At 46.9% G+C, this 121,896-nt stretch overlaps 5 protein-coding genes across 8 annotated transcripts; 3 read left to right on the top strand and 2 right to left on the bottom strand.

The window, feature by feature from the left end:
- Positions 1–2,269: 2,269 nt before the first annotated feature.
- LOC134551875 (UDP-glucuronosyltransferase 1A9-like) lies at positions 2,270–3,310 on the bottom strand. Its single transcript, XM_063399858.1, has 2 exons — positions 2,408–3,310; positions 2,270–2,293 (listed from the first exon to the last, which is right to left on the bottom strand). The coding sequence occupies exons 1-2, from the start codon at positions 3,254–3,256 to the stop codon at positions 2,270–2,272; spliced, it is 873 nt and encodes a 290-aa protein (XP_063255928.1). The 5' UTR covers positions 3,257–3,310.
- Positions 3,311–6,863: 3,553 nt separating this feature from the next.
- Positions 6,864–7,823, bottom strand: LOC134551874 (UDP-glucuronosyltransferase 1A3-like). The gene has a single exon (XM_063399856.1). The coding sequence runs from the start codon at positions 7,821–7,823 to the stop codon at positions 6,864–6,866; it is 960 nt and encodes a 319-aa protein (XP_063255926.1).
- Positions 7,824–11,178: 3,355 nt separating this feature from the next.
- Positions 11,179–35,525, top strand: USP40 (ubiquitin specific peptidase 40). 2 transcript variants are annotated; one of them, XM_063399996.1, is made up of 33 exons: positions 11,179–11,284; positions 12,459–12,506; positions 12,806–13,022; positions 13,250–13,317; positions 14,071–14,184; positions 14,947–15,111; positions 15,543–15,689; positions 17,216–17,359; positions 18,357–18,485; positions 18,743–18,844; positions 19,424–19,531; positions 20,069–20,390; positions 20,828–20,909; positions 21,752–21,923; positions 22,395–22,479; positions 23,234–23,304; positions 24,156–24,475; positions 24,938–25,064; positions 25,405–25,462; positions 25,757–25,810; positions 26,236–26,324; positions 26,736–26,822; positions 27,274–27,310; positions 27,796–27,860; positions 27,956–28,030; positions 28,438–28,564; positions 29,630–29,724; positions 30,844–30,962; positions 31,444–31,509; positions 31,734–31,944; positions 32,068–32,163; positions 32,904–32,998; positions 33,489–35,525. In XM_063399996.1, the coding sequence occupies exons 3-33, from the start codon at positions 12,824–12,826 to the stop codon at positions 33,592–33,594; spliced, it is 3,735 nt and encodes a 1,244-aa protein (XP_063256066.1). In that variant the 5' UTR covers positions 11,179–11,284; positions 12,459–12,506; positions 12,806–12,823; the 3' UTR covers positions 33,595–35,525. The 2 variants fall into 2 exon arrangements, with proteins under 2 accessions (XP_063256066.1, XP_063256067.1); XM_063399997.1 differs by lacking the exons at positions 31,444–31,509; positions 31,734–31,944; positions 32,068–32,163; positions 32,904–32,998; positions 33,489–35,525 and adding an exon at positions 29,820–29,854 and having other exon boundaries at positions 30,844–30,958.
- Positions 35,526–38,202: 2,677 nt separating this feature from the next.
- Positions 38,203–65,450, top strand: TRAF3IP1 (TRAF3 interacting protein 1). 2 transcript variants are annotated; one of them, XM_063399993.1, is made up of 14 exons: positions 38,203–38,428; positions 38,989–39,057; positions 41,120–41,281; positions 42,122–42,262; positions 42,395–43,000; positions 43,658–43,735; positions 48,085–48,160; positions 51,891–51,972; positions 52,214–52,297; positions 52,619–52,727; positions 53,234–53,270; positions 53,799–53,872; positions 63,366–63,589; positions 65,026–65,450. In XM_063399993.1, the coding sequence occupies exons 1-14, from the start codon at positions 38,306–38,308 to the stop codon at positions 65,189–65,191; spliced, it is 2,031 nt and encodes a 676-aa protein (XP_063256063.1). In that variant the 5' UTR covers positions 38,203–38,305; the 3' UTR covers positions 65,192–65,450. The 2 variants fall into 2 exon arrangements, with proteins under 2 accessions (XP_063256063.1, XP_063256065.1); XM_063399995.1 differs by having other exon boundaries at positions 38,204–38,428; positions 52,625–52,727.
- A 19,558-nt stretch (positions 65,451–85,008) lies between these two features.
- On the top strand, positions 85,009–92,630 carry ASB1 (ankyrin repeat and SOCS box containing 1). 2 transcript variants are annotated; one of them, XM_063399992.1, is made up of 6 exons: positions 85,009–85,087; positions 85,198–85,344; positions 87,062–87,364; positions 90,386–90,771; positions 91,644–91,719; positions 92,235–92,373. In XM_063399992.1, exons 1-5 carry the CDS (start codon positions 85,053–85,055, stop codon positions 91,679–91,681), a joined length of 909 nt encoding a protein of 302 aa, XP_063256062.1. In that variant the 5' UTR covers positions 85,009–85,052; the 3' UTR covers positions 91,682–91,719; positions 92,235–92,373. The 2 variants fall into 2 exon arrangements, with proteins under 2 accessions (XP_063256062.1, XP_063256061.1); XM_063399991.1 differs by lacking the exon at positions 91,644–91,719 and having other exon boundaries at positions 92,235–92,630.
- The last annotated feature ends 29,266 nt before the right edge of the window (positions 92,631–121,896 follow it).

Raw genomic sequence — 121,896 nt, 5'->3', positions numbered from 1 at the left:
TGTCAAGCAATTATTAAAAGGACACGTCACATTCTAAAAAGCATTTTAGACCAACAAAAGGGGGAAACGACCCACGCAATGCCTCAGATGAGGTTTAGTAAAGCTTTATATGTTTTTAATTTTTAAATAACTCATTTACAGAACCTAATCCACCAATTTTTAGGCATTTTTCAAACACACAGGCAAAACTGATAGAAAATCCTCCAGTTTTAATTAGAAACCTTGAGACAAAACAAATTGAAGTTCTGTTTCGTTTAATAACCTACGGCAAAAGGTTTGCTTGTGTTTCCACAGGCACGAGACCTAAGTAGATTCCAGCGAAAAACATGAAGCCATATCAAGCACAAGACCACACTGACAATTCCCGGAGCAAGGAAACGAGCACGCAGACGTGAGCCACACAGGAAGACTACAGTTCATGCACAACGTCCCTTGCCCAACCTGCAAAAACTGCAAACCTTAATTTTCACGTCAATGTTAATACTGTAAAAATCGTTAGTATCATAGAGCTCTTTTAGCAAAAGCATAGTGTCCATTGTGTCAAAAAAAATCCCAAGATATCCAAATGTGCAAAATTGAGTGTCAACAGGACAATTTAGTACCTTATAATTAGCCAGTCCCTAAACAAATTTGGGAAAACACAAAAACTGAATGTACTGAAAGATTTACTTGAAAATTAAAATACATAAAAAAGCCTTTTGCCAAGAGTAACTAAACAAAAACTTAAGAGTCAGATCAAACGATAGATTGGTGCCTGTTAGTTTTACTTGCTTGCTACAGTGCAGGTATGCCTGTAAATCAACAAAAACAAATGTTTAGGTTACTTTGGCCAAGTCAGCAAGCTCAGACACCATATGTTTGACTAATTCAATCCCAGACAAACCCTTTGCAACCTGTTTGGTGAGTATGCCAGTGCCAGCCAAAGCCAATACCTAACCGTAACAATTATTAGCATACAGTTGCCAACGAGACAAATCCCGTAACCAATTGGTATCATTGAGCCACTAATATTCTTAAAGCACCCTTTAAACTTCAAGAAGTAGAAATTCTTGGTTCTTTGACCATGGAATTTTGTGCTGAAAGTACCAAAGAGACCTCAAATTAAATGTTACTCCCCATCCTCCTATGTACAAAAACTCAAGTGTTTAGTGCAATTGTACCAACCCTGTGCCCCCTAAGGGTAAAACTATTGATCTTGACAATTCCTGCAGCAATTGCCAAAAAGATATTAGCTCATTTGTGAAGCTAGAGCCTGGCAGGACATTCTCTCAAAATTTAAAAGTAGCCCCTGTAATATCAAATAGCTTAGTGTAATAACACCTAATGTTAAACAAGCCATCAAGAAAAAAAAGAAAAGAAAAAGGTCAGCCCATCATTATGAAGAAAACTGTAATAGCAATTTTAAGCCCTAAACCCCTGCAAAACAAATTACATCAAGTTTATTTTTACCTCAACCTGCCTCAGCTGCAGCATTACAACAACTAAACCAATTAGAATGTCAGCTGAGCAAAGAAATCAATGCTACATCCATTATAATTAGTAATATCATGACAGATGTTGCTGCCGTTAAACATGCAACCTTACAGAACAGACCAGCCTTGATTTTTTATTACTAGCATATAGATATAGTTGAACAAAATTTGAAAAATTGTGTTGTATGAATTTGTCTGACCATTCAGAGTCCATCCTGAAACAGCTTCAAAAAACCTAAAATATTTAGCAAATCAAATTAAAACAGATGGTAGATCATAGTTAGACAATTTTTTAAATGATAGACATTTGCACCTTAGCTAAAAAACCTTTGCAAAATAGGTTTACATGTATTAATTGTTATAGTAGCAATATTAGTGATAATACCATGTGCACTGTGTGCAGCAAATAATAAATAAGACCATCAAAAAAGTTTTTACCGTTCAAGAAAGAAGGAGAGGATTCTCAAAGCTTGACTGATAGCTCACATAGTCTTGTACATCTGTATACAAACTCTGAGATAAGGTGTGCTGCGTACAAAGGCCATGGAATAGGGAAGACGTTGAGAGAGAAATTGAACTGGAAACAAGTTTCAAATGAGTGCCTTGAAAACAGACCAGATATTCTGGAGAATGAGAATAGTGAAAGATGCATTGTAGCAAGACAACATGGAGTAAAATAGGTGATTGGTGTAAGAAGTATTAGCAGCATTGTGTGGCAAAAGTTAATAGGCTGAAGAGTATTTATAAGGTATTGTAACAAAGAAATAGTCTGGATTCTGATAAAATGCTGTTGAGTTTTACATCTTTTGGGTCTCAATTATCTACAAGAAAGATAATGGAATAAAATCTTTAAAAACACCTCTCCGTTGCCGCATCTCGGTAGAGCTGAGTTTTTCCAACAGGAAATGTACAATCTGTAGGCAAAGGAACATTACCTTAGGCAGTGGTTTCTTCTTAGCACAGTGGATCCCCCCAACAAAGACCATGTTGGGCATCACTGGCCTGACGTACTCGAACACAAAGTCAAACCTCAGGATCCAAACGGCAGCGGAGCTCACAAGGTCCGTGAGGGACACATCCCTCTGAAGAACTTCTGAGGAAAGCTTCAGTGCTTCTCCATAGTAATTGTTGCAGTACTGGAGCTCCAGGAGGGAAATCAGGACATTTTCCACCCGCTGGAAAAAGGTCATGTTGTCCGAGTTGAAGCTGAAGAGTCTCGGGATGTAGGATGGAGGGCTCGGGCTCTGTGGGGCTGCAAAGTGCAGGTCGCAACCAAATCCCCTCATGAAGAACACAAAGGGAAGGGAGAGATGGTGAGCAAGGATGGTCCCACACATGAAAATTGGATCCGTCAGGATGGCATCAAAACCACTTTGGTTGAGGAACCTCAGGGTCTCCTGGCTGCGGAACAGGTCCTTGCACTGCCCAAAGAAGATGTTGAAAGTGTCCACTGAAGATTTGTACATTGCCAGGACATTGAGAGGGAAAGGCTTCTCTGTCAGGTGCACAGCAAGGCATTCCTTGAAGGCGTTATCCAGCTCTTCCAGGGTCTGACTCACTGGGTATGTGACCACTGTGTAGGCCTGTGTTGTCTCCATGTGCCAGCTCACCTCGGGAACCAGCACCACCACCTCGTGTCCTCTCTCGCTCAGCTTCTCCACCACTTCCTGCATGCTCAGCCAGTGGCTTCCCAACATGGGCACCACCAGGAGCTTCCCTCCATCCGAGAGGACGGGTAGGAGGAGGAGGATGGAAATCCAGGCACAGCAAAGCCTCAAAGCCATGTTGTTGTGGCCAGAGTAGGGGCTGTAGAAGAGATTTCTCCTGCAGGTGGTGGCCTGAAGATGCTTTGGAAAGCAACTGATGAGTGGATAGGTTGCACTCTGCTCTGTTATAATACTGTTGTAGTTAATGATTCACTGCTTTGGACTGTGGGTGGCTCATATTGCTTTTTCCTTATTTGGTTTTTCTTATCTTTTCATTATTTGGAAATCCAAGATTTGGTGACCCTTTCAATGCTGAATCACTGCAGTTCCTCGGTGTTCAATGAGCTCCTCAAGCTGCTACTCAGATCCCTCAGGACTCCTCATCTTTGTTGTGTCTTGTGTTACACCTTGGCCAGGACCCAGGGAGGCAGCCTTGGTGTAAACAACTCCCAAGCCCACAGTAACAAATGAAAACAGCCTCTCCATATTGGAGACACGGATCTTCAGGTGATTCATCCAGAGATGGATCAGGAGACACTCAGGATAAGGCTCAAGGCTCTTCTGAGTTGGCAGGAATCTCCTCAGGGCCAGGGACACCACAAAGAGGTGCTGAGAGAGGTGCTGACCTCTCTCTGTCTAGCCCAAGTTCTCACTTTACAGAGTTGTTTCCCAGCCTGGGAGGTGGCCCTCAGGCAGCTGAATACTCCTGCCCACCAGGAATAAGACCAGCACTAAATGTGTTTTAGCAACCACTGCAGCCTCAGGTTTTACACCTGACTCAACCAAGGAGCACGTTCAGCACAGATGTGATTTCCCCAGCCTCACAGCACCGTGTTCTTCACTGAGAAGATTCTATAGCCCTGTGGCGGGCAGCAACCCCATAGGCATGGTAAGGTGAGGGCAAAATGACCATAACCAGACCTCTATCATTCCTCAACTATCTTTTCCTTCAAAATCCAATATGGGTGCAATTAACAACACAGAGGAGAGGGCAAGACCAAGTTGACCTCTATACTCATCACCGAGATAGACCTAGATGGGGGTAAAAAGCCATACTGGAACTCTGTGATTCACTTTTGTCTGCTCCAACCAATTCATAAGTAAGTGTGCCTAAGGAAAACCTAAGGGTTTTTTTCTGTTCCCACTGTCCTTGCCCACATCAACAGATGCTAGTATTCCAAAATTTCAACTTTGAGAAGTAGGAGTAAATTATCAGAATCGAAAATAAGAGTTAATTGTTTGAGCCAAATAACTTATAGAAAAGGAAAAGGGGGCTTGGTTATAGATGGGTAATGAGATGGTTGGCTCTCACAATTAAGTGATAAATATTATGTGTATGTTAGAAGAGGTTTTGTAGATGTATAATAATGTTTCTGTAACACGTCCTCCCATAGTCCTCTTTGCCCTGTCCCTTGTATTACTGTCATGGGATGGCCTTGGTATTGGGCACATTTGAGGAGGGCCAGCTTGTTAGTATGGCAACACCTGACCTCCAATCAAGATGTAAGGAATCTCCACCAATGGATGGCAAAGAAGGGGTTGGCTGACAAGACTTTGGGAGGGCTAGGAGTAGAAAAGGCAAACCATCCATGTTGTAGATGAGCACATGGTTGCTAGTCATAGAGACTCCCAGCACTGCTCTTTCTCCTTATTCAGTCTTTTGTTATATTTTGTTAAGGTTTAATAAACCTCTGAAATTTTAAAAGTGAGCATCGTTTCTCACGGGAGCAATATCATAGGAAAGAGATTTGTGTCCTGCTTTGTGCCTGGAAAGAAATGTCCAGTGTTATCATTATGGAGATGACATGGTGACTATCAAAATAGATTTTGATTTCTAGATTAGCTTTAAAAACCCTGCACAACAATTCAGGTAATAGCAGATGTCGAGTAGGTACAAAAACTTACCTGAGTTCTGCATTCAAGTGTCTTTCACCAAATCCACAACTGTAAGATTATTTCTTGCCATTTCAATGTGACATTTATATTTCACCCTCACAAACAGGAGTAACTTAACACAGACAGCCAGTTTGGAAATAATTTGTCCTGAAAACAAAACTAAAGTGAATAAACAGATGCTGATGAGCCTGGCGTTAAAAACAAAAGATGACTCTTGGGCTTTCGATCCAAGGAAAGAAATGTATGTCAGATGCCATTAAAATGAAATCAAAACTGGATCTGGTTCTTGTTTAATACACCTTCACCAAGGACAGTAATTTCCATCTGATAGATTGTTGGCATACAATCCCCCTGGGCCCCCAACACACAGACCCAGTAGTGTCCAAAGATGTGAAGACTGAGTTAAAACCTTCCGAGAAATTAAGATACATAAATCCACCCAGAAATGAGGCAGAAATACAAGTTAAGTTTTAAATAAGTAGAGGATTTTTAGGTGTCGTAAATGGAATAAATGTAGTGGGTTAATTCGTGTTTTTTAGGATAATAACATAATAAAAATCATGGTTTGGTAAAATGTAAAATAAATTGTAACCTAAATTCCAGCCAGCCATGGAATTAGAATTCCTAGGCTGGCACCACCCAGTAACTACTATTCGGGGGACACAATAAGGTGCCAGGAACTGGAGATGAGGAGATTGGCATCTGAAAGAAGGACACATTAAGGTAAGAAATCAGTTCTCCTCCCGTGGGCAGCAGAGCCATCAGAGCACCATCATCGCCTGGATCTCTGGAGAAGAACGCCTTTCCATTCACAAACCTCAGCTTCCATTCACCCACGGGAAGCCCGAAATTGGCACCTCACACTACCAGAGGAAAATCTTTTCAACAGACCACTATGAATTCGAATAACCAGTCCCGAGAACAAAGAGACTGTGGGGAAATCTTGTGCCGGGGCAAAATAAAGTGTATAAAACCTGAGCCCCAAACGAGGCAAATTTGTGAACTTGGGAGGGCTGGCAGTGTGCCAGATACTGCGTCCCAGTTCACCCGGGTCATTGTCAACGTAACTCCACTGGGGGGTTTTACTAAAATTCTGTAATTTGATCTTTTAATAAACCAAATTATATTTTTAATTGGACTTTTGGATTGGTATTTGTAACAGTAAACAAAAAAGAGCCTGTATGAGTTAGTAATAGAAGCCTTAAAGCCTAGTTTGAAGTTTGAAGCCTTTTGCAAAGATAGTTAAGTCCTAGACATAACAAAAACAAACACTGTAACCTTGCTAAGCATTCCTAGATGGAACAGATAGAGCTATATGCGTAAAATTTGTGTAAGAATTTACAAATGCTGTTGCATATCAGTTTTAGCTTAGAATAGGTCCAGCACTATTGTAGAAAATTCATGTTTAAGCCTGATTGCCTAAAAATAGAATAAAAATGCACTGCTTTGAGAGTGCTAGGATGCTCATGCCTAGGGGACACAGTATATGGGTTGACACTGCTGCTGCCTCTACTGCTGCTGATAAAATGCTACTGCTTCTGCTTGGGACATGGGGACTTCACTGGTACAAACTGTAACAACCTCCGCCTTCACAAGGCTGATTTAGCCATGCAGAGAAGGACTTTGCTTTTACAACTACCCAGCTTCTAGTACTCAGAGAAGATGCCCAAACCTCAATAGACATCGTGTTTTTGTTTGGTTTGTTAAAAACCCTCTTTAATTCATTTGAGTGTCTATCAAGATTATTTGATTTCAGCCTGTGGAAAACAACTACCCAAACCTGGCTGAATTAAATCATGACCAGAAATGAAAAAAAAAAATCAGTAGCGATAAACTTCCTGAAACAGCATAATGACTTTTCCAACAGGAAATGTACAATCTGTAGGCAAAGGAACATTACCTTAGGCAGTGGTTTCTTCTTAGCACAGTGGATCCCCCCAACAAAGACCATGTTGGGCATCACTGGCCTGACGTACTCAAACACAAAGTCAAACCTCAGGATCCAAACGGCAGCGGAGCTCACAAGGTCCGTGAGGGACACATCCCTCTGAAGAACTTCTGAGGAAAGCTTCAGTGCTTCTCCATAGTAATTGTTGCAGTACTGGAGCTCCAGGAGGGAAATCAGGACATTTTCCACCCGCTGGAAAAAGGTCATGTTGTCCGAGTTGAAGCTGAAGAGTCTCGAGATGTAGGATGGAGGGCTCGGGCTCTGTGGGGCTGCAAAGTGCAGGTCGCAACCAAATCCCCTCATGAAGAACACAGAAGGGAGGGAGAGATGGTGAGCAAGGATGGTCCCACACATGAAAATTGGATCCGTCAGGATGGCATCAAAACCACTTTGGTTGAGGAACCTCAGGGTCTCCTGGCTGCGGAACAGGTCCTTGCACTGCCCAAAGAAGATGTTGAAAGCCTGTACATAGGCCTTGTACATTGCCAGGACATTGAGAGGGAAGGGCTTCTCTGTCAGGTGCGCAGCAAAGTATTCCTTGAAGGAGTTATCCAGCTCTTCCAGGGTCTGACTCACTGGGTATGTGACCACCTTGTAGGCCTGTGTTGTCTCCATGTGCCAGCTCACCTCGGGAACCAGCACCACCACCTTGTGTCCTCTCTCGCTCAGCTTCTCCACCACTTCCTGCATGCTCAGCCAGTGGCTTCCCATCATGGGCACCACCAGGAGCTTCCCTCCATCCGAGAGGACGGGTAGGAGGAGGAGGATGGAAATCCAGGCACAGCAAAGCCTCAAAGCCATGTTGCTGTGGCCAGAGTAGAGGCTGTATAAGAGATTTCTCCTGCAGGTTGTGGCCTGAAGATGCTTTGGAAAGCAACTGATGAGTGGATAGGTTGCACTCTGCTCTGTTATAATACTGTTGTAGTTAATGAATCACTGCTTTGGACTGTGGTTGGTTTATTTTGCCTTTTCCCTCCTTACTTGGAAAGCCAAGATTTGGTGACCCTTTCAATGCTGAGTCACTGCAGTTCCTCGGTGTTCAGTGAGCTCCTCAAGCTGCTACTCAGATCCCTCAGGACTCCTCATCTTTGTTGTATCTTGTGTTACACCTTGGCCAGGACCCAGGGAGGCAGCCTTGGTGTAAACAACTCCCAAGCACACAGTAACAAATGAAAACAGCCTCTCCATGTTGGAGACAGAGATCTTCAGGTGATTCCTCTAGAGATGGATCAGGAGACACTCAGGATAAGGCTCAAGGCTCTTCTGAGTTGGCAGGAATCTCCTCAGGGCCAGGGACACCACAAAGAGGTGCTGAGAGAGGTGCTGACCTCTCTCTGTCTAGCCCAAGTTCTCACTTTACAGAGTTGTTTCCCAGCCTGGAAGCTGGCCCTCAGGCAGCTGAATACTCCTGCCCACCAGGAATAAGACCAGCACTAAATGTGTTTCAGCAGCCACTGCAGCCTCAGGTTTTACACCTGACTCAACCAAGGAGCACGTTCAGCACAGATGTGATTTCCCCAGCCTCACAGCACTGCCATTGATGCCAAAACTAAAAAAACAGCACCCCAGGATATTCAGAGCCATGCAGCCTCCATCCCTCAGGCACACAACTTCTCTCATATCCCTTCATACCACAGTCAATGCATCAAAGTGAACTGCATGTTGGTTCCTCAGATGAGTCAGATATATTTTTCTTGTTTTTCCTTACCAATGTCTTTAATTATTTCTGCTGGGAGGGTGGCAGAGAGTAGTTTTATGTCAGGATGTCTTCTCAGAAAACAAAATTTTTGAGCGTCAGAGTAGGAGAGAGAAGCTCTAAGGTAAAAGAGACTGAAACACTCTCTGAAGCTTCTGTTATAAAGTGTGAAGAAAAAACATCACAGTAACACCTACTCAAGATGTTCAGATTTTCATAAAGCACTCTTGAAACTGGGCAGTGGGAAGCTGACCAGTTTAGCAAACAGCATTTTCTCACAAAAACCCCATTAATTTGTGTATTTTGGGACAGCACCCCAGCTGTTTTCAGAAATGGGATAAGGAGAGGGCTGGCAGGGAAATGTCCTGCCCTCCTCTCCTGACTGCTGCAGGATGAATTTTCCATCCAAACCTTCAGCGTGAGGAGTGGGTGCAAAGGCAATCCCGGGATGGGTGAAGTTAATCAGTACCTCAGTCAGTGTTTGTGAACTTGCCAAAGGCTGCCTTGGTTGGCGTGGTTATCCCAGGTTATCCCAGCCAGGAATTCTGGAATTTGCTGGGTTTTCAGCAGGGCCAGGTTCAAAGTCGCTCTTTGTTCACACATGAACAAAGGGTCAGTGGCAAGGCTGGACTTGGAGAAAAGTCACAAATTTGGGGGCAGCCATGTGCATCGCTGGGGAAGGGGTGAAAAAATCTCCTGAGCTGAGGGAACTGGGGGTGTTTATGGGGAAAAGGAGGCTCAGGCGGGACCTTGTCGCTCTCTACAACGCCCTTACTGGAGATAGGGTGGGATGGGGGTGTCTTGCTGTGTCCCTAGGGAAAGGAGGAGAGGAAATGGCCTCAAGCTGCACCAGGGGAGAGTCAGACTGTGTATCAGAAGAAAAAATAAATTCACTGGAAGAATGGTTAAGCTTTGGAATAATTTGCCCAGGGAGGTGGTGGAATTGCCATCTCTGGCAGTGTCGAAGAGCCTGGATGTGGCACTTGGGGATTGGTTTAGGGGTGATGATGGCAGTGGTGGCATGAAGCTGGGACTGGGTGATCCTATAGGTCTTTTCCAAGTCTGATGATTCTGTCATTGCAGGCTGGTCTATTCCAGGCTCATTAGGGAATTATTAGGATAACTCCAACACTCTGGCCAAGGCTAGTATAAATCCATGACTGGAGATCTGTCTTGGATTGAAAAATGTAACCAAAAATGTGCATTCTCTTTTCATCTGTTGAAACCGGTTGGAAGATATTGTTGTTTATCTCTTGTAACTCTTGGGGGGAAGTGCGTGGATGCCTTCTGTGAATGGGACACCTGATAACACCAGATAAGGCAGGGCCTTCTTATCTCTTCCTCCACCCATCCTCCTCCGAGGGACATCCCCTGTGAATGGGCCATTGAAGGCCTCTCACATCACTGATAACATCACCTCATCCCATTGGGAGATGCTCCACCCAGTGGGAGGAGCCAAAGCCTTTCCACCGGGATAAAACCTGCAATTCCAAACACCAAGGGAGCCTGTTCCCACTGGAGTCTCACAGGATGAACGGACCCTTTCTTGAGGATCATCTCTACTTCAGCAGAGCCACAACTCTCACTGCAGGAGGACTTATTTTGGACTGTTTCCAACACCCTGACCAACAGGGTGTCAGGTTGGCATTCTGACTCTGTCAGTGGTCCTTTGTACTGTTGCATTTATTTTATGTTATTTTTACCTTTTTTCGGTGTTTGTTTCTTCTCTCTCTATTAAATTGTATTTCTGACTTGGAGTCTCACTGGTTTTGCTTTCAAACCAGTACAAGATCCCAAAATACCTCTTATAAATCCGTGAGAAGATTCCCAAGTCCCTCCATGCCAGATGCCAAACCTCTTTAATAAATCCAGACAGATTCCAAAATCACTCTAATATATCTATCTATGACAGGCGATCTCAAATCCCTCTAATAACTTCATGACAACAGATCTCCAAGCCCCTCTAATAAGTCCACGCCAGGAGATCCCCAAATCCTTTAATAAACCCATGGCTGGAGATCCCACAATTCTTTAATAAACCCATGGCTCCCCAATTTATTCATGAATAGAGACCCCCAAATCCTTCTAATAAATCCAGAAAGAGATCCCCAAACCTCTCTAATAAATCAATGGCTGGAGATCCCAAAATCTTTTAATAAACTCATGGCAGGAGATCCCAAATCCCTGTAGTAAATCCTCAACACAAAATAACTGTTTATTTGGAAGACGGAGCTGGTCTTTGTGGAATGCCAGGATGGTTTGGATTGGAAGGGACCTTAAAGCTCACCTTAAAGCCTGGCGTTCCACCCCGCGCCTTGGACAGCGACACTTTCCACTATCCCAAGCCCTCATCGAGTGTGTCCTGGAACGCTTCCAGGGCTGGCGGTCCCAAACAGTCCCATGACACTTCCGCTCCCTCACGCCGGGAAAACTACAACTCCCAGCATGCCCCGCGCGGCCCCCGCCCTTTCCCGCGGGCCGCCGGTCCCGGCGTGCTTTGCGCAGCGCCACACAACAAATATGGCGGCGGCCGCGGCGTCGTGGCCGTAGGACCGGGGCGGGCACGGTGAGTGGGGGCCCCTGAGGGGCCGGGGCATCGCCGGCCCGGGGGAGACTGCCGGGCTTGGGGGGGCTCCTGGAATGGGTTTGTTTAAGAGGTTCGCGTTCTCCTGCCGGGGGTTTATTAGGGGGATTTGGTATCTCTTGTCATTTATTAGGGGGTTTTGGGATCTCTTGCCGTGGGTTTTTTAGAGGAATTTGGGATCTCTTGTCACAGATTTATTACAGGGGTTTGGGATCTCCTGCCATGGGTTTATTAGAGGGTTTTGGGATCTCCTACCAGGGGTTTATTAGAGAGTTTTGGGAACCTCTGTCATAGGTTTATTAGAGGACTTTGGGAATCTTAGTGCTTTATTAGAGGGTTTTGGGATCTCTTGCTGGGGTTACAGGGTTTTGTTAGAGGGGTTTGGGATCTCCCGCTCCCTTACAGGGGTTTAGGATCATTTGTCGTTGATATGTTAAAGGTTTTGGGGGGATTTCCTGTCACAGATTTTTTAGAGGATTTTGTTATCTCCTCCTATGGTTTTATTGGAGGGGTTTGGGAATCTGATGGGTCTATTAGAGGGATTTGTGGATCTCCTGTTATGGAAATATTAGAGAATTTTGGGATCTTCTGTCATGGATTTATTAGAAAGATTTTGGGATCTCTTGCCATGGATTTATTCTGGGATTTTGGTTTCTCCTGCCATGGCTTTGTTGTCTATACTGTGCTCTGAGCTGTCTCTGCTTTGTGAAAGCACTGGGCCATCCAGAATCCCTTCCAGTTGCTATTCCTGTGTGGTTTTTCAGGGAAGGAGGATCCAGAAATAAGGAGCGAGGGAGGATTTGGCACTCAAGTGTCTCTCCGGAGTGGTGGGTGGGTGGTGTCTCCTGGATATGGCCCTTTTTTTGGGACGGAGGATCCACTCAGGAGCTGCTGGGCAGCCTTGAAGGAGAAGAATCTAAATGCTAAAGTGCAACAGGCCTGACTGGAAAGAGGAATGAGGGCTGGGAGACAGCTTGGAATGAGTGCCCAGCCCAGGAATTCCATCCAGCAGCTTGGGAGGAGGGGCCTTTGCAGAGATTTTAAGGCAGTCAAGAGCTGCATTCAGAGGAGGAAAAGCTGATGCAAAGTGATTTATTTCCTATTTATGTTCATTGGGAAAGTGAAACTTAAAAACCTTTCTGCTTTAATGTCTCAGATGAAGAAGTCCCTGGGATCTGGTGGAGGTGGATAAAGATAATCCAAGGTAGGGGACAGTTCTCTTGTAGAAATAAATAACAGCTTTGTGCAAAATGGAATTGTGGTGGGTTTGATTCTGGTGAAAAGTCTGCTCAGACCTGTGGTAACAGAAATGCTTTTAATTCACCCTTTTTTATTACATTAATTTACACTTTTACATGGATTAATTTTTAGAATGACCAGAATAAGGTGGAAAAAATATAAACAAATTCTTCCATTAGGGCTTCCAGGTTTATCTTGGAGGATTTGAGGTGGGTGGGTTCAATTGCATTTCTTATAGTAAATGCTTGTTTTATCTTTTTAAAGGACTCTTCTGCCTTCACAATGTTTGGGGACTTATTTGAAGAGGATTTTTCCTTTATTGCCAACAATCATTGTGGGAAAGGGAAGAAATCAAAGCCCAGAGAGTCTGAGCCTCCAGCTCCCAGGGATTTCACCAACCTCAGTGGAATCAAAAATCAGGGTGGGACCTGCTACCTCAATTCCCTTCTGCAGACTCTGCTTTTCACACCTGAATTTAGAGGTGAGGTGCTCAAAACCTTCTTAAAATGATGTTGGGATTGATAATTTAGTGAAACTTGCACTTCTGGTTATTTATTTAAGAAACATAGTGAACTCAGGTAATTTTGGGGCACAGTTCACTTTAAATAAATTATTGTAGAATACAGTCATAGTTTGACATTAAAACACAGTAAATATTTAAAGAGGGGATGTTGTCTTTTAAAATAATAATTTTTTTACCAATTGCAGAGGCTTTGTTCTCCCTGGGGCCTGAAGAACTTGGAACTCTGGATGACAGCAGGAAACCAGATGCAAAGGTGTTGGGAATTTTCTTGTTCGTCACTGTCCGACGTTGATGTGGAGAACTGTAGTTACAGTTCATGAGAAACTTAGGAAAATGAATAAAAACCTAAATTTGTCACTGAGAGGCAGTTTGCTCTGGCTGATACTGGATCTTTCACACAATTCTAAGCTTTCATTGACATAAAGTTTTGCTTCAGAAATCAGATGTGGAGTCTGCTGAGATGTTCTCCCTCCCACCTCATTTCACCCCCCCACCAAGCCCTTCAGGAGAGCTGGGGAGGGACTGGGGACAAGGGATGGAGGGACAGGACACAGGGAATGGCTTCCCACTGCCAGAGGGCAGGGATGGATGGGATATTGGGAAGGAATTGTTCCCTGGGAGGGTGGGGAGGCCCTGGCACAGGGTGCCCAGAGAAGCTGTGGCTGCCCCTGGATCCCTGGCAGTGTCCAATGCCAGGTTGAACACTGGGTCTTGGAGCAGCCTGGGACAGTGGAAGGTGTCCCTGCCCATGGCATGGAGTGGAATGGGATGGGCTTTGAGGTCCCTCCCAACCCAAACCATTCTACTTGGCTGTGTAAGGCGAGGCACTGTAGATTTTTAGGAGCAAAGTCTGACTACTTGATGTGAATTGAGTAATGTGTGTTATGAAATAGGCAGAGGTAGTTTATCACCAGCTTTGTAGTAAGTTGCTTCTGTTTTTGTTGAAAGGACTGGTTTGAAGGCTGTGTCTGTTGTGCTGCCCGTGTTCCCTTGCTGTTGTTCCCAGGTTCGGATAATCCCGCTGCAGCTGCAGCGCTTGTTTGCTCAGCTCCTGCTCCTGGACCAGCAGGCTGCATCCACCACAGACCTCACCGAGAGCTTCGGCTGGAGCAGCCATGAGGTGCCAATCTCCATCCCCACGCGCTTCTCCCTGCATAGAGATGGGTTCTGGAGGTCTAACATGTAGGAAATACCTTAAAATCCTTCAAGCTGCAGAGATGACATTGAATGGGGTCAGCTGTTGGTGTATCCTGTTGGATATCCACATGGCAGTTGTTTACAGGGAGGAACAGAAGATGATCTCTTAGATACAATTCCAGTTGCTTTTCCTTTGTTTTTACAGGAGTGTTTTTCCAACAGGCTTCTTGTCCTCTGATAGTTAGATTCTTGCCCAAGTTGAACTGTGTCAGTCAGAGATTAATGTAAATCTACGAATGGCTTCAAATTGACATAGGTTTAAATGGAATATTGGGAAGGAATTGTTCCCTGTGATGATGAGGAGGCCCTGGCACAGGGTGCTGAGAGAAGCTGTGGCTGCCCCTGGATCCCTGAATTGTCCAAGACCAGATTGGATGGGGCTTGGAGCCCCCTGGGACAGTGGAAGGTGTCCCTGCCCATGGCAGGAAGTGGAACAAAATGATCTTTAAGGTCCTTCCAACCCAAACCACTCTCGAATTCTATTATTCTACCCAAGTGAAAGTGTCTTTGGTGAGTCGTAGCATAACTAAATTACCATTAACAATAATAAAGGTAGTACATCACTACTCAAGGAGTAAATGTTTCAGTAGTCGTTGAGGCTCTGGGACACTTCATATGTCATTTTTAAGCCGTTAGCCAAGCACAGCAGTGTTTCATTCCTTCCTGTTTGGTTTTCCTCCTGCAGGAGATGAGGCAGCATGATGTGCAGGAATTGAACAGGATCCTGTTCAGTGCTCTGGAGACTTCCCTCGTGGGGACATCGGGCCACGACCTCATCAACCGCCTGTACCATGGTATTGTTGTCAACCAGATTGTTTGTAAGGAGTGCAAGAACGTCAGTGAGAGACAGGTAAAGCCAGGGATCTTCCACTGTGGGGTTCTCTTCAGGCTGTTGACTTTAAATGTTCTTGCTTTTACAGTCCAAAAATGATGTCATCCTTGTTGAGTCTGTGTTGAATCCAGGTAGTGAGTGCTGGACTGTAGGTCTTTGGTTGCACTTTCTAAATGAGAGGTAAAAAACCCAAATGCTTTGCATCTTCTGAGTTCACAAGCCCTGCTTTTGGTAGATGTAGTTAGCACAGAGTGCAGTGATGTAACAGCAGAACATATCTTGACAGTCTTTTATGGGCTTTGTAATTTAAAAAAAATAGTTTTTAGCAATTAATTTCTGTGATTGTGTGAGGATTTTTTGCCCAGCAGTGTGATGAATAGGATGGGTATCTTTCTAATCACTACCAGCTTACACCCCTCAGAACCTCCTTTCTTGTTCTTTCTGCACAGGAAGATTTCTTAGACCTCACAGTGGCCGTGAAAGGTGTGGCTGGCTTGGAGGAGGCCCTGTGGAACATGTATGTGGAAGAAGAATACTTTGAGAATGACAACTTGTATCGATGTGGAGCCTGTGATAAACTGGTTGAAGCTTCAAAGGTAACACTTTGGGGTTCAAAGATAATACCTTGGGATGATGTAGAGTTAGATGCTAGATGCAATATTAGGAAAAAAAAAATCTTCCCTGTGAGGGTGGGCAGGCCCTGGCACAGGGTGTCCAGAGAAGCTGTGGCTGCTCCATCCCTGGAAGTGTCCAAGGCCAGACTTGGAGCACCCTGAGATAGTGAAAGGTGTCTCTTGCCCACTTGGGGGTGGCACAGGATGGGCTTTAAGGTCCCTTACAACCCAGACTGTTCTGGGATTCTATGAAACTTCAGCAGGGATGTCAAGAAAAGCTCCTGTGGCTCATTTCCCAAATGTTGTTGCAGTTTTTTGTCCCTAACACTGAGTGTGGTGTAATTTGGAGAGTATTGATTCATTCAACACCTCTGCTGCAGCTTGCTCTGGGCATTTTGGAGGGTTGGCTAAAAGACAAATCAGAGCATAAAACAAAAACATGCAATGAGAGAAATCATGGAAACTTACTTCTGGAGAAGAACAGCTGTTGCTCTGTGCAGGGGATGGGATCTGTTGCTCTGTCTTTGTGGAGGGAAGCAGACTCGGGCTGTTGGTCTCGTCACAGCAGCAGAGCTCCTTGGCATCCTGCAGCATGGGTGAAGTCCAAACCCTACAGCCCTCTGGATGTGGAGGGAGTAGTTAAAAGGGAAGCTGGGGTCAGGCCAGGTTAATCAGTGACTTGGGAGTTCAGGAACACTCAGCAGTGCCTCAGATGTCTTGTAAGGGCTGGCTGGAGTTTAACAACTGGGCTGCATGCAAGGCAATACAGGGTAAGTTATCTGCCTCTCTCTGGAAATGCTAATCCATGCAGGAGGAGAGTGGGAACTCTGAATTTTGGTAGGAAATCACAGTGCTGGGGGTTGCCAGGCTGTGGATGCAAATGGAATTCCTAATTCAGGGGATTTCTTAAACCCTGTGTGTGTTCCTGTTACGGCTCTGTTAGTGGAGAGGAGGATGGTGACATTGGAGAGGCTCAGAAATGTGGCCATGGAAGCCACACCTGCTGTTACAGGTGGTACAGGATGGTTGGTTTTACTTCTCACGAGGGTTCTTGATGTGTTCACCCATCAAGTGGTTTGGTTTGGATTAATTTGGAATCATTAAAATGGATAATCCTGCCTTTTCTGCCTGGAGCGTGCTCCCCTCTAGAAATGAAGGAGACTTTAGCTCCTGGTTGTTCTGTGCCTGTATAGAGCCCATGGGCCATGGAAATGTCATTACTGACTGGAATTTCACTCATGTCCTTTATTTGCTGTGGAAGGATTGTGTATGAGGCTGGTGATCACCAAGGAAGTGGGGTTCAACAGGGGGAGAAGACCTGGGTCGCTCTTAGGTCTTGCATTTGAAAGGGAAATTGAGAATTAGTGAAGACATTTCAAAAATGCGGGCACTGATCTTATCTCTCTGGTGTAACAATGCTTTGGTGGAAAAGGATTTGACCACAGCAAAGTGGAAGCACAATTTTGTTCTAAGTCTGTGCTTAAAGTGTTTTTTAAATCCCTTCCCAGTCTGCTAAACTACGCAAGCTGCCGCCCTTCCTCACCATTTCCCTCCTGAGGTTCAACTTTGACTTTGAGAAGTGCGAGAGGTACAAGGAAACAAGCTGCTACACGTTCCCCATTCAGATCAACCTGAGGCCTTTCTGTGAGCAGGTGGGCACTATTAACATTTGTTGAAAGTTTCTGTATGCTCAGCAGAGAACCCACAGCTCAAGATTATCTTATTTTGCATTTTGTCAGGCATTTGCGTAACTTTGTGTGTCCTCCTCCACTTTTGAACTGAGCTCCCTTATAGCTACAAGGGGGAAGGGTAAAGTTACCCAAAAGTTACTGAACCTTTCCTTGACAGGTAGATTATTATCTGGAAATGGAAATGAAATTTTTGTGTGGTTATTCTCTGATAGCATCATGTATAAATTGAGCTGTATGTGCTTTAGGTGCCTATAGTTATTCCATTTTTCTCAGGAATCTCTATTTGCATTCATAAATATGTTTTTGGTTATAAACTGAGCTATGCCGTTGCTTGATGACAAATTTTGATCCGTAACACAACAGAGGCACTGTTATGGAACAGACATTTTTCTTCTTGAAGTGTTGCAATGCAAGCTTGGAAATTTCTCAGTGTTTGCATTTGAGGAAGGCTTTTCCTCCCCTGCCCCAGTTTTAGTGGTTTTAAGTATTGCTTCTTTTCTCTCTCCTCTTTTAAACAAAATAAGCTTGGTTGCAAACAAACATTGAAATTGAAAATATTTTGAATTTCCAGTATGGCTCAGAATGCTGCTTGTTTAATAACAGATTGCCCAGGGAAGCTGTGGCTGCCTCATCCCTGGAAGCATCCAAGGCCAGCTTGGACAGGACTTGGAGCCACCTGGGCTGGTGGAAGTTGTCTCTTCCCCTGGCAGGAACCCAGATGAATTTTAAGGTCCCTCCAACCCAAACCATTCTGGGATTTTGTGATCTATCAGCCTGTGCCTTGCTTCGTGGCTTGTGCAATCCTTCCTTGTGTCCCCAGCCCTCAAAAGCCATCTCAGTCTCTGGATGTGCAAACGCACACTGAGAAATGTCTGAAGTGATGCTGAAGGTGTAAAGCTGTCCTTGTGTGCCCGACTGATCTCAGTTGTTGTTACAATTGTTGTTTTTCTTTTTAAAGACTGAAATGGATGATTCAGAGTACATGTATGAGCTCTTCTCTGTTATTATACACAAAGGTGGCTGCTATGGAGGACACTATCATGTTTATATCAGAGATGTGGATGAATTAGGAAACTGGCAACTCCAAGTAAGTCTTAAAGGCTTTTCTTCCTTGCTTTTGAGTTTGTACTTTTTAGAAAAGTATTAAGAGCTAGTGGACGAATGTGCATCCAAACTTAATCAATATTTTAAGGAGACTCTGTGTGTCTTGCCTCATTGAGAAGGACAGTTTATCAGAATGTCCTTCATACTCCAAAAACTGTGCATGATGATATCAGCATAGAATAATCCAATCCTATAATTGTGTGTGAAACCACAATCTTTGTGAGTGTCTTTCTTATCCAGGAAGAAGAGGATGGGCTGATTGAAGAGAAGGCTTTAAGAGATACTGAGAATGCCAAAGAAACAGAAAATCCACTGGCAGTCTTGAAAGGGATTTTATCAGAGGTATGGTATGTAAGGAGTTCATTGCTTTGGTTTTGGAGCTAGGGAACCTGGAAGGTGTTGGTGTTTGTGAGAGTGGACAGGCTTAAAGAGTGAAGGCTTAAGTGTCCAGGCTGAACTTGGTATGAGGCATTTAAAGCTTGGCTTTAATATTAACAGTGGCTCTTCATACAGACAAAGGTCCTTTTTGAATATTTCTGAAGCTGCTCACCAAAGCTGTTACAAAAGGAATCAGACTATCCAGAGCTGGAAGGGACCCACAAGGAGCACTGATCCAGCTCCCAGCCCTGCTCAGACACCGCAGCATTCCCACTCTGTGCATTCCTGAGAGCATTGTCCTGGAGCTCCTGGAGCTCTGGCAGCCTTGGGAATGTGCCCATTCCCTGGGGAGCCTGGGCAGTGCCCCAGCACCCTCTGCGGGAAGAACCTTTGTCTAATATCCAGCCTAAACCCCCTCTGACACAGCTCCACATGATGCTTATTAAAAACTAGGAATGATTAAAACACTTCAAAATTGGATTCTTTGTGCTGACCCCTTGACTTTTGTAGCCTTTGTTACCTTAGTTTTTTATTTCTCTGCAGGAAGAAGCTAAACAAATTCCTGTGGATCAATTAGGACAGAAATTACTGGAGAAGAAAGGGATGTCCTGGAATAAGAAATACAGAAAACAATATGGAGCATTACGAAAGGTAATCACAGTTTTGCTAGTTTTGGTTTTAGATTACTTTCTAAATCATTTATATTCTTACTGAATAGTTGGAAGGATGATAATTGAGAATATAGACCCTTGGATTAGCATGTGCAAGGAGAGGTTTGTAATGTGAATTAGCAGGCTGGGGAACATAAGATTCCCAAGGAATTGTCTGCCTGAGACTTTGTGTACTTTTTTTCCAGTAAAACAATTTTCCAATTGGTTGCTATATTTTTATGATGTCTTAAGGAAAATACTTCAGCATTTGTGTTGTAGATAGGTGGAAAACTGATGTTTGCTGGTTTTTTGAAGGGAGCTACCTGTAGTTTCCACAAGAAATATTTGAATGTAGGTGTGTAGAGGTGAGGCTTTGACAGAGGTAAACTGAGAGAATACATGAGGAAGCACTACGAAATGAGGTTTGAATTAATGGATTTGTGTTTCACTTTGAGGAGAATCAGATGCAGCAGCTTAATGCAGGCTGCTGCATTTAAAACCTGGCATCTTCTTCATCCTGTCCTTGCTTCCCTTTCAGTATTTGCAGAATCATCCTCAGATATTCCAGCTGAGTCCTGATGGAAATAAGGTCGGCCTGAAGGAAACACACAAGCTCCTGTTCAAGCTGGATTCTCATGGACAAAATCTCCAGAGCCCTTCCCAGAAAAATGATGTCCAGTGGAACTGCGAGAAAACCCCCCCAAGGCCAAGGGCCACCTCTGCTGGGTGCCACTGGTTTGATCTGAATGATTCCAAAGTCCAGCCCATCAAAGAGAAAGATATTGAGAAGCAATTCCAGGGTAAAGAGAGTGCCTACATGCTGTTCTACAGAAAAGCTCAGCTGAAAAGGCCCCCTGAAGGTACACAAAGCTCATCTGGATATTCTGGGAGCACTTCCTGCTTTGACATTGTTTTCTGGAGTGCTTTTTTTGTCCTTTCCAAGCTTTATTTTTCCCAGTTTTCTTTATACTGATCATTTGAAAAAAGAGTTAAATGAAGATACCAGGTGGTGGTGACCTGTTAATTTGCTGTAGCTGACTGACTTTTTTTACTATTATTTGCTCCACAAATAATGGCAGAGCATCAGCTGAAACAAATACAAGTTGTTGTTGATGGCATTGATGTGTTAATTTCCCTTAAGGAAAGGTTGATTGAAAGGAGTAAAAGCATTTGTTTGTTCTTTATATTATCTTGCAGTTGAGTTTTCAGTGATTATTTACTGTAATGTCTCCTCTTGATCACTTTTCTTGTTTGCCAAACCACATTTTAAGCCTATATTTTTTTTTTTTTGTTTCAGCACGAGGAAATCCAAGGTACCAAATTCCTGAGCACCTGCTGAATGAAATGAATGCTGCTAATACAGAGCTGCAAAAAAAGAGGTATCTTAGTGTCACTGTACTCAAATAGCTCCCATCTGTAGGACTCTCAAGGGATTCAAAAGGAAGGAAATTCCTTGAGCAGAATTAGAACTGAAATGGCTCCATGTTATAGAGGTTAATTGAAGAATATAATTTGTGTATCCATCTTCAGCTGGTTCCCTGCCTTCCCTGTTAGCACACAGCCTAAAGAATTTCAAGGGAAACATACTCACAGTTTCAAACTGTACCATTTTCTGGTGCAAAGCACTGCAATTCTGGAAAGAGGGTGGAATGCATTATCTTTTTTGTGTTTGGAGAGGGAGTTCTCTGCGAGAAGGGAGAAGGACTTGGTATACAGTGAATATACAGATAAATTATATTCTCTGCCAGAAAAGTGAAGAGCTTGTGGTATTCAAAGTTGGATAAAATTTTCCCTTGTGTTAGGGGACACAAGTGCTGATAAATCTGAATCACGATTAAGACATCAAAATACAGACACAAGAGTGACAGTCTGTGGGATATTGCAAACAAGACTGTGGTTGCCCCATCCCTGGAAGTGTCCAAGGCCAGGTTGGACAGGACTTGGAGCAGCCTGGGGTAGGGAAGGTGTCCCTGCCTGTGGCAGAGGGAGAGCTGGATGAGCTTTAAGGCCCTCCCCACTCAAACCATCCTGGGATTCTATTCCTGAGTGGATTTCATTTCTTTATTTTTTTAAGTGTTTGCCAATACAACTAGGGACAGGTATAAAGGAGGGGAGGAGATGTGACAGGGAATTTAGCCCTGGGAGACCAGGTCCAGGACAGCTACACAGAAGTATCTGTTTGGTGGTAAGTTCACCGGTTTGTTGTGTTGTTCTCCCTAAGAGCTGAATGTGACTCAGCAAACAATGGCATTGATTTACATCTCCACCTGAGCTCCTGCTATAAATTCCACAACGGGGCTTTGCATCCTTCACTTTCTTGGAAAGAGAGCGTGGTGGATTTGACTATTGACAGAAGGAAAACATTGGGAGACCTTCGGCAGGCAGTGTTCCAGGTACCTGCTCTATCAAATAAACTCAAACTTTATTTTTACTTCAGCCACTGCAACCTTTGCAAATATATTTATGCTATAATCTTTGTGTCAGGAAGAAATTTTCAGCAGCAAATGGAGTTCAGGAGGCTAAAAACTTAGTATGAGTTTACATAGGGGGAAAGAGATTGTGAGGTCTGTTCTTGAAGCCATGAACTTGCTGGAATTTAAACTATGGAGACGTCAACATTCACATGAGCTAATTAATTCTATTTGGGCAGCATGTGCATGGCCATGGATTGACACTGCAGAACTCCAGGCTTATTCTTAATATTTCATTTTGTGACAGAGTTGTCTTTGTCTTTCCAAGGAGTCACCAAGTGAGCTTGGGAGCCAGGCTGTGGCAGCTTTCAGCAGAATGTAATTGTTGTGAGTGCTGTGAGTTACTGCTCGCTGTTATTTTACATCATTCTTCTGGTTATTTTTCCCAACTAGATGTTGGAGTCTTGGGAAGGGGACATGGTTCTCAGCATGGCCAAGCCTTTACCAGCAGGATTACACCTGTACCAGGTGCTTGATGGTAAGAGCACTGCATGCCAGGCTTCCATGCTATTGCTGTATTTTAATTCCTGCAGACATCAAAGATTACATCTGTAAACCATCCTGGAGATGTGTATTACTGAACACTCTTCCGGCTCAAATTCGTGTAAAGTTATTTAAATTATTTGTTTCACTCCTAGTAGTGAAATGAATAATTTTTAGACTTTGCTGTGAAATCTGTGTTGTAAAATACTGTAAGAGTGCAGATCTTAAGCAGATTAAGCACATTTGCTGACAAGAATGTATCAGTCTGTGTCTTGCCCTTGATTTGCTTGTGGATGTTTGCTTTCATAGGATTGGCCTAATAGGTGGAGGAGAGGATAGAAGAGAGGAGCCAGGGTGACATCAAAGGAAAATGTAGGTTAGACTTCAGCTGAAGTAGGAATTTTGTAAAGGGGAATGCTCACATAAAGAGTTCATTAATTTATTAAGGGTACATCAGTTTTTCAAATTGTCGTTTTTGTCTCCAGCTTTGATTTTTTAGGCAATTCTAAATGTCAGTCTTTAAAAACTTAGTAACTTTTGAATTTTACGTTCTCTGTGGTCACCTTCAAAAAATAAGTTTTGAACCAGAACATAACACAACTCTACATAATGTTGACATCAAAATAGACATTCAGAGCTGCTCTAAATATTGTACAGTTCTTTAAGTGCAGTGACTTCTAAAAACTTGCTGATCCTGTTTGTGTGTTTTGTGGGGAGCAAGAACTTGATGATTTGCTCCTATTTTTTAGGAGATGAGCTGACCCTGGATGGCATTGGGCTTGCTGATGGAGCAGACATCTTTGTCTGGAATGGGAAAGAGGTAAAGGAACCAAGCACTTCCTTCCTTGTCAGCTCTGAAGAGATAAGACTGTGCAAGGTCTCCTGGAAATCCTGTGCTGCTTTTGTATTTTTCCATCTTCCTTTTCATATTAAGGCTTCTGCCTAACCTGGAAGTGGTTGTGAAGCACCACATTTTATTCTGTCTCTCTGGTGGAATAAAATGCTACTTTAAAATAATTTTTATTGTAAAAGTACCCATTTTATATTGACTTTCTCAAAAAAAAAAAAAAGACACCAAACCAAACAAAACTACCCAAACATGTAGTAACAGAGTTGGGTTTTGTCTTGGTTTTATTCTTGGTATTGTTTTATCTATTGCAGTGTTTGTGCCATTAAATTTTCTTCAGCAAGGAACTTAGGTTGAATGTCAGAAAGATAAAGCTTTTTAAAATGGAAGGTCACAATGTTCAGTCACATTTGGGTAATTCTTTAATGTCCCGAGGGGCTAAATTCCTGTGTTCTAGATTTTGCCAAGTGTCCACTGGTTTCTCTGTTACCATGGAATGATTTGGGAAGGGACTTAAGGATCTCATTCCACCCCCTGGCATGGACAGGGACACCTTCCACTATCCCAGGTTGCTTCTTTTCCAGCCTGGCTTTGGATACTTCCAGGGATCCAAGGGCAAGCCACAGATGCTCTGGACAACTTTGTGCTTTCTCCTCCCACCACCCATGGGTTACTCTGGTTGTTTGTTCAGCAAGAATTTGGTCTGGGGTGTTTTGTTTGTGAGAGCGTCCATTTCTGGCCTCAATTTTCTCGCTGCCCAGTCTGTGCTGTATTTTCTGGATCAGCCCCACACAAAGCTGCCATTCCTCCCTCCTTTCCCTCAGGTTGGAGGCACAAAGGTGCTGACGGGCCCCGAGCACGAGCCCGTGGTGCTCAACGTGCTCCGCTTGGCCGAGCACAACGAGGGCGGCAAGGGGCAGCACTTCAGCGAGGCCCAGCACGTCTTCTCCTGCAGCACCAGCCTGGGGCAGCTGCACTCAGCCTTGGCTCCAGCCGGGGGCATCATCCTCAAAAATGGCTCAGGAGCAGACAGAGAAGCCAAGAACTGGGAAGTTTTCCATGAGGAAGACATGAAGGAAACAGTCCGAAGTGTTGGGCTCAGGGATGGGTGCTCTGTGCTGATCTTAGACAGCCATGACCAGAGGTAACATTTTGGATTATGATTGTAATTAAACAAAAAAGCAGTTTTGTCAAAACCTTTTCGTTCAAATTATACTAACAGCCTATATTCTTGTAACTAATTATCATTTTGAGCTTACAAATAATAAGTATTTTCATCTTAAGTTTTGGAGACAAGTTATATATCAGCTGTTAGATTTTTTTCTTGCCCTCAAAATGCAGCACCAGTCACAACCTTTGATTTACACTTGTAAAAGGGGAAAAACCTGGTGGGAACAACTCGTGCTCAGTGAATCCAATGCTGTCAGGAGCAAATTTGTGGTCTCATGACTCTGTGCTCCCTGAGGCCTCTGCTCTGTGAGATGCCATCACTATGAACAACTTTGGCATCATCTGTTTATTTGGGAGCTGTGCTGGTGATTGATGTAGCCCTGCCAATGTTTAGTTTTCCTGTCTCTGACTGTCTTTGCACTGCTGATTCCCACAGCTTTGTCAATGTGGCAAGTGGGAATTTGACTGCCTTCACCTATGACATCAGCTGGCTCCAAGTGAAAAACTTCTGTGGGGTGGAAGAGGAGGAGAAACACATTAAAATCACTGCCACTATTGAAACAGTAAGGACTCTGCTTTCCTAAACAGCTTGGCCACTGCACTTGGCCCAGCTCATTCAATTTAGCCCCAGTGCTGAAGTTTTTCCCTGCTGAAATCAGTGTTGAGATCAGAGTTACAGTCCCTGGGATATTTGCAGGTAGCTTAAACCAGTGCAGTGTTTTAGTGTCAAACAGTTTTCTCTTTGGACCATCCTGTAAATGGAAGTTTGAGATGGTGTCAGTAACCAAAGGTAAAAGAGGAGGGAAGGATTATCTTTGTGCACTGGCACTTGGACAAGCAGGGGTGTTGGTGGCATTCCAGGCTAGAGGTGTTCATACCCCTTTCAATGTCCCTGTCTTTTAGGTGATGGCAGATATCAAAATGAAAGCGATCCGTGAGCTTCAGCTGGAGGAGGAGCTGGGTAAGTGTCCAGCTGATTTATCAATCTGCTAATGTTACAATTTACTGGCTTTTGAGAGGCTTTAGTGGTAGAATTTTCCTTTCAGTTAAAGAATAAAAACGGAGACTGTTGATGGAGTCTCGAGGAGTCTCTCTCCAGTCCTATTTTTGATGTCACAGAGGGAGGCCTCTAAGATAAACCTGTTGTAATTAATCTTAAAGGTGTCACTTGTCTGAAATTCTGAGCCAAATTCCTATTTTTATTCTTATTTGAATTACTTAACGCTCCTCTCTTTCCTGCCCTTTTTTGCTGCAGCCAGTGAGAGCTGTCTTAGACCTGTTAGTGGCAATGGGAAACTTCTGTCTCCAGGTAAATTGATTTATTGTATCACTGTTCTGTAAGAAATTTGCCGGGGAGGTTTGGAGCTTCTGTTTGTCCTTTCCTGGGAGAAGTACCCACACATAACTCCACCGATTCCCAGGCTTAACTGAACCAGTTGTGAGTTGTTTTTTGTTTGTTTGTTTGTTTGTTTTCCCCAGTTTTAAAGTTAATTAACAGTACCAATACAAAGATGGGGTTGAGCTGAAATGTTCAGCTTGGTTTTATTGCTTACATCCCTAATCCACCTGGGCTGCTGATGGAGTCTGGGAGATCTCCATGCCTTTGTTCTCTCCATTGGATACTCAGAGATCTGCTGTCAGGGCTGAGCAAGTTAAGCTGCCCAGAGAGCACTGAAGGGTTTTAGCTTGCTCTGAGGATGATAAAATTGATGTTTTTATTTGTCCTTCCTGAAGTGCCTGAGGATTACACAGTCAAGGAAGCAGAACTGAAGATGGGGAGCTTGCTTGGGCTGTGTCGTGGGAAAGCTCCAACTTCCACACAGGTACAGCAGTGTGGGATGGGAGGAGCCTAGTGCAGGGACTTTCCTAAAGAGAGTAAAGGAAAAAAAGGGGGAATATTGCTCCTGGAATGTGCAAGTTGTAAATATCCCAGAATGGTTTGAGTTGGAAGGGACCTTAAAACTCATCCAGTTCCACCCTCTGCCATGGGCAGGGACGCCTTCCTCTCTATTCCAGGGTGCTCCAAGCCCCATCCAACCTGGCCTCAGTGTGCAGGGGAAGGAGTAGTTATGCATTTCTAGAGACCAGGGGTGGCTAATGAGGATGTGCTGATGGCCGTCTCTCAATTATCTTTGCTTTTTGTGCTATTTTAGTGCTGTTTGATGACGTTCTCACCACAAGAATCGTTCTTACCCTTCCACATTTATGCTGATAATTTGCATTTGAATTTTCAGCTCTTCCTATATTTCATGGTTGGGAGTGACCAAAACTGCGGCCCTGAGATGGAGATAGTTGTGGAGGAGACTGCCTCTGTCAGAGAGGTAAGGCTGGCTGCTCCCACAGCTCTGCTCCCAAGCTCCTGGACAGCATTCCTTGCACAGAACTGGAGGCAGGGGAGTTGGGAAGAGCCATGCACAGAATGAAGGAAGCTCTGGTGCTACCAGTCCAGTGTTGAATTTGCAGCATTGATTTTTCTTTAAAAGGCACATCTGCAAACTCTGGGGCAGAATTTGTTCAAGTAAAGGAACAAACACAGCACAGATTTCATTTTCTACCAGCTGGGAAAGCTGATGTGGTGAATTTCTTGCCTGCAAACCACCTCACCCATGAAGGGTTTAATATATAGCCCAAATACATCTTCTCTATTTAGTTATATTGTTTTAAGACTTGACCAGCACTTGCTATGTCAAAAAATTCTAACATAGACTTACTGCAAGATTTATTTCCCATCTTCAGCATTGACACAACTCTCCTCTGTGTTTATTTTTTCAGTGTCTCAATTTAATGCTGGAGAAATCTGGATTATCAGGTTAGTTGTGTTGTTATTTACATATTTTTAAAGGAATTTTTAATATTTTTAAGGCAGGTCTTCCTACCCTAAACCTTGTAAGTTTTTTCAATGATCTGTGTGTCATTCAAATGTGAGGAGGGGAAAGAATTCTACATGTGAAGTCTTTATAATATAGTTTGCTATTTTAAAGAGCTTGTCATATATTCAAATGATAAACTGACATACAAGAATTCCTTCTCTTTCCTCTGAAACCATGGAAGATAATTAGATAGGTGAGGAAGAGAGATCTGTGTAAATAAAAGATCATTTTCTTACAGCAAAAGGTCTGGGGAAGATGAAAGTGATAATTCGTTTAGTCAGAGTTGTGTTTAAAATGCAAATAAAAATGAAGAACAAAAAGAAAAAGGACCCTTGACACTTCCTAAGAGTTTTGTAAGATGTTTTCCCACACTGGCATTATTGACTAATTAGTCTTCTGTGTGTATCTTTTTGGGTTTTGGTAGGTGACAACTGGCATTTGAGAAGGCTTGACTGGTGCTACGAAGCAGGGGAAGCATTAAGTCAGGAAGTAAGTGGAGCCTGTTTTAATCCATTTGTTCTTTGCTCCCTGGGGAGAAAGGCAGGTGTGGGCTGACAAGGATCCTGTGCTTTCTCTTCCTGCAGAATGCCACCCTGAAGGAACTCAATGTTTGTAGAGGAGACACTTTGGTTATAACTGAAGGAAAGCTTCCAGGAAAGGTAAAAGGAGAGCGTGGGCAGTGTGGAGACTTGCAATCCCAGAGTGGTTCGGGTTGGGAGGGACCTTGAAGCTCATCCAGTGCCACCCTGCCGTGGGCAGGGACACCTTCCACCATCCCAGGTTGCTCCAAGCTCTGTCCAACCTGGCCCTGAACAGGTTGTCCTTTGCAAAATTGTAGCATCACTATTTTTGCAGCACCTCTTTAGTGTTCCCCACTAAATCACATCCCCAGCTGCTATATCCACACATGTTTTGGACACTTCCCGGAGTGGTGACTCCACCACTTCCCTGGGCAGCCTGTTCCAAAAGCTGTTTTAAACAACCCTTTCCTCTCTTCCTGTGATAAAGATGAAATTTCTCCTTGTCTGCACACAATCCTTGAGCCACCTGGTCTTTTCTGTTCCAGGGTTTCCTGGAAATCCCCATCTGGTGGCTGAAGCCTTCAAGCCATAAGAAACATGGAGAGAATGCACAAGACCAGGTGAATGGGATCACCTGGAAGATGGAGGCTTTGCAGGTGTCTGCTGCAGCAGGTGAGCTTGGCCAGGCTTTGAAAGGAATCATCTGTGGTTGCTCTTCGAGTCAAACCCAAATTTTAATCCAAAGCCTTAAAACCCTTCTGAAACCTAGGAGGGCTGCATGACTTCTTACATCAAGGTTATGGTGAAAGGACCACTCAGGAGATGCAGTTTTGGACATAAATGCTGGATAATCCTGCTGTAGGGATGTTCCTCAGCTGGATTTGCTCAAAATCCCACTAAATTTTTTTGTAGCGTCTCTTTATTTGTCAGTCTCTGTACTGACAGCAGTGGAAGCATTGTAAAGCGTCTCCTTCATGAGGTGATTAGCTTCAAATGCCAGAGTCCTGAAGGCACATTTAATTCCCATCAGGCTGTGTTGCTTTTTGGGAAGCTGTAAAAGTAGGGATGGGTAAAGCTTGCATAGTATCAAAGACCTTAAATGCAGTGTTTTAACTCTGTGCTCCTAAAGGTCACATCCAAAATCAGCCAGGGCAAAACCAAGTGAGAGTTGAGAAGCGAAAAGAAAATGAAGTGGAAATAAGAGAATTGGAAAATGGGGAACAAATTGATTTTTAATTTTGTATTAAAAGTAATATTCCTGTGGTGCCAAGTTGTGCTGCAGGGCAGGACCCCTTCTCCTTGTAGAAGTTTTCCTTGCATTTTTCTCCTTCTGCCTCAAGCCTTTTCCTCGTTTCACTTTCTACCCTGCTGATTTCAGTAGTGGAGCTAAGAGCAATTTAGCTTTACTTGCAGTAGGTTTAACCAGTAACTAACACTGTTTATCAGTGGGAATAACTGCTCCTAGTTCTGAAATTTGCAGTATAGGAACTGCTTGGAAATTGTTGGGATGTATTTTGTGTGCTAGATATGGCTATGGCAGGGGGTTGGAATGAGGTGACCTTTAAAGTCCCTTCTAACTTAAACCAGTCTGGGATTCCGGGATATTCTAAGTGGACTCCAGACTCCTTCTCTAAATGAAATGTGACCATGAAGTGGCTGTTATCTCTCAGGACTATACGAATCATGTTGACTCCTCTGTTATTTGTTTCTTCCTCCTCCCTTTCCCCTGCTTCAAAGCTCCACCAGAACCCACCCGCCTGGGCCTGGATCTGTGTTATGCTGGCAGGATAGAGATAGCAGGAGAGGCCTCTCTGGAAGATCTGAAGATGCAGGTTAGATGTTCTCCTGTGTTGGACTGTGCAGCAGCGCTGTGATGACTTGAGCTCTATTAACAGCTCTTTTTTATTTCCTTTTCCCCTGTCTCCAGTCTGTTGTGCCATGGCATTTATGCCATGGTCACTGGTAAGTACCAAGAGGCAGCTGGAGCACGTAGCTCAGATACTTCCTTAGTGTCCCTGCTGTCCCCATCACGTGTCCTAGCCTGCGGGAGCCTCGTTGCACTTTAGCTGAAGCTCTGCCTTGCAGCTTTTGTCTTCATTTCCGTGTAAAATCTCTCCATGGGAAGCACACACATAACAAGCACCTCCTAAAAAGCCACTTTGCCATTTCCACATTGTTCCTGTATTAGTTTTCTGCATTTTTTTTTAATTTCTGTTTGTGGAATCTGATGAATGAAGAATTGCTTTGGGGTGCACAGGTTTGATTGCCAGGAAGGTCTGGCTCATTTTGTTTGGCCAGAAACTAAAATATCTTTGTATGGTTTTAATACACTAAAAAGCAAACCAAGCAAAACACCCCCAAAGAAAAATCTAAACCCAAACCCCACCCCAAACCCACAAAAATGTATACTCCAATCCTACCAAAAGGCTCTGTGTGGTTTAAACAGTTGATTGTTCTACTTGAACTGCATGGGAAAGGATGTCTCACCTGATTCTGTTCCATCCTAACACCTATTTTTTGGGTATGACTTCAGTTTTGGGCTCTGCCAGGCTACTGCTATGGAGAACTGTTTGCAGCTTAACCAAGGAGAACTGGCTGAGCATGGGAAGTGCTGTGTCCTTGGGAGGGGCTTAGAGGAGCTCAGCACTTGGCCAGAGACTGGGGCAACAACTGCAACAGCCTCATTTCCTCCCAGTTGTTCAAATTTTGGTTAAAAAACAAAAATTGGGTACTTTGGAAATGGAAGTTGAGTTGAGATTTGTTGAGAGGGAGGGAAATCCGACTCCCTTTGAGGCTGAAAAGTGAGTATTTTGCTCATAGCCACAAGCAACAGCTGGTGTGGAATAAATTTCAATATCTTCCCCTGTTTTTTGAGAGTTAATCCAATGGTTTTCTATTTTTCCAGGGAGACTGGCTGCTAAAATTATTGATGAAATATTTTTGTTTTTCAGGCTCTGACCTTACCCTGCTGCCAGGAGCAGGTTGTGCCCGTGCCCTCGTTCCTCAGAGCTTGGACAGTGGACAGCAAACGCCCTGGGAAGCTCCTCCGGGACAACAAGCGGAGACTCAGGTGGGTTTCCTGGGAAATGAGCAACAGGCTGGATGTGGGATGGATTGTGGGGAGATTCAGCAGCTCAGTCTGGGTTGGAAAGGATCTTAAAGGTGAGCAGTCCCACCCCTGCCATGGGCATGGACACCTTCCACTATCCCAGGTGGCTCCAAGCCCTGTCCAGCCTGGCCTTGTACACTGCCAGGGATCCAGGGGCAGCCACAGCTTCTCTGGGTACCCTGTGCCAGGACCTCACTGCCCTCACAGGGGTGAATTCCTTCCCAATATCCCGTTCATCCCTGCCCTCCAGCAGTGGGAAGTCATTCCCTCTGTCCTGTCCCTCCAGCCCTTGTCCCAAGCCCTCCTTTAGCTTTTCTGGAGCCCCTTCAGGCTCTGGAAGGGGCTCTGAGGTTTCCCTTGGAGCCTTCTCCTGCAGGTGAGCATCCCCAGCTCTCCCAGCCTGGCTCCAGAGCCATGTAGACAATCTCTGTTCTGTTTTCAGTGACTACAGGCTGGGTGCCAGAGTGGAAATCTGCATAGAACCCTTGCAAGAAGAAGAGAATTTGGGGTAAGACCTCAAGATCTTTATTTATCTTGTTTCTTACCGCTCCACATTTGAGGGAAGCCTTAACTGAGCAGCTTTTGCCTTCAGGGCTCTCAGGATGTGGGAGAACTTTGGAAGCTGTTTAATGTTTTCTACAAACAAATTGAGGGAGGGCAGGAGAGGACTGAAAGCTGAGAATTCTGAAAGCATGGCTCATAAGAATTTCTATTCTCTCATCCTGCTGCCAGCCCCCACGAGCTGCTGCTGCGAGTCCAGATGGGAATACCAGGAGAGAGGGACTACTCTGACTCCCGGGATTTGGTGTGGGATATCTCCAAGGAATGCACGACCTGGGCTCTGAGGCAAAGAGTGGCTTCTCACTATTGTCTCCCTGTAGATAAAATTGAAATAGCCAAATACTTCCCTGAGAGATTTGAGTGGCTGCCAATATCTAGCTGGGTAAGATCTGGAATGACAGAATCCAACAGTTGTTGGAGAGGAGCACGTGTTGGTTTGGGCTGCAGTTGCTTAGGGATTGAATTTAAGGAGAATTCCAAACCCTTCTGCTTTGATTTTGTTCAGACACAGCAAGTCTCCAAGAGGAAAAGGAGAAAAAAGCAGGAGAGTTTGCAGTCAGCACCTTACCACCTGAAGGATGGAGACATCATTGGGGTGAAGGTAAATTTCCCTGGATTTAATTGTTGCACGAGGATCTGCTTCAGGCCATGTCCCCTTGGCAGTATCTTCATTTCTTCCTGGTTTTCTCTCATCCTGCTGCATTTGTGAGAGTACTGGGATGTGGGTTTGGACACTTCATTGTGTTGATAGTAAATTTCTTGCCGCTGCTGCTTTTCCTTTTTCTCCTGGATTGTTTTTCTTCCCCTCATTTTTTAATTTTTTTTTCAAATTCTGTGTAAAATCCAAGGAAGTGCCCTTTAAAAATCACATCATAGATACAAACCTGTTACATGTCATGGATTACTGAACTATGACAGTTCTATTTTATGGTATGAAAAGGAATTGCCCAGCATTGAGCTCTGAGCTAGCAGTGAGGCATGGTTAGAAGGAAAGAACATTCTGGCTGGGTTTTAGAGCAGTAGGAGAAAAATGTGATGTCCTGTCCTGCTGTTTTAGCCTATTGGGGGAAATCCATATCCATCCCTGGAAGTGTTCCTGGCCAGGTTGGACAGGGCTTGGAGCAACCTGGGATAGCGGAAGGTGTCCCTACCCATGGCAGTGGTGGGACTGTTCATCTTTAGGATCTCGTCCAACTCAAACCATTGCAATTCTGATTAACTTGAAATCAATCAGTGCAAAACTAGTCAAAAGAAACAATCTGGAAATTTATTGTGTCAAAGATCAGCTCGGAAATAGTTTGACCTTCTGACTTGGATCTCTCCAATCCTTTTTCATAACAGAACCTTCTCCTTGATGACACCAAGGACTTTAGCACCGTCAGGGACGACATTGGGAAAGAGAAGCAAAAGCAGCTGGCTCTGGAAAAGAGGAAAAGGTAGTGAGCATTTAATTTCATTTTTCTTTAGAAATATGCAGTGTTTGCTGCTTTTCAGGGAAGCTGTGGCTGCCCCTGGATCTCTGGAAGTGTCCAAGGCCAGGTTGGATGGGGTTTGGGATGGCAACTGGGATAGTGGAAGGTGTCCCTGCCCATGGCAGGAGGTGGCACTGGGTGGTCCCTTGAAATCCAAACCATTCCATGATTCAGCCTAATTGGGTAATTTTTGAGGCCAGAGGTGTCTGGGTGCTATCAGAGCACCCAATTCCAGTAATCCTGCAGGGAGCACTCGGATAATTCAAACTCCTGGCTCTCAGTGTTCCTCCACTGAGCCTGGTGGTTTTTCCTCCTGTGGAGATGAAAATAAACCCTCGGCTGGCCTGGCCTTGCACAGGCTGCTTTCACAGCTCACTGGAACTCAAGGGTTCAGCCAGGCTTACCCTGCTAAGGCCCAGCACTAAACATTAACCATATTATTTCTGTTTTCCAGCCGCCAGGAGCGTGTCCAGGATCCCTTTTTCTCCGAGGAGAAACTCCCCATGAAGGTCCGCAAACCAGAAGTGGCTCTTTCCATCAACGTGGGGGTTTTCAGATAGCACCAGGAGCTGCTCTGCTCACACCACCCTGTACTAACCTGGCCTGCAGGGCCTCAGCTCCAGTAGCAAGAGGGACTTTCCCAAAGTGTCTTCAAGGATCCCTGAGGCACAAACTGGCTGAGGATTCAGGATAACTCTAATTTTCTTCTGCTCTCTCTCGGGGAAGTGCTTTAAGGTCCCTTTCTCAGTGTGGTACATACTCTCAGGCTGAGTAAATGCACTTTATGGAGGAGGAAAAGGATTAATGTATTGTATAACCCCTTAGTGACTCTTTTGTAACCATTCAAAATGCTTTGTTGGGTCAGATCTGACCTCTTGCACCATCACTACTGACATTTGATGCAGTCATAATCATCTCTTTTTAGATTTTTTTTCCCATTTCTGATCACTGAAGTTGCTGCTGCTACCAGAATTTGCTTTTCTCTCTTTATCTCTAAACCTAACTCTGTAGGAGCTGGAGTCAGCCCTAAGAATTAAGGAAATGTGGAAATCTCTGAGCAAAGTGTAGGAAATTGGCTCAAAAAGAGCCAGTCTGGGATCTGTCAAGATGTAAAACCTGGAGACCTTTTGTGATACGGAACAACAGGCATGTAATCTTAGATTTGAGGTTTCTGGGACTTGTTTTGTTGCCTGTAAAACTTCATTTTGCAATTTCTAGGGCATTTTTGTTGTCCCTAAACTTCATTAACAGACAAAACGGTTGGAAAAAAAAGGACAGATCCAATGTTTGATCTTCAGTGGGTTTTACTGTACTCAGGAAAAAAGCTTGTATTGATTTTCACTGCTCCTCTTCAGAGGAATTTCCCTCATTTCTCATCTTTCCAGCTGTTCTGATACTCTGTTACATTGGAGACCCTGTTTCTCTTGGTGTCCTGAGTTGACTTTGAGCAGCTCACTGAGCTGGGCTCCAGGTCAAAGGCTCTGAAGTATTAACTCCAAAGTGCACCTGATTATCCTTAATTAAATCTGTGATAATGACAGGACAAAACACAAGTTTGCTTTTGGGGGCTGCAGTAAATATTTGACCTATTTGCTGTATGTGTAGATTTTGTAGTAGGAACTGCCACTTGAGCAGATTCCTCAAATTTAGGCTAATGTGAAATTTTTCATGTACCTTTTATAGGTTAACACTATTCTGGTATTTCTGACAGCATAAAGATGAAAACTGACACTCTGCCGTGAGCAAAAAAAAGAAATGAAAAGCACCGTGAAATACACAATTATTATTTATTTCTCTGCATATCTTTAGAATTCAGCAGGTGCTCCTGGGCTTTTTGGGGCTGATGCTCTGCAGAAGGGGCTGTTTAATGTCCTCACTCACTTGAATCCTGAAATCCCAGTTCCATAGATACATTTTCTGCCCAAGGGGTGGGCAGCGGATGTTTTCCCATCTTAATTTGTGTCGCCTTCTTTCCATATCAGGTGTTCTTGGGAGCCTGGATTTACAGCAGGGATCAGAGGTGCTGATTCCAAAGGTTTGTGTTCCCACATGGTTCCAGCCCATTGAATTTATTTGCTGTCACTTTAGTTCCTCTGGTTCCTGCTGGAGATCTGGACTGAGCTCAGCCTTCCCCTCTTGAATAACTCTGGTCTCTCCCTGAGAACACCATGTTTGGAGAAATTGAAATGCAAATTCCAAGTGGGAATTTTGTGCCTTTGTTCAAGTGTAATGTAGCAGCGCCTGCACTGAACCAATCTTGGATTATTTCTAATGTTGGCTCAAAATGCTTTTTTTTTTCCTTAAAACTCTTGCGGGCTATTCCACAATGAGAGAATTCATGGAAAATGGGGCTGGGGAGAGGAAACACCTTTTGGAAACTGAGTCTTTGTGACTCTGTGGATTCTGATGGTTATTTGCAAAGCCTGGAAGAGCTTTCATCTTTATTTTTCAAGTGTTCTTCACAAAATAAAATGTCATTTTTATCTGCCCAGTTGGGTTGTCTGTGGAATGTCTCACTGGTTGGGAGCGGCACAAACTGGTTTCTGACATGAGTATGAATTAGTTTTAATTTTCCAGTGTTCCTGAACCAACATTCCCATTTCTGGGATGGGAATTCCAGCCCATTCCTTGTGACTGTTGTGTTTCCCTGAGGGTCCTGGCTCAGGGCTCTGAGTGCAGGAGCAGCTTTGCTTTGTCCCATGTTTCCAATCCCTGTGGAGAAAGCACTGAGGATGGTAGGGAAGGTTCCTCTATCAGGATACAAATTAAAGCCACTCTGGTGCCCTAGACTTAGAAAACACCTTGGAAAATGGATCCAAATTTTAATAAGTTGTTTGAACTAGTTAATTTGAGCAAGAGGTTTTGACTGAAATTAGCAATTAGCTTCTAGAGACTATTAAGCCACTTTCTGGGAAATTAACTATTTTTAGGGTTGTTGGGTTTTTGTTTTGTTTTTTGTTTTTGGTCATCTGGCTCATCCCAGCTTGCTCAGACCTTTCTGGGATCCCGGACCTGGAGATTGGGAGTTTTCAGGTACATGGAGCTCTCCCAATTGAGCTGAAAGATTCCTACACTCTTCTCAGCATCCTTCCTGACAAGCATGGTGCAGAGTTCATGGCATTTCCAAGAGCTTTAGCAGGGTTAAATAGGATATTGGGAAGAAATCCTTCCCTGTCAGGGTGGTGAAGCCCTGGCATTAGCTTTTGGTTTTTCAGTTAAATGGAGCTGTGCTTCCTCGGGGTGTCTCTGCAGGAAAAGGAGCAAATGAGGCCAAATTTAAACTTCTCCTCCCCTGAGATTCCTCCTCGGGCATCTCAGATGCTTCATGGAGAATCAGTGGAAAAACCCAGATAAACCACACAATCCCAAAATAAACATCCCTTTGCCCCAGAGCAGCTTCTTCCCAGTCTTTTTGCTTCCTCTGAGACTTCTTCCGATGCCCTGAGATGTGGGAGCTGTCAACACCTCCTGTTCTTCCCAGGATCACCAGATCCTGGAGTCAGAGCCTATCTGGGAACCTCAGCAGCAGTGGGCTGGGGGGAAGGTAAAATTTGTTTGCCTCAAGCACCTGCTGGCAGGAGTCCAGGTGAGATTACCTTCTTGGCATGGAAGTGTCAGCTTCCTTTCTGCTGGAAAAATTTCTTAGCCTGCACTAAGACCAGATTGATTTGCTTTGTAATGTAACTTTTTATTCCCAAACTGATTCTTCCTTTACAGAAGGAAGTGGGTTGGAAAGGAACAGGTCATCCAGTGCCACCCCTGCCATGGGCAGGGACACCTTTCACTGTCCCAGGCTGCTCCAAACCCCAATGTTCAGCCTGGCCTTGGACACTGCCAGGGATCCAGGGGCAGCCACAGCTACTCTGGAAATCCTGTACCAGGGTCTCCCCATCCTTACAGGAAGCAACTCCTTCCCAATATCCCATCCATCCCTGCCCTCTGACAGTGGGAAGCCATTCCCTGTGTCCTGTCCCTCCATCCCTTGTCCCCAGTCCCTCTCAGCTCTCCTGGAGCTCCTTTAGGCCCTTGAAGAGGCTCTGAGCTCTCCCTGGAGCCTTCTCCAGGTGAACACCCCCAGCTCTCCCAGCCTGGCTCCAGAGCTTTGGAGCATCTCCCTGCCCTCCTTTAGATGTGCTCCACACGGTCCCTGTTTTTCATGTCTTGGGTCCCACAGAGTCACCCTTTAGCGATAAAGGGAAAAAACCTCCACAACTTCCCAATACGATTCACCTGCCGACACACAGCAATTCTCCCTAACACATTTTATTTGCTGCCTGTTGCACTGGGGGGCTGTTTCCAGGGGGTTTTGTGGCTGTTTCCAGGGGGTTTTGTGGCTGTTTCCAGGGGGTTTTGTGGCTGTTTCCAGGGGGTTTTGTGGCTGTTTCCAGGGGGTTTTGTGGCTGTTTCCAGGGTTTGGGCGGCTATTTCTAGGGATTAGGGGCTGTTTCTGGGGTTTTGTGACTGTTTTTTGAGTTTTTGTGTCTGATTCCGGGGGGCTGGGAGCTGTTTCCAGGGCTTTTGTGGCTATTTCCAGGATTTCAGGGCTGTTTCAGGGGTTTGGAGTGGGCAGTTTTCGGGGGTTTTCAGGTTTTTTACAGGGTTTTGGGGCCGGGGGTTTTGAGGCTGTTGCCGGGGGGTTTGGGGGATGTTCTCGGGAGTTTGGGGGCTGTTTACATGGGGTTTGTGGCTGTTTCCAGAGGTTTGGGGCTGTTCCCGGGGGGTTGCAAGCTGTTTACAGGTTTTTGTGGCTGTTTCCGGAGGGTTGGGGTCTCTTTCCAGGGGTTTGGAGCTGTTTCCGGGAGTTTGCGAGCTGTTTACAGGTTTTTGTGGCTGTTCCCGGTGGTTTGGGGGGTCTCTTTGCAGGGGTTTGGAGCTGTTCCCGGGAGTTTGCGAGCTGTTTACAGGTTTTTGTGGCTGTTCCCGGTGGTTTGGGGGGTCTCTTTCCAGGGGTTTGCGAGCTGTTTACAGGTTTTTGTGTTTGTTTCCGGGGGGTTGGAGCTGTTTCCGGGAGTTTGGGAGCTGTTTACAGGTTTTTGTGGCTGTTCCCGGTGGTTTAGGGGGTCTCTTTGCAGGGGTTTGGAGCTGTTTCCAGGGTTTTTATCCCCTGAGGGAGGAGCGGGGCGGGGCGGGCCGGTCGCAAGGGCCGCGGTGCCGTTAGCAACGGCCGCGCGCAGGCGCCGCGCGGGGCACGCCGGGAGCGCCGGGCTGAGGGCGGGCGGGTCCCGCCGAGACCCCGGTTCGAGGCGCGGCCCCGGCCCCGGCTGCGCCGCGATGAACGAGGCGGTGTCGCGGCAAACGCGGGAGACCCTGGGGCGGGTGATCCGCAAGCCGCCGCTCACTGACGCGCTGCTGAGCAAGCCGCCCTTCCGCTACCTGCACGACATCATCTCCGAGGTGGGTGGGTGTGAGAGCGGGGTCTCCCCGGACTGGGCGGCACTGCGGGGAATGCCCGGAGTGTTGTGTAAATCACGGGCTTTTTGGGGCGCTGCGTGCCTTTGGGGGGCTTGGAATAGGAAAGTGGTAGGAAAAGGGGGTCATGCTGGCAGAGGCAGGGTTAGGTGGGGTTTTGGGAAGGAATCGCTCCCTGTGAGGGTGGGCAGGCCCTGGCACAGGGTGCCCGGAGAAGCTGTGGCTGCCCCTGGATCCCTGGAAGTGTCCAAGGCCAGGCTGGACATTGGGGCCTGGAGCAGCCTGGGACAGTGAAACATCACAGACTCACACAATTGTTGAGACTGGAAAAGTCCCCCGAGATCACTGAGTCCAGCCTGTACCCACTGCCCACTTTGTCACTATCCCTGTGCACTGAGTGCCACGTCCAGGCGTTCCTTGGGCACCTCCAGGGATGGAGGAGACTCCACTCCAATGCCTTTCCATGAAAAATACATTTCCACACAAGATTTATTGAACAGAGGCTTTAAATGTTCTTAACTTACCCCATTTCTTCTGGTTTTTAGGTGATCAGAGTGACAGGTTTTCTGAAAGGACTTTACACCGATTTTGAATTGAAGTCAGATAACGTCAAGGTGGGCATGGGAGTTCCTTACTTATTTAGCTCTCAGTGTTCTTTGCAAATTGCCACAAGGTTCTTCTGGTCTTTTCTGTGTTCAGCATCAAGGGCCTGTTGTTACTTCTGTGAAGAAGTTGTAAAAGTTCCTGCCTGTGAGTCTATTATGCATTCCATGGGGTGAACACCTATAGTTTTGTGCACAGCTAGGTTTTAAAGAGTCTTGTGGTCTCAGCAGAATCCATGGCCCTAAATATATAGCTTTATATATTTGTGTATATAGTATTGTCTTGGTTTGGAAAGACAGGTATCTGTCAGGGAAAACTGGAGTTTCCCTTGGAATGGAGAATGTAAAAACCCCCTACCTCCAAATTATTACAATTTTGCAATTAGAAGCTTTCAGGCAAAAATATGGGAATAGGAATAACAGTTCTTTACTAGGCATATTAAAAATACAAATGCAATAGTACAAAAAAACAAACAAGCAAACACACAGAAGTCCTAGAAAAGCCTGACAGAGTCAGAGATATGACCTGACACCCCGTTGTCAGGGTGTTGGAAATCCAGATAAGTCTTCCTGGAGTAACAGATGTTGTTCTGTGAAGTAGAGATGATCCTGTAGAAAAAAGGGTCCAGTGCTGGCGAGATGGGTCCAGTCTTCCTCCAAGAATTCAGTGGAAAACCGGCAGACCTGGGGTCCCTGTGTCCCCATTTTATCTGGGTAGGGAATGGTTGGCTCCTCCCCACTGGGTAGTGTACCTCCCAATGGGATGAGGTGATGTTATCAGTCATGTGAGAGGCCTTGAATGGCCCATTCACAGGTGATGTCCCTCGGAGGAGGATGAGTGCAGGAAGAGATAGGAAGGCACTGCCTTATCTCATATTATCAGGTGTCCCATTAACAGAAGGCATCAGCCCTCTTCCCCCCCTAGAGTTACAAGAGATAAAGAACAATATCTCCCAAACACTTTCAACAGATGAAAATAGAATACACATTTTTGGTTATCCTTTTCAACCCAAGACAGGTATATAAATATATACATTAAATATCCGTGTTTAATATCCCGGGAGTCACCTGTCTAGGATTTGCATTCCACAGTAGCTTTATTGCAGTATAAAACTGGCCGATTACTGAAAGAGGAGGCTAATACTATTACTGAAAACTCATTTTCTTAAGTCCAAGGGTGACTTTACTCTCCATTTCCTGCTTTCTGCTGATTTTTGGCTGAGCTGATGCCGAGTTCTCCAACTCCCAGCCTGATTTGGGAGCTTTGGTTGCTGATTGTTGGCAAACAGAGCAGTGTTTGTGTGTTGCCATTTAGGCAGCTGATCCCGTGGTGTTTGTTTAACGTAGCAACTGAAGTGTGAGCTCTGTGAGCCTGACTTCTCATCCCTCCAGCCAGTTCCTGCACGTTTTAGTCACTGATTAATGTGTGTGTTTATTTCTGTGACTGCTCCTACTGCTGTCAGGATAACTAAAATCAAGTCATTTATAACTGAATTGTTGGGTTTTTTGATAGTGTTCTTGTTGACCCAAAAAGCAGATGTCCCAGCAGCTCCTGAGCAGGTCTTTGTTGCATCCATGTGCTGGTATCTCTCTGGGAGTTTCTTTCACAAATTTCTTTCTCGGCCCATGAGCCCATGGGGTTTTCCAGAGCTCAGGCAGAGGAGATCAAAATCCTGGAATGTGGGGGAAAACGTTTCAACTTTTGAGTTCCTCTTTCCAAAACTGGTCAGGAGGAAGACTTGGCTGGTTCCTCACTGTGATCTCTCTTGGAGTTGTAGAAGATCAGGAGAATAATTTTTATCTTAGTGATCAATAAGAGAGAGCTGTAAAGAGGACTGAAATAATAAAGATTCCTTAATTGTGAGGACTTCTGTGAAATTTCACTTGGCTTTACTTGGCTTTACTTGATTTATTTGGTTTTCTAGTTTTTACTTCTGATTTTACATAATCATTGGAAGACATCATCTCTGTGGAAGGGCAGATGGGGCAGGTTGTTTGTGAAGTATAATTAGGGAACTAAAACAAATATGGTAATGGTGGAGATAAAAGTTTGTCTTAATTGCTCTTTTACCAGGATAAGGATTCCAAAATCAACTTCCTTCAGAAGGCCATCAATGCTGTTGTGATGGTGACAGGAGAGCCACTGTCAGTGAAACCAGCACGAGTTGTGGCTGGACAAGAGCCCGAGAAAACCAATGAATTCCTTCAGGCAGTTGGAAAGTGTTGCTTAAATAAGGTAGGACAGAATTATACAGATTTTGTGCACACAGGGAACAGGGAGAGGCAGAATGGGAATGGCCTCAAGCTGTGCCAGGGGAAGTTCAGGCTGGACATCGGCAGGAATTTCTCCATGGAAAGGGTGGACAGGCCTCGGAAGGGGCTGCCCAGGAAGGTTGGGAGTCCCCATGCCTGGAGATGTCCACAGAACACCTGGATGTGGCACCCAGTGCTCTGCCTGGTGACGAGGTGGGGATCAGTCACAGGCTGGACTCGACCTTGGAAGTCTTGTCCAACCCAAATGATTCTGTGCCTTAATTACCCCTCTGCTGTCATTAATTGCACAGTGGAAACACTTTGTCACCCCTTAATAACAGCAGATAGAGAGTTCATGATCTTTAGGAAGAGTTTGAGCCAGTTTCCCACACAAATGCATTCTGAATATTAAGGATTTAAATGTTCAGTGTTGTTCACTTTATTTGTTTGTCTTTTAGTAACTTTTATTAAACTTGAAGCACAAAATGGAGCTTCAGAACTTATAAAATTTTGGGGTACAGACAAAGTAGTTATTCAACCAGTTGCTCACCTTTGACTTTATCTCCTTTCAGTCAAATCTCTTAAGTGTGGAATGAAAATAATTTTTCCACTGTGCTTTTTTTGATTATGGAAATACAATAATGGAGAAATTTGATAACTGGTTGAAAACAACTGCAGGGGCTGTTCTTACACAGAATTATTGCATTCTTTCATGGAATTACTATGTTTTTACACTGAATTGTTACATCCTTAAATACTAATTACTACATTAATTATTTAATTAAGGAATTTACTCAATCCAATGGTTTTTCTTTCCTTGCAGCTGTCCAGTGATGCTGCTGTAAAAAGGGTCTTGGCAGGGGAAAAAGCTGATGCTAAAGGGAAACCTCCACTCTCTAAACCTCGAGATAAAGAAAGCAGAGAGCCCAAAGCAGAAGAACAAAAAAGCCATAGGGATAAAGAGGTAGCATTTCCTTTTTTGGGGGGGGGTACTGGAGTACCATGATTTACTTGCTTGGGGTTTTTTTTAGCATTTTTTGTGTTTGTAAGGTCACTGTGTGTTGGAATTAATTTTTAATGTTTGCTTTCTTTTTAGAGGAGAGGAGACATTGAAATTAAAGATAGAAGCCCCAGTAGAGAAAGAAAACCCAAAGGAGATTTGAAAGAGAGCAGAGAAAGAGAAAAGGAGAGGCATAAACAGAAGAATAATGAAGAGAGGCACAAAGAACTTCAAAGAGACACCTCGAAGGAAGGAGAAAAACAAGAGAGGGAAAGAAGCAAAAGCAAAATGACCAAACAAGGAAGAGAAACAGAAAAAACCAAAGGAAAAGGAGACCCAGAGAGAGGAGATGACCTCGGGCATGATAAAGGACAGGAAAGAGAGAAAAGACATGAAGGAGGAAGAGCTCTTTCCCAAGAGAGGGAAAGAAGCAAAAGCAAAATGACCAAACAAGGAAGAGAAACAGAAAAAACCAAAGGAAAAGGAGATCCAGAGCGAGGAGATGACCTCGGGCATGATAAAGGACAGGAAAGAGAGAAAAGACATGAAGGAGGAAAAGAAAAGGATAGACTGAAAGGAAGAGATAAAGATAAGGCCAGGGACAGAGAAGGAGAGAAAGACAGAGAGAGAGGAAGGGATCGGGGCAGAGAAAAGGATGGGGAGCATTTCAGGGAACATGGAAAGGAGAAAGCAGAGAAAAAGGTAATGAAAATGTTATTTTGGGGAAGAGCTTTCCCCACGCTGTGGTTGGGACTGTGTTTGTGCCAGGGGCCTTCCGTGTTTGTATTCCTGCTCATTCAGCAGGAAGGGACCTTGTTCCAAACCCCTGCTGTGGGCAGGGACACCTTCCACTGTCCCAGGCTGCTCCAAGCCCGGTCCAACCTGGACCTGGAGGTGTCCAAGGATCCAGGGGCAGCCCCAGCTTCTCTGGGTACCCTGTGCCGGGGCCTGCCCACCCTCCCAGGGAACAATTCCTGTCCAATATCCCATCCATCCCTGCCCTCTGGCAGTGGGAAGCCATTCCCTGTGTCCGGTCATTCCAGGCCCTTACCCAAGTCCCTCTCCATCTTTCTTGTTGGCTCTCTTCAGGTGTTGGAGGGCCTTTCTCAGAGATGGAACTGAATGGTCTTTAAGGTCCCTTCCAAACCAAACCAGTCTGGGATTCCTGGCTATTCTAAGGATTTCAAGTCCTAAACTGCCTTGAGAGCCACCTCTTCATTGCCTTTCATTTTGTTATTCTTCTATTTCCTCCTCCTCTAAATATTTCCTATTCTGCCATTCTAGTCTGTTAGTAGAAATTCAGGATTGATGGGCACCAAAATGCTTCTCTTGAATCTAAACTAGTTCATTTCTTTCCAGCCCCCAGATCCTGAAGAATCCACGCTTAGAAAACCACAGAGGCCAACTAAAGACAGCAAGTGCCAGCCAGACACTGAGGTTAGTAGTGGAGGAGGCCAGAATATTCAGAGTGTTGCATTTTGATTTGGGAATCTGCTCGAACACAATGTAGGGTTGAAAGGTAGGTAAATGGCAAGTTCTAGGGCTGGGAAATATATGAAATAGATGCTTCCCTGGGGGTTTTTTTGGGTGTTTTTAAAAATTTTTCTGACCTTCGAGGAAAAAAAAAGGTATACTCAATTTATTTCATTTTGCAGATTTTATTTCTGTGTATTAGTATTTTGGACATTTCTTAGGATCACAGACTGGTTTGGGTTGGGTAGGAACTTTAGAGCTCATCTCTTCCAAACCCCTGCCATGAGTTGTCTTTATTCCTCAGAATCTTTCCTGGAAAGCTGATAGGGTTTTTGTATTTATTTTTGAATTTTAGCAGAAGTTACTGTTTTGGAAAAAAAAAAGGGTCCAGTGTTGTTTCAGGGTCCATGTTTTGCAGCTGGAAGAGCAGCTCAGTGCCCCTGCACAGAAGCTGCTGCTGGTGACATGCCATTGTGCCTCCATCTGCTACTTCCTGATGACCTGAGGCAGTTTGGGAATTATGGGGCCACGTGGCCAAATATTGAAAGGGGGAGTCTTCAGTAAATGAACGTAAAGCAGCACAGGCTGAGGAAAAACCAGGCAGGATCTCAAGTGTAGCAGGAGTCTCTGGGTCCACTGACATTATCGTGTCTTCTCTATGAGATGACAAATTTATGGCTCTTCCTTGTCTCCGATCCACCCAAACTCTTTAAGTTATTGGCACTGGGAGGGAGAGCTTATAAAAGAGGGAGGGAGGGGTTTCTTTGTAGCCTCCAGCCAATATTCATGGCCAAGTCAAACTTCCTGCAGATTGGGTCTCTAATGGAAATTCTGAGCCTCATCCCAAACTGTCGTCGTGCTCTTGGGCACCACAATAATGCAGCAGGGCAGTAAAGTTTTCATTTCCCCTCCTAAGTGCTTTCGGGAGGGATTCCAAGGCTTTGGAATTATTACCTGAAATCCAAATGACATTCCAGCCTCTGCCTGCTTGCGTAACGGCAGAGGCTGCTCGCTTCTGAGGTGATAAAAACAAACTTCGGGGCAGAGCATGGCAAATGGCATCATTTTAAAGCTGTGGAAGGGAGAGATGACATGAAAACGTGCCCAGTGAATTCTGGGAGATGAGATAGTTGCACAAAGTGATTTAGAGGGAATTCCAGCAGGAAGTCATTGGAAACTGCATCTCCGGGATTGGGGTTGATCTTCTAGTCCTCCCAGGAGTTTCCCAGCCTTTATTTCCAGGGATTTACCCCAATTTAAGCAGTGGCTCCACTTGAGTCACTGGCAGGCAAAAAAATGTATTCAAAAGAAGGCAAAAAACTTTCTTTGCACATGAAGGAATCGTATTTTGTGGTCTCTGCTGCAGAATTAATAAATATTCAGCATCTCTCTTTAGCTTTTTGTATGTATTTTTTCTATAGATGGTTACAGAATATATATTCACTATAATAGAAGTGAAACAGTTTGAGGCAGTACCCAACAAGTCAGCCACTGTGTTTTTCCCCTCAGGATTAACCTCTTTAACTTTTTACTGCATTTACTTTAGAGAGCAGATGAAATTAGTTGAACGTTCTATACGTACAGCAAAGCTGTCACCTAAAGTTTAATCTCTGGCTTTGCTTAATGAGATTTTCTCTATTCATGCAAATCTCAGTTTTTCTTGCTGCTAATAATTGATGCCAGCTTTCAAATCTACTAGAGGCTGACTCCTTTTTGTTATTTAAATGTATTTTTCTGTTGCTAAAGAAACTCTTTGTGTTACCCAGTGTGCAGTAGTCATCACATGGGTATCCATAATTTTCTGGAGCTAGAAGAAAGCAGGGATAAGTAGGAATTAAGAGACATTTGGCTACCACATGGCAATCAGAAGGTGCCTCAAGGCTGGCTCTTGCATCCTGCAGTTTGGGATCAGGGTTGAGTTGTGTTCTGTTCACTTTCAGTCCATCTCAGGGAAAAATCACATTTAAAATGGCCTTTTGGACCTTCTAAATAATGAAGATCATTGTTATTTTGACTTGACAAAAGGTGGAGGAGGTCACAGAGCATCTGGTGCTGGAAGTGGCTGCAGAACAGGTAAATCACTTCCCCCCGAGGCCAAACACCTTGGAAAAGTCTCTTCCATGTTTCCCATGGCAGCTGGAACTCTTGGCTAAAGCTTTCTGTAATATCCTGTCACTTCTGGCCACTTGCAGAATGGGTTTGATTTTTGCCCTGCAAGCTCTATTGCTCTGGAAGTGGTCACTGGAAGCAGCCTCTAAGTCCTACCTAATGAACTTCTGTTCCTCTTGGAACTTACTTAGGTTATGTAATGAAACTGTGGAATTAAAAAAAGGAGAGCAGAGAGAATCATTCCATGGAAATCTGCAGGATGTGGCTCAAATATTTCTGTTCTGGAGCTGGGAATGTCCCTCTCTCTTTGGTGTCACTACATCAGAAATTAAGCATTTAAACTGCTTTAAAAACACAGATTTTTCTCATCTCTTTGTGTTTGAGAAGTTTTAATTTGCAGAATCTAACACCAAGAGAACATCATCTTGCGAGACTTTAGGTGAGGAAAAGATAATTGATGGATATTTTCCTAATAAATCTTACCAGCACAGCACTCAAATTTGCTTTAGCAAGTGGAGATCTTCCCTTGTATCTGGTTTGATTTATATAAAATTATACCTGTACATTTTATATTGTAGAGATGGAAAGATACCTCCTGGCACTGTGGATTTAATTAGAAGAAAAGTACTGTGGAGGGTTGATGGAATGAAATTGCTGTTCACAGACTTAATTCTTATTTATTATTACAGAACTATCAGCAGAGCTGATGAATTAGAGGGGGAAGTCACAGTGGCTTATTTTATAATGAGGTTTGAAACACCAGCAAACATTTTCTTCTGTCTTGAAGTGAAATTTGTCCTCTTTAAAGGTTAATAATGAGGACAAAGCAGCAGCCTGGATGGTTTGCAGAAGGCTCTGGATCCTTTCCATGTGGAAACATAATTACTCAGGATTGGGAAGCGTGCATGCATCCATCAAGGATTCCACTGTAATGTGTTTTTTCCAGGATGGTGTGAGATGAAGTGCAAGATTTCCCTTTAATGGCTCTGGTGGCTGTTTTTCAAAGTCTTGAAGGGGAATAATCTCTTTTATCTCCCTTTGGAAAACCCCCCAATCATAAATACTGGGGGCTTTCTGTTTTTGTGTGCTGCCATAGTGAGTAAACGTCAGCTTTCACCCTGCACCTGCTGCCAGGTTGCACATGTGGCTCCACAAAAATTCTGTTTGTAGCATAAATAAATGACCCAATCCCCTGGTGCAGCAGCCTCAGCACCTATTCCCAGCTCCCTCCCCACCTGTGCTAATAATGACCTCACCCAGATAGCTGCTGGGGCTGCAGTGTGCCAGATGTGCTCCTGATGGGGTGAGAGCTTTCTTTTCCCTCCTTCCACAGTGCTGGGCTTGTGGAGGTAATGATGAAGAATTAAAATTAGGGTGAACCTTGAAGATTGGAATTCTGTCTGTTTTTCCTTAGAACATGCCAGAATTTCCTAAAGAGGAAAAATACTTCCTTCTGGTGGAAGGTGTCCCTGCCCAGGGCAGTGGGTGGAAGGGGATGGATGAGCTTTAAGCTTTAATGTCCCTTCTACTCAAACCATTCTTTGATGGCATAAAAATGGCAGATTTTGTGGTTCTCAGGTTATCAGTATGGACACTGGAGGTCTTTTCAAACCTTAATGATGACCAGTAGGGCTGACACAAAATCTTGAATGAAAACTGCAAAACAAAAAAGCACATAAGGAAGGAGATCCAGGGAGGTGCTAAACATATTTCAGGATTTTGGATAATAGGCAGGATTTTTATCCAGGGAAGTTGCCATTTAAGTAATGGACTGTGAAAGCCTGGTAGGACAATTTTTTAAATCCTTGCTTCTGTTTGGGAATGAAATCTAAAAGATTTTGCAGCAAGTTGAGGAGGAGCTGTGTATTTGATGCAGCTGTAACACAGAGGTGATTGTAGCAATCTTCGTCCTTTTTATTTCATGAGGTTGGATAATCTTAGTTACCATTTGGAAATTGTTTTTTCATCAAATAGGTTCTTGTGAAAGAAAACAGCTGGCACTTACCCAGGAAAAAATATCCACAGGCTTTGAGGGAAATAAATTCAGCATAAATATGTGGATCAATTCTTAGGTCAATATTTGCTCTGTATAATACTTAGAAAAGCAGCACAAGGAAATAAATTTTAGATATAATGATATAATTTTTAAATGTACTGTTATATAAATTTTTTGGCCTTTTTTTTGTTTTATTTTGTTTTTCCAGAATGAAACTCCTGCAAGGATATCAAAGCAGCCTTCAGCAAAAGGATCAAGGCATCACTCCAAGCCTGGAGGAGAAGGTAACCACAGGGAGGATATTGGTATTTCTATCAAATATGCTGCAGGGTTATTGAGTAGGAATAGCAGAAATACTTAAATATCCCTGTTTATTATTGTCAAGGTTTGGTTTTGTACTCCCAGCCTGCATTTGTGAATGCAAGAGGCAATTTTCCTGCCTGGATTTGGGCTACAGGAAGTGAGATTCTCTTCAGTTTGCTCTCGTTCCCCATGCACAGTTGCAGGTACAAATTCAGCCTGCTTTTGGTAATTTCTGTGTAATTACTCTCTAAATGAGCATTTGGACTTGTATGCAACTATTCCTGACATTTAACATTTGCTAAGTGTTTACAGCTGAGTAAAGTGAAGGTTTGAGCCTTGAAATGATTTTTATTTGGTTTAATATGCAGCTGGCCCAGGCTTTCCAAATAAATTATTTCTCTGTGGAGGTGCTTCCTTGCATTATGTCACCAACTCTTGTAGTTCAACCTTTAAATATTATATTTACACACTGACTGGAATGTGGATTATCTTCAGAATACCCCAAATATTGCGCATCAGGAAGAAAGGAATCTTAGCTTAGCACTGCCATCCCTTTATGTAGGAAACCAAGAGGAAGAGCCTGGAGAAACTCCTGGATAAGGAATAAAAGTGCTTGGTACCCAGAGCTCAGACAACAGCAGTGGAACTGCAATTTCTGTCTGTATTTCAGTACCTGTCCCCCTCCTCTTATTTCAGTGATTGACCCTAATTCCCTTTCAGTGCTTTGTGACCCTGGTATCTTAGTCCCAAAGAAGAAGTCACTGTACATAAATCACTTTAATGTCTCTGTTCAGAAAATTCAGTGACACCTGTGAATTGATGCCTGTTAAAAACAGCCAGTTCTGGTTAAAAATTGGTGCTGTTTAGACTAATGAAATCTTCATATACTTCATTTGCCAACCTCATTATTATTAATTTATATAATGAGATCATGCATTGCTGAGTGTCTTCCCAAGCACCCTTTTTTTTTTTTTGGGATTTCTGTTTTAGGTTTCCATGTGTCTGAGGCAAAATACTGGAGTTACATCAGTCCTGCTTTCAGGATAATGAATAGCCCTGTTTGGGCACCGTAAATATCTTGGAAAAACCCTGGCACTTGGGATCTGAATGTGTGTTAATTTAGGAGCCTCATTCAAGTTGGTGCTAGAAAATTGGAATTTTTATGTCACATCTCCCGTGCTGTGAAGTTTGAATAATTTGGCAGCTGAAAAAAAACCCTGTCTGGATTTCATTAAAACTGCAGCCTTATTTTACTACTCAGTGATCCTTAGCTGATCCTATAACTTCTTTTTTTTCCCAAGATTTCAGTATTTGTTTTATATGGCACTAAACTGCAAGGACCAGACACACCCCATTTATGGAATTGTCCCTTTAAAACCAGAATCCAGTTTTCCTTATAAGTTTAATACAGGGAATGACTTTAGGGTGAATATTTTAAAATACTCTTCTTTCCCTGATGCAGCACTTGAATTTTAGTTTACCAGAGCCAGGAATATTTGGGGACATTACCCCTCTTTATTTTCTGACTCAGTGGGACTGCCATAAGTGAATAATGCAGAGGGTAGGAGAACTTTCTGGAGCTGTGCTTGATGCATGTTGCACACCAGTGATGATGATCAGAGCTTTCTGTTTTATCTTCTATTAATTAGAAATAAATCAATGTACAACAGGAGGGAATGTCTCTTCTCCGTGAAATGATAGTTTATACTGAATGTTTCAGCTTTCAGGAGTTCAGTCAGCACTCATTTAAAAAGTCTTTGTGCACCTTGAATGTGATTTATTGACACTGAAGAGGGTTTATTAAACTGGGTAGCTCTTAAAGAAATCCTAGCAGGTATTTAGCATGGCTTTTTATTTTGAATTTTTATTGGCTCTTGGGTTTCATTTGACCATAAACTGGTTTGTTACGGGGGCTGTGGACACGAGGAGTGTGGCAGATGGATTTCAGAGGATGGTGCTGCTGAGCTGCAGGAGAAAAATGAACCAGGCTTTGCAGAAAAATAGAAAGATAAGGAAAGTTAAAGTGTGGCTGCCATGGAAAGCCCAGCTGGAGTGTTTGGGTGAAATCCATGCAGCTAAATGATGTAAGGAGGGTGATTTACACTTGATTGAACTGCTGCCTTGTGTTTTAATCACATCTGAGTCATACTTTGCCTTGAAAAATGTCCATCCCCTGATAAAGCAATTACTTAGATTTTGTTTTTCCTGTTCTTCCGTTTTCCAAGAGGCAGATGCTGCACCTGAATCCCTTGGTGACTTGTTCTCTGTAAGAAGTGAATCTTTGCATGTTGCCTTGATGTGCAGCTATTTGGGAGTCTCAATTGTTTGCATTTTACAGAATTCCAGAGGAAAATTTCCATCCCTGCATTCTTACTTCTCCATTTCCCCCCCAAGCTGGATATAGCTCCCAAGACATGGATTTGTATCCAGCTACAATACACATGGAGCCATGGAAGCAAAATGCAGGAGTAGGAGCTGAAATTGCAGTAAAAACTGCATTTTTGTTCCCTCCAGATCCACGTGCTTCAGCTGGTTGGGAGGATGGATCCCATGGATGTGGGAGGAGTTCCCAGCCCACCTTTGGCCTTCAGGGCCTCGTGGCTGTGGCAGCCTAATGAAATATGGATAAGTGGCCAAGACATTTGTGTGACCTTCCACAGCTGGGAGAACTTCCATGCAAATTCCCTTTCATCTCTTGGAGCTGTCTTGTCCTTTGGAATGCATCTGGGATGGAAAATAAATTGATGTTATAATTGGGATGGATGTAAGAGGCGTACCCCCAGGTTCATTATTGATTTGGACTGGATCCCCTGGTGGTGTAAGAACCAAATATTCTGAATCAGAAAAATAATGAAGGTTGGAACAGATCTCCAAAATCATCAAGTCCAACCTATATCATCGAGCTCAACCTTTATTTTATTGACTGATCTTGATTTTCAGCTTTATTCACCAAGGCACCGTAAACCCATCATTATTTAGGTTCAAGACCTTTAAGATCCCAAATCCAAGCCATTCTATGAGTCCAGGATTATAAAACATTGTTTATTAGCTGAAATAAACTGATTTTCCTGGATCTTTTAGAGCATTGTTTCTGTCTGCTTCAGTTATATTGTTGCAGAGCAATGAGGCTCTGTATCCCAATTTTCCTGGCCCTGGGAGTAGTTCCCAGGTTCTGGATGTAATTCCTGTTGTTTGCTTCATGCCTAATTAACTTGATCAGATTGCAGAATAAGTAGAAATTTTCTGAAATACCAGTGTATTTGTCATTTACAGATTAATTTAACAGAGACTCAGTAACATTCCAGTGACAGAAGAGCAACATCAAACAAAATTGAAAACTTTTAATGCAAGAAAGTGCTTTTTAATAAATCAAGCCCTTCTCTAATGCTTTTTGCCCTTTTTGTGATGCACTATAGAATTTTTAAACATAATTGGGTAGAGTTTAGATGCTTTGAGTAGACTCTAGTCAAGGAATAGTCACCTCAACCAAGAATTCAGTAGGAGAAGATAAGAGTTTAGGGAAAGAAAAGCATCGAGTGAGCTGATGTCATTTTCACAGAGGGGGGAATTTCACAATATTGAGAAACTTTAAAAAATAAAGAAATGTAACTGTTTTTTTCAATGCAGTGCTAAGATTCTAAATACTGTCATTAAAAAATGATGTTTTCCTAACCCAGTTAAGCCCCAGTTTTATGTTGTTTTATTTAATAGAAGGAGAAGCGGAGAACGTGGATCCTGAAAAACCTGAAAATGGGGAAGCACCTCCTGATGTCCCACCTCAGCCTGCCCAAAGGTGTATTTCTATCCTTTATTCCGTTCTTCATCTATAAACTGCTTCCATGGAATGTTAGTAAAATTTTTGAGGAGAACACTGCATTTCCTCTGTGCATTCCATAAGGATGGTGTTATGGATTAGGTGAACTTGCTTTTTAATTTGAATGTTTGAATTTTTTATTTTTTTTTCGCTCAGCAAAGGCTGTTGTTGCTGTGTCACTTGTGAAAATGATTTTTCCCCATTCCCACTGTTATTCCAGGCAGGTTCCCCGTCCTGGCAGTGTGAGGCCGGCACCTCCGCGAGTGAAACATCGGGAGAGCACCGAGCTCTTAATCCCAGAAAGGTGAGGGATGAGGGAGATGCAGAGGGGATGTTCCTGGGAGCACATCCTTCCCAGCTCCTCTGGCATCACTGGTTTGGGGTGGTCACCTCATGGTGGGGACATGTGGAGTTCCCATCTCTGGAGTGTCCAAGGAAGGCCTGGGCGTGGCACTCCACGTGCCGTGGGTGGGGATTGCTCACAGGTTGGATTTGGAGAGCTTTTCCAGCCTCAGTGATTCTGGGATTCTGTGATCTTTTGATGGTTTTTAGTTGAGTTTTGTTTATTCTAGATAGATCTCAGTATTTCCATTCATTCCCCTTTTCCTTGTGTCCCTGACATGAGTGGCAGCACTAAAGCAGCCCTGAAGGTGATCAGGGAGCAGCAGGTTTCTGATGAGGAGGACGAGCAGTTCGTGGTGGAGGCAGCAGTGCCCCTGCCAGAGATGCCAAAGGTCTGTTCCTGTTGCAACTTATGGAACCTTTTTCCATATTTTGTTTGGAATGTCCAGCCTGGAGAAGAGAAGGCTCCAAGGAGACCTCAGAGCCCCTGCCACGGCCTAAAGGGGCTCCAGGAGAGCTGGAGAGGGACTGGGGACAAGGGATGGAGGTACAGGACACAGGGAATGGCTTCCACTGCCAGAGGGCAGGGGTGGATGGGATATTGGGAAGAAATTCCTGGCTGGGCTGGAATTCCCAGAGCAGCTGTGGCTGCCCCTGGATCCCTGGCAGTGTCCAAGGCCAGGTTGGACTTTGGGGCTTGGAGGAACCTGGGCTAGTGGAAGGTGTCCCTGCCCATGGCAGGGGGTGGAATGGGATGAGCTTTAAGGTCCTTTCCCACCCAAACCATTGCATGATTCCCTGACTTGTTGAAATACCCTCCAGCTGAATATTTTTGAATAGTTCCATATGACAGCAATGCCAGCTTTTTGCAACTAAAGTTCTCTTCCTGCATGTGTAGGAGCCAGAAGTGGAGCTGGTTGAAGATCAAAAGCATGGTACGTTTGCTTTTATCTATATTTATACAGATCCAGAATCAACCCTTGGGTTTTAACCAAGTGCTGAACACTTGAAATGCTGAAGAGAGCAATAAAATCCCTCCTGAAGGAAGGGGTTTGCAACGTTTGCAGGAAAACCAACTTATTTACCCAGGCTTGTTTTCCTGTGCAGCTGGATTTACAACTGTGTTAAGGACACATTTTCTATGCATCCTCAATGTCAGCAGGATATTATGCAGAAAATTCTGCATAAAGCTCATAAATTAACGTTTCTTCAAGTGTCAGGTACAGCTTGTCAGCTCCGAGATATGAGGCTGGATTTAAAGACAAGTTCTAGAAAAGCTTGGGAGAAAAAAGGTCAAATAACAAATACCTTGTGTGTCAGTGTTTAAAACACAAAATAAAATGCTGTTGCTCTAAAAATTGTCTGCATTAAAAAGCAAAACAGTTGGGTTTTATTTTATTGTCTGAATGTTTAAAACTGTTTAGTGTCCATCAATGCTTAGAAAATTCCTCGGTTTTTTATAGGTGGGCTGGTGAAAAGAATCCTAGAAACAAAGAAGGATTATGAGGCATCACAGAAATCACAGACCACAGACAAGGTGAGGTGGCAATGGCCTTCAGAGAATGGGAGCTTAAATGTTGCAATTGTGACCTTTTTCTTTGCTTCAAATGTTTTATTCCATGTATGATCAATGTCATGTCTTGTCTTGCTTACGTGATTTTTTCCACAGCTGAGAAAGGGACGATAGGTTTTTGTTTTGCTGGGTTTTGTAGGGCTTTTTTTCCCCATTTTGATCACTTAGAAAGTGTGTGGGAAGGATATAGAAGTGATCACAAACCAGAAGCAAAAACTTGAACCTCGAAATTTGAGTGTCTCCCTGTTACAACAGAGAGCTCTGGTTTTGTCTGCCTTGCAGAGCTCCTGGTATGAGAGGCAGCAAAGGCAGGACACTGAAATGGACTCTTCTAATCCCTTGGCTCCATGGAAAATTTCTAAATCCATTTTGATGTGTTGGGGAGAGGCACTGAGACACTGAAGTGATAAAAGTCTCATAAAATTAGACAAGTACGTGATGTTTTTGGGAGGTGAATGCATTTAATGAGCTCTTATATCTTCCAATCACGTTTATTTTAATCTTAATTCAGTATTGTAGGGGTTTCCTACTTGTATTCTTTTCAGGGATGGTCCATTGCATTTGAGACCAGCTGTTCACAGAGCTCTGTGAAATCAATGGTGACTCTTGAAGACTCTTGAGGCAGACTCCTGTCTGCCTCTTTTGGCAGTGATGGAAGGGATTTTGGCAGTGAAATTAGGTGATTCTTTTCCAGCACACTGAGAAAGTTGAGATGGCAGATCTGACTCTTGGGGGAATATCCTCCTTTCTGAAGTTTGGGATTGGCTGAGATCCAGGCCTGGGAGAAAATTCCTGTCATGTATTGCAGGGGCTGTGGTTGATGAGCCCAGGTAGGGTTAGGTGGGATATTGGGAAGGAATTGTTCCCTGGGAGGGTGGGCAGGCCCTGGCACAGGGTGCCCAGAGCAGCTGTGGCTGCCCCTGGATCCCTGGCAGTGTCCAAGGCCAGGCTGGATGGAGCTTGGAGCCACCTGGGATAATGGAAGGTGTCCCTGGCTATGGCATGGGGTGGCACTGGATGGGCTTTAAGGTCCCTTCCAGCCCAAATTCCTCTGGATTCATTCTGTAACTGAAGAAAGCGAATCCTTCTAAAAAGAGGAGAACATCTTTAGATTGCTGCCCATAATCTGTTAGGAGTGGTTTTACCTTTACCCAACTTGCTGAATTGCATCCATTTATTAGAAATGTGCTTCCTGTGGTCTCTGTGGTCACTGAAACACCACTGCCTGCTTGGCATGAGTTTATTCCATGGAAAAATTTGCCTGCTTGGCAAAATTCTGCCTTTAGAGAATTGTTTGGAGACAAAGAAGGGTTCCAGGTTGATTCTGCTGTTTCTGCAGCAGCTCCAAAGCTCACTCCTGAGCTGGCACTTGAGCCCAGGCCATGCAGCTGTCCTTGTTCCTGGGTTTGTAACTAGATGGTGCTGTTGGATCATCTGTTCCCAGGCTCAGTTTGGGAAGAGCATTAGGAATTCATTAATGCTGTCTCTCAACACTCCCTCACCATGGGCTGCCCTGTTTGGTGGTGTGTCCTGTCCAGCACTGGGCATGGAACAGGATAATGGGTGAGGATTCACACAGTCACATGGATTTCAAGCTCAGGAAGCTTCCTCTTGTGGCTGTGCTAAATTTTCTGGCTGGCTTTTTACCCTGACTGAGAGAAACAAGCTAAAACAGTCCCTTTTTAACCCCTTAAATATTTTTAAAAGGCCAATTGTGACCCTCTACAATCACCATTGAGTCCCATCACTGGTTTTCAGCCCCTGAAACATTCATTCAGTGCTTGTTTGGCTTTTATTGCACTTTTGAAGCCCTGCTCTGCATTAGCAGTGCCGAGAATAGACAGCTAATTCTGGAAAAAACCTGCTGACTTCCTAGTCCATCACATGGAAACCTGCCCAAGCTCCTGGAACACCATGGGATCGTCTGTCCAAGCAGCTGGCTGCTACTGCAGGAGGTTCCTTTGCTGCTACTGCTTTTCAGATTATGGTGTGGAAGATCCAGAGAGGAGTCTAGTTCTCCTGAAATTGTGATCCAGACAGGAGTGTGGTTCTCCTGAAATTGTGATCCAGACAGGAGTGTAGTTTTCCTGAAATTGTCATCCAGAGAGGAATGGGGTTCTCCTGAAACTTATACAGAGGGAAGTGTGGTTTTCCTGAAATCGTGATCCAGAGAGGATTCTAGTTCTCCTGAAATTGTGATCTGAGGGAAGTGTGGTTTTCCTGACAGCAGAGTTGAATGGAAAAGATGATTAAAAATGTTTGTGGTGTGTGACAGGCACTTGACAGTTCAGAGAACAAGAGCTGGAGACAAGATTGAATCCTGGGGAATGATTTTAGAGAATGAAGTTGCTGTGACAGTAAAAGTAAAAAAACCCAAATTTCCAATGTGGCCTTGCCTCTGGGAATGTTTCTGTCTATTTAATTTGTTTTCCATCAAATTCTCCAGGAGAAATATCTTCTGCATCAGGATGCAACTGTATTCCAAACAGTGTTGTGCTTCACAGAGTAAAATTAAAGGTACTGCCATATTTTTGGAGTAAGGTGTCAAAAAATCCAGGGAATACTTGACAGAAAACTTGCTTTGGGAAGTTCCATTTTCCCTCTGTCAGTCACTGGAATGTTCATCTTCCCTCATTTGATTAAATGGTTCAATACATCCAAAAGAAATGAAATATTTTCCCACTTCTATTCATTAGTCTTTAAAGCCTTGATCTTCTGCCAGTTGGGAAAATGAAGAGGGAAAAAATAGCAGGCTGAGTGCTGGAACTTTTGGTTAATACATTATTAACTCCAGTATTCAGCAAAAAAAAAAAAAAATCAATGGATCTACCTGATTATTGGGGATTAATCAACCAGAAATGAGGTGAAGTTGGTGGATTAATACTTAATCCAAATGTAGCACTGGTGCCCTCTCAGGGATGTTTCACACCTTCCAGCTGCTGATGGCTGGGGAACATTTATTTATGTTAAAAACATTCCTCCAGAACCCTTTCTGTGCTGTGTTTCCCAAACATGCATTTGCTTTTTAAGGCGTTTTAATAAAGGAAAAGAAGGGAGAAGGAAAGAAAACTGGGACTTTCATCATCTAGGTTTTGCATGTGCAGAAACTTAAAATAATATACACAATTTTGAGGTCAAACAAAGAGGTCATTCTGGAAATACACAAGATTTTTACTGCCTTGATTAGCTGTGTTCAGCCTAACAAATTCCTAAAAAAAACTTCCTAAATGTATTTGTTTAGAATCTAAGCCTCTAATGTTAACCAGAGAAAGAAACAGATGTTCCATTTTGTATTCCACTTCATTTATTTGACGTGTGGAAAAACGTAGGCAGGTTATTAAATAGCTGAAGCAAGTGGGATAACAGAATCCCCATCTTTGCACTACCAAAAGGGCTTCAGAAAAGCAGCAGCTTGGAGGCTTCTGGGAGGAACAAGTGGTATTGAATGGCTCAGCACCTGGGCAATATTAACTTGAATTACCAGTGTGGTACATTATGCACATTAGCTCAGGACAGATCCGAACAGAACAAACAGATTCTGTTTGTTTGAAGAGCTGCAGGTCATTGATTTTTACATTAAAAAACGACATTTTTACATTACAGCTCTGGGTGTGCCCTCCAGTCCATGCAATTATTGTGCTGTGTTAAGCAGCTGGAGTCAGAAATGCCATCAATGAGGTGCTGGAGGAGGCTCATCATTCCCACCACAGCATCCTGCCAGCTTGGTGTGTCCTCAGGAGTGCTGGCAGGGAAATGGAGGAGTTACCTATGGAAGGGTTTTCACCTCTGTGACATCTCTGTTGATGGTGAGGTGACGCTAATTCCGTGGGAGATCTCTGGTGCAAGCACACCGTTCCTCAAGACCAGGATTTTTAACCCAGCAGCTGAGCAGCATGGGAGCTCAGATGGAGAGAGTGTGTGCTCCAGGGTCCTTCCACTGCTCCCAGCTCTCAGGGAAGAAAAATGTGGCCCCAAGCAGTCATGCTACAAGCTGTGAACACAGGAACAGGGCTCTGGCCACTCTTGGGATAGTCCTGGTGTCAGGGCTCGTTCATGCCCCAAACCACAGAATTAATTTCCTGTGGGTGCACTGTATATCCCAGTGAGACAGCAGATGGATCTGTGGACATAAAGGCTGTGGAAAAGTGGTGAGGAAGCTGCATGGGAGAGGGTGCAGTGTATAAAGGACACAGCACAGGGCCTGCCACATCCTTCAAGGTGCTGGGTCACAGCCTAGGGGGGAGGAAGGTTGTTTAACACAAGGAGTAGGTTGATTCCAAGTCCTTTTTCACTAGGAAAGGCTGCACTTTCGGGAGGAAGAGGTTCTGGACACGGGGAGTGTGAGGAGAAAGGGAGCGCTGGGCAGAACTTGGCAGCAGGGTGGCATTGTGGGTGAATGAATGTGCTCTGCTGTCACTGATTACAGCTGGAATTGTTTCCTGGCTTGTCTGCTCTGGCTCAGGATTCACAGGGCTGGAACCCCTCTGCTCTGGAGCCAGGCTGGGAGAGCTGGGGGTGCTCATCTGGAGAAGGCTCCAGGGAGACCTCAGAGCCCCTGCCACAGCCTAAAGGGGCTCCAGGAGAGCTGGAGAGGGACTGGGGACAAGGGGTGGAGGGACAGGACACAGGGAATGGCTTCCCACTGCCAGAGGGCAGGGGTGGATGGGATATTGGGCAGGAATTGTTCCCTGTGAAGGTGGTGAGGCCCTGGCACAGGGTGCCCAGAGCAGCTGTGGCTGCCCCTGGATCCCTGGAAGGGTCTCCAAGGCCATGTTGGCCACTGGGCATTGGAGCAGCCTGGGACAGTGGAAGGTGTCCCTGCCCATGGCAAGGGTGGAATGGGATGGGCTTTGAGGTCCCTTCTAGGTCAGACCATTCCATGATTTTGCTTTGTGTGCTGAATATTGCCCAAAATACAGGAGATTTGGGAAACTGACTTCTTGCCAGGAAAGCAGGGTGGGTGTGTGGGCTGGGGTGGGTGAAAAGTCCAGCACTTTTTGGAAGGATCGAATGTGAACTGAAGGGAAAACCACCTTCCTCCAAAAAAAAGAGAAAGAAGATTGAAAAAAGCTTTCTTGAAAGAGCCGTTCTTTTTATTTTCTTGTGGTGCCTTCCAGCTCAGGAGTAGGTCAGACTGACTCTGGAAAATGCAGTGATAAAGAACATTGTGTCTCCAACTTCTTGGCCTGTGCCTGAACCCCATACCTGGCATCAGCAGAAAAAGCATCCTGTTCATTTGAAATGCTTTAACATTTACTGTTTCCCTCGTTTCTGTGAAAGAGTTTCTTATGGGGATCCCTGGTGGATAGTTACAATCTACTTAAAACACAGACTCTGTAAAAACCAGGAAAAGAAAACACCCTTTATGATCAAAAAATATATTTTATACAATAAAAAAGCACCCCACCTTGTTGGTTTTGCACTGGATATATCCCAGTTACTTGTCCAAAATGAAGTTTCTGCCCTGTCCTGTAGAAATAGGTAGGGGGAAATGGTGGAGCTCAATAAAACTGTGATTACTTGGGTCTGTTTTCCTAGTGGGACATAATAATAGAGTTAAAAGGGGCTGTAGAAACTATTAAAATGCTTGATGGATGCTTGTACTAATTTGATTCATATTTAAAAAACTGTTAATGAAAAAAAAAAGAAACAAAGGGGAAGGTATATAAAAGTAAGCAAATGCTGTTTCTTGAAATGCTGGTGGTTTCTGTAGTCTTGTTGATAATTTCCTCCTTCTTGATTAAAAAAGAAAATTCCTACTTTCAGATTCCTCAGGTCCCTGCACCCAAGTCCACATTGTGTTCTGCTCACATTGAGGTAATGGGAAAAGCAGTGTTTTTTCCAGGAGTCCAAAGTAAACATTTATCTTGGTGCCTTATGAAAAATATGAAGGAAAGGAAACGTGTTGGGCCTACAGAAGTGATCCAGCCTTTTATACGGGGATAATTTATTGATTCTGGGGCTGTTATGAAAGGGGAGTTCGCTGAGATGTAGGGCCTAATGAAAAAGCCTGGAACAATTTGGATTCTGGCGTTTTTCTCCCAGCTGAAACTCTCCTGTTACGCGTTTGTGCCGAGTGAGCAAAGGTGGCACTCAGGGCTCGTACCGCCCACATCGCTGGGTGTAGGGAACCATCTGCCACCATTCCTGAGATTTTAACCCACAGCTGGAACTGTGGAGCTGGGAACTGGCACTAACGGGTTTCTCTCCTCTGAATTATTTAAAATCAGCGCGAATTGGCAAAGCTTGAGAGTGTCACAGTGATAATTCTGAGCCTTGAGCTGCAGGATACGGAATCGTGGCTGTTCCATCCCTGGAATGTCCAAGGGCAGCTTGGATGGGCTTGGAGCAACCTGGGATCATGGAATGTGTCCCTGCCCATGGCATGGCTTGGGACTGGATGGGCTTTGAGGTTCTTTCCACCCAAACCACTCTAGGATTCTGGGATCTTGGTAGCACAAGTTTTAATGAGACAAAGAAAGAATGGATGGTGATTTTTCTAACTTGTGGGATGAGGGACACATTGTGCCCCTTGAGCTCCTGTGCCTTCAGGTTGGGAGATCTTTCAGGGGAGGAAATTCTTCTTGGATTTTTCTTGAAACCTGGGAGTTCTTAACACCACTTCAGTATCATGTAAGTGTTTCAAAGACACTTACAAATTCCACTTTTTTTTGTTTTTAAATAAACCTGTTGATGAGGTGTCTGAATAGTATTTACTAGATTTTTATTTCAAGTAGTATTTAATAGATTTTAGTGGTGTTTTGTTTCAGTTCTTGCAGTGCCAGTTGGCCTTGATGATCCTAAAGCTGTTCTCGAACCATGACAATCCTGTAATTCCATGACTGACTTTGGATGGGATAATATTTTCTCCTTTCAGTCTAACTTTTGAAGTATTCAACTGCACAAAGAACTGGAATTACAGGGACACTAGAATTAATTTTCAGTGTTTACTAATACACTTTAAGGAACTGATTCATCAAAAATATTCCAAGGTTTTTTTTTGTTTTGACTTGAGCTTTTCAAGCAGCTGTGTATTTTAGCCTGGAATATTTCAAATTGTGAGCTGGACCTGTGTTTACACAGCTATGTATTTATAGATCTGTATATAGATATATTCTGTATCTAAAGCATACAATTCTGGTTTGCTTCTTTACTGAATTGTGGGATTTTAATTTCTGTTTTATTTTTTATTTTGATCCTGTAATTCTCTGTGGAGGGAAGTGTGGCCACTTGGTCTGTCTAGGTATTGTAGAGGTCATGCCAGCATTACAAGGATGAGAAATAGAATCACAGAATAATTTTGGATGGAAAAGATCTCCAAGCCCTGGGGAACCCCACTGGTGACCAATCCCAGCTGGATGTGGCCCCATTCCCCACCCCTCTCTGGGCCAGACCATCAGCCAATTTTTATCCCATGAAGAGTGCACTTATCCAAACCAGGGACTGCCAGCTTTTCCAGTAGAATGCCTTGGGTTGGGAAACATTCCAAAACTTGGCATTTAGTAAATAGAAATGAAGCAGATTTTCACACACCAACCCTCAGATAATGGCCTGGCTAAGTCTTCTCCCTTCTGAGAGTGCTGTATGTGAAATAAATTCCTTATTTCTTGGCTGAGCCTTTGGATAATGGATGGCAGGAAGGAGAGTGGTGAGGGTTTGAAGCACTTAGCAGAGGAAAAACAAGAGAATATGATTTTTCCCTGGGAAGCTGTTGGATCTGATACAACTCTGCTGATGGACTGGAGGTGCTTGTCTTGCATGGTTCACTTCCCAGTCCTGTGTGGAAAATCCAGTGCTGTGGATTGAGCCATCCCTCTGGCTTTGGTGGAGCACAGAGCAGGAAAAGAGTCAGGATAGAGAGAGAAGGGTTTGAAAAGCTGTGAGATCGCAGCTCTTCCATCCTAAAGGACAGCAATGCATGGGTGGCTCCTGGCAAGTTCTGCCTCCTGTGGTTTGTGTGGTGTGGTGTAATGAAACACCTGCTGCTGCGAGGGAGGCACGGCCTGAACAGGAGGGAATTGGGGGCCGTGTTGTTTTTAACAGCTCAGCCAGTGCTCCTGAAGTGACTTTGGCAGTGAAGGGCATGGGTTCAGCAATGTTTGTCACTTTAGTCCAGTTCTTGATTAAACCTAATTAAACCACTCAAACATGAACTCCCAGTAAAGTCAGGAATCCGGCGTTTTCCTGCGCCGTGTGTGTGGCAGAGCACGGGCAGCAGCCCCGAGCGAGGCTCAGCCCTTGGATCTTCGGCAAAGGGTTTTCCTCAAATACATCTCTCTGTGTCCCCGAGTCCTGCAGCCAGCCCAGGGCTGCTGAAATGTGCTTGGCAGGAGGCCCTGCAGCCTCCAAAAAGCCAGCTGAGCAAACAGCCCCCAGCTCGCACAGGAAGCCAGGCAGTTGGGAGGGGGACAGGAGGGGACAGCGGGACAGATTTCCTGTCCCAGCACTGCCACTTCTGTGTTTAGCAGGAATTGTGCCTAGGAATTGGCTCACCCTCTGGTTGGGGTGGCAGGGAAAGGCCTTTGTTGTTGTCTGGCATAAAATAAATGACCAAAATGGTTTTAAATAAACTCCACTTCAAGCTCTGTGTGTCTGGGTTTGGGAATTCGACCTGCAGGAGTGTTGGAAAGAAAAAGGAGGTTGTTTTTCTTCACAGGGGAGAAAATTCCAGTGGGCTTTTCCTTAATGGCTTTGCTGGAATAAGATTATTCCAGTGTATTAGCAGTGTGGCATCACTTTGCTCTTTTTACAGCATCCTTTTGCTCCTGCTGGCTTTACTTCTGGAGCAAACTCTGAGTTTGACTTGCAGTGAGTTGAGAGGCCTCAGGAGCTTCACCACAGAGACTCTGCTGGCTGCACATGAGGGAAGTAGCACAAGCCCAAATTCCTTTGGAGTAGTGGAGTTTATGGAGGCCACACCTGCAGCCTGTATGGCTTTACAGGCGTGAATAGGAGTGCAAGGCAGGGAATAAGCATGGGCTGTTTTAGCTCTGAAGTGCTCTTGTTAGGAGCAGCATTAGGAGGTGGAAATCAAGACATGGACAGTGGAGGGAGAGAAGCATCTTGAAGGGGCTGATGCAGAGAACTCAGAGGAGGCTGTGCCCTGGAACTCCCACACAGCAGCAGAACTTGCTGCTGTTTCCAGAGCTTGCCCAGAAAGCTGTGGCTGCCCCTGGATCCCTGCAAGTGTCCCAGGCCAGGTTGGACACTGGGGCTTGGAGCAACCTGGGATAGTGGGAGGTGTCCCTGTCCATGGCATGGGTGGGATGGGATGAACTCTAAGATCTCTCCCAACCCAAACCATTCTGTGATTCCAGGATTCTTCTCTTCCATTTCAGACTGTCATAAACACTTCTCCGGCTACTTCCCAGTTTGCAGTCTCCAAACATCCTTCATTCAGCCTGCAGCAACAATTTTCCCTAATTCTGATGCTTTCCCTATTTGTCCCTCTTGTTAGGAGAAGCCAGTTGTCTCGGAAACATCCAGGAAGAGGGAGAGAGACTTGGTAGCCAAAGAAATGGAGGAGCTGCGGGTTTTCATTCAGAGCGTGTGCCAGCATGCCGTGAGTCTGGTCAGGATCATGGAGTACCTCCCGGAGGACATTCGTGCCATGAAGAACGAGCTGGACATGTGGCGCCGGGAGAACAGGGAGCTCACGGAGGCTTTGCAGAGGGAGCAGAGGTGAGTGTGGCCAGGGACAGCTGGCCTTGTCTCTTGAGACAGATCTTAGGGGCCCTTAAAACTTACAAACAAGGTAAATATTGAACCCAGAGCAAGAGTGGATTCCTAAATCCCAGCCTGCTCTTTGTGCCATGGGTTCATCGTGTTCTGGTGTGAATGACACCAGTTGTTGAAATAGCTTCTTTGGCCTTACGGGTCTCGCCTCTGTGTCTTTACACCCCTTGAAAACAGAATGTCCCTTCCAGCTGTGTGTTCTGTGATCTCAAACATGAGGTAGAGATCGATATTTTTGGAGCCATATTCAGCCCAGAGAGCTTTGCTGCTCCCTGAATCTATGTGCAGAAGCAGCATGGGGGGATTCTGAGCTGAGTTCTCTCCTGGTACAGTGTATCACAGGTGAGCCCCGAATCACCACAGTGAGGCACTTCCAGTCCTTCAGGACAGGATTACAGAGCAGCAGCCATGGAAAAGACAATGTGTCCCACATGTCGTGGGATTGGGAAGCTCATCCCCCTTTGCTTTGCTTCTGGGACAGACACTTGCAGGATCTCAGTGAGGGAATACCTGTGCGATTCCAAGTGATGCCTTTAGTGATTTATGTGGTGGAAAGGAGGGGAAAACCAAAAGATTTGGAGATCTGAACTTTAGGTGGTGAGCCCTCGAGTGACTGGGTAATTCAGAATGACAGCAGGCTCCTGCAGACTGGCATTTCCTGGCTGTGCAGTGTTCCTGAAGTTAAGCAAAATTATGAAAAATTATCATTAAGATGCAACTTGTGTTCATTAGTGTAGGATTTATGAAATTTCCTGCTAGTGTGGCATTGCATGTCCTTGTCAGCAGTTCCTGATGGCTCCTTTTCTACATCATGGAATCATGGCATAGTTTGGATTGGAAAGGACCTTAAAGCTCATCCACTGCCACCCCCTGCCATGCCTAGGGACACCTTCTGCTATCCCGGGGTGCTCCAAGCCCTGTCCAGTCTGGTCCTGAACACTTCCAGGGATCCAGGGACAGCCACAGCTTCTCTGTCCCTTGTTTCAGAGTTTAGCAGAAAAACCAGATGAGCCAAGAAGTGATTTTTACTGTTGAATTATGGGTGGTCTCCTCTGAACAATATTCCCCTCTGTCCATGTTATTAGCTTTGTCTTTGTGCTTTTCATTCCAAACTTTCCTTCAGGAAGGGTGGGAACAACTTAAAGGCCAGGCTGGAGGGGGCTTGGAGCAGCCTGGGAGAGTGGAGGGTGTCCCTGCCCAGGGCAGCGGGTGGGACTGGATGGGCTTTAAGGTCCCTTCCAGCCCAAACAATCCTGGGATTCTGTGATTCCATTAAATACTTTGCAGCCTTTCAGGTATTGAAATGTCCTTTCTTGGAGGGTTAAAGAACCTGAAGCAGCTTGAAAGTTTCCAACAACATCAGCTCCTTGTGTCTCTTCCAGTATCACAGACGGCGTTCTGGCACCACTAAAAGCTGAACTGGCTGAACTGGACCAGCAGATTGAAGACCAGCAAGACAAGATCCGTGCTGTAAAAGCAAGGATTTTAAGAAATGATGAAAAAATCCAGGAGATGATTCTTAGCATAACCTCGCCTTCAAGAAAGTGAAGAAGAGGGAAAAGAAATGGCAAGAGCCTTGTCACTGACTGATTGCTACCAAAAAACCAAAACCCAAATAGCAGATATGCCTTGTTGAGATATAAAATGTTTAGGGACCAGAACCCTAAAAGTTATATAAAAAAACCCATTATTGACTTCTAGATGTTGATATTATGCAGGTTAAAATTATATTCACTTGAATGTTCAAGTTCAGAGTTGTTCAGAATGTTCTCAGTTGCAGAATTATTAAAAGAACTTGTTTGTTTAACTGTGAGCTGCTGTTTCTCACTTCCCTTTTCCTCCCTGGCTACATCTCCCTTCATCTCCTTCTCCTTATCTCCCCTGAAAATCCCTCTGAACACAGTCCTGGTAAATGGGTATTAAAGAACTCTTCTCCCCCCTTAAATGTTCCAAACTCCTGCAGGTCAGAAGGTTCCTGAATCCTGTTCAGAACTATCAGGAATCTGATTAGGACCAAGGGAAAATGCAATTCAAGCATCACCACGTAAGGGAGCTGAAGTGTTTTATCTGCACAGGTGTTAATTCCATTTTTATTGCATATGTTCATTTGGAAAGGATTAATTTAAGTACCTGTTTCCTCCCCAAAGCATGTACTCATAGCTTTTTCTACAGGAATAATTCCACTGATTTTTCTTTAGTGAACTGCAGATGTCTGGAGCGTTTTCCCAATGACCCCTAGAGTGTTCTGCCCACGAGAGTCCAGCGTTAGTGATTCCTAAATCTGCAAAGAGTGTTAGTGCAGACACAACTGTGTGACTGTGCTGGGTGCAGAGGCTTTAGTCCCCTGCAAGGCTGTTGCCAAGGATTTTATGATGGTGTTTGGGTTGTGGATGAAGTGTTACTGGCCTTGGTTTTCCTTCTTTGATCGGTGCATCTATGTTTTTCCGGATTTTTTGTTGGATTTTCTTCATGGTTCCTTTATCTGGTGTCTGGATCTAAAAATCTACCAAATGATCATCAGCATTATGTGAGCATTTAGGGTGTTAAGTACATACATTTGGAAGGGTGGGAGGCTTTGCTGTGTGGGGTTTTGGAGGGGCTGGAGAAGCATTTGAGGGCTTGGGAAGGAAGAGAAATTTTTTGATCACTTGTAACAATAGCCTGTGACACTGAGCTCTTTGTGTTTGCACGGCCCTTTTCCAATAACTGAATTCCGTCCTGGGTCTCAGCACATGAAGGAAAAGGGGTTCAGAATGTCCAGCAGCACCCCCAGAGCCCAGAACTGTTGGTGAAAGCCTTTTCCCATTAAATACTTGGATTGTACAATACAGGTTTTGGTGGGATTGCTCAGACCCCTGCTTAGGCAGTGTTTGCCCCCATGAGCTTTCCACTGCCCTAAAGGGCACAGAGAGATTTGTCACCTGTCCCCCAGCCTTTGTCACCCCTTGGTCCCCTCCCACACCTCTCTGCATGCCCAAAATCCAGCGTGGTGCTGCTGGAGTTTGGGATTGGCAGGAAAGCAGAGTGGGAGCACCAGCAGACGTTCCCCAGAGACATGGAGGGATTTCTGGGTTAAACAGGATTTCAACCATGAGTTTTCATTTCCCTCAGCTGCTCCGTGACGTTCCCTTCAGCCTCCCCTCATCCTGTCCCTGCTGGTGGGCTCTGAGTGGTCTTTGCCCGGTGACATGACACTTGTGTCCCTCTGTCCTTGGTGTTAGAAGTGCCTGTCCCTTCTCGGGGTGAGGAGCTTGGGCTTGGAGCCCTGGGAGAACTCAGGGATGCCTTTGTGCTTCTTTATGTGCCCATTCTCTTGTGCTTGCTGACCAAAAATCACTACCAAACAAGAGCTGGTTGATATTAAGATTTAATAGCATTTGAACATCACGCAGCCTTCGCTCTCTGGATTTGTTCTGTTTTCCAGGGGTGGAACAAAGCCTGGGAGCTGAGGGCAGGTTGAGGATGCAGCACCAAAAAAGCAAAGGGAGCAGCTGTGCCTGGAGGAGGGGATAGGGGATGTGTGTGCACACCCAGGGCCAGGGAGTTGTGTTTCAGCCTGTGGGTGGTTCATTAGCAAAGGAAACTTCGCCGAGCGGTGGTTTGGGATTGAAAGCCCTTCTCATTGTCAGCCCCTGCGGCGCTAATGGAGCCTGACAGCTCTGGGAAGCAGGATTTGTGTTTCACGACGTGCCTGACATTCCTCTGCCGTAGCAGGTCGGGAGGGGGCTGCCAGCCCCTCTGCCTTCAGCCAGGAATGTTCCTCTGCTGGAAAGGTGCAGCTGGTGGCTGGGCAGGGAGGGACACGGGGGTGACAGGATCTCCCCAAGCCAGGAGGACTCAGGGACAGAGGAGGCTGGAAGGAAGGGGACAGTGGGGTGAGCCCAGAGGTCTCCACTGGATGTTGGACATCCATGAGTGCTCTGGGTGTAGGAGGCTCCCGAGGGTGGCAATGGCAGAGTTTTGATTTTGTGTTCAGGAGTGCAAGGGAAGGGAAGGCTGTAGGGTTGAGGTGTGTGGCATAGGATTTGGATGGAATTTAGGTACAAGAGGGTCCAGCTGGGGTTGGGAGAGACTCTGCTTGCCTGGGACCTCACCAGAGACACCAGTTCCCGGTGTCTCCAGTCCAGCTGTGTTGGTCACCTGAGCTGCTTCCAAATCCAGCTGATTTCTTGAGCACTGGGACCTGAGGGAATGGCTGGAGCTGTGTCAGGGCAGGCTCAGGCTGGAGATTAGAAAAGGTTCTTCCCCCAGAGAGTGCTGGGTGCTGCCCAGGCTCCCCAGGGAATGGGCACAGCCCCGAGGCTGCCAGAGCTCCAGGAGCCTTTGGACAATGCTCTCAGGGATGCACAGGGTGGGATTGTCGGGGGATCTGTGCAGGGCCAGGGGATGGATCAATGATCCTTGTGGGTCCTTTGAATTCTGGATACCCTCACCGCCAAGTTCCCACTCCCCTGGTGCCCTGCAGTGTCCCCAGTGGGGACAGAGCTCGCTCTTGATCCCGCTGGGAGATGTGTGGCTGTGGAACGAACATGTGCAGAGTGGTGTGGAAGTGTTGTGGAAGTCTTGGCCTCAGAGGTGAATGCCAAGACCTTTGTGTCTTCCCAGGCGGTGGCTCCAGGCTCTCTGCTCACCTGGGAAAAGAGTTCTACCTCTGCTTCCATCTCGTTATCCTCATCAGCATTGCTATTTCTACCTTGAAGTCAGGAATTTCTGATGCGTGGAGCCATCAGAACCACCTCCAACTCTGCTGTGATGTCCCTGAGTCCAGTCTGGGTTTCTCACTCCCTTGAGCTGGTGCCTGCTCATGTTGGTCTTGCTCCAACAGTTCTTGCTTGAAATATGAAATATTCCAGTGATTTTTTAAAATCCTTTTTTCCCCAAAGCATCTTGGATCCAGCCACTGAGGAAGCAACTTTCAGACCGATGCTGTAGGACAGAAAGGCAGAACTGTGGCTGTGTAGAAGTGTTTCAAGCATTTTTGGGAGTGTGTCCTTTCTCCAGCAGGAGACTCCAAAGGGATGGGTTGGCACTAAGACTTTACTTACCTAAAAAGGCTGGACTCTGCCTCACATGAATTTGTGCTCTTCCCTTCTCCCAGATTTACCCTTGTGGAGGTGAGCCAGTCTAGCACAAGGCATGGATTTGGGATCTGCCAGCCATGGAGGCCCCTTCAGCTCTTGGAGAGCCCCAGGCACTCCCTACAGCTCTTTAGAAATCTCCCTGCAACACCAAGGCCTGTCTCTTCCCTGCCCTGTTTTGTGAAAAAACATGGCAAAATAACATTTCCATTTTCCAGGGAGAAATTTAATTAAAAAGAATTAAGAGGTATGGTTTATAGTTTAATTTAACATGATGAAAAAAGGATTAGCTCCCACCCCCTCCCACCCAAATCCACGAGCCGATGGCAGCTGAGAGCAAGCCGCAGGAGGGAAATGCTTCCCAGGAGAAAAGGGAGAGGAATTCTTCCCCCAGGATTTATGACTTGTGAGGCCGGGGTTGCTCGGGTCGGCCTTGTTTTATGCCCTGCTGGCTCCCACAGGCTTGGCTTTGTTGTGTGCCCAGGAATGGGCAGGGAATGGATGGGTTTGGCTGCTTTTTCCAGGCCACTCGTGTGCTCAGGTGCTGGCTGGGTCACTGAGGCTCCTGCCTGGGTGTGTTCAGCTCTGTGGTGAACGTGCAAGGTGAGCTTTGCCCTCCCTGCTGCTTTCCCCTTTTTGGGCATTTTTTGGCTACTGAGGAGCATCAAGCAGAAGGCAATGGCCTCACTCTGCCCTGTGCAGGATCAGGCAGAGAAGAAAAAGGAGAAACTAAAATACCTGAAATAACACATCCAGCCCAAATACAGACACAAACAGGAAGAATTTCCTTTCCCTGGAAAGGGCAGCAGATCCTGCATGCCCAGGGCATAACAGGACCTGTCCCCTCTCTGAAGAAGGGTGGCTCCCTTTTCTTACATTGAACTGAAAAGATTTTCTTGCATCCAGGACAAAACGACAACATCCCACCTCTATCCCACTCTCCTAAACAAACCTCAAAGTTCAACAGAGAGCTTTGATAACAAACAGGGGACTGAGTGAATCTAGAAGGGAAGGGATGGGACGTGGGACGGGAGCTGTCCAGTGTCTCCTCATTCCTGGGCTGGCAGCCCAGCCACAGGGATTGCTTCCTGGCCAGCAGCTTTTCCTAGGTTTAGCTTGGTGGCAAGAGCTGCTTCATTTCTCCTGTGCTTTCAGATTTTCTCTGCTTTTTGTAACAGCATTTGCTGCTGCTGGAGCCAAGTGTCGGCTGAGCTTGGGAGGAGCTGGGAGTCCACGTCTGGGAAGGAGAAGGTGGTTGGATAAGCAGCAGTTGCTCCGAACTGCAGGTTCCAAGCTGCTCTGGCTTTAACCTGGGGAAGGAGAGAGGAAGTTTTCCTGTCCAGTTCAAATAATCTCGGCAGGACTTCCAGTGCACGTTACAGGGCTGGAAACTGGAGTGAGCCTGAGGTGCGGCGTGGGTGTGCATCGGGGGCTGGAGCACAGGAGGGGACAGTAGCAAGTGACACTGATGGCCAGAACACAGAGACTTGGGCTTCCATGGAATCCCAGACGGATTTGGGCTGGAAAGGACCTTAAAGATTATCCCATTCCACCCCCTGCCACAGGCGGGGATTCCTTTCACTATCCCAGGTTGCTCCAAGCCCTGTCCAACCCAGCCTGGAACACTTCCAGGGGTCCAGGGACAGCCACAGCTTCCCTGGGTACCCTGTGCCAGCAGCTTGGTCTCCTCACATCCTGCTAAAGGCAGACAAACAGCCCTTAACTGTTTGCACAATGCTGTTTGATTTTATTTTACTTTATTTTATTTCACCTGGAGAGGTGGCAGTGGGAAGAGAAGGAGCCCAAGATGCTTCTCTCCACAACACCCAAGTTACCTCCCCGGACCATCTATGGTGGGCTAACCCTGGCTGCCCAGAATTCCAAGTACCTGCCAAAGCTGCTTGATCATTCCCTTCCTCAACCAGACAGGAAGGAAAAATGTAAGGAAAGGCTCAGGGGTTGAGATAAGAGCTGGGAGGCATCACTGACCAGTCACTGTCATGGGCAAAACAGACTCCACTTGGGGAAATTAGATTTATTTATTATCAGTCCCATCAGAGTAGGGCAGGAAATAAACCCAAAACTTAAAAACACCTTCGGCACACCCCTCTGTTCTTCCCAGCGTCAGCTTCACTCCTGGTTTATTCTCCTCCCCTCCAATGGTACAGGGGGACAGGGAGTGGGGGCTATGATCAACTTGTGGGCTGTGCTGCTGCCTCCTCTGCAGGGGAGGGCTCCTCACTCTCTTCCCTGCTCCAGTGTAGGTCCCTTTATCCATGGGCTCAGTCCTGCAGGAACTGCTCCAGTGTGGGTCCCTTTATCCATGGGCTCAGTGCCTCAGGAACTGCTCCAGTGTGGGTCCCTTTATCCATGGGTCAATCCTGCAGGAACTGCTCCAGTGTGGGTCCCTTTATCAATGGGCTCAGTCCTTCCTGCAGGAACTGCTCCAGTGTGGGTCCCTTTATCCATGGGCTCAGTCCCTCAGGAACTGCTCCAGTGTGGGTCCCTTTATCCATGGGCTCAGTCCCTCAGGAACTGCTCCAGTGTGGGTCCCTTTATCCATGGGCTCAGTCCCTCAGGAACTGCTCCAGTGTGGGTCCCTTTATCCATGGGCTCAGTCCTGCAGGAACTGCTCCAGTGTGGGTCCCTTTATCCATGGGCTCAGTCCTGCAGGAACTGTTCCAGTTTGGGCTCCTCTTTCCATGGGTTCACTTGTCCTGCCAGGACCCTGCTCCAGCATAAGCTTCCCATGGGGCCAGAGGTTCCTTTAGGCATCTCCCTGCTTGGCTGTGGAATTTTCTCCCATTACAGCTGCACGTGGAGGAGAGGCCTGCAAGGAGAGGCAGCGTTGTTTAGGTTGTACAAAGATGCAGAGGCCTTTGTGGGAGGTTCAGCTCGATGTACAGGAAGGTTTATTTGTTCTAGTCTCACTAAGAGCTTCATTCCTGCTGCTTGTTGCTCCTGGCAGGGTGACAGCTGAAAAAAAGTCCCAACAGTTCGGGTCCAAACACAAATGTTCTGACAGGAGAGCAAAGGGATATCAGTTCTGGAAGGTGCCCCAAGAGACCTGGACTTAAAGTGAGCACAGAATCCCAGAATGGTTTGTGTTGGGAAGGACCTTAAAGATAACCTTGTGCCATGGGCACGGACACCTTCCACTGGACCAGGTTGCTCCAAACCCCATCCAACCGTGACCCTGAGCAGCCTGGATGAGGAGAAGCTGCTGAGCAGAAGAACCAGCGGAGAGTTTCCAACAGTGATGGGTTTTCAGTGTGAAAACTGTGCCTGTCCCCACACATGGGACAAGGAGAGGAGAGCAAGAGATGGTGTCAGCATTCGTGCAGGGGACCAGCCCTGCAGCCAGGAGGAATTCCAGGCCACCCACCGTAGCTTTGTGCTGCTCACGTAACCTGGCAGGAAGGGAAGGTGTTCTCCTCCAGTTTCAGCGCTCCCGAGCTCCTGGCATTCCAGTGAAGTGTCAAGAAAGGGCTGGTTTTATGTTTAACCCTGCTGGGCTGTGAACTAGGAGCTCCCATTAATGGGATCCTTGTCTTTGGAGCAAGGTGGGAGCCCCAGGTCTCTCACACCCAAATACTGTTCCATTGTGCTGGCTCCAACCCTGCCGGTGGAGCCACCGGGGGCCGTATGGGAAGGCGCTGAGAAGGTGGGATTTTGTTCCAATGTCACTTTCTCAGGTGTCAGGAGCTGTGTTTGCTCTCCGTGTGTGAATGCCCAGAGCTCCAGGAGCACAGGACCACCCCAAGGCATCCAGCTGCTTCCAGAGGTGGGGAATGTGTGGGAGCTTCCACCGCTGCCCTCAGCATTGGGCTGGGCTTTGTGGGGAGCCACTGTGGGATGGCTCCCCAGGGGAGAAAAGTGTGCTTGGAGCCCCTTCAGAAGGCAGGAAGCCCTTCCCAAATTCCTGGAGTGATGGCTGTGCAGGCCTGCAGGAAAGGGGCTGGTGGGCAGGAGGTTCTCCTCCACTTTTGGGGAAGTGTTGGGTTATCGAGGGTGGATTTTGGTGTCCAACTAATCCTGAAATTCGGGTTTGTGTGAAATGTCTGATGCCCACTGGGTTTCACTTCCAGCTCATTCCCAGCACCTGGCCAGAAAATTTGTCCTTATTTTGTGCAAGTGCAAAGTGCCCTTTCTTAAATCAAATAGTAAAGTGTGGACCTGGCACAGTTTTACCTGCCCTGGGTGACCTCCACACCTTCACACACTCCCAGTGCTCCCAGCAGGCATTAATCAACGTGGACGTGTGTTTATATGTGGTCAGCTGCCACTCCTTTTGATTGGATATTGGGAAAAATATCCAATATCCAGCTGGGGCTGAACTGTCTCTTTGCACTCTGAGAGTCACAGAATTCCAGATTGGTTGGGGTTGGAAGGGACCTTAAAGCCCATCCAGTCCCACCCCTGCCATGGGCAGGGACACCTTCCATTATCCCAGGGTGCTCCTTTCTGCTGGAAAAATTTCTTAGCCTGCACTAAGACCAGATCAATTTGCTTTGTAATGCCACTTTTTATTCCCAAATCTGATTCTTCCTTTACAGAAGGATGTGGGTTGGAATGGAACAGGTCAACCAGTGCCACCCCTGCCAGGGGCAGGGGCACCTTCTGCTATCCCCGGGTGCTCCAAGCCCCGTCCAGCCTGGCCTTGGACACTTCCAAGTTATGGATTTCTAAGCTGGAGCTCAGAGTGAAGTCTTGTGCTACCAGGAATTAATCCATGGAGGTAATTAGTGGCACAACTCCCCAGGGCAGGAGGAGGAAAATGCTGTTGGGGGCATCCAGAGCCCTGTTTTGGGGTCAGGACTGTTCTCTTTGCCCTGTCTGGGGCTCTGGGGTGGCTTGGGACAGTGTGCTCAGGTGACAGGAATGAGGACAGGCTCGAATAGGACAAGTGATGTGTTTGTCAACACCGGGGAGAACACAAACGGCTCAGGGAAGGTGAGACATTATTTCTGGAGCAATGGAAAGCTTTTAAAAACCATTTCCTGGTTACTTTGACTGCTTGATCTCACAGCCTGCTGTTACTTCCTTGCATTCCATTTCCGAAGGTGCCCTGAGTGAAAAATCCAAGGAAAACCTGGGATATATTTTACAACCTGTGCCGGCTTCTCCTGCTAACCCTGGCAGCTTCTTGAACCCATCCATTGCACTGGGAAGCTGAGCCTGACCTCAGGGCACTCTGAGCCCACCCATAATTAATGATGGACTTGCCAGCATCAGAAAAAAAAAAAAAAAAAAAAAAAAAAAAAAAAAAAAAAAAAAAAAAAAAAAAAAAATCGTTTTTATGGAAAAGCTCCCACTGGCTCCAGGAGAGCCTGGGACAGAGCCTTGCCATGGGCTCTGGTGTCAGGGGAACCACAGGCTCTGTACCACCCACAGCCTGACAGCAAGGCAAGGAGAAGCACCTCATTTTCAAGTCTTTGGAGTGGACCAGGTTTTTCAGCCCATGGCTGGGCTCAAATCATTTTCCTACAGTGCTTCTGTAGTGGCAGCTCCCAAGCAGAATTTTTTTTTTCCTTTGAGATGCACAAGAGTGGTTACATTTTTTTTCTTTTTTTCTTGTTTCTTTTTGTTTTGAATAGGGAAAGTTTCTTGCCTGGGGCCAAGCACAGAAATGTGGAATGGATTTGGATCAAACTTACTTTTTCTTTTGGAATTTTATTTAAAGTTGAAAACAAACAAACAAACAAACAAAAAATCCCACAAAAAAACCAAAGAAAAAACCAAAGAACACCCACACCAAACAAAACCAACCAAACAACCAAACAACCTGACAAACTAGCACCTTGGCCAAGAGCTGAAGCATGGAAAATTTTATCCCAAAAGGTGGATGCTTTGTGAAAATTATGAGCATGTGAAAACAGGTGGTTAAACTGAAATGGTTTCACAAACTGAAGTACAGAGGGTGCTACCAAGAACCCGTTATAAATCCTGGAGTGAACCCTTCCTGAAAGGCAGAGGTAGGAGAACAGGCCATCAGTGAGTAACCTGAGCCACCACCGAACCCACAGGCGGCTGCAGAACTGCGGGAGAAGCCAAGCAAAACCAGGAGAGGTTTGTGCAGAGGTCACCGAGGGAGCCAAGCCCAGGCTCACAACTGAGGCTCCCAAACGACAGCCCCGTGATGGGATCTGGCTGGGAAGGATTTCACTTGAGGCACCTGATCCAAGAGCTGCTCGAGCTGGTGGGAAACTCCTCAGAGGGTTGGATCAGGGCCTGAAAAGTGCAGCCAGGAGGAAAAATGTGTAAGGACAGGGCTGCAGCACGTTGCAGGGTGGAGGAAGGGAATGATCCATGAGAGGGCAAGAGGAATGGCTTTAAACTGGAAAAGATGAGGTTTAAAAATCCTTCCCTGTGAGGTGGGCAGGCCCTGGCACAGGGTGCCCAGAGCAGCTGTGGCTGACCCTGGATCCCTGGAAGTGTCCAAGGCCAGGTTGGACATTGGGCCTTGCAGCAGCCTGGGACAGTGGCAGGTGTCCCTGCCCATGGCAGGGGGTGGAATGGGATGATCTTTATGATCCCTGCCAATCCAAAACACTCCAGGATTTCATGACCTGTGAGTGAAAGGCCAGTTTTGGTGGATGGACCTGCCCACATGTGCGTGTTTGTGCTCCAAAAGATTCATGACTCCATTTTCTGCACTTGCAGGCTTTTGTCTTCAACACGCAGATTGTTTTCCTGCTTCCCTTCACACACAGATCACTTTCCTGGGCATTCATGACATAAAAAGAATCTTCCTTCATTGGTTTTCCCCTTCTGTCTTACCCCTCCCCACAGAAATGCAGGACCCTCCACAAGGTGCTTCAGCTCATCCCAGTGGTTGCCACAGAGCCCTGCCAAGAAGACCTGCAGTGGGAAGCATCCAGCATGGAATGAGATGCTGCTCAGAATCCCCCTGGATCACCAGGAACGAGCTGATTCCTGTCGGGTTACTCACAGTGTAAGTGTGATTATGAAGTGTTACGGCACAGGGTCTGCAGAGGTTTACAGCTGAGTCCTAAAGGGATCAGAACAAGGGGGGAAAAAAGGAAAGGGAGGCTTAAACTAGAAGCAAGGCATGTGGCCAAATTAAGGAATGCAATGGCAGTGCTAATTAAAACCCTTGGAGAGAAGGAAGGAGGAAATGACTGAAATCCCAATGCTCTCAGGGGATCGCTCTTACCCAGGGATGAGCCTGGGAGATGGGACATGAAGCCTGAACACCTCCTCTGCCCCCTGCCACAGAGCAGCTGGGTGTCCTTGCCTTGCCAGGAGAGCCAGCAGGGAAGTGTCAGCCATGGAAAAAGTTGTTTGAACCCTTTGGTGCATGGAAGCATTCAAAGAAGGCCTCAGCCAAGGATGAGAGCTGCAGCCTGCTGTGTCTCCTAAGGATTCCCATGACTTCTTCTCACATTAGGCACTGAATCTTTTCACTTGTCTGTGGGGGGAGTTGGTTAAAAGCACAAACCTCAGGTGTCTCCTGGAATCAGGTGAATCTCCTGCAGAAGGATGGGATATTCCAGCCTTGGACTTCTCATCCATCTGGAGACCTCCAGGCCTTGGCCCCAAGGCTTTTTCCTTCAGACCAATCCAACTAGAAAGCATTTAGGAACTGCCAGCCTTGCTGTTCCATGTTCCCTCTGTTCAACACAGCACCTTCGACGCTCCTGGAGTTTTAGGAGTTATTCAGGTGAGTTGATCCTTCATGTAGCCATAACTTCCTCAAGGGGAATGGCTTCCAACTGAAAGGGAGTGGGTTTATTTCAGATATTGGGAAGGAATCCTTCCCTGTGAGGGTGCTGAGGCCCTGGCACAGGATGCCCAGAGCAGCTGTGGGTACCCCTGGATCCCTGGAAGTGTCCAAGGCCAGGCTGGACATTGGGGCTTGGAGCTACCTGGGACAGTGGAAGGTGTCCCTGCCTATTGTCCCAGTGGAACTGGATGAGCTTTAAGGTCCCCTCCAACCCAAACCATTCCATGATTCTGTGATCCTATGATTACAGACTCATTTGTGGTACCACTAATACACTGTCTGGAGTGAGAAGTGGAAACATTCCATTTCCGCAACGAGGAAGGAACCAGGAGAGGGTTTTGTAGCTGGCAAACCTGGCCCTCCACACTCTGCAGTGTTGCTGGATTTCATGGATTTTCTTTCAGTTTTTGACTTATGCCTGAAATGGGCTTTTATTCGTGCACTTAAAGGCTATGTAGATGTGGCACTTGGGGACATGATTAGTGGTGGGCTTGGCTGTGCTGGGAAATGGCTAAACTTGGTGGTCTTAGAGGGCTTTTCCAGCCTAAGCAATTCCATACTTCCATTCACAAACCCAGGCTGATTTTCCAGTCCTACAGTCTGGGGAGGCCAGCCTGGTTGCACATGTTCCCTCACAGCCAGGGCACACACTGGAATCTCTGGAGTGTCCAATTCCTTGTTACTATCTAGGGGAAAATCTGCTTTTGCCTCCCGTTGGAAGCCCTGCCCTTTTCCTCAGGTGATGGAAGCTGCTCCTGGTGCAGCTCCCAGGGGATCAGGGTGAAGTTGGAAGGTGGAACAACAGCAGAGCCCAGAAAGGAGGATTTTGAGGGTGACAGAGGGTCTGTGGGCTGGAGTTTCCAGCTTTGTCGCTTACTAAGGGAAAGAAATAAACACTGAAACCTGAGCAAAGCCCCTCCTGGAGGATACATTTCCTGGGAACTCTCACTTTGGCGGCTGGAAAATCCATAAGTTTTTCTCCTTGGAGCTGGGAGACTCCAACCAAGCCTTTGGTTAAACAAATAACAGTAAAAAAAACTTACAAACATCCCCACCTGGAGCAGCCTTGAAGGTGAGGTGCCCCTTTTGGGGGTTGTCTGTGACCCTCCCAACCCGTGAGGAAAATCCAATCAAAAGGGAGGAGGCCAGGTCCCATCACAACGTAGCTCCCAAATCCATCAGGAATTTCATTTCAGAAGGAGCTACCAGGAGTTTACTGTGGCTGTCAGCAGGTAAATTCTTCAGGTCACACTGCTGCAGAAAGAGAGTGTTAGAACCTGGGACTTAAACTAAACAGATTTCCTATAGGAAACACACACAAAATTACTTTGCTTCTAAAGTTACTTTTATAGACGTTTTCCCTGAGAAATATTTCTCCCTGGAAAAATAAATTCACAGGATGTAATTAAAACAGTTCTGTGCATGCACTGGGCTGGCCCCCTTTAAGTGCTTCACCAAATGCACCAGCGAGGAAAGGAATGAAAGGCAGCTTTGTTAGGATCTATTAATGACAATCTGCATTAATTAGAAAATGAGACATTGTTCTCTTGGTTTATGGCTATGAAAATGACTGCTAATAAGGCTGAGGCTGGAGTGCTCAGCTTTTGGCTTTTCTGTGCACTTATAAGGCCTTGAAAAATCTAAATAATCTGTGATTTCAGCAAATCCTGAGCTGATGAAGGCAATGGGAGTCAGATTCCCTTGATTCTGGCAATAACCAGGTGCTGGTGACTGGTGGGGGTTTTTTGTTTTGGTTTTTTTGGGTTTTTTTTCTTCTTTTTTTCCCCCCCATTTTCTTTAGGTTTAGCTTTTAATTAAACAAACGAAAATAAGAGTGAACTGCATTGTACTAGAGCTTAACTTTCACTCCTTGAGGAACAAAGCCTTGTTGGGTTTGTATGGATCCCTAAATAGGGACAATGATTATCTCTGCTCCTCTGCCCCAGCCCAGCCATGTGTAGCAAAACCCCTCACCTCCCTTTGCAAACCTTTCTGAGTGCAGAAACAGAGTATTCTGTGATTCTGAACACTAAAATCACACCTTTCTAGCAGCATTTAAAGTTTTTATCGCTATACTGCCATCCTGATCACAAGTAAAACCTTTTTATGTCCTTCAGGCACCGCTGGCTGTGTTTTCTGTGTCTCTCAAGCACAGCAGGGTGACATTCCTAATGTATCTCTGCTGCATGACCTCTTTTTGAGAGGAGAAACAGGAACTTGAGATCATTTGATAAAAGAGATGTTGCATCACCAGTGGGAGAGGTGCTGTAAAAAGGATCATTTGAGTTATTTTTTCACAGAATCATGGAATTTGGATTGGAAGGATCTTAAAGCTCATCCTATTCCATGGGCCTTCCACTATCCCAGGTTGCTCCAAGCCCTGTCTGAGCTGGCTTTGAACACTTCCAGGGATCCAGCAGCAGCCACAGCTTCTCCAAGCAACAAGACTGGAAGCTGAGTTTTGGTAACTGAAACATTTTAAGTAGCATCCCTGGAGCCATGTCCAATTAAAAAAAGAGACAACATAAGCAGAGAAAAACGACCTGGAATGCCTTGAAAGAGAAATCCCTTCCCTGGAAGATGTCGAGCTGAGGGTTAATTTCAATTTCTTAATTAGCGAGTGGCAGCCAGGCTGGGATGGGAGTGGGGCAAACAACTGGGGAAGTGTTTTGTGTTCACACCCCACCTCAGAGGTGGGCCAGCATCCAGGGCTGCTGGAAAACAGGCAGGAATGCCACTGCCTGGAATCCTGCTCGGAATTCCTGCGCCCCTCCTTCCCAAAGACACCTTTCTTTCCTTCCTCAGGGAATGGTTTGGAGCCCGCAGAGCACTCGCGGAAATCGTGGCTAAAAATGACTTTGAGGGGTCTTTTTTTAGTGCTGGGCTTTGAGTAGGGCAGAGGTGGTTCTTGCTTTGTTGGGTTTCATTAAATCCCCCCTCAGCAGAGCAGCCCAGGGGCTTCTTTCCCCCTTTTTTGTTTCTCCGAGGGCTCCATTCAATAAATACACATCCGCTGCAGCCCGGCTTAATGAAATTGTGCGAGGCACTTCCAAGAGAAGGATGTTTATTTTTCTCTGCTGGTTCACGGAGGCTGCTCCAGGTCCTGTGTGCCTGGAGAGCCGCTTCATAAAGAGACCCTTGTGCCTGGGGCAGCCCTAAGTGCCTGCACTCACTCAACGCTGGGATTCTCTAGCTGCGGAGCAGGCGGGTGGGCAGCTGTATTTTCAAGGAATTTCGGGGGGGGAAGAGTGTGCTGAGACCATGGTGTTAAGGTGGGAAAGTCAAGGACTTGCAAGGCCAGAGCTGCCTGGAGAGCCAGCTTAATTCATCTGTTTATGTCTCCTAGTTTTGCACAGTCCCTTGCTTGCCGTATTTTCTCCTTTTCGGCAGAATTTGTCACCTTTGTGCTTTCTCCATAGATGTCCAACGCCATGGAGCTCCTGATGCCTGTTCCTAGATGGATGCACCTCACAAACCACCTCCTCTGAGGGAGTGTGGAGGTTTAGATGCTGCTATGGGGTTCTTGATGAGCTTTTTGTCACTAATGCAGGTTTCTGACAGGGTTACTTGGTGCTGATCACAACAAATTTTGCAGCAGACCTCATTTAAAACCTCACTCCCAAGGCACTGGGAGCTGCATCCCTGGGCATGGATCTGGATTGCCTGGAATGCCTTTGTGGATTGGACTGGATGATCTTTAAAGGTCCTCTCCAGCCCAAATCATTCTATAATTTCTATGGAATATTCACTGTTTGATGGGTTGGACTGGATGATCTTTAAAAGTCCCTTCCAGCCCAAACCATTCAGTGATTTCTATGGAACATTCACTGTTGGACCTCTCTGTGTGTCAGAAACGCTGGTTTGGGGTGAAGTGGACAATGGCCACACTCAGGGCAAGAGGGAGGGATGTGAAATCACAGAATCACTGAGTTGGAAGGGACCCACAAGGATCATAAAGGTCCAGCTCCTGGGCATGTTGGAAATGAGGTTTTCTCCTCCCCAGCTCTTTACCAGCCCCCACTCTTGCTTTTCCTTGAGTTATTTCTTCTGACAATTCCACACGGGTGCTGAAAGAAGTTGTTCAAGTGGCAAAAAACATGGGGTGGGGGGATGTGTTTGTGAAAAAAAACCCTTTCCAGTGTTATTTTCCCAACAAAATCTGAATATTTTTTGAAGAGGGAAAAAAACCAAAACAACAAACCAGCTAAAAATATAAAAGATCCTTTTTGTCTGCAAATCCCCTGGTGGGAGCTGGGCTGAAATGTTCCTAAGTGACTCATTCCTGGACAGCCCTTTGCTGTGGATGGAAACTTGTCCTCAGAAGATTTTCTGGTATTTTCTAACCTGCCTGTAAGGAGGTGTTTCCCTTGTGGACTGAGGTAAAGGAGGTGCCTGCTTCTCTTGATATTCCCATATCTGCCATCAAAGGATGTCTGTTTCTCCTGGAAAATGGTGATAAAAACTCCATCAGTGTTTTCCTCCCCTGCCTCAAACTTGTTCACGATGATGGCTCTGGAGAAAAAATATCTGCAACTGTGCTTGATCCATGAGCTGGGAACCTGTGGCTGGATCCTGCTGGAGACTTGGAGACTCAGGGCTGGTGGATTTGAGCTCTTCACGCTCCTGAGGTCAAGTGGCAAAAAACTTCCTGCAGCACAGTACACAGGGTTTTCCAGAGCCTTTCATGCCCTTAACAGAAATAAATGATAGGAAAAGAATGAGAGAAAAGCAGGGAATCTCATAATTTAATTGGGAGAAATTAAAGGGGTGTGTAGGACAATTGCTGCCCTGTTTCCTTATCAACAGGCACCCTCTGGGCAAGGCTGAAAATCCTAACCAAAATTCCAAGGATCAGAGGTGGTGTGACCCATACCCCTCTGGGCACAATCAGTAGGGAATACTCCCTTTTTTTGCTCCATTTTTCCTTAATGGTGTTTATCCTGGCAGTTCTTCACTCAGTTTTAGCCCTTTCCCCTCACTGACAGGACGGACTGCCCCAGCTTCTTTGGGAGCAGCAGAGTGACTGTTCAGCTCTGTCTCATGATGATGATGATGGGTGGGATTTTCTAGTCCCTGCCTTTCTGTGGTGTTGCAGTACAATCTGCACTCCACACCCTCTGCTTTCTCCCAGTCAGGACTGAAGGAGCAAAGTGCTGGACACCTGATGGAAGGTTAAAATTCAGCTGGCTGATACATCAGTGCTGCCTGTTTTCCCTCAGGACAGAGGTATTTAGGCCCATTTGCAGCAGACTCCAAGCAACCTTTCTGTTGTCATCTTTGTGCTTCCAGCCCCGGTCCTAATGACATCCTGGATGCTGGAATTCAATTCTCCTCCCATCTCTCATTCCTGTTTTCTGTTGTTAATGCATGCCTTCATGTCCACTTCAGGAACTACACCAATTCCCCAGAAAAACATCAGGCTCTGCTAAAAACAGGGGGATGAGGAAAATCCCTCTTTCCCCACAGATGCATTTATCACTAAGGCAACTTCACTTGAGAGTTCACTACAAATCCAAGCCGATGGCTTAGATCCAAGCAGGGAGAAGTTTTATGGACTGAGCTAAGCGTGAATTACACTTTTGGTCACGGCTTTTTTTTTTCCCCTTCCTTTCCTTCTTTTTCTTTGCTGTGATCCTAGCATCGAAGCAGTTACATTTGCAAACTATTTCACAATGCAGCTTTTTTCCTGCTCCTTGGAAGGTCTGGGAAGAACCTAGGTGGATTTAAAAGGTGTGGTGCCCCTGGAAAAGGGCATTGGAGGTGGTGGCAGTGGCAAGACTAACCAGTGGTTTTAGCACCAGGTATAAATCATTGTCCTTTTCAGGCAGGGCTCCCAAGATGTCCATGTTTATCCAGGAATGAGAGGGAGGGAGGTGCATTTTCTTCTCAGTCTGGCACTAAATGCAACCACTGGCTTCATTCCAGAGAGTAAAAGCTGTGGATTAACAGAAGTTCACCCCTGCCTGCTCTTTCCCCCTTGGCCACGTTCAGGTGAGGCAGAGTTTCTTCAGAGTGGTGTGGGAGATGGATGGATGGATGGATGGATGGATGGAAAGGAAGGAAGGGAAGGAAGGAAAAGGAAGGAAAGGAAGGGAAGGAAAGGAAAGGAAGGGAAGGAAGGAAAGGAAGGGAAGGCAGGAAGGCAGGAAGAAAGGAAGGCAGGAAGGAAGAAAGGAAGGAAGAGGGTCCTGGAGAAAGGACTCTGGCAGGGCCCCAGTGGATGGGCTGGTTCCTTTCCTGCTCCTGTTTCCAGGAGCAGGATGGGTGAACACCTTGTTTTGTTTGGAGCATAAGGATGGGGGAGTGGGAGGATGTGTCTGCTCACGAGGGGCAGTAGGAAATCTTAGTGAATGTGGAATGTGGAGGGGGTGGTTTAGGGATCCTCTGGAGCAGCAGGAGGGGTTTTATTTGCTTTATTATATATTTATTTATTCAATGAATTAATTTTAGTTTTTGTGGGGGTTTTTATTTGTTTGTTTGTTTTTACATTGCTTCAGGGTTAGGAGCTGGAGAACAGGTCTTGCCTAGCGGGTGAACCAGCATGTGTTGGATAAGTGGCTATTTTGAGGCCCTGGAAGCCTCCTCCTGGAAGCTCCAGTTTCTGTGTGGATTCCAGCAGCCTGTGCCCTCAGCTTGCTAGATCTAGTAGGAGCAGTCAGGATATGCTGGACAAAATGATTTCTCCAGACTTGGAAAAAGCATTTCCTAGGTCTTCACCAAATGGTGAGTGGTTTGCAAATTTCCACTTCCACACTGCAGCCACTTAGAGTGATAGAAATTGGCAGAGTTTAGTGCATTTCCCCATGGGATTTCTCTGAAACACCTCTGGATTCCCAGAGCTGGAGGCTGAGTCTGCACAGTCACTCCCTCTCACCATCACTGCACAAGAACTCGTCAGGACAATTTGGGATGGGCTGCTTTTCACGTGCATTTAAGGAAAAGTGGGGGGAAAAACAAAAGGAGAGAATAAACGCCTGGTTCAGGAGATAAACTGCTTGAAAAACTACTGGGATATGGTATGTAAGAACTTTCTGTCTTCCTTGCAGCAAGAACTGAAAGAACCTTGAACCATGAGCAACTCCAGCTTTGTCTGTTCTGTTTATCCATTGCTTTGTTCCCCTCTAGGGCTCTGCTTTGCCCACATGGATATATTGTAAATAAACAGTGCTGCATCCTCTGCTTCCCTTTCTCACATGTCCACACTTTCCCTGCAGGAGAAGAGAAGAATCAGCTCCAAGTTAAAAACAAAAAAAGCCCAACATGGTTTTCCTCTGGATGAGCTCCCATTGCTCCATTGGAGCTGGAGGAGCTCATTAAATGTATCCCCATTAAATGTGTAAGGGATACAGCAGGGAACTGGGATATGTATGGCTGCTTCCCTGCCCGGGAGTGGACACAGAGTGGGGCACACAGAGCCTCTGGATGCAGCTGTAAATTGGGGTTAGAAACCAAGCAAGGAATTCCTGGCCCCGAGTGTGCCTCGTCCAGTGGCGTAAGGGCTGCAGGCAGGGGAAGGTGGCAGTGCCAGTGGATCTGAAATTCTCATCAATCCCATCCCCTTCTGATCTCCCAGCAGGCAAAGGGAGTGGGTTTGATTTGTAGATCGTGCCTCTCTCTTGTGTGCTCCTCAAGCCCAAATTACAACAGTTACAGGAAATCGGGTTTGCAGCAAGAGCCTGGCATGTGTGGAGGGATATCCTGCCACAGAGCAGCAGGAGTGGGGAGGGAGGGAGAGGTGCATGACCACCATTCCATACTGCCGCTGGAGACTCGAAAATGTTGCACTCCGAAGCTGAGGGTGTGTTTTAAATGCTTGCAGAGCAATAATAAGGATATAAAGCTATTGGAGAGTGTTCAAAGAAAGATCACAAAGATGGTGAAGGGAATAGAGGATGAAGATGATGAAGGGATGAGGACCAGCTGAGGCAACTTGGCTTGTTCAGCTGGAGAACAGGAGGAGAGAGATCTCAGCATGGCCTGCATCTTCCTCCCGAGGGACAGCTCCAATCTCTGCTCTCTGTGGCCAGGACAGCACCCAAGGGAGCAGCTGGAGCTGTGTCAGGGCAGGCTCAGGCTGGAGATCAGGAAAAGGTTCTTCCCCCAGAGGGTGCTGGGGCACTGAAGAGGCTTTCCCAGGGAATGGGCACGGCCCCAGGCTGACAGAGCCCAAGGGATGCACAGGGTGGGATTGGATTGTTGGGGTGTCTGTGCAGGGCTGCACTGGATGCTTGTGGATCCCTTCCAAGTGAAGATCCCGCAAGCTGTGCTGCGGGAAGCCCGAGATACGATCAGGAAAATTACCGGAACCGGGGAGAACAGGAGCCCGTAAAAGCTGCGGGGAACTGTGCGGTCCCTACCGCAGGTGCCCGCAGCGGGAGCAAGGAGCCGCAATTCCCCGAGGAAAACAAGCGGCCGGCGCGGCTCTGGAGCAGGAGAGGCCGCGGCGACCGCGGAGAGAATCCACCTTAACCGGAGCAGGAAGAGAACCGGGGCCAATCAGGCCGGGAAGGGAGGCCGAGAAGGAGGGACCGGGGCGGGACCGGGGGCGGGCCGGAGGGAGGGCGAGCGGGGCCGGCGGGGCGCGATGGCGGAGGGCGGGGGCCCGCCCGCCGCGGGCAGGTACCGTGGGCAGGGGGCTCGGAGGGGGCGGCGGTGCCGGGGCACAGCGGGGTGACCCCCTGCCCTTTGCCAGCCCCTTCCTCAACATCCCGCCGTGTGCCTCTCTCCAGCGCAGGTCGCAACCTGAAGGAATGGCTGCGGGAGCAGTTCTGCGACCACCCTCTGGAGCACTGCGAGGACACTCGGCTGCACGACGCGGCCTTCGTGGGGGACCTGCCCACCCTGCGCAGCCTGCTGCAGGACGAGAGCTTCCAGAGGTGGGCATGCAGCCCTGGGGACACGGCCCCGACACCTGCCTGCTCCCCCCGCAGCGCACGGGGTGCACCCGCATCCCACCCGCGTCCCACCTGCATCCTGCCCACCGCGCGGGCGGGGACCTTAAAGAGCATCCAGTCCCACCACTGCCACGGGCGGGGACCCTGCCACTGTCCCCGGGTGCTCCAAGCCCCGTCCAGCCTGGCCTGGGACACTTCCAGGGATGGGGGGTTTTGTGAGAAAGGTGTCAGGGAGGATGCTTCACTCACCGTCCTCACAGCTGTGTCTTTTGGGGGCTCCCACCTCAGCCCTTTTTTCTTGTGAGAGATGTCAGGGTGTTCTTCCCACTGTTCCCACAGCCTGCACCTTTTGGGGACTCCCATCCCACCAGCTGTTTTTGGGGAGAGGTGTTTCCTAGGGTGTTCTTGCTATCCCTACAGCCTGCTCTTTCTGGTGACCCCCATCTCATCCCATTTTTCCATAGCATGTTGTGGGTTGGAAGGGACTTTGAAGCTCATCCCACCCCCTGCCACAGACAGGGACACCTTCCACTATCCCAGGTTGCTCCAAACCCTGTCCAGCCTGGCCCTGGACAATTCCAGAGATGGGGATTTTTATGGGAGAGGTGTTAGGGTGGGAGGATGCTCTCCGTTCCTCCAGATCATTCCCCTGGTTTCCCAGGAGGTAGATCTCACAGCAGTTCATGAGGCTGTGGCAGCTGTGCATGAACTCTTTTCAGTTCGGGATAGGAATGTGATACCAGGAAAACAGGAGCCTACGGATAATGGGAAAAACATACAAAAGGGATTACAATCAACTATAAACCTGCAACACCCCATGTTACAAAATCTGTCCAGTGCTAACCCTGTGACTGTGGGGATAGTTAATTATTTTTCCTGCATCATGGAGAAATCTGCCTAGAGTGCTAAATGTTTCTCAGCCTCAAAAGGTGTTATTTCAGCAAAATATGAGAATGAGCCAGCCCTTCTTTCTGCCACCTGGGCAGCTGGAGCTCTTGGGACCCTTGGGCTGGGGGGGTTTTGTAGAGAAAAAAACCAGTTTGATAGGGAGAGGAGGGTGGGGCCCAGAGCTCCTTTCCACAGGTGAGAAGTGAGCAGAGAAGTGATGTTTTTGAATTTGGAGGTAGATACAGACTTCAAAGCTCATCCCATTCCACCCCTGCCATGGGCAGGGACACCTTCCACTGAACCAGGTAGCTCCAAGCCCTGTCCAGCCTGGACTTGGGCACTGCCAGGAATGGAGCAGGCACAGCTTCTCTGGGCTACCAGTTTGGGACATCTCCCTTTAAAGAAGGACAAAACGGGGAGGTTGTTGTGGGTTTTTTAATAGGTGGTTTTTGAGGCAGGCTTTGTGCAGGTGTACAGCCCCAGCACAATTAAAGCCCACCATCCAAGCACTGCTCTGCTTCATCTGTCCAGGCAGCATCTGTCAAGTGATTGACGGGAACTTTTTGGGGCTGCTAAAAATGCCAGAAATCAGAGAATCGTATCCTGAGTGGAAGGGACCCACAAGGATCATCCAGTCCAAGCCCTGGCCCTGCACAGACACCCCAACAACCCCACCCTGCGCATCCCTGAGAGCGTTGTCCTCGGGACTGGGCCCATTCCCTGGGGAGCCTGTTTCAGTGCCTGAGCTTCCAGCGGGCACCCTTCTGAAGGGAATGGGGGCTTCTCTAACTGCGTGCTCCCCCCAATGCAGCCGGATCAACGAGAAGTCGGTGTGGTGCTGCGGGTGGCTGCCCTGCACCCCGCTGCGCATCGCGGCCACCGCCGGCCACGGCCCCTGCGTCGACTTCCTGCTGCGCAAAGGGGCCGAGATCGACCTGGTGGACGTCAAGGGGCAGACAGCCCTCTACGTGGCCGTGGTCAATGGGCACCTGGAGTGTGCCAAGATCCTGCTGGAGGCCGGCGCTGATCCCAACGGGAGCCGGCACCACCGCAGCACCCCGGTGTACCACGCGGCACGGGTGGGGCGCGCTGACATCCTGCGGGAGCTCATCAGGTCAGAGCTCGGGGCTGGGCTCAGGGCTGCCTCTCCCTGTTCCTCCTCCCCTGGGATCCCTTCCCTCCTCACCTGGCTGCAGCCTCCACACTTCGTGAACTGGAGAGGAGAGGGTGGAGAGGTGCCCAAAGGGACATCCTTGGATTTCCCATTGCTTGGCCTAGGCACCGGGTCTGTTCCCACCTGTTCCAATCCAAGCCCAAGAGGGGAGTGTCCGGTTTTGACCCCGCAATCCAGTCAGATCCAAACCTTGCAATCCCTCCTACTTCCACCAGGCTCCTGACTAGAGTTAGGAGGAAGGTGGCTTCCCCCAAAAAACCTCCCTGGGTGTTGGGTTTTCCCACAGGAGACTCCCTTGGCAGTACTAGCAGGGTTCAGGGTGTAGCAGGAGGCTGTGGGAACTTGAATTGCTCCTTCTGTGGCATGCCCTGATTATTCCTTCTTTTTAATTTGGAAGGTTTCTGTCCAAGGGATTGTGCTGGACAGCTGTGTGGGCCGTGGATGCCAAATAATAAGCGATCATAATGGGAAAATGTAGGTTGTGGGAAGAAATAGGGAAAGAGAAGAAAGTTGAAGGAATCTCTTTGATGACCTCAAATGCTAGAAAATAACAAAAGGATTTGAATAGGAAAAGATTCAACACCCTTGGGGATTTTCTTCCTTTTTCAAATTTTCATACAAGTGCAGCTTTGAGGAAGAAGGGGAGATAATCTCCCCTCCTTGCTCCTTTCCCAACATGCTGAGAGGAGGATGTTCCCATCAGCACGGGCTTGTTGATACAGGGTTCAACTCACTGCATTCCCAAAAAATCTCCCCTGCTCTCTCCACCCAGGCAGGGTGAAATGTAGCAAATGGTATTTTAGCAGCACAGGGAGAGCTGATGCCTTGATTTATGTGTCTGCTCCTTGGGATTCCTCACCAGCAATATTAAAAGCAAGATTTTGGACAACTTTCAGGATTAAAAATTAACTGGAGTTTGTCCAATCTCTTTTTATTAGGCAATGTCTCTCCCAAGGCTGCTAAGCTAATACCAAATTGTCAGATTGCCCAAAATTTCAAATATCTCAGAGTAGGGATTTCACAGATCTGTGCAGAGTTACTTAGTGAAAAATACAACCTTTATGTTACAGGGATTTTTAAAATGCTGGATCTACAGGATTTGGCAGGGGGAGTGCAACAAGGAAGACACTTTTCCTGAGACAGGAGGGAATATTTTAAGAGAACCTGAACCCAGTCAGGTTTGCTGCAGGTGTCTAAACATCACCTGGTTTGAAAATCCCATGGCAACACGGCTGGGATCCCTGAGCATTCCTACAAGTGCTGAACCAAGCAAGAGCTAAAATCCCATCCATGAATAGCAAATCCACATGTGGCTATGGAATGGGGATCCATTTTACTGGGAGGCTGCTGGAAATATTTAGGGTTCTAATGCTGGGGTATAAATGACATTCTTCATAATGTGGGGTCATACTGTCATGGGATCCACTGCTACCTGCAGTGGAACTGAGGGTAGCAAGGATGAGAGGATCCTTTTGCCAAGCTAAAACTGGGAAAAAGAGAGCTGCCAGATCACCCCCATCCCTCAGGTACATGCCTGACCCTGCTAAAAGTAGAATTCGGGGGTTTGCTTTGAATTGAGGGCTTCCACTGAGAATTTTTATGGTAATAATGGGGGAAGAAAGGACTGAAATGAAGGGCCGTCTGCCATCTGCTCAGGAGGCAGTGGCCTTACAACAGCCCTATGGAAATCCCACAGCAGCATTTGGATAACTCAGTCCAAATGCTTGTGTAATTTGATTATAAGGGAAAAGATACACTTTGTGCCATTTGCAGCTCTTAGCCCTTGTTCTGGGTGTGCTTAATTTAGATGAGACTCTTCCTATGCTCAGAACTGAAGGATTTGGTTAAATATTTGCCAGATAGGGAGCAGTCCCCGTTGGTTTCAGCAAGAACTGTGCCTACTTTGAGGTAGGATTTGTCCCCAGGTATTGTCCTTAGCTTTATGAACTCTTGAAAGGTATATAATGCTATCTACGAAAAACCCAGTTCTCTGAGTGCTCAGTTTGCATTTTGGGGAGAGGGACTGGTGGGTGAAGGAACCTTTTCTCCTCTGTGGGTAGAATGGATAGGACTTTGCGATTAAAACCAGCTACTCCTTAGAGATTGTGTTGTCTTCCTCCTTCTTCCCATCCAAGCTGTGTGGGAGGAATATGGAGTTACTGTCCCCACTGCCTGAGGGAATTGCCAGCAGATTCCAGCCCCTCCAGCTCCTTCGGGAGCAGGGGTTTGTCACGGATGTTTCACTGTGGAGTGCAGATTCCTGTTTCTATTTCCCTGCTGTTTGGGATCGAGTGCCTGTGTTGCTTTTTATCCTGGTAGGGAAGTTATTTCAGCATCCCTTTTCAGTGGAGTCATCTGGAAACATCCCTGCTCCCCAGGCAGCTCGTTAGCATCCACCATTACGTGGTGCTGGCTTGGGGCGGAGCCATCCCTGGTGCCAAGACACGAGAGGAGAGAAAATCCAACTAAAGGTTCCTGGGTCGAGATAAGGAAGCGGGGAGATCACTAACTTAATACCATCACAGGCAAAACAGGCTCAGCTTGGGGGTATCAGTTTAATTTATGCCTAATAAAATCAGAGCAGGGTAATGAGAAGTGGAATAAATCTTAAAAATCACCTTCCTCCACCCTCCTTCTCAAGCTTTACCTGTTCGCCCTCATCCAACATGGGGGAAGCTTCTGGAAAAGGCCATGCCCGTACCCTCTCACTACCAAAAACATGGCCATACAAACCCAATCCATCAGGAGGGCAAGGACGTTGCTGTTCCTCCTCCCTCCAAATCCCAGGCTGCTGTGAGCAGGGAAGCGTCTTTGCTTCTGGGAGATGAGACTGTGCTGCCTGCCTTGTCCCCGCTCAGAAGCCATCTGAGGGTAGGGATGGGCGGGATCTGGGGGTCCTGGCTCTGCACGTGTCCTCATCCCTCACTGTTCCCAACCCTCCCTTCCCTCTTCCTGGAGCAGGTACGGCGCGGATGTGGATGTGAACCACCAGCTGGCATCGCGCGGGCCCGGGCAGGCGCTGCGGCCGCTGACCACGCTGGTGGTGTGTCCCCTGTACATCAGCGCTGCCTACCACAACCTGCCCTGCTTCCGCCTGCTGCTCCAGGCGGGAGCCGACCCGGATTTCAACTGCTGCGGGCCCATCAACGTGCAGGGCTTCTCGCGGGGCTCGCCCGTGTGCGTGCTGGACGCCGTCCTGCGGCACGGCTGCGAGCCGGCCTTCGTCCGCCTCCTCATTGACTTTGGAGCGGATCTCAACCTCGTCAAGGTGGAGGCCTTGGGAGTTGAGGCCACGGGGAGAGTCAAGGTGAACGCCGAGGCGCTGGAGGTGTTCAAGGAAGCGAGGGGTGAGTGGGTTTGGGTCCCTGGAGTGGAGCCGTGGGTGCAGGAGAGCTCTTTGAGACGTTGTTTGGAAGTGCAGCTGCTGCTGAGGTGGTGGGGTGGGTGTTGCTGTCTTCACTTGAAGGACCTTCAGCAATTAGATAATTGGGGTCTGATAAGCTGACAAACAAAGCATTAATGACTTCTCCACTCCCTGCTTTTCCCCTGTTGCATTTTGTACCTTCACACAGTGTTTTACCCTCGTGAGTCCTTCAGCAACCCAACCTCTGTCTACTACTCTGCCTTTTTCATCTCTCCCAGCTCTTGTCTATTGCCTGCTCATGTAGGCAAGGCTTAGGGGTCCTATCCGAGCTGGGCTTTGGAGCTGTGGATCACCAGTGGCATCCAGTTCTCCAGAGCCACACACACAGGTGTGTCCCAGCTGTTCCTGTGTGACCCTGGGCTCTGGATGCAAGAGGGAGTTTATTCTGGACAGGCTGCTTGGGAAGGAAAGCCACCAACGGTGGTAAAAAGGGGCAGGAGGAAGCTCGGATGGAGGTGGAAAAAGGTGGGGAAAAGTGCAGCACCTTGGAAACCCACCTGGTGAAAGCCAGGGGTGGAAGTAGGGTTTCCATCGTGAACTCCAGAGAAATTTCAAAGGGATTCAGGCTTTGGGGTACAATTCACATCCTTAGGTTCACTCAGCTCTGCATGGGCCTGGTTTTCCAACCTGCCTGGGCTTCTGCTGAGGGAGGCTCACATAGGCTGGAGTTCCACTGGCCTGGGTTTAGGAGGCAAATGGGACTCCTCAGGGGGAGCATTGGGATAATGGAGTGATGCCATGGAGGCCCAGTTCCTGAATCAGCATGGCCACCACCGTCCTCCTGTCCCTGTGCAGGAAGACCTCTCCATGGACTCAAAGGAAAGTTGGGATAAGGCCTAGCAGTCAGTGCTGTTGTTTTCCCAGGGGATGGGTAAGAAAAAAATACGATTACATAATTTTAAAATGATCCAAATAGAATTGTGGAGTTCGAAGAGATCCACAATGATCAAAGTCCGGGAGTCACTTTGGCTCTGCACAGACACCCCAACAATCCCACCCTGTGCATCCCTGAATGTTGCCCAAACACTCCTGGAGCTCTGGCAGCCTTGGGGCTGTGCCCATTCCCTGGGGAGCCTGGGCAGTGCCCCAGCACCCTTTAGGGAAAGAACCTTTGTGTAATATCTGATCTAAACCTCCCTGACACTGCTCCAGCCGTTCCCTCAGGGCCTGCTGTGGGCCGGGCAGTGATGGCCTCCACGCTCACCAGCCCATCCAGCCTCCAGCTGGCCCTTCCAGCCTGTCCGTGCAGCAGCTGCTCCAAATCCAGAAGGTTTGGCCTCCCCACGAGGCAGGATCTGTGCACGTTTGGCCCTCCTGCCCCGCCCCGGTGTTGTTGTTCTGCCTCTTTCTTTCCCTAGTAATTCTTCCCTGTGTTTTTCCTTGCAGGCCGCACCCGGAGCCTCTTGTCTCTGTGCCGCATAACTGTACGGAGAATCCTTGGCAAATCCCGCCTGGATCTGATCCATAGCCTCCCAATCCCAGACCCCATTAAACAATTTTTACTCCACGAACACCGTTAAAGGGCGGCTGGCTGCTTTTGGGGACGGTTTGATTTGGTAAATGAGTGCCCTGACGGAGCCAGGTGCCAATCCTGCCCCTTTCCCCCTCATGGAGTGCACATAATTCCCTGCTCCTGTGGATTTTTTCCCCTCCGGATGTAGGGTGCAGCGGTTCTGTGTGTCTTACCTCCCTGGGGAGAGGCTGCTAAACGTGTGTGGGTGCTGCTGGAGTAAATACAATATATCCTGTAGCTGTTGGCAAATGTGTAACCTCTGTTACTGATCTGTGTCACACACACCTGGGGTCTCTGTGGCATTTCTGTGTGGGGAAAGTGTCCCTGCTTTACTGTTTTTCCCATCACAGCACATAAAACTAGAAGTTCCTACCTACATTTTACTCCATATCCCATGGTAAGACCAGAGAAAACCTACCCAGATCCACGTTACAGATCTGGTTTGTTTGCATTGTGGAAAAGGGGTTTTTTTTTGAGGAGTTGGGAGATTTTGTGCTCATAATCACAGTGTTGCATCCAGCACCCCGGGCTCCTTTGATTTCCAGTGCCTCTTCATGCCACAAACTCCCAGAAGAGTAATTTTGCAGGGAGTCAGCAGCCTTTTGTTGGGATCTCAGGGTCAGCCAGTGACGTGGTCAGTGCAGAGGAATCGTTGTCAAAACAGAAACTTTAGTAGGATAGAGATGATGGTGCCTCAAGATCTTGGGAAAAATCTCAGGTGATAATTGCAACTTGCTTTAACTTTACTGATTCAAGTGTAGTCGCTGTGTTACAAGTTAAGGTGGGTGGGGGGTTTTTGTTGGGTTTTTTTTGGATGATTTTTCTTTGCCAGCTCTTCTTCCCATGCTCATCCAGCTGGCAAAGGTAATTTTCCAGATATGATCCTAAAGATCAGAGAATCCCAGCCTGGTTTGGGTTGTAAGGGACCTTAAAGCTCACCTAGGTCCAATCCCTGGCCATGGGCAGGGACACCTTCACTATCCTAGGTTGTTCCAAGCCCTATCCCTGGACCCTATGGATTTACCCCATAGGCCTCAACACGGGTTCCAAATTGTTCCTTTTCCAGAGGCATAAATAAATGCAAAAGCAAACCGAAGCAGAGGATATTTCCAGACCTTCTCCAGGTGAAATGCAGTGGATGTGGAGCTGTGGGCAGGTGAGGAGTTCTGCACCGTTCCTTCCCAGGCCTGCAGCTGGTTTCGGTTTTCCTGGCGCTGGCAGCGAGTTGTGCACTGGCTTTATAGAGGTGTGAACATGCCTGGGAGATGCAAACAGGTTGTAAAGCTTCTTGGCACCTTGCTGGGGGATCCATAATGGTTTGCAGGAGCTCACCATGCTCCTGAGCTCCCAGTATGGGGAGGCAGAAAATTATATGGGCTGTCTTGAGAAAATGCCACGGGAACAGCTTTTGGTGTTGGCTTTTCCCTGAAGATTTTTACTTGGTTTGTAAGTGGGGACCCCCAGTTGAGGTGAAGGTGGTAGGATGGATGTCGGTAGAGCCAGAAGGACCCAGTCCAGCTCCTGGTCCTGCACAGACACCCCAACAATCCCACCCTGTGCATCCCTGGGAGCATTGTTCAAACTCTCCTGGAGCTCTGGCAGCCTTGGGGCTGTGCCCATTCCCTGTTTCATGCTCAACCACCCTCTGGATAGTGGTCCCACCTGGAATGAGCTGCAGTGAAATGCCTCAGTGGGAATGGCAGAGGGTGGCCCAAAGGAATTGAGAGAATCGACTCAACTCAGTGCTTGATGTAAGTCAGGTCTATAATTAAAGCTGAGCCTGTTACAATGTTAATTAGAGATCCCATCCAGAGGATTCCCCTGGGCATGGATCTCTCCATGGTCTAAGGATGGTTCTCCCAGCCTGGTAGCAAACCAGCCTGAGGTTCATCAGTGACTTGGAGTTGTGCAGAATCAAAGCTCTGGAGTGCCTGGATCATCCATCCAACTTCTGTCTTCACTGAGGGACTTTGACTCTGGAAAAGACCAAACCTTTGGCTTGAGGGCCTGGAATGAGTCCAGCTTGGGGACAACTCAAAAAATCAAGCTGTAAGGGAACAGGATTCTGTTGGAATGAAGTCCCTGTGGAGATTGGTTGCTGTGGCTACTTAAACAGCTCAGCTTTGCTGAGCTGGTTTAATACACAGAGAATTTGGAATTTGCACTATAGAGAGATAATAGTCTTAAAATAGATTCAGGATATTCATAGACTTCATTATCCTGTTCTATAGGGCCAAACCCTACATCCTCTGCCTTACCCTGTCCTTTTCAACCCAGGAAACAATAGTTTTCCAGTTTGAAATCTCAATAATTCATGCATTTCTATCCTTTCATACTATATAAACAGCATTTGTTTTTCCTTGGCTTCAACTTCACCATTCCCTCCTGTGTAGCAATGCATTCCCTTTTGTAAAGGTATTTTTTCCATGTTGTCCATGGGGCATGCTCAGATAATGTGAGTAAAAATTGAGTTTTGTGTAGTTGTGCGTGGGGAATTAAACATTCCTGCAGTGTACATCCCATCCATTGAAAAATGCCCATTATATTTGTACAGACTATATAGAGTATGCATGGCATGGCCTTGCTGGAAGCTTGAAAGAGACAGGATAAGAAGCTTTGGAAAATGCTTGAAGAACCAAACCAGATCTGGAATCAGCCAAGCTGCTCCAAAGCTGTCTTTTCACGTTGGCTTACTTGTCTTTGTTGCTAGGGGAGGATTTCCAGGGCATGGAATGCTGGTAGCTGGGATCCAAATATCATTTTGCAAAAGGTGGGGGAAAGGCATCTGTTGGGTTGAAGTGGTTTTTTGGTGGGTTTTGGAGGTTTTTTTTGTTGTTGTTCTTGTTGTTGTTGTTTTTTAGTCCCCGAAGACAAGTAAAGCCCATTTTGCCCCAAACCAGCCCTTGAGTTACAGTACCTTTTTAGCCCTTCTTCTTCCAGTGAAGAAAACCATGGCAGGACACAACAGAGGGGACAAAATGTCACTTCCAGAAGTGGCCATCAGTGCCTGTTGGCTTTTCCCAGGGTCAAAATGGCTTGGGACAGCAGCAGGGTCAGAGCTGAGGGCAGGTGGGAGGTGGTGAGCCTGGTTCCACATGCAACCCAATAAAGATACTCCGGTGCGAGAGCACGAAGAAGGAGGAGGATGACTCTGGATCCTGCCGGCCTCTCCCTGTTCCGTAGCCACTGGAGGGGGCCGGAGAACCGCGGTCACTGTGTGGGGGTTACAGGGACAGCGCCGATGCCACCTCCTGCCTTGCTCATCCTGGGTGATTTTCAGGGCATCCTAATATTTTCCACCCTCACTTCAGGCTGAAGAGGGCTCTCTAAACCTCTCATTTCTGCTCCTGCTCCCTTGGTAGCTCTGGAAATGCAGCTCCTCAGTTTGTCTTGGCATGCAAGTAGATGTAATTCCTCTAAATATTTTGATTCTTATAACTTAGCATTTTTATTTTGTGGCTTTTTCGCTGGAGAACTCCCTAGAAGCTTGAGCAGCGAGACTTTCTGCTGGTGGCTTTGTTTTTCCTTAGGATTAGCAGGTGTACTTCAGGATTTAGTCCCTGCAGCTGTCTTCAGGCAAGGGCACAGTCCCTTTTTTAGGATTCCTGCTTTTTTCACTTGGGAGATGCTTGTCTGATCTGGTGCCAGCATTTCCTCTGAAGGGAAAACCAGAGTTTTTCCTAAATTGGAAGAAAATTATCAAACGGTCTGGAATTATGGTGATGAAAATCAAAGCCAAACTAGCCCTAATCTTAAATTTAACACTTCCAGCCTTGATATTCTTCTAATTTGGAGTGTCTCCCTCCTGTCTCTCCATGCATCTCCCCCCAGGCCATCCTGAATTGGTTGCCACGAGTCAGTGACAGCATCTCTGTGCTGCCACTTGGAACTGGAGATTTGTCCTCAAACAGGAGAGATCTGTGTGTCCAAGCTGCCAGTGTGGGGACGATAAATGTGGAATTGCATTTTATTTACCTGTTCCCTCTAGGACAGACAAGCTGGGGTTTCTGGTCCCCTTTTGCCGAATTTCCTGTGTGACAGATTCACCTGAGAGCCTGTCCTTGCTTTGTGTACAGCATTGCAACGTGTTCTTAATTACTTACGCTCATTAATGTGATTCTAAGATCTGCAGCAGCCAGGAAAATATCTCTTCTTGCACTGTGTGATGCCCAGATAGTCTCTCTGGGCTATGAGAACTGACCCAATCTCTGGCAGTCCCAGAACATTTCCTCTAGGATTTGTTGTTCCCACTCCCCAGGCGCTGCTGGGGAAGCCCCAAGTTATTTAACTTTTTGATGTTGTTGTTCCCCATCAACTCCTCCAGCCTTGTCTTCCTTCCCAAAGGAGCTCTTTGTGACCCCTGCAAGTTGCAGCTATGAAGAAAAAGAAACGAAAGGGTTGTGGAAGAAAAAGAAGGAAACAGTGCTGGCTGCCCCACCCCTGGAAGTGTTCCAGGCCAGGTTAGACAGGGCTTGGAGCAGCCTGGGATAGTGGAAGTTGTCCCTGCTCATGGGATGAGATGGGCTTTAAGGTCCCTTCCCACCCAAACTTTCTGGGATTTCATGGAGACAGCAGTGGCTGCCCAAGCCCTGTGCACCCCCCAGCCCTGCACACTGACAGGAGGCTGCAGCCCCCAGGGAGCCCGTTCTCCCACCTGCACCCAGCACTTTTCCCATTCTCCCACCTGCACCCAGCACTTTTCCCATTCTCCCACCTGCATCCAGCACTTCCCAACCCCCCGCCCCCCCCCCCCCCACACGTGCGCTGTTCTGTTTTTCAGTTTTCCACCTCTTTTCACTTGTTTTGTTGCTTCCCATTGTTCGTGCTTGCGAGAGGGCTGCAGTGTGCTGTTGTTTACAGGAAAGTGCTCTTTGTTTCCCTGGTGTGGAGCATCTGCTGTTTGTGAGAGGCACACAGAGCTTTCCAACAGAAACTCAGCCAGCCCAAACATGCCAAGCCAGGAGCAACGGTCTTGCTTTTAAGAAGGGTCTAAAAACTCCAAACTAAGACAAGCCTTGGAGCAGCCTCGTGGAAGGTGTCCCTACTCACGGCAGGGCGTGGAACAGGATGGGTTTTAAGATCTTTTCCAACCCAAAGTGCTCTGCGATTCCATGATCCAGCACGGAGAGATAAATAAAGGCAGGGTGGGTAGGATGGAGCAGCACAGCATTGTTGATTTATGGCTCCAGCCCTCCCCCCAAGGCATCAGGATGATGGACGATCCCTGCACGCTCCCCTCCCCGTGGCACAGGCTGTCCGTGAGCTTTCCAAACATACCAGGGTGAGGTGATGCTTGCAGACACGGCATTCCCGCTGATGGCGCCTTTCCACAATCAGCTGAAAGCTGTTCAGGGAATTTGGGAAGCTGGGCTCCAGCCATGATCTGCTTGGCCAACCCTGCACTTGCCTTTCATTTTAATAATTTGGCGACATCCATTTATTTTAACATTTCGCAAAGCGGGGCCTGCTTTTCCTCAGAGAAAATGAGAGTTGAAGGATGGTAAAATGCCTCCATAAATTGGAAGTTAAATTAAGAAACAGTTTTAATAGCACTGAGTGCTTTTAGCCCTGTGTTGTGGTGTCACTCACGGCATTGTGAGCCTGTGGTACCCGTTGGAGGCAGGGGAGATTTAGGAGGCACAGGGAGTGGGCTGGATTGTTTGGTGGGTGTTTCTGAGCCTGCTGTTGTTTGCAGTTGGAATGTATTAATGGGTTCACCCCTTGTTTCACTTCCCACAAAATGCAGTTTTTACCAAAAATTTCTCTTTTTGGTGATAATTTTAGCTATTGAGCATTTTATATCAGTGTGGGATGAGCTTCTGTAACTTCTATCCTTTTGATCTTTTCTTTACACAAGGAGTGTTTACAGGGGCCTGGAGTGCCAGGACAGGGGGGAATGGCTTCCCACTGCCAGAGGGCAGGGATAGATGGGATACTGGGAAGGAATTCTTCCCTGTGAGGCTGGGGAGGCCCTGAGGTTGCTCAGGGAAGCTGTGGCTGCCTCATCCCTGGAAGTGTCCGAGGCCGGGTTGGACAAGGCTTGGAGCACCCTGGGATAATGGAAGGTGGCCATGGCACCTGGACATCCACCTCCAGGTCCATCTTACTGAGCTGGAAAGGAATTTTGCTTTATAATAAATAGATTGTAAGACTGTTGTCTGAAAGTGTTCAAGGCTTTACCTTCATCAACAAATCCTTTAAATACCATTAAGCAAGCAGAAATTCCCAGTTGCCCTAAGTTCCATTTAGTATCAGGACCTCTGATTACCAACCTCCATTAGTGCAAACTTTCTTCAAGCTGAAGCATTATGGAATCCCAGAGGGATTTGAGCTGGAAGGGACCTCCCAGCCCATCTCACCCCACCTCTTGCCATGGGCCATCACTCAAAGAGAGCTGGGGGCCAGCTGTGAGATCTGACAATTGAGAACTATTTTTAACTCAGCAGCCTGAGACAGTGTCTGGTCCCTCTTGCTGGGAGTTGTTCTTACTGGGTGTTCAGTGAACTTTGGGCTGGATCCATAAACTTTCAGCTCAGTGATAACCCGGGATATTTCATGCATCGTGGACCACGAAGGATGCAGATATATCAGCAGAAGCTGTTGTGCCAACATAAACAAGGCCAGGAAGTTTTACTGTTCCCATTGTTGGGAACCTTGTTCCTCATCCCTCTGTGGATGTGTCTGTGCATCAAGAGAGGCCAAAAGGTGCAGGTAAACATAAATCCCACGTTTCTGTGCTATCCAAAGACAAAAAATGGGAGAATTAGAGATTATTTGTGCATTCAGACTTCTCTCAGCTTTGTGCTGCTGTGAACAGCTGCAGGTTTGTGCTTGCTTCCCACAAAAGATCATTCAAAATGCCACAGGGTCATGGTGAAAATGCCTCATGCCAACTCTGAACCAACAGAGAATTCACTGGGAAGCCTTGGCTGGACTTCCACTTTGGTTCCCAGCTATGGTGTCCATGCAGCTAAAGGAAAACCTCTTCCTCCAGAGAGTACTGGACACTGTCCAGGTTCCCCAGGGAATGGGCACAGCCCTAGGACTGCCAGAGCTCCAGGAGCATTTGGACAATGCTCTCAAGGATGCACAGGGTGGGATTGTTGGGCTGTCCTATGCAGGGCCAGGAGCTTGCTGATGCTTGTGGGACCCTTCCAGCTCGAGATTCCATGGTTCTTTTCTCCAGCATGAAAAATGCTTCACCCAGCTTTAAAGTGCCCGATCTGGTTAGCAGAGGTCAGATGTTTGAACATAACTGAGGATATTACATGGGCTGATTAAATCAAGGCATCTGGCATGGGTGTCCTCCTGCAGATAGGTTTCCATGGAAAGCAGTTCCCATGCCATGAATGTCACTCGAGGATTAGATTACAAATCAGATGGATCTCATGTGCTTCCTGAGACCACCTCCCTTTAAAACAAGGCATGCGTGGGCTCCCAGATGGAGCTGGTTCCACAGCCCGGGGTGCTGCTCAGGGGTCAGGCCCACAGCTTCCTCCTCCTGATGGGATTCCCGATGCCCCTGTGCAGGTGACTCCATCAGTGCATCAGCATTTTGTCTTCCCAGTGTCTGAAGCTGCCTCTCGGCCTCCTCTGCATCCAGCAGCCACACAGGGGATGGAGCAATGAGTGCTCCGGCTTGACGTGGCTGGGATCCCATGGGAATACCCAAGCCTGGGTGCAGCCAGGCCCATTTTCTCCTTGAATTCAGGGTTTTTCCATCACATCTCTGTGCCCAGACTCCCCAAGTCCAAGCTAGTTGCCATGGATGAGTGCCACGTCTGGTGGCTGTGATTCACCGCTGGCGTGCGGGAAGTCCAACCCGGCGATTCATTTCCCTGCAACTGCTGAGCACTGACGTTGGTTTAGCTCCACTGGGGACAGGGAGAGAGGATTTTTCACCAAATGGCCCCAAATGCTGAAGTCCCCAAGTGTTTCAGCTCTTACTCACCCTCCCCTAACAGCAGAAGTAGCCGCTCAAAGGATGGGTCAGAACCTCCCTTTGTGCAAGGTGACATCGCCCACTGGAGAAGCAAAACCAGTTCGTACCAGAAGATTTTAATTGGTTCAGGACTTCCAAAGCCTAGTGAGAAACTGGACTTGGGCAAACTTAATTTTTCTGTCTGAGGCAGTGCTGCACCTTTCACTCTTGATTTTTGCCCCTCTGTTCACCTGTAAAATTGACAAGGAGCTGTGGGCACTTCAGGTTCTGAGTGGTCTCTGCATGGCAGGTGCCCAAGCAGCACTGAGAGCCCCACGCTGCAACACAGAACCAGGGGACAGAGGGGCCCTGGGCTTTTTAGGTCTCCAGGCAGATGAGGCACAGGCAGAACTTGATTTTTGGGTATGTTGTGGCTCATGGGACTTGCGTCAGGCTGCAATTCAGCAGGAGCCAGTCTCTTGCCGGTGCTGCCAAGATCCAGGAGTTAATTCTTATTCCATGAGAAGGCCAGAGCTTGCATCCAGCCAGTTCCCTGGGGTGCAGCGAAAGAAACGCTCTGAGAAATAAACACAGACACAAACAAACACCAGACTTGGCGCACGGCTTCGCAGGCAATGGGAATATCTTTTAGATTCCTGCCGAGGTAATTGGCCTGGAGCAATGAAGCTTCCCTGCTCTGCCCTTTGGCTCCCAGGGATGTTCTGCTTGCCAAAAGGCTTTGTGGTCCCTTGAGCTGTGCCTGGGCTGGACTCTGTTCTTCTGCCCAGTCCAGCCCAGCGCTCTCCTGCACGCTCGCCGTGTTCCTGATCTAACCTATTCCCAGGGATGTGCACTGAGCCTCCTTCTCAGGAGCCCCACCCTCTTATCATGCATTTTATTCCATTTCTTGGTGCTCCTCACAAAAAAGCTTCCCCAAATCTCCTTTGCACTTACCGAGGTTGTTCTTTTTGTGGGGTCTTTCCTGTGTTGCTGGGGTAGGATCTGATTCCACCTGGCTCTTTTCTCCCAAGCCTTTGTTTGCATCACTCTGCACCTTCCTGGAAATCCAAGCCCAAATCCCTGATCTTACCTGCACTGAGTAACACACTGGAGCCTGGATGCTTTCCCCCCCTCTGCAAGGTAAACATGCCAGCATATTCCAGGCTTTGAGAATTCATGGGAATGTGGAAAATCTCACACCTGCCAAACACCATCTTTCTGAGCTGCTGCTCAGATTTCCCCCCACCCTATCTTCCTTAGGGTTCCTGCAGTTTTGCAACTGTTTTTGGAGTTCTAAGATGCTGCCGAATTTTCTCCTGGATCAGGAGGGAGAGAAACTTTGCTCCGTAGGCTCCAAATTGTAGGGTGGAAGCAGATGGAGCTCAGCATGGCTCTGTCATTCCATGTGGGAATGACAGAGGAAGCATCCCTGGGATGTGGTAGGCTGGGTACTATTGATAAAGCTCTTTTCAAAATCCGATTTCCAGTGTAAATGGAAGCTTGACCGAGAAAAATGGATTTTTAAGTGGGAGTAAAAAGCATTGAGCTGTGCTGAGTCTAATAAATACTCACTTTGGGAAACCAATGGCTGGTTTGCAGCTTAGGCTGGAGATGCTTTTTAAAAATTCATCATTCACCCACAGTGAAAGGCAGTTTAATTCTCAGGGATCCTTCTTCAGGCAGGGACAGTTTTCCTCAGGATCCTCTCTGCATTCCCAGAGCTTGACCTTGCTTCATGCCAAGCAGGAAAAGTGACACTCTATGCTTTTTGAATCACAAATGGAAAATCCATACTGTTTTGGAATAAACAGCGCTGGCCATTAGAGAGTCTATTTGGTTGCCATTTGGTTACAACTGCATAAGGAACAGCTCCAGTGGGGGAAAAAAAAAAAAGAGGCAGTAGTAACAGTCAATCGTCACTTTTTTTTTCCCTTCTCCCTGGAAAACTTGGAATTTTACGGCCTATGAGCCACAAATTAGAATTGCAGGCAACAGATAAAGCTTGGCTATAAATCCAGCTAATGCCAGTGCCTGTTGGCAGCTGCAAGGTGGGATTTGTTAAAGTGCCCCTGTCCAAATGGGCCTGAATGGGATCTTTCCCACCAGCCAGGATCACCAGGTGGGTCTGGATCCCTTTGGAAGAATGGAGCATCCCTGCTGCAACAGGCAAGCCCCTGTCCCCTCGGTAGGGACAAAGGGGAGGCTGCTGCTCCTGTGGTCAGCACCTGCCATCCCATGAGGTCCTTCAGCCTTTCCCCCAAAACTGTCCTTTTCCATCATTCCTCAGGAAAGAGGATTTCTTGGCCATGTCTCCAGAAAATGAATCTCTGTTCCTGTTTGTCCTTCCTCACAGGAAATTATCCCTGCTTTCTGGCCTGTGGCTGCACTCCCAGCTCCCCCTCATGCCATGCTGCAGGAGCAGGACACAGCCCTCCCCAAGTGTTTCATCCGCAGGGACCGGGATGAGCTCTCTGGATGGAAAAAATGCTTCAGACATCCCGGACTGGAGTGAATTGCTCAAAGATGTTGCCACTTTAGGGCTGGTGAGCTGGGCTGCCAAGTCTCCCAGCACTGCTCCAGAAGGGTCTGGGACCTCTGGCACATCTGTCTGGAGTAACCCAGGGCAGCTCCATACACAGCACTCCCATCTTCAGGAAGGAACCCAAAAAGTCTCAGCTTGGAGGTTTCAGTGCCCACCCGTGGTGTTTGTTCATGGCTAGGGCTGATTCCAACAGGAAACAGGAACAGCCTCAGGCAGTGGCTGCTCTTCCAGGAGTCAAGAGAGGGCAGGAATGGCTGTGCCACAATTCAGGATGTCTGAGACATCACATCTGGGACCTTGTGAGGTCTCAGTCTGAGTCAGTGCAAGACCAGCACTCTGACAAGCAGAGTTTGGGCTTTTCCGTTCCTGCTTAGGCTCTTCCAGAGGCCCTTAAAATGTCTGAGGTGTCAGGGGAATGTGTGTTTGTAAATCACTGATGGGTGTTGGGAAGACCAAACTATCAGGACAATTGTCTGAGCTGGTTGTTTTGGTGTTGACCATGTAAAGGGGCTTTGGACAAGGGATGGAGGGACAGGACACAGGGAATGGCTTCCCACTGCCAGAGGGCAGGGATGGACGGGATATTGGGAAAGAATTGTTCCCTGGGAGGGTGGGCAGGCCCTGGCACAGGGTGCCCAGAGCAGCTGTGGCTGCCCCTGGATCCCTGGCAGTGTCCAAGGCCAGGTTGGACACTGGGGCCTGGAGGAACCTGGGACAGTGGAAGGTGTCTCTGCCCATGGCAGGGAGTTGGAAAGAGATGAGCTTTGAGGCCCTTGCATCCCAAACCACTCTGAGATTCTGTGTTTGGCGTATGCAGTCCTGCTGGTTTCTCCTGCAGGGCTGCAGCACCTTTGCCCAGCTGGGGAGCCTGCAGAATAATTGTCCTTGGATATTCACAGACAGCAGACAAGGATGCCAGGGATCGTGAGGAGAACCTTGGGTCCTCACATCCTGCCTTGGGCTTGTTAATCCACCAGTTCTGTTGCTCTCCAGCACTCCTGGACTCCTGAGATCACTTTGGATTGAAGGCAGAACTTCCAAGAGGCACAGAGCCATTTCAGAGCAGCCCAGAATCATTCTTAAATCTATTTATTTACAAAAAATGAGAAAGAAATGGGCTTTTCCCCCTTGTTTTCCATGCCAACATCATTGATGGAGTATGGTGTACAGGGAAATGTATTTCCTAAACCTCCAGGATATCTTTTAATTTTTTTTATTAGAGTAATTCCTGGACAGCACCCAGGATTTGAAAGACAGATTTAGGAATAAAACCCACACAGGGCCCACAGTGATAAGACCGGTTTTGCTGGTTGACTTGGGAACTAATACACTACATGCAAATTATACCTTTTTTTTTTTTTTTTTTTTTTAATTCCCATTAACCGTCACCATTAGCATAACAAACAAACAAATAAGCCCATTTAAATCCTGGGGGTTTTTTTCTTGTCCCTCCAACCATGAATAATTACAAAATAATCACCAAAATCTGGTTTCATTCGGCAAACGTTTCCAGGTTTTGTTTTCTTTTTCAATAATCCCGGGTTCCAAGAGTCCCACCAGCCCCTTGCTTTTATTTTTTGGGAGGCAATTTCAGCTGGTCACATTCCCTGATCCTTGGCACAGCATGATCAGGGAGCATATGAGCTTCTTTTAATGTATTTCATCTTGACAGGGAACCTTTTCCCTGCCTTTCCTCATGGCCTGAGCACGCAACTTTTCCGAGAACACGGCCCCAAACTCCAGCCCCACTGCAAAAGTGGCAACATCTGCTGGCAAAGCAAGTTTGCTCCCACTTAAAATGCTGGCAGGACCTAAGAGGGCCTTAAAAAAATTCCTTTAATTGGGCTAATTGCATGTGGTTGAAGCCATGTTGCAGCTCAGCTCTGAGTTCAGTGTTTGGTTTATGTGGTTTGGGGTCACGTGAGTTCAGGAAAAAACTCACCCTATTCACCTGGTTCCTTTACTTTGCCCCCCAGGTTTTTCTTTGTGGTTCAGTTTCACCCCAAAGAGAAGGCAAAATTTGCTTTGTTTTGAGCTCAAATGGGAAAAAGCCTGAATTCCATCTTGTCTTCGCTTGGTGGGATAAATCCCCTTGGATTTTTTAATTGCTGTCCTGTGTAAGACCACTTGCTGTGCAGTGCAAGTCTGTGGAGGGCAAGGAAAGCTTCTGGCAGAACAGGCAGGAATATCAAATTCAAACAAATAAAGGGATTTTCTGCCAGTTGCACTGTGCTGCCTTTATGTAGAGGCAGGAGTCTGCCTTGTGTCAGACCCCAGGTGCCCAAAATGAAGGTTTTCCTTGTTTTATTACTGGAAGACCCAGTGGTGCCTTAAGATATCATCCTGATGCTCAATCCAGGGAAGGTGGGAGGGGGTCCCAACACAGGCTATGTTATTTCATTGCTGAAAGCACTTCCCTGCCCCTGGGAAGCCTGTTGGGAATAACATCACTTGGCTTGTGCTCCTTTGGCAAGGGCATTATTTTCCCATCAATCCCTTTAAAATGGTTTTAGGGTTTTCCCCAAGATGCTGCTTGCTAATTTTGTGTAAGGACACACACAGAGGCAGGAGAAAAGGTGGAGGTTTTGGAGCAGGGGAGGTGGAGAGTTCTGGGGAACTGAGAGAGGGGTGTATGTTGGGAATGTTGCACAGTCTCAGGGTAGAAGGAGAGGAGACAGAGTGCCAGTGCCAGAGAGGAGAAGGAATATTTGTCAGGCTCAGGTGTACCTATTGCTTCTAGCAGACTCTTTTTCCTGTTTCCTTCCCTTATCCCTTCCTTTTTTTTTTTTTTTCCCTGCTGGGACCTCAGGTTTTCCCCTGGTTCCTGGGACTCCAAAAGGGTACCCTTGGCTGGTCCTAAATGGGGGAGGCTTGTTCAGGGGATCCTTTCTACTCTGACATGGATAGCCCACTTTAGAGGCTGCCAGATCCCAGCTTTTCAGGTAGTAAAAATTGTATTTTAATCCTTCTAAGATGTTGGGGATCTCCCTGTGTTGTATGAGGTCTCCTCTTGTTTCCTTGCTGGAACCTTGGGACCCCTCTTGGTTCCTGGGGCTCTGCAGGTGAACCCTTGGCTGGTCCCAAATGTGGGAGGTGTGACCCAGTCAAGTGATCCCTAGTGTTCAAGCATGCATATCCCACTGCAGGAGGCTGCCAGATCCCAACTTCTGATGGAGAAAAATTGCATTTTAAGCCTTCTGATGTGCTAGGAGTCTCCCTGTGTCCCATCAGGCACTTGGAAGTCCTACCAGGCTCATGGAAGAGGGAGAAGCAGCATTTCTGGGACAAAACATACCCAGGGATGTATTTCAAGGTTCTTTCCACAAGTCCCAGCCCCTGGTTACCCAAGTTTTTATTTTCCATGGGTTTACCTCATTAACAGTGCTGTGAGAAGGTGCTCCTGGAAAGAGAGAAAGGCTGAATTAAACGACGATTGAAACCTTGCAGCCAACGTGGGAATGAGGCCAGTGTCTGGAAGGAAAAAATATTAATAATTTAAGGAAGAAGATGGCCAAAGTCAGAAACATATTCTGAACTCCTCTAAAAATAGTACAAAGGAGATGCCAAACCCAACAAGTGAAGTGAAGATTTGAGAGCAGGGCAATGTGCTGAGGGAAATGAAAAAGGCGAGAGGAGTCTCGGGCGGGACCTCGCTGAGGGTGACACTGTGGCCTTCTGAGCTGAGCTGCTTTCTGGGCTCAGGAGGACCAGAAGGTGACTCTGGCCTTTAAGAAGATGAGCAGCCAGTGTGAGATGTTTGTGCTGAGATGGCAGCCCCAGCCCTGCCTGCCAGAGGGGACTCCTGTGGGATGATAGCTCTTCTCTCCTGCTTTTGCTGCCCTGGAGTGAGCTGGGGGCATCTGGGGTGCTCTGGTTGCCTTTTCAGCTTTAGAAAGGATGAAGGATTTTGGGACAGGCTTTAAGTACAGATACATCCCTAGTATCTGCTTTAAAAATTAAAATAAACCCTACTGACTGATGCTGGTGCCCAAGGCAGCCACAGTGCCGAATTCCCAGCTCCCATTTCTCCTCCTTCTGGAGCATTTTGAGTTCCTCAGATGTGCTCTGTATAATCCCTGGCTCTGGGAGGGAAGGAAGGCAGCACCCTGGCCACACACAGGCTGCCCTGGAGAGCCCCGGGAGCTTCCCAGCTAACCGGCACCGACGCCTCGGAGCAGCCGGGGGCAGGGACAGCTGTCCAAACAGAGGGACACCTGTGCAGGGAAGGCCAGGGCAACCAAGAGACATCCGTGGCTCCTGAGGTGGCTCCCTGAACCCGCCCTTCTCCTTTGATCTTCACCCGAGCAGCCTCTGCTGCTCTGCTTCAGCCCACGTTTGTTTTCTCCCTCTTCCTTCCCGAGGTCAGTCTGATCTCTGTTCCACCTTGAAATTTCTGCTTGGAGCTTTCAGAGGCATCTGAGCTTGTATCTTTCCTCCAGACATTTGGCATCTCCCAAGAGGCTTTTCTTTTCCCCATCCCCCTGGGGACAAAACTAGGAGGCAGAGCCACCACTTTTCTTGTATTTTGTCTGCATTTTCCTGTATTTTGTCTGTTTTCAGTTATATTTTCTCACCTATGGCTTACTCTTCCCTACAGGAGCTGCTGTGTTCCGAGAATCCCTCCTTTTTGTAGATGCTCCCATTTTCCATCTAGAAAGCAGGTCCCTTGAATGATAAAATGAGTTTATTTAAAAAAACCTAAAGAGTCATGGGCTCTTTCTTGCCTTAATCAGACATCCTGGATCAGGGTACACTCCACACATTCATTCATCCAATTTAAACATTTGTTTCTGGTTTAGATCCATCTAAGGTAAGACACAGTATGGACATCTGTCTTATTATCCAACAGCAGGTTAAATAAAACAAACCTCCCATGCATCCTTGGAGGGACATTGGAATAATGGGATTCTTCAGGCTGGAAGAGACCTCCAACATCACAAAATCCAATCTGCTGACATTGACATAATTTCCCACACACACACACACCTCTTTTCTTACACGTTCTTTCAAAATAAAACTGGTGTATTCCTGAAATCTCCCTTGGGTTTGACACCTGGAATCTCTTTCTCTTGGATTTTGGGACGACCAAGCCCAGGAACTTTCCCAGAGCTTATCTAGGTATTGGCTGGGAAGAGCAATCTAGCATGGAATATGGAATGAACTGGTTGCTCAGATTTTTAAGGACAATCCTCCACTCTTTGGTCAAGGTTTAAGTGGTCTCTTCTCTCCTTCAGTGCTGAGAGAGGGAGACTGTGGGAGCCTGGGATGGGGGTGGAGGGAGAGGACACTGGGGATACAATCTGGGCTCTGATGTGCTGATGGAGCTGAGGCATTTCTTACCCTCCTCTCTTTTTCTCTCATCCAGTATTTCTGTCTGCTACACATGTTCCCCTTTACACCATGCCAGAACTCTGACAGAAGGAAAGGGCAGGGAAGAGGGGAGGTTGGGAGGGGGGGGGAGGAATTCTCTGTAAAGTTTCTGTTCTGGAGAGAAAACAGAACTCTATCAAAATATTAGCAGAGCACCAGCCGGTGCTGATTAGCAAAGCCCTGGGTGAGAGTTTTCCATTTACCTTGTGCTGTTTTTCTTTCCCTGAGCTGCACATGCTCTTTCCCAAAGTGGTGGCCTCGAAAGTTTTGGCCACCAAGGTTCATCCAGCACCATTTCATTTTTCAAAAATCCAGAGTCCACCCAAGCTGCACTCAGAAATTGCAATGTCCATTCAAAAGCCTGGTTGCCCTGGGGACCAAGTCCCATCCCTACAGGCTGGTTGGATAATGAGGGATGAAGGGCCACGAGGATCAAAAATGTCCTCACACAGTGACTAAAAGCATTGTACAGATGCTCTTTAACCAAACATCATGGCTGGGGGTGATTTTCCCCATGCCCAGCTTGCAAAGGTGCCAGTGGCAAGCTAAATCTGATTCCCAAAGCTCTTGAGGGGTCTGGACACCACCACTCATCACCTTTTCTGCAGGAGATGCTGCTGCTGCATCCTGGACTCCAGCCCAGTGCCGGGCTTTTGTGGAGGTGAGGAAAGTATTGCTCATTCATAAATGCATGTTTTAAGGGATATTATTCCCAAATATTAAAGTAGAACCAGCTTTTAGGAGCAGAGGATAAAGATTTGGCTGTGAACCCCTGAGCTGGAGGACCAATAACTTGGGAATTGCTCTGAAGTGTTTGATCTGTCTCAGGCCAGCAAACGCTGAGCCAGCGCCTGCCTTTAAGTGGAAGTTATTTTCTGCATCCACCAGAGTCCCATAAAACCATTTCCTCTGGGATCCACAGGGACAGCCAGGGCTGCTTTTTTTTTTGGTTTGGTTTTTTTTTCCTCCCTCAGCAATATCAATATGTAAGTGCTGAGGGAAAGAGCACGTGCTGTGTGACAGATTTAGGAGTAGCCTTAGGGCTCCATCACCTCTCTCCAAGCAGCTTTGCCAGAGTGCTGAAATTGCCTCCTATTCATTGGGAGGGAAGGCTGGTTTGGGAATTAACAGGCAGAGCTGGTCCTGCTGGAGTCTGGGTCCTACACCCACCTATGCTGCAGGCTCCTGTGTCAGCTCCAGGGAACGAAGTAGTCCTGAAAGGTGGGGAAAAGGGCTTTTTCCTGGGCTGTGGGGGAGCAAAGTCCCCATCCATTCAGGAATGGATCCTCACAGGTGACTTTGGGAAACCTTCAGCCACATTTTGAAGCATAATTGCACCTACTCAGCACCCTTTGATTCCTCTGCTGTTCCCAAGCGTGTTTGCAGCATAGTCAACCCCAAAACATGCAGGATGGGTTGTGCCACCATCTCTCAGAAATAATCCTGGAGGCCAGGAGTACATATAGAATCATAAAATCATAGAATGGTTTGAGTTGGAGAAGATAGTTAAAGCTTGTCCCATTCCACCCCCTACCATGGGCAGGGACACCTCCCACTGTCCCAGGTTGCTCCAAGCCCTGTCCAGCCTGGCCTTGGGCACATCCAGGGATCCAGGGGCAACCACAGTTGCTCTGGGCACCCTGTGCCAGGGCCTGTCCACCCTCCCAGGGAACAATTCCTGCCCAATATCCCATTTAATGCTGCCCTTTGGCAGTGGGGAGCCATTCTGCTGTGTCCTGTCCCTCCATCCCTTGTCCCAAGTCCCTCTCCAGCTCTCCTGGAGCCCCTTTAGGCCCTGGAAGAGGCTCTGAGCTCTCCCTGGAGCCTTCCCTTCTCCAGGTGAACACCCCCAGCTCTCCCAGCCTGGCTCCAGGGCAGAGGGGCTCCAGCCTGGCCTTGGGCACTTCCAGGGATCCAGGGGCAGCCACAGCTGCTCTGGGCACCCTGTCCCAGGATCTCCCCACCCTGCCAGGGTACAATTCCTTCCCAATATCTGATCCATCCCTGCCCTCTGGCAGTGCGAAGCCATTTCCCCTTTTCTTGTCACTCCATGCCCTTTTCCAAAGTCCCTCACCATCTTCTGTTCAGCATTTCACCATTCCCCTCAGGAGGGGATTGCTTTGGCAATAAAAAACCAAAGGAGTAATGGGAGAAGCAACACCTCCACCTGCCAAGTGATGCCTTTCAGCTCCTGTGTTTGCCTGAGCCAATTATTTTTTTTTCCTTTTTGGGATCTGGAAGTCCATTTGCAAAGGCTGAAGGGAAGAAAAACAACCTTCTCCCCCCACTGGCCCACCACCTAAGTGCTAAAGCAGATCCCAGAGGTGGAGCACGGGGAGGTGTAAGCAGGAGAAGACCTGGCAGGAGATCTTGTTCTCCGGTTGTGCCTGGGGGCTTTTCCCATCGGAGCCCCTGCAAGGCCAGTGGGGAAATGATTCCAATCCCAGGCCTTCCAGCTTCCACGCTCATTTAGCCCAAACTGTTTCGTAGTCTCTGAGAGGGGAGCAGGGATGAGGTTTGCAGATTGGAAGTGGTGGGGGGGAGGAGGGGAACTGCAAATGATCTCAGCAGTTTTACAGCCATCTCTTTTCCTGGCAGGACATGAGGGACACGAGCGTCTCCCTGCCTCTGGGGTGGAAGGTGGAGGAATGCGAACGCTGGAACACTTCTCAGTTTGCCCTGATTCTCTTTCCTCCCCAGTTTTATTTGTGTCCATAAATTCAGAGCAAATATTCCCACGTGCATTTTTACTATCCGTGGCCTCATCCCGAGGGATTGCTGGGTGCCCCAGAGAAGCCACCCTTCCTCATCCATGCTGGCACCAAAGGCTGTGGCAAGCAACCACTGGGTGTCACCTCCACCTAGAGGGGATTTCTCTCCTCTCTAGCAAAAAGCGTGTTTAAAGTGAATGTTTACACGCAGTCTCTTTTTTTTTGGTCATCTGTGCCTCATCTGCCATGTTCCTGTGCAAACACCTTGAGCAGAGGGGGCTGGGAGGGAGCCCAGGGGCTGCAGGAGGTGGTCAGCAATCCTTTTCCACTGGAGACTTCCATCCCATCCACCAGTAGCAGGGATCCTGCCTTTCAGGCTCAGATCTTCCCTCACAACAAAAATTTGTGCCTCCATTTCCCACTTCTCCCAAACCTGTTGCCCATGGCTCATCATCTGCTTTAAAACCTCTGTGTGACACATCGGATCCTCAGGTCACAAGTGCCACCAGCTGGAGCCAGTTTTCCAGCAAGGGAAAAGCAAGGGAAAAAAACCAAACCATGAGATATTGATGCCTTCCTGCTGCCCTTGCTGGGATGTCTCCTTTTACATCCTCAGCACTTGGAGAGAGGCATTGGGGGAATAACAACCTTTGGAGGGCAAGGGATTTTACTTTGTGGCAAACAAAAATATATCGCATAATACAGGAGGGCCCTATAAGGGGCAGTGTGGTGGGAACCTGTTAGTTAATTATATGCACATTAATGAAGTGTTTTGTAGCTGGTCTGATGCCACTATCTCCATGGCAAAATTGTAGGGGTTTTTTGGGCTGCTGTGATCGTTTGATGAAATTCCCACTCCAGAGCTGTGTCTCCCCATGGAGAAGACCACCAGCTTCTCCCTGAAGATGAGAGCTCAGAGCATCTCTCTATCTCCTCACCTGCTGAGTCATTTGCAGTGTGGGGTCACTGACATGGCTGTCCCTCTGGTGTCCTTGGTGCTCCTCAAGAGGATGGACACCAGTCCTGAACTACCTGATTCTGGAAGAGGAACCATCCCACCCCTCATGGTCTGAGTATCAGCTGGGAAATGAGGGATCTGAGGCCAATTCCTGCATCGAGAGCCCTTTCCCTGGATATCAGTGGGGGGCAGAGGTTATTTTACCCCAAGGCAATACGAATTGGTGATTCAATTGAGAAATTGATGATTCAGACCAAGGAGGGGAAATTCAAACTGAAAGGGGAAATTCACACTGAAAGAGGGGAAATTTAGGTGAGATATCAGGAAAATTTTCTTCCCTAGGAGGGCGGGAAGGCCCTGGCACAAGGTGCCCACAGAAGCTGTGGCTGCCCCTGGATCCCTGGAAGTGTCCATGGCCAGGTTGGAGAGAGCTTGGAGCCACCTGGGATAGTGGAAGGTGTCCCTGCCCATGGCAGGGGGTGGAATGGGATGAGCTTTAAGGTCCCTAAACCAGTCTGTGATTCTGTGATTTGTAAAGCATAAAAACCCCATGTGCAAAGAACCTGCTCCAAAGGAAGAGAATGAGCTTGGACACAGAGGCAGCAGAAGCACTCCATGTTTTTCCCCTCGCTGTTTTGCTGCAGGGAAGTCAGGAAAGCACAAGTGACAAACTGTGTTGCTGTGGAACCAGATATTTACGTTTTCTCCACATTTCCCAGAAGGCATTAGCTCTTTCCCAAATGGGGCACAGGAGATGCAAATGCTGTGCCTGTGTGTGTCCACACACACACACATGCACGAGATATTTCAGTTTTCCCGTTTAAATGAAGGGTGGGATACCCTTCAGCACTGCTTTTCTCAGCATATGTGTTCTTAGACTCACTCACTCTTTGTTTCTGCCAGTGCCTAAATTGGGAATACTGAACAGCCGCAACTATGCAGCTCGTGGGGATGCAGGAATTCATTTGGAGCCAGCGAGTTTTGATCCGTTTTCAAGGGACAGAGGCGCTGCAGCTGCAGGAGAGGAGATTTCTGCCTGTAATGTGCATCATGGCCTTGTTCTTGTGAGCGCCTCGGGGCAGAAGTGAAGCTTTTAAACAGAGAGCAGCCAGCAGGTTCAGTGCCACACTGGGGCTACACGTTTGTTTACGTGTACATAGAGAGGAAACACCTGTCTGCCTGCTGTTGACACTGGGTTTAGGTTTTTAGGCCCCAGAACGCCCAGGAGAAGATAGGTGGTGGCTGGCAGCCTTCCCAAGGTGTGGTACTTTGCTCTCCAGGTGAAGGCGAGTTCCTCTGGGGATGAGGAGGTGGCTGAGGGGGCTCTGAGTGTGTCCAAACTCTGCTGTGTCACCCCGTGTTACGACAATGAGACAGGAGGTGATGGTGCCTGGGAGCAGGGTGGGAGGAGCAGGGAAGGGCTGGGGGATAACGAGGAGCCAGGTGGGTGCTGGGGAGCAGAGAGAAGGGAAATTCGGCACAAACGCAAGTGTTTTTCCTTGTAAATCATGCCTTGAAACCAGGGGATGTTGCACTGGGGTGTCCATCACAAGCGCTATCCCAAGGCACCCGTTTCATAAAATCCCAGAATCACTGAGGTTGGAAAAGCCCTGCAAGGCCATCGAGGCCAGCCTGTGACTGATCCCCACCTGTCACCAGCCCAGAGCACTGACTGCCATGTCCAGGCATTCCTTGGAATATAGGCAGTTCCTCACCCCAAGCTCTCATCCAGGAGTATGTGGGATGCAGAATTTTTGCAAATACCTGATGGATTTTGTTTTGTTTTGGTCACAGACATTAATTTCCACCTCCTGCCCCCACGGTTTTTAAACCCATCAAATTTTCCTTCAGTTTTTTGTGTGAGTTTGGATGTTTTGTTTTGGGTTTTTTGGCAATAAAAGCATCAAGCCACACGATCCTCTGGGCAATATTTTGCCAGCCTGCAGTTGCTGAGTGAGGCGAGCTGAGCTGTGCTGTGAGAGCTCCCTGATACTATCCACCACAACAATAAAACACTGACAGGGAAGCAAAAAGAATATATTCACAACTCTCCAACTGGACATTGACTCTCCAGCTGTAAGATTGCTTCCTTTGCTCCAGGGATGAATCTCACTGGCAGTATAGTTCCCTTTTTCTGGTGTGTTATGGCACGAAACAGATTTATTTGTTCATTTTTATGAGAGACAGGGTGGGTTGCAAAGTGTTAGTGGGGCTAAGACAGCATGGGGTGATGCAGCCCAGTGATCAGGCAGTGAATTATAACAGAGATGGTGCTCTGGGCATCTCTCAGCTGCCTTTGGAAGGGAATTCCATGGTTTTTAGGGATGCCTGGAGGTCCCTGAAGCTGGTGAGATTGACTGGGGCAGGCGGTGGCTGAGGGCTGTTGCCTTCTGCACCTCCAGCTCGCCTGTGGCTCCAGGTGAGGTTGCCATCAAGCCCTGCATCCCGTTTTAGCCAAAAATAATGGATCAAACTCCTTCCCACCCCACACAGAACCTATCCCCACTCAACCCTCAGTGCTGAGCCCCCAGGAAGGTGCTCTCCTGCCCCACTTCTGCCCAGCCATGCCCACCCACATCCTTCCCTGCCCATCACTCTGCCCTCTTCCTTCCCATCCTCCCAGTCCTGCCATTCCCTCTGTTTCCAGCTTTTTTTCTTTTTTTTTTTTTTTTTTTTTTTTTTTTTGAGTGGATTTCCCTCTGGAAGGCAAAGGGAAGTGAGGGGGTGAAGCCTTGGAGGGGGCACAGCAGCACCAAACCCCAAAGCCCAAACCAGCCCCCAAACCCCCCCTCCTCCTGGGGCAGCCGTTGCTAAAGATCAAAGCGCGAGGCAAAAATAGCAAAAAAGGGGAAGAGCTCGTGGGTTTTGACATCTGGAGGCCAGAAGCAGCTCCTGCTTCAGAGTAGGCAGGAGGTAAGGGAGGAAGGGGGAAAGTGGGTTTACAGGCTCTTTTGTTTTTTACAGGGATGAAAAACTTTTTTATCAATTTGTACGGGTTGCTGTTGCTTGAGAGAGCGATGCCTGCCTTAGTCTGCTGCAAGGCCCTAATTTCAGAGTTAGAGGTGCTAAGAGAACTTATAAATAAAGGGGTGGGTATTTTATGATAGGCAAAACATTGATCTTTCTGTGATGCATCACCTGACAGCCTTATTTTTATTCCAGGGCATGGAAGGAACCACCTGGGAAATGTCTGTGCTGCTTGGCTGGATGAAACAGGTGCTGTTTCCTTTGGGGCTGGAGATTTTCAACGATAAGGGTTCAAAAGCCATCCTCAAATCTAAGGGGACATCCAAATCAGAGCCCTTCTTCACTCTCTGTCTCCAACCCTTTTAGAAGTCCAACCTCTGGACAGCACTGGAGGCAGCACAGGATGACATTTCCCATGGAAAAATGTGATTTACAGTGGATGAATTTCATCCTGTCCCAAGAGTGAATTTGGCCATGGGACAAAAAAAAGGTGGTGGAGGAGAAGGTGAGAATGGAAAATGACAGTTTTTATTGTCTTCCTTTCATCAGGTAAAGCTCATGAAAAAAACCCCACGTTATTTTTGATGAGACAACCTGCTGTCTGATCCCAAGCAGGTTAAGTGCCCTTTTATTTGATTTTTCGATTTTGTTTTTTCTTGGCTGTTCAATCTTTAAGAGCCAGAACTGTCAGGAGGTGTTTCATGGAGTGCCATGTGCCGTGTTGGACCCTCTGTGGTCCTTTCTGAGCTCCACCACCACAGAACAGGAAAATCCCAGAAATGTTTTGGGTTGGAAAGCACCTTAAAACTTGCTTCATTTCAACCCCCCTGCCATGGGCAGCAAGACTTTCCCCCAGTCCAGCTGCTGAAATGATCCCTTGCCTGGGCTCACTGCCTTAATGTGGGGTCAGTGACCATCTCCTATGCCTTGATTTGGTGCTAAAAGAGCTTTTTCCCCTCTTCCTTTCACACCTCCCAGTCAGGATCTCCCATTCACAGTGGCCTGAGGTGGATTCCCGTGGTTTTCCCCACTTGGGAGGTTGATGCTCCCAGCCCCAGTGCCCCTGCCATGGCTGGTGGTGATGCCAAACCCTCCCAGGCTGCTTGTCCGAGTGCCTGCACTGTGCCATTTGCCCTGGCACAGGGATCAACCCTCTCCTCGTGGCCTCCAAGTGAATTCCACTTGCTCATTTAGCAAGAAATCACAGAACCAGGCAACTCTCATCAGAAAAGTTGAGAAAAGCAAGGGAAAAAATAATAAAAATGAGTGTGCAAATGCTGGGTGGTTGGATTGGGTAAGAATGAGAGAAGGAAGAAATGCAAAATGGTGTTTATTACTTTTTTTTGCTCTGGTTGAGGCTGCCTTCGTGTGAAACTGGAGCTACATCCAGCAAGGGCATTCACATGCACGGATGTAGCCTTCAATCAGGATGATGTAAACACTGCTGCAGCATTTTTGGAGGGGGCTGTTTGGGAAATGTGATGGATTAAATATGACAAACAAGATTCCTGGACGTTTATTTATCCGCCTTTCGGCTGGTGCCAGCTTCATGTTAGGCAAGGCTCTGGCTACCAGACCAATCCGAGGCCTCGGGAGCAGGCGAGGCAAGGGGGGAGGCAGCCACGGGGAGAGCGTTTTCCAAGCCCCATCTAATTTAAAGCATCTTTTGCTGAGTGGTGCAGCGAAGAGGATGTGGCTAACACAAATAAAAAAATCATAAAAGGGATCAAAGTGTGTGTGCAAATTCATTCCTTGTGGCAGGAGCTCTGCCAGCTCGCTTGCTCGCCTGCTTTCCTAAGGAGGAAAAAAAATAATAAAATCTCCCAGCAGCCCCCCCACCCGTGATGGAGCGGGAAAATCGCATGTCAGGATCTCTTCTGGATTTCATAAGGGTCTGAGCGGTGATGGATGGCTGGGGTGACACCAGAGCCTGTCCGCTGTGCCGGGATCTGAGGCTGCACATGGAGCAGGAGCCATTTATGAGCAGTTCAAAGGCACCACGAGTGTGGGTGCGGGCCGGCTGGCAGCTCCAGGCCACTAGGAAGGTCTCAGGCACTTGCAGGAACCTGACGTTACCCCGGAGCCTGAGCACTTCCTGGTGGGGAGAAAGAGGAGGAGAACTTAAAAGTAGCAAAACCCCCAGATAACGAAGAAAAAATCCAGATCAGGTGGTACCAGCTGGAATATTTGGGTTGACCTCACTCTACACATGGAGGAGAAGACTTGCCTTCAAGGCAGCCACTGCAAGCCCTTGAGCTGTGGTCTGCTGCCCAAGCCAGTTATCCCAGCTCCACCACCTCATCCCACATGACAGAGCCAGGCCGTGGCCGTGTTTCCGATGGGGGCACTGGAATAACATCCTCGGAGAGCAAAAGCTGGGAGCCTCGGCAAACCCAGTGCTGGGAAAAGAGCTGGCCCAAAAAGCAAAGGGAACGTGCCTTCAAAAATCCTGCAGCAATGCTAATGAAAAATAAACACCCATTTCTGCATCTGCAGAGAAAAGAGAAAAGGGAATTCAGTCAGAGCCTGAGGCCTTGTTCTTATATTCCAGGAATTTGCTCCATTGAAGATTGTCAAATACTGCGTGCCAACACTTGGGAGAATGACAACAGCGCCTTTAAGTGCAATGAATCAAAGCACAAGAGCAAATTTGTGCAGAACCCAAAGTGCTATTCTTAGAAACCATCCAGAATCAGAAAATAAACAATTCATCAGGAGGAGAAATGTTGGAAGTCACAGGGCAGATTAACTCTGGTCCGAGTGGAAACAAAACCCCAGATGAGCCACACCGTCATTCCCACACTCAGTTAATTGCAGCATTGTTCAAGGGCAGGACCAAGGGGCTGGGAGGCTGTGGAGCTGGATGGAGTAGGTGATGTCTGAAGAGGGAAAAAAAAAAAGGCAGAAAATCACAGTTTTCCCCTCATGGCTACTCCAAGAGAGGTTGCTTTGCCAGGGTCTGGGATGGGAGCTTAGAGGAGAGATGAAGGGTGGCTCTGGGAAAGGCAGACACTGGGAGAAGTGCAGAGAAGGGGTGGGCACAGCCTGAGATGAGGATTTGAAGGTAAGAATTTTCCACAGTGTCCGAGGTCAGGGACGCTCTGACCAGTCTCAGCTTTGGGTTTGAAGCAAACAGTTCCAGGCTGCAGGTGAAATTCCCAGACACAGGGAAACAGCCTGCCAGCCTGGATACAGCTCCAGTGTGTTTCCAAACACGGGACATCCACAAACGGAGAGCTGGCATTTCCTGGCATTTCTTCCCCTGAAATTCTCATTCCACGAGATAAGCTTTGAATGCCAGAGCTACTGAGTGAAAACATACTACCTGTACCAAGCCAAAATAGTGCTTTTAATGAAGAGCAGCTGCCTGTGCACTTCCCCAGCCTGGGAAAACACAAAGCAGATTGCCCTGAGCCTCGGAGCGCTCCGGATCCCAGTTTCCAGCGCTGCTGTTGATGCACGTTGGGCCGAGCGCGTCGGGGAGCGGCCGGCGGATCCTGGGAGCGGTGGGGCTCACGTTGCACCCACACCTTCCTCCTCTTGCTCTTCTCTTTGGGAATTGGGGCATCATGGGATGATCCCACCACCCAAGGCCTGAGGAGCCTTGCAGTGATATTTCTCACATAGGTTTTGGTGTGAGAAAAGAGGATATTCTGGGCTGAAAGATGGAAAAGCTGATTAGCATCATCGTGCATTACCTGGAGCTGCTGTGTCCATGGAACAGATTTTCCTGCAGATTTGCTGTGAAAAATTTTCATTTCACACAGGATATCCCCAGAGAAAAGAAAGCAGGAGTCAGATAAATTTGTATTACTTGAGAATAAAACCAAGCAAAAGCTTTTCAGATGACTCCATAAAAATTCTAAACAAAACAAACAAAAAAAAGCGGGGGAAAAAATAAAGCATGAATAAAGCTTGGAAAAAGAATTCACACAAAATAAGCACTAAGGGGCCTCTGGTACTTGCAGGTATACTCCCTGTGATTCCTTTTTGGATCACACAAACACCAACAAAGTCATTATAAGTCAGTTCTTTCCTTTTATTAGCAAGCGCCAGGGCTTGGTGATTCAAACCACATTCAGTCCTCAGAAGGGAGGTTTTGATCAAAGCATTTTTAAAAATCAGATGAAAGAAGCATTATAAAAAATGTTCATTCAATGTGAGCCAGGAAGGGGAAATGGCTGCCCAGGAGAAGAGCTGGGAATATACCAGGAAAAAAGAATTACCCCAAAACCTGATGCTGATACTATAAATAACCATATAAAGTGTTACAAGTCAATGAATGATTTACAGATCCTGTGGTCCTTAATTCCTAGAATGAAATAAAATCTTTAAAATATGGCTGACTCAGACAAGTCACATAATCCTTCAAAGTGAGGATCTTCCTCCTCCTTCTCCTTCTCCTTCTCCTTCTCCTTCTCCTTCTCCTTCTCCTTCTCCTTCTCCTTCTCCTTCTCCTTCTCCTTCTCCTTCTCCTTCTCCTTCTCCTTCTCCTTCTCCTTCTCCTTCTCCTTCTCCTTCTCCTTCTCCTTCTCCTTCTCCTTCTCCTTCTCCTTCTCCTTCTCCTTCTCCTTCTCCTTCTCCTTCTCCTTCTCCTTCTCCTTCTCCTTCTCCTTCTCCTTCTCCTTCTCCTTCTCCTTCTCCTTCTCCTTCTCCTTCTCCTTTCTTCTTCAGAAGAGGACAAGGAGGACAAGGAGAAGGATGAGGAGGATGAGAAGCAGGACAAAGAGAAGGAATCAGGGAATTATTAAGGTTGGAAAAGATCTCCAAGATCACCAAGTCCAACCCTTAACCCAGCACTGCCAAGGCCACGGCTAACCCACGTGCCCAGGTGCCACAGCCACACATTTTTTGGACAGTTCCAGGCATGGTGACTCCACTGCTGCCCTGGGCAGCCTGTGCCAGTGCCTGACCATCCTTTCAGTGTAGAGAGCTTTCCCAATATCTGACATAAATCTTAGGGGAGCAGAGTTGTGCAGAAATGACTCCAAGGAAGTCCACATTTTCTGGAGAAAATCCCAGTGCAGCTCTGTGCTGTGGTCGTGGCTATGAAATCCTAACTTTGATTTAAATCTGTAAACCACATTCCGGGTGTTACTTCTTTAAATGTTAATTTATTGCAGCCTAATTAACATTAAAAAAAAAATCTATCCAGGATACCCGAGGATGAGGGAATTAGGTTTATAACTTAGTGCTTTCCTTGTACTGGAAATATGAGAATGGGAGGTTTTGACTTGTCCAGGAGATGTTTAATTTAAAATCAAAGGGTTTTTTCTTGATTTTTTGTTTGTTTGTTTGGTTGTTTTTGTTTTTGTTCTGGTTTGGTTTTATTCCCCCTTCTTCATTTTAGGTGATTTTAATCAACAATACAATAATACCCAAAAAATAAAGCTAGGTCCTGAGCAGCCATGACATGGTTTAGGGATGAAAAGTACTCTGAAAACATTCAGGATTTCTTACTGAAATGAAAAAAAGTGTGGTATTTCATTATTATTATTAATAGTTCATTGAGAAGTTTTTTTTGAGCCCTCAAACCCTGTTTTAATGCATTTCCAATGAGGTTTTTTTCAGTGAGGTGCAGATTTCAGGGAGTTTAAGACAAACCAGCTCCTCCTCAATTCTCCAAGCATCATTCAGGCCAGGAACTCCTCCAGGGAAGTTGCTCCCTTTTTTTTGAAGCAATAGGAGTGCTCAGCAGATGTTCTCTTCTGCTCTCCCATGCCTTGTCCCCTGCACTGCACCTCGGCAGATTCCTCCAAATTAATGATCCCTCATCCATTAACAATCCCAAAAGTCATGAATTCAAGTCATATCGAATTGATTTTAATTTTTTTTCTATCAAGCCAACAAAATGATTGCAATTCCAGGGAGAGGCAACTATTTTGGATAAGCTCAGGAGAGAAGCATTGCCGTGCAGTTCTGAGCAAGTGGAAATTGTGCTCCAAACCCACAGCAAAGTAAAGTAAGGATTAAAACAGCAAAGGTGGTTTTGTGTGGAAAACCCGCAATGTTTTATTTCAGGGCATGGATCAGGAGAAACCCACACCCTCAGACTTTTAAGAAACATTTTTCAGCTGAGTTGCTCAGGGATAATTTTGCAAAACTTTTGCAAAATGCTCTGAAGTATTCAGAACTGAGTATTTCTATTGAAAAAAAATCAAACCAAACTTTCAGTGGACATAAAATCCTTGGCAAAACTGAACTTCTGTGGCCTGGATCTGATGCAGAGGGAGATGGACCATGCTAGAGACCCAGCCCAAGAGACACATTGTGCCTCTGGAGAGGCTGCTCTCAGGTAAATATTCCTCACATGAGGGAAGGGTTATCATCCAACAGGGATCTGGCACATTCCTGGGAATGCAGGGAATGTGTGTGAGATCAGGATGTGACCTGCTGATCTTCCTGGGCCTGCACATAAAGCCATCTCTTCTTTTTCACTAATCTTCAAAAAACCAAAAAACATCCTTGATAAAACACAGTTTCAAAACTGATAGCTCAGATTCTTTTGCCACTTCCATTTCCCTCTTCTGCTCTCTTGCAAAGCAAGTCTCAAAAGAGAAGGGCTGTGAGGTGCACAAGGACTGACACCCTTCCCTTCCCTTCCCTTCCCTTCCCTTCCCTTCCCTTCCCTTCCCTTCCCTTCCCTTCCCTTCCCTTCCCTTCCCTTCCCTTCCCTTCCCTTCCCTTCCCTTCCCTTCCCTTCCCTTCCCTTCCCTTCCCTTCCCTTCCCTTCCCTTCCCTTCCCTTCCCTTCCCTTCCCTTCCCTTCCCTTCCCTTCCCTTCCCTTCCCTTCCCTTCCCTTCCCTTCCCTTCCCTTCCCTTCCCTTCCCTTCCCTTCCCTTCCCTTCCCTTCCCTTCCCTTCCCTTCCCTTCCCTTCCCTTCCCTTCCCTTCCCTTCCCTTCCCTTCCCTTTTACAACCCTCCCCCAAAAAATACATTTGGGGGAGGGCAGAATCACCTGCTGAATAAAGGGTTTGGCAAGACAGTGCATTTTAAGGAGAAAAGTATCTGTTTAAATTTTCTTAGGTGTCAAAACGCCAGGCTCTGACATGTTAAAAATGAAAAA

This window comes from Prinia subflava, chromosome 6 (assembly GCF_021018805.1).
Source record: "Prinia subflava isolate CZ2003 ecotype Zambia chromosome 6, Cam_Psub_1.2, whole genome shotgun sequence".
Taxonomy (NCBI): domain Eukaryota; kingdom Metazoa; phylum Chordata; class Aves; order Passeriformes; family Cisticolidae; genus Prinia; species Prinia subflava.
The sequence above is the reverse complement of the archived record's forward strand: the minus strand, read 5'-3'. Positions and strand labels throughout refer to the sequence as shown.

Coding starts and splice junctions, on each gene's coding strand:
- USP40 (XM_063399996.1), top strand. CDS start 12,824: ATGTTTGGGGACTTATTTGAAGAGGATTTTTCCTTTATTGCCAACAAT. Junction 23,305..24,155: donor TTGTCTGGAATGGGAAAGAG/GTAAAGGAACCA, acceptor CCTTTCCCTCAG/GTTGGAGGCACAAAGGTGCT. Junction 24,476..24,937: donor TTAGACAGCCATGACCAGAG/GTAACATTTTGG, acceptor TGATTCCCACAG/CTTTGTCAATGTGGCAAGTG.
- LOC134551874 (XM_063399856.1), bottom strand. CDS start 7,823: ATGGCTTTGAGGCTTTGCTGTGCCTGGATTTCCATCCTCCTCCTCCTA.
- LOC134551875 (XM_063399858.1), bottom strand. CDS start 3,256: ATGGCTTTGAGGCTTTGCTGTGCCTGGATTTCCATCCTCCTCCTCCTA. Junction 2,294..2,407: donor AGAAGAAACCACTGCCTAAG/GTAATGTTCCTT, acceptor TCTTTCTTGTAG/ATAATTGAGACCCAAAAGAT.
- TRAF3IP1 (XM_063399993.1), top strand. CDS start 38,306: ATGAACGAGGCGGTGTCGCGGCAAACGCGGGAGACCCTGGGGCGGGTG. Junction 42,263..42,394: donor AAAGCCATAGGGATAAAGAG/GTAGCATTTCCT, acceptor CTTTCTTTTTAG/AGGAGAGGAGACATTGAAAT. Junction 53,873..63,365: donor AATCACAGACCACAGACAAG/GTGAGGTGGCAA, acceptor CCCTCTTGTTAG/GAGAAGCCAGTTGTCTCGGA.
- ASB1 (XM_063399991.1), top strand. CDS start 85,053: ATGGCGGAGGGCGGGGGCCCGCCCGCCGCGGGCAG. Junction 85,345..87,061: donor CAGGACGAGAGCTTCCAGAG/GTGGGCATGCAG, acceptor CCCCCAATGCAG/CCGGATCAACGAGAAGTCGG. Junction 87,365..90,385: donor ATCCTGCGGGAGCTCATCAG/GTCAGAGCTCGG, acceptor TTCCTGGAGCAG/GTACGGCGCGGATGTGGATG.